General features: G+C 38.9%; 3 protein-coding genes and 1 pseudogene across 7 annotated transcripts in view; 2 read left to right on the top strand and 2 right to left on the bottom strand.

Annotated features, from left to right (window-relative positions):
- LOC135231246 (endogenous retrovirus group K member 19 Env polyprotein-like) overlaps positions 1–3,446 on the top strand; it is a 5,413-nt gene extending 1,967 nt beyond the window's left edge. Inside the window, exons 2-3 of one of the 2 annotated variants that reach the window (XM_064284666.1) lie at positions 284–2,063; positions 2,368–3,446. In XM_064284666.1, coding sequence (XP_064140736.1) covers positions 327–2,063; positions 2,368–2,385 — 1,755 coding nt within the window. In that variant the 5' untranslated portion in view covers positions 284–326 and the 3' untranslated portion in view covers positions 2,386–3,446. Of the gene's footprint in view, positions 2,064–2,367 lie in introns of both variants that reach the window. The other variant, XM_064284665.1, reaches the window with a different exon arrangement.
- Positions 3,447–41,532: 38,086 nt separating this feature from the next.
- On the top strand, positions 41,533–50,002 carry CLEC4E (C-type lectin domain family 4 member E). 4 transcript variants are annotated; one of them, XM_023549070.2, is made up of 7 exons: positions 41,533–41,658; positions 41,752–41,856; positions 42,806–42,934; positions 43,773–43,862; positions 45,137–45,285; positions 46,280–46,395; positions 47,636–50,002. In XM_023549070.2, exons 2-7 carry the CDS (start codon positions 41,820–41,822, stop codon positions 47,796–47,798), a joined length of 684 nt encoding a protein of 227 aa, XP_023404838.1. In that variant the 5' UTR covers positions 41,533–41,658; positions 41,752–41,819; the 3' UTR covers positions 47,799–50,002. The 4 variants fall into 4 exon arrangements, with proteins under 4 accessions (XP_023404838.1, XP_064140733.1, XP_023404839.1 ...); XM_064284663.1 differs by having other exon boundaries at positions 41,590–41,856; XM_010590915.3 differs by having other exon boundaries at positions 41,592–41,856; positions 42,842–42,934.
- Positions 50,003–52,048: 2,046 nt separating this feature from the next.
- LOC100677555 (torsin-1A-like) lies at positions 52,049–74,554 on the bottom strand (annotated as a pseudogene).
- Positions 74,555–82,200: 7,646 nt separating this feature from the next.
- On the bottom strand, positions 82,201–90,816 carry CLEC4D (C-type lectin domain family 4 member D). The gene is made up of 6 exons (XM_023549072.2): positions 90,615–90,816; positions 89,043–89,129; positions 85,386–85,481; positions 84,534–84,685; positions 83,337–83,452; positions 82,201–82,471 (listed from the first exon to the last, which is right to left on the bottom strand). Exons 1-6 carry the CDS (start codon positions 90,640–90,642, stop codon positions 82,324–82,326), a joined length of 627 nt encoding a protein of 208 aa, XP_023404840.1. The 5' UTR covers positions 90,643–90,816; the 3' UTR covers positions 82,201–82,323.
- Between the last annotated feature and the right edge of the window lie 53,363 nt (positions 90,817–144,179).

Genomic DNA, 144,179 nt, shown 5'->3' with positions numbered 1-144,179 from the left:
TTTCCAGTACATTATAGCGGGGAATTTGATGAGGATGCAGAATGGACTCCTCTTTCTTATAAATTCCTCAAGGAGGTTAAAAATGCCTGCAAAGAATATGGACCCCTGTCTCCATATACATTGTCGTTAATAGATATTCTGTCAACCAGCTGGATGACTCCTTATGATTGGTATCAGCTGGCAAAAACCTGCTTACCAGGGGGTAGTTTCTTGTTATGGAAAATGGAAAAGACCTGACCCATTAATCTCTTGTGGAAGAGGCTATGCTTGTGTTTTCCCACAGGACGAAACTTCCCCTTTGTGGATACCCGACAGACTCATCAGACATGCAAGACCCAAAAACCACCAAAATTCCTCCAACACTTCCCCCCTCACTGCTCACAAACCTAACACCTCCCACGACTCTTCTGAGAAATCTGTCTCTTGAAAATGCTCCATCTACACCCCCACCTTCGCCTGTCTCTAGTTCTCCCTCCTCTTCATCTTCTACTCCACCCCCTCTCACTGACTTTATACAACCCTCTACAAACCTCAACAACTCTTCATCTCGAGACAAAGTGCGGTGGAGAAGCCGGAGATATATTCCTTATTCAAGAACCCATCGAACCATTGCGGCTGAGCCCCCAACTTGGGGCCAACTCAAAAAACTTACTCATCTGGCTCACACCTTAACCGTGGATCAACATATTCCCATAAATGCGGGTACTCTTTTTGTGGCTATGCTCGCTATCATTTCCTGCCAGGTATGTGTTGTTACGGCTGATATACATTGGGCTTATGTCCCAAAACCTCCTATATTTCACCCCGTCACCTGGGAAGATCCTTCCCCCTCTGTATTTACTAATAATTCTGCATTACTGGGGGGCGAAACCATATTTTGGAACCCTCAAGGCTTTAATTCTAATTATTCCTATTCTGGTATATCAGATAATCCTCCTATTTGTATTCAATTAAGAAATTTGCAAAAAACTATCCCTGGCTGTATTCCTTTTGGCTTCAAATCAATGATTACTGATTCACCTAATGGAAATCAAAACCAACAGCCTTACAGATTATTATGGGCTCTACGCCTCATCCTTCCAGAAAAAACTGACTTTCTTAAAGGTATCCCAAAAGTACACACTCCTCTTTTTCCTACCTGTGATAAGTCGCCTCCTGAGGATTCTAAGAGCAATCAAGATTGGGCTATGATTGACCCTTCAAAAGGATTTCCTATTTGGAGAAATTGTATGTATAATTCACAAGTTGTATATGCTTTGCCTGAAATGTCTGCACGTCTTATTGATTGTAGTATTTTAAATCCTGAAGATGATTATCGTCTATTTTTACAATCAGCTCGATATCGTTTTAATTGGCAAGATACCTTAGTCCCTCTCTCACAAAAAGTTAATCGTTGGCATATAAATGGATGGGTTCCCCCTATTCTTTCTACCTTCACGGGTAACATACATCCATCTTTGTGGAGACTGGCAACTGCTGCCGGCAATGTCACTTTGTCCCGTCCTTTTAATAATGACAGTTTTGATATTCAAGCTTGTGTACCTGCTCCATATGTGTTATTAATTAGCCGCAACAATCACTCTAGTATTGTTATAGAAAACAAGAAAACACATTATGTTAGTTCTTGTGAAAATTGTATACTGACCAGTTGTATAAATCCTGCAATTCCTGTCGAAAGTATGATGATTTTACAACAGCCAAAATATATTATGATTCCTGTACATTTACAAGAAGATTGGTATGATGATTCAGGCCTAGAAGCCTTAAAACAAGCTTCTGCTATTTTATCTCGAGCCAAACGGTTTGTAGCAGCTTTAATACTGGGGATTTCCGCTCTCATAGCTTTAGCAACTTCTCTTTCACTTTCTGCTATGGCGTTAACACAACAGATTCATACGGCAAACTATGTAGATAATTTAAGTAAAAATATTACTTTAGCCTTAGCCACACAAGAAGCCATTGATAGAAAATTACAACAAGAAATTAATGCCCTTGAAGAAGCAATTCTATATATAGGACAAGAAATCACTAATCTCAAAGTGCGACTTACTTTGAGATGCCATGTAAGTTTCAGATGGATTTGTGTTACTCCACTGCCTGTAAATACTACCATACATAATTGGGAAAAAATCAAAAATCATATCCAGGGCATATGGAATCATTCCGATTTGAGTTTTAATATTGACAAATTACATATGGAAATACAAGATATTACAAAAGCAGAAAAAGATTTTTCCTCTTCTCAAATAGCCAAACAATTTATTGATTCCTTAAATTCCTTTATTCAAAAGCATAGTCTTAAAAACATTCTGTTAAACACGGGTATTTCTTTATGTTTATTCTTGATTTTGTTGTTCTTTCTTCCAGTCATCTTCCGAATCTTAAATCAAGCTATCCAAAAGGTGGCTTCAGATCTTCATCTAGCGAAATTAAAAAATAAAAAAGGGGGAGATGCTGGGAGCCAGGCTGCAAGGGCGGCCCCTCTGCACCCACTGCCCCCAGCATAAACATCAAAGAATCCCTGAAAAGTCAGGAGGAGCCAGGCTGCAAGGGCGGCCCCTCTGCACCCACTGCCCCCAGCATAAACATCGAAGAATTCCTGAAAAGTCAGGAATATCTCTGTCATCTGTGTTCTGTTTCTGTTTCATTTTCAGCCTGTGTATAGCAGAATGTATAAGCATAAAATTCCATTATAGATTTAGGGACCTTTGGAGGGGGGCGTCCTACTCATAATCCCCTGGTAAAATCCCGGGCAGGGACAGCCCGTGTATTACCTGGGGATCAACATGAAGTTGTCTTAGGGGAAAAACAAATAGCTCGACTATGGAAAACAAGAATAGGATGGTGAAATCCTGGTATTTACCGAGGCCCTTTTGTGATTAAACCACCACCCACACATGATCCCATAAAAGTGGAAAAACAAAAGGCAGTGAGTTCTCTCAGCCAATTTCTCAGCCAATTACAGGTCAACCTTCTCGTCTACCCCGCTCACTGCTGTGCTTGACTGGTCTTTGGGTATAGAGATTGGGCTAATTGTCCTTGGCATAATCGTGGACAATATGACGTAACCCAAAGTGGCTGGACTTCAAGAACTTGACCACCCTGGACAAGATGGACAAAGCCTATGTGGCAATGGTTTTGCAAAAAGATTAATTGTTAAAAAAACTGTGGAAGGTATTGCAAGATTAAGCATAAGTGTAAAGCAGTGTGAAGTCAATTGTTACTTTAAATCAACTAAACAAAAACTCATTGTATTTGTGTGCGCACGCAGAACTGTACTATGTGTCACTTGGAAAATTATGTCTCTGGGAAATGATGTTTATGATTATATCTTGTACTGCCCCTTTATTGATCATGCGATGTTATGCTTTTGTAAGCTTATGATATAAAAGACCATGTAAAAAATAAAGAGCAGAGCCTTCTTCTTCTGCAGAATGAAAATATAAGACACTCTACCGCTCATTCTTTTTTCGCCGAACTCTACCCCTCCTCTGGTAACCCTGTTCATTGCTGAGGCTGGCCCCCGGCATTATATCATTTTGTGTTTGTGAGTAGCTTAATGTGGGCAAGTCAGATGTCACTAGCTTTCTACCACCAGAAGCTATCATTACTTAAAAATCAATTTTTATTTAAATAAGAAGCAAATGACAACTAGAGTAAGGGTAACAGAAAGGAAATATATTTTTGAGTACCCATTATGTTTTCACATAACTCATTTCATTTGATCCTTACTCTAACCCTTTGTGACTTGTTGCTAACCTATTACTTGTTTTTAGAAATGAGAAATGTGACTCAAAGAAATGTTAAGTGGGCACATTGAAAGTTGGAGTCAGCCAGGAGGGCTGCTAAATGTGAACATTTGTCTATCTGACCGCAGAGTTTTTCCACCATGACATGATGCCTCTAACAATGATGATGCCACCGTTAAAGAGCACTTGTCATTGTTTTAATGAAATGCATAAATATATATTTTTTAATCTATTTTATGCTGCACTTTGGAAGCTTTATCTCCACGTTATTGTTTCATATCAGTGATGAAGCTTAAACACTAATTTCTTTGCTTTTTGGAATGAATTTATTCAAGTACTTTTTTCCTTTAATTCCTATCTCATCATTGCAGGATCACATAGCACTTGAAAAGAAATACAGAGCTCAATAAGCCAGCACTGGAAGTCAAGATTGAAAAGATTTCTGAAGCCACCATGGCTTTGCTTTGCCTTTGGTGCTCAGGTAGGTAGGTATGAAAGAAATGGACAAACTGCAAAAAACCAGCATGCTGAATGTGATCATTTTTGCCTCAGTGAGACTGTCTGGCAGCCTCCTGGTCAGAAAAGCAATCACCAAGCTCAGTAGTGCCGGAAAGCCCAAGTAACCCAGTACACAGTAAAAGGCTGTGGTGGATACCTCTTTATATTGAAGGATGATTTGGCCAAGCTCAGGCTATGAGTCTACGTCAGGGAAAGGGGGAGAGATTCCCAGCTGGATTGTGCAGATACATACTTGAATAAGGGAGCCACTATAAACTACAGCATTTGAGAACTGGCCACCATCCACATTTGTAGGGTGCTTCCTGGTTTGATGGCTTTGAAGGCCATAATCACAATGAAGGTCTTTGCTAAAATGGCAGAAACGGCCACAGAAAATATAACTCCAAAGAACGTTTGTCTCAAGATGCAGGTGACTGGTCTAGGTTGACTAAAAAAAGTCAAGGTGGAGAGGAAGCAGGGTATTAAGGAAACAAGGAGAATACAATTGGTATTTTGATTATTTGCTCTGAAAATGAGTGTGTCTTTGTACCAAATAAGTAGTCCAAAATCAGAGCAGTGAGGACAGAGAAACTAATGGCTATAGAAACCAGAACAGGTCCTGTAGGATCTTCATGGAAAAAAAAAGTCATAATTTTGGGGAGGCAGCGATTTCTCTGCTTATTCGAGTGTAAGTCTTCAGGACACTTGATACATTGATCCATATCAGAAAAGGACAAAGCTGGATTTATTATATTCTATCAGTCATTCTCCACATATATATAAAACAAATATATCTTGAACAGAACCATATTTAAATTCTGAAGGAAATGTATCCAATTACATTCACTGGACCATAACACTGAAAAAAAAAGAAAGACCTTCCTTCATAGGGGAGAAGTCATCTATTATAAGTTTGAATCCATTAAAAAGTACAGAAAAGAGGAGTTAAATTGAACAATTAAAGAGCCAAGAGTTTAGAAAATGATTTTGAGGGAAAAAACAGAGATGTTAGCAAAAAGGTATTTGATAAAGTATGAAAGGGAGATTGAACACATTCTGAGGGTTCTGTCTTTTAATTATGGAAAGCCTAAGAGATAAATGGTCCTAATATTTATTGAGTATCTATGTTTCAGTATTTATGTATGGAGTATCTACGCTTGAGTATCTGTGTATCGCATTGGGCAAATCTGCTGCAAAAGACCTCTTTAAAGTATTAAAAAGCAAAGATGTCAATTTAAGAACTAAGGTGTGCCTGACCCAAGCCTTGCCATGTTCAATTACCTCATATGCATATGAAAGCTGGATAATTACTGAGGAAGACCAAAGAAGAATTGATGCCTTTGAATTATGGTGTTGGTGAAGAATATTGAATATACTATGGACTGCCAGAAGAAAAAACAAATCTGTTTTGGAAGAAGTACAGCCAGAACGCTTATTAGAAGCAAGGATAGCAAGACTATGTCTCACACACTTTGAACATGTTATCAGGAGGGACCAGTCCCTGGAGAAGGACTTCATGGTTGGTAAAGCAGAGGTTCAGTGAAAAAAGAGGAAGATCCTTAAGGAGATGGATTGACACAGTGGCTGCAACAATGAGCTCAAGCCTAACAATGATTGTGAAGATGGCGCAGGACAGGGTGTTTCGTTCTGTTGTATATGGGGTCGCTATGAGTCAGAACCAACTTGACGGCACCTAACAACAGTGTTTCAGTAACTATAGTAGGTAATTTCTTTTAAATTATAATTTGATTTTGGTAACAATTATCATCCTTTTAGTGTTTATATTGTTGTTGTCAGGTGCATGTCAAGTCGCTCCATCTTCAGCCCTCCTTGTTCATTGTTCAGCTTTCACATGCATATGAGGTGATTGAAAACATCAGGGCTTGGGTTTGGCTCAGCTTAGTCCTTAAAGTTACATCTTTGCTTTTTTAAATACTTTGTGATCCTTAAGGTTGTGTGTTTACTTGGCTGGGCTATGATTCTCAGTGGTTTGGCAGTTATGATGTTTGGCTCTTTCATTGTTCAATTTAACTACCCTTTTCTGTATGGGGAAGAGATATACGGATAGACCTCTCCAAATGGGCCAGAGATGTGAAGATATTTGTGTACCATGTGAATGATCACTGAAGGGTGACCTCAGCAGAGGAGGATTTTAATAATTAAGTGGAAAGAATGACACGGTTCTGTGGAAACCAGTCATCCTCTTTCCCCAGCCACTCCCATCATTGGTCAATGGGCTCGTGAATGAAGAGGCTATGGTGGCAGGGATGGAGGTTATGCCTGGGCACAGCAACATGAACTTCCACTCACCAAGGCCAGCTTGGCTACAGCCACTGCTGAGTGCCCAATCTGCCAGCAGCAGAGACCAACACTGAGTCCCTGATAAGGCACCTTCCCTCAAAGTGATCAGCCAGCAACCTGGCGGCAAGTTGATTACGTTGGACCACTTCCATCATAGAAAGGGCATTGGTTTATTCTTACTGGAATAGACACTCTGGATATGGATTTTCTTTCCCTGCATGCAATGCTTCTGCCAAAACTACCATTCATGGACTTACAGAACACCTTATCAACGGTCATGGTATCCTATATAGCCTTGTTTCTGATCAAGGGACTCACTTCACAGCAAATGAAGTGTGGCAGTGAGCCCATGCTCATGGAATTCACTGGTCTTACCATGTTCCTCATCATCCTGAAGAAGCTAGCTTGATAGAATGATGGAATGGCCTCCTAAAGACATGACGTATTCCCTTAGCATGAGAATCTGGACACTGGGGCTTCCAACAAAAAGAACACAGGAAATCTAACTTCATAGTAGGGGAAAAGAGGAGCAGGATCATTTAACAGGCTATTACAAAAGCATAATGCTTCATTTTATTCCAACATAATGTTTTTGATATTTGTTGTATCATCCAGACTGAGATGTTTATAGTTAGTTGGAAGTAAATCACCAGGACTTTCTTCCTGGTCTGTCTTAACCTGGAAGTTCTCCTAAAACCTATCTACCATGGGTGACCCTGCTGCTTTTGAAATACTGGTGGCATAGCTTCTAGGATCATAGCAACACATGTGCCACCACGGTGTGATTATCTGACAGATGAGTAGTGATATGTATATATACATATATATATACACACACATACATATATATGTATATGTGCATACATATGTACAAATATATACATATACACATATATTTTATCACTTCATTAAAAATATTGTTATCCCTTCAAATATCCTCTGTATTCCAGCCTCAGGAATTCTAGATCTTTTTATCTTATTTGGCTAATCTATTAGCCTATGTTCAACTCCTTGCTTTGGCTGCATTTTGGGGAATTTTTTCAGATTTATATTCCGTGAACTAAATCTCATTTAAGTTCTGTTCAATATGCTACTAGCTCATCCACTGACGTTTTAATCTAAAAACTTCTGTTTTTCATTTCTAAAAAAGCTTTTTAAAAAATCTTTTTCAAATCTACTTGGTCTTTTTTGGCAATCTCTCAATGCTTGGTCATTTAGCATTTTTTTACATAGTTATTTTATATCTGATTATTTCATGATAATTTTTGAGAATTAATCCTAAGGGCTTATTTGAGACTACTTTCTTCCAGAAAGAACTGGCATTTGTTTCTGCAGGTGGGCATGGGGTGCTGCCAATCTGGCCCAATTTAGTTACATACCAAGTCCCTCTGCTTCCTGCAGTGGTAGAAGGGTAAGATCTTTCCCCTTGCATGGGATTCAAGAACCATTCCTTTAACAGTCTTATTAACTTTCAAGGTAACTCCACTTCAGATGTTTCCTTACCACTCAGGTCCAGCTTGAGCTTGCTGGTTTTAATTTGTTTTGTTGTGAGGCTCCTGAGGAGTTTCCTTATTTCCTTCAAGTACAACAATTTATTTAAAAGTAAGTTTTATGCAGAATCTAAGATGATGTTAGAGGAATAGTCCTATTACAGTAACTAGACTATCATTCTGCCAAAAACAGAAGTTATTATGTGTTATTCTTATCTATTAATGGATAATTGAGAACTACCACACAGTCATTCCTTTACAGGCCCTACCTTATACATGTGCTTATGCCTGTACTTTATTCTAACACACGTGTTCTGCCGCACAATGGCCCCTTTATATATATATATATGTGTGTGTGTGTGCGTGTTTTGAAAGAGTTGAATCCTAAAATTGATCGTCAGCTAAATTGTTGATTAAGGGAGACTGTAAAATTAAGACATTTCTGGTCATAACATTCAAAAAGCTTGCTCAAGCAAAACTTAAAAGAAATCTAAGACATGAGAATCCAAAAAAAAAAAAAAGAATTAACTAAGAACACAACGGAGTCCCTGGGTCGCCAGGGCATTTAATATACTCAGCTGCCAACTGAAAGAAGGGTCTGGCAATTTGCTTCTCAAAAATCAACCACTGAAAACTTTATGAAGCATAGTTTCACTCTTACATACACAGGGTTGCCATGAGTCAGAGTCAGCTCAAAGGCAACTAACTGGTGGTGGTGCTGGTAAAGGCCACAATAAAAAGAAAACCTAAACTGTCAAACTGTGCAAAAGACCCAGAAAAAAAAAAATGATCCAAGTTAGAACATGAAGTTGGAGAACTTGAAGCAAAAAATTTCAAGAAAGCAGATTTTATGCAACCAACTAGGTAGTTAGTGGAATATAAAAAATTCATATTTATCTTTTCAACATCAAAAAGAAAAGGAAACAGATTCAAAACTCTGTGGGAAAAAATCTGTATAAGAAAGTTATAATCCAAGTAAGGAAAAGAAAACACTTCTGATCTTGACAATTGGAATGTTTTTCTAAAAAATATTGTTTCATAACACAAAATTATATTACTTAATTATGTTTCTTGATTTATAGCATATAATATTAACATATTTGTAATCCACTGTTATAGGAGCCCTGCAAACCCTAGTGGCGTAGTGGTTAAGAGTTTGGCTGCTAACCAAAAAGTTGGCAGTTCAAATCTACCAAGTGCACCTTGGAAACTCTATGAGGCAGTTCAACTCTGTCCTATAGGCTTGCTATGAGTCAGAATCCACTCAATGGCAGTGGGGTTTTTGTTTGTTTGTTTATTACAGCAGTCCTGGTGGCAGAAGAGGTTTGCTATCGGCTGCTAACCTAGAGGTTGACTGTTGGAACCCACCCAGCAGCTCTGTGGAAGAAAGGCCTAGTGAATTGCTTCCATAAAAATTACAGCCAAAAAAAGCCCTATGGAACAGTTATACTCGGTAACACATGAGATCGCCACGAGTCGGGGGCCTATTCAACAACAGCTAACAGCAGCAAACCACTATTTAATGATTTTTAAAATTAACCTTTTAAAGCATATCATGATATCTAATATAGAACAGATGGTAAAAAATATTAAATATTAAAGAACAAACATAATGTTATACTTTACATGGGTTGGACTATACAACCAACCAACCAACCCAATGCTGTCAAGTTGATTCCGACTCATAGCGACGCTATAGGACAGAGTAGAACCGCCCCATAGAGTTTCCAAGGAGCGCCTGGTGATTCAAACTGCCGAAACTTTGGTTAGCAGCTATATCACTTAACTACTACGCCACCAGGATTTCCCATTGGACTATAGAGGGTAGAAAAAGATCAGTAATATCCTCTTGTAGATATAAACTCCATAACTGGTGGCTAAAAAAATACTGCCATAAGCATATGAGGTAGATATGAAGCAAAAACAAGTATCTCCGGAGAGTGTAAATGCAGGTAAAAGGTTGAGTGACTACATCTACCTGCCATTTTATTTTATTGGAGTATTTCCATTTTCTATTATTAATTGAATGTTTTATTTTTGTAACAAAATGGTCATATCTGGTGTTGGCAGGAACAGAGAGGAACAGGCACTTTCACATGTATCTTGTCCTTTTGATATCATGTTGGCATGTTTCTGTACCCAATAATGCAACCATTTCTCCTTTCTCTGCCATCCACTTAAGTAATCTCATCCAGTCTCTTGACTTTAAATACCACCTTCATATATGCAATCCCTGAATTTTATCTCCAGCTCTGCCCTCTCCCATGGGATCTAGATATACAACAACCTCCTTCACACCTCCGTTCCTTGCCTATTAAGCACCTAAAACTGAATGTGCCCCCAATGGCACTTCTTATTTCTTCCAAAGTCTCCCCATTCCCATCTTTCCCATCTCAGTAAATTGTACCATCACTTATGTAATTGCTCAGATTAACATTTTAGGCACTATTGTTGAGTTTGTAATTTCTTCCACACCCCACTATAGCCAACCAACAAATCCTTTTCTTGTTATTTCAAAATACACCCTTTATTTTATAGTTTAGCCATAACACTATTTTCTAAAGATTTCTTCTTTAGGCAAGTTATATTACTCATCAATTTCATTTTAGGGTAGTAAAACAGACATTACAAATGTCTGTTTTTAAATGCAGGCACTGAGTGTGAACTTATAAGAGAAAAGCACGATGTAAATTAAGCAAGTTGGGGGACAGTTGCTGTAGAGTGGATTCAATCTTCAGATAAATGTTTGGAATTCTTGACTGGCTCTAGAGATAACTATGACATTCTAATGTGCTCTGGTGACACTTTGTGATTAATGAGATTCATTTTTATTTGAGAAGAGGCAATTAAGTTTAACCATTGTCTATAAAATAAGAACAGAGAGAAAGAAGCTCTTTCACACATAACTCATTCTAAATGTTTGGATATAAAGAGAAAACGTGTTGGCTTATAGCAACAAGGCAAGAAGGGCATATGCTTAAAATAAAAATTGTTCTAAGAATCACAATTTTGCAATGAAAAAATATCATCCAATAAATATTTATTTATTCATTAGACAATTATTTATGAGCCTTCTACTATGAACCGGAAGAACTACCTCAAATCGTAGGATTGTGATGTATCAGAAGACTAGGGATGTATCTGATATCACTGTGACTTTATATGATAATTTTTAACAGGGGCTATGACTTGAGACAGACCTGGATTTCATCTCAGCTCTGTCTGTCCCTTGGTTGCATGACCTCAGCAACTTATACATCTCTCTGAAGTTCAGTTTCCACATCTGCAAAATGTTGATTATTATTCTCTCTCTCACAGGGTTTTGTGAACAATTAAATGAGATAATGCATGGACAGTGCCTGTGTAGTTTTTGCTTCATAGGAAGTTCTCAGTAAATGTTAGTTGTTGTTATACCATAACACAGTAGAGACGTTAGGGAAGAGTAAGGGTGGAAGGGAAAGAAACTGAAATTCAATGCAGATATCCTCAAGAGAGAACTGAAATCAGGAAGTCAAAAAAGGGTATTGGGAGTTAGATATGTAAACATGTCCTTGGGAATTATCAAGCCATTTCTCATTATATACCATTCCCACATTCAGAATAAGTTTTAGAAGTGCCTACCTACTTTATTTGCAATCTTTCCATCTAAGCTGGGAACACAGTCAAAGCAACAAAATGGTTTCCTTTGAGATGTTTCTCTGAATCCCAGTGCTTCAACTGCAAACAGCAGAGGGAGTCTATGTGAGACAGACTGAAAGAGGAAAGCTAGTATGTAAGTAAAATTCAGTTAACAACATATAGGAGTAAGGTATACGTTATACAGGCATGAAAGGAACCCTGGTAGCTTAGTGGTTAAGAGCTGGGCTGCTAACCGAAAGGTTGGCAGTTCTAAACCTCCAGCCGTTCTGCAGAAGGAAGATGTGGCAGTCTACTTTCATGAAGATTACAGCTTTAGAAACCCTGAGGCAGTTCTATGCTGTCCTATAGGGTCGCTATGATTCGGAATCGACTCGACAGCAATAGGCTTGGTTCATTTTTGTCTGCTTGTTTTTATAGGAACGTGATTATTTCAAAGTATTTATGAGTTAGCAGGACATCTGTGCAACATAATAGCTTAACCAAGAACTCTTGATCTTTTGGAAGAGGTTTGTCAGTGTTCTCTCAACGACCATTATGGTCACCTCAACTATGCCACAAAAAAGCCCAATCTTCACATTACAATATCCTCAAAATTTCAAGGAAAACAGAAGTCTTAGCAGGAATTAAAATAAATTTACATGCAACCCAAAAACCAAACCCATTGCCATTGAGTCGATTCTGACTCATACTGACCCTATAGGACAGGTAGAACTGCCCCATAGAGTATCCAAGAAGTACCTGGTGGATTCGAACTGCTGACCTTTTGGTTAGCAGCATAGCACTTAACCTCTATGCCACCAGGATTTCTGTACATGCAACAGGTAACTTTAAATGATAATATAATCAAATTATCATGTCCAACTGCTGAGACAATATTTATTCCAAAACACTCATTTCATTTCTTTCATGTGAGTCAGTCATTTTCATTGCCACCAAAGCCTTGACGTTTGTATCATCTATCTACCACAGGTAATTTCTGAATTTAAGCCTCTTTACTGTGTAAGCAACAGATCTATTTGATCATTGCAAGGGCAGGCAATGTGTTCAATTAATTCAAAATAGATAAATAGTATTCACAGTGATTTTGACTCAGAAAATTTCAATATTTAACATTACAGCAGAGGGGAAATTTAGGTGCATCTTCTTATATTAATGAGCCAAAGATGGCCTCTGTTTATTGGCCCTAACTTGTTTTCTTCTTTCTAGCAAGCTGAAGCCCATTAGTCCGAAGAGCCCATCAGCACCACCTCAAATTTGTACCCATCCAATTGTTTTAAAAAATAGCCCAAATTAGCAGATTTTGTAGCTATTTAGAGCCTGCCTGGAGTCCTTGGGTGGTGTAAATGGTTAAACACTTGGCTACTAACCAAAAGGGTGGCAGTTCAAATCCACCCAGAAGCACCTTGGAAGAAAGCCCTGTTGGCCTACTTCTGAAGGATCACAGCCATTGAAAACCCTGTGGACTGCAGTGCTACTCTGAAACACATAGGGTCTCCATGAGCTGGAATCAACTTGACTCTACAGTAGCTGGTTTTTTAGAGCCTGCCTGCTTTACATTCTTCAGTGAAACTGCACCCAAGTGCTAGCACTAGATAAATAAAACTTTGTACTTATAAGGACCCTAAGGTGCTGCTGCACCTTACTCAAAACCCCGACCGGAGACTCCCACCTTACTGCAGGAGGATGTCACAAAGGCTCACATGAGTCCCCCTGCCCTTCTTTTCCCCAGGTTTTCATGCCCTCTCCCCCTTCTGTGGCTTCCGGTGCTGCTTGCCTCTGGAGATCTCCCGATGTGGGGACCACCCCCTACAGGGGGCTGTCAATGGGTGGACACTGATAAGTAGCTTATTATGCAATACTGCCTTCTCATGGTCATATCTTTTTCTTTGATCAACCCCAAATTCCCCGAACTCACTACAAATCTCCAAGTAATAGAATTCAGACAAATCTTACTCTAAGTCCTACTCACTGCACATACTTCTTTCTAAGGAATATCACTATGGTGCCTGTTCTTGAGAATGCTTACCTTATTGTAGTACCTACCCCACCCTATCTGTTCATCATTTAAGGAAAGGTGTTGAACACTGTGAGATTCAAAGGTAAACTCTCCAACTTGCACCTGAGCTTTAATATCATTCAGAAAGACTGATAGCTAAAGACATCAAGCTTGGTTGTTGAAATTCTCTCATCCACAATTTTTTCCTTATCGACACTTCCTTCAAGTTGGTGTTTTTGCAAGAATGGGTGGAGCTGTAAGTAAAAAATAATTTCTAGAACTTGGAGCTAGCAAGGTATAGGAAAAGGAATGAAACTTATTGCTTTAATTATGCTCTCTCTCTCTCTAAATATACTTTGCAACAGAATTTTTTTATTTGCCGGTCTATCTCTCAAACACTCCTATAGCATATCAATATGTATCAGACACTGTTCACATTCTTTTTGTATATTGACTTAAATAGTTCTCTTAAAAATCTACTAGGTACTAATATAATCCTCATTTTACAGATGAGGAAACTGAATTGCTTAAAGACACACCGTAAGGGATGAAACCTGGACTCTTTGAACACAAAGTGCTAATTCTTTGGGGTTGGGGACTGGAAATATGAGTGAGAATTTTCAACTTTGTCCATAATGGCTCTTTAAGAAAAACAGTTTTATTCTTTCACATAGTTGAAATAAACTATTTAAGAAATAAAGCAATAAGATAAACAATGTCAATAAAAAAAGTAAGATTTGTTGGGGTTTTTTTGTTTTTACTTTTTAATATTAACTACATTCCTTGGAATTTATATTCATTTTCATTAATTTTAGGTAATTAATTGATAACAAATGTCTTACATATTTCCATAGAAAATTCTTATTTTGGTTTTCAAATTTTCTAAGCGTTGAGAGGAAAACAAGAGACTATTCCCATTACATTTAAGACCAATAAGCTTTTCCATAACAAGTTTAAAATTTTCAAGAAAATTCAACTAGAAAGGAGATTTGCAGGGGTGCCTGAGAAATACACTTTGACTAGTTACTGGTTTACTAATTGATTTATTGTTTCATTTCTATTGTATATCTTACCTCATTCCATGGAAGACTTATAGGTAAAACATATGAATCCAAATTCCACCAGAAAAACTCTAAAATTAATATCTAGAAAATGTCCATTGACGTTAAAGGTTAATATTTGTGCAAAATACACATTGTAAACTTATAATCAAATATATAAATGAGCAGATAGATAAACATGGTTAAGGATCATTTGAGGGGAAAAATAACTTCTGCATAAAGCATACATTTAAAAATAAACACTAGCTTTTGTGTCTAAGTGTCAGGGGAAAAGATTTGTTCAGGTTTCTGTTGTGCTAAAACAAAACAGGGTTTCCAAGGAGTGGCTGGTGGATTCGATCTCTTAACCACTATGTGACCAAGGCTCCTATTTGTACATAATATTACCCATACCTATAAAACCTAAAATAACCAACTAAATATTAAAAAGCAAATGACCACAAAACTAGAATATTAAAATTTATTGCCTTGACTTCCACTTCCAGGCAACAGAACATGATTTTCAGACCCCTTCTCATCCTGTTACATTCTGTTGAAATTATACTCATTCTTAATCTTTCAGTGTAATGCTCTAGTTATCTAGTGCTGCTATAACAGAAATACCGCAGGTGGATGGATTTTTGTTGTTGTCGTTAGGTGCCGTGGAGTCGGTTCCAACTCATAGTGACCCTATGCACAACAGAACGAAACACCGCCCTGTGCTGAGCCATCCTTACAATCATCGTTATGCTTGAGCTCCTCTTTTCCACTGGTCCTGAACTCTGCCAAGCATGATGTCCTTCTCCAGGGACTGATCCCTCCTGATGACATGTCCAAAGTATGTAAGACGCAGTCTCGCCATCCTTGCCTTTAAGAAGCATTCTGGTTGTACTTCTTCTAAGACAGATTTGTTCATTCTTTTGGCAGTCCATGGTATATTCAATATTCTTCACCAACACCACAATTCAAAGGTGTCAATTCTTCTTTGGTCTTCCTTGTTCATCGTCCATCTTTCACATGCATATGATGCGATTGAAAATATCATGGCTTGGGTCAGGCGCACCTTAGTCTCCAGGGTGACATCTTTGCTCTTCAACACTTTAAAGAGGTCCTTTGCAGCAGATTTACCCAAAGCAATGCATCTTTTGATTTCTTGGCTGCTGCTTCCATGGGTGTTGATTGTGGATCCAAGTAAAATGAAATCCTTGACAACTTCAATCTTTTCTCCGTTTATCATGATGTTGCTCATTGGTCCACTTGTGAGGATTTTTGTTTTCTTTATGTTGAGGTGCAATCCATAGTGAAGGCTGTGGTCTTTGATCTTCATTAGTAAGTGCTTCAAGTCCTCTACACTTTCAGCAAGCAAGGTTGTGTAATCTGCATAACAGGTTGTTAATGAGTCTTCCTCCAATCCTGATGCCCTGTTCTTCTTCATATAGTCCAGCTTCTCATATTATATGTTCAGCATACAGATTAAATAGGTATGGTGAAAGAATACAACCCTAACGCACACCTTTCCTGACTTTAAACCAATCAGTATCCCCTTGTTTAGCAAGCAGGAATTTATTTTCTCACTGTCTAGGAGGCTAGAAGTCCAAACTCAGGGTGCCAGCTCCAAGGGAAGGCTGTCTCTCTGCTCTGGGAGAAGGCCCTCATCATCAATCTTCCCCTGGTGTTGGAGTCTCTCAGCCCAGGGATCCTGGTCCAAAGGTTGCCCTCCACTCCAGGTGCTTCTGAAAGGGGCAATGTGGGAAAGATGGTGTGTAGAGTGTATAGGCTTAACATCCTGGGCATTATGGTATTGTTTTTACCTAGCTTGCGTAGTTAACTTTTGCATACCCCAGAGATTTTGCAGTTTTATAGTTTCCTTCTCCCCCCACCTTGTGTTTTCCATGATCCTATAAAGTTTGAAATTAACCTATGTTTCTGTCCTCTAGGGTCGCTATGAGTTGGAATCAACTCAACGGCACTGGTTTTTTTGGGGAGTTCTCTTTCAGAAGTAGAACAACAAGAGATAAATTTGGAAGAGAGAGAGACTAAACAAATGACCAATCTGGTGACTAAAACTAGGATGGCCTCAGAGGATCTTTGAGAATACCTGAAGAAGGTCAGCATGTCTGGAACGTGGTCATTGTGCCCACCTCAGGGGGTAACTAACGAAATTCTTGAGCTCTTCAGACCCAAAACCTTTCCCTATAAACCCCTCCGGTAGGCCCCCAGGAGACAGACAGATTTTGGAGAAGCCCATTCCCCTCTGTCTCTTGTATACCAGTATGTAATAAAGACCCTCTTGATGCTCATCTCACCGGTTTCAGTATTGGCTTCTGCAGCAGGCGGCTCGAATCTCTGCTTTGCGGTAACACTTCTTGCTGGGTGGTAGGAGGTCCCACTCCTTTCTCCTTGCTTCTCTTTTTTATATCTCAAAACAGATTAACTTAAGATACAATCAAATCCTGTAGATTGAGTCTTGCCTCATTAACATCATATACATTAGGATTTACAACACAAAGGATAATCACATCAGATCACGAAATGGTGGACAACCACACAATACTGGGAATCGTGGTCTAGCCATGTTAACCTACATTTTGGAGGGACACAATTCAATCTATAACATTCCACCTTTTGGCCCCCCAAATTCATGCCCTTCCACATGTAAAACATTTTCACCCCATCATTACCACCACCATATCATCTCAAAAGCCTTAAAACAACTTCAAGTCCAAATTCCATCCTGGGGCAAAGTTCCTCTTTATCTGTGAAATCTAGAATCAAGTCATCTGCTTCCAAAGTACAATGACACAACAGGCACAAGGCAGGCATTTCCATTACAAAAGGGAGAAATTGGAGGGAAAAAAGGGATAACAGGCACCAAGCAAGTCAACAGAACACATTTCATTAGCTCTCAAGTCTTGAAAACAATCCTCTTTTCTCTGAGACCATTTAGGCAATGACCCTGCCATCCAGACTATGGGTGTTGGCCACACTCTGTGGATTCTGGGTGGGAAGCCTCTTGACTCTGGGCTTCAGCTTCACCTTCCAGGTCCACTGGTACAGCAACTCTGCTCCCTCGGCTTTGGCAGCCCCATTCTCCCAGTCCAACTGAGTGGCAACCTCACCCCCTCAGTCCCAGCAGGTCCTGTTCTTCTGCCGCTTGGGCATGGCAGCCCTGCCTCCTTAGCTTTGGACAGTGGATCTGGCTCAATTGCTCTGGTACTCATAAACAGCAGCCCCAAACTCCAGAACTGAGTTGGTGAAGATCTGACTCTTTGAAACCCAGGAGGCCATAGCCCCAGCCTTTGAGACTCAGCAGGACATGATGGTTCCACCCTTTGAGACCCCAGAGGTCTCAAAGATTTGAAACCCCAAAGGCCCTGACCTTTGAAACCAACGCTTCTCTGCTTCCTGTGTTCCTTGTCTCCTCAGCTCCTGTCTCCTGATTCCTTGGCCTCTCATTCCCACGGCCCCTCAGGCCCCCAGGCCTCTTGGGCCAGACTGGTATCTTCCCTGTTTGGGCATGTATTTCAAAGCTCTTTAGCAATACTGATAAGAACCTGCAGGTACCCCCCTGTGCCAGTAAACCTCTGCTGGAAAGCACTCAGCTCTCTTGCTCCGTGGATCAGCAATCCTAGCTCCATTGCTAAGTGCTCAGAGGCACCCTACTCTGCCAGGGAGCCTCTTGCCTGAAGGCACTAAGCTCTCTTGCTCTATGGGTCAGCTCTCTTGCCTTTGCCCATAAGTATCCTAGTTTTGCTGCTGTCATTTCTCTGTCACTGCTTCTTATTGTCTGTACTGTCTTTATTGTTACAGCTCTCCTCACTTCCTTCTGAGTCCTCACCAGAATCGTCTTTAATGTTTATAATTTCACCAACAGTCTCTTCAAAGTGATCTAGGCTTTTACTATTAGGCACTTTAAAACTCTTCTAGCTTCTACCCATTACTCAATTCCAAAACCACTTCTACATTGTAGGTATCTGTTAGAGCAGTACCTCACTCTTGGTACCAAATTCTGTCTTAGTTATCTAGTGCTGCTATAACAGAAACACCACAAGTGGATGGCTTAACAAACAGAAATTTATTCTCTCACAGTTTGTGAGGCTAGGAGTCTGAATTCAGGATACCAGCTCCAGGGGAAGGCTTTCTGTCTCTGTTGGTTCTGAAGGAAGGTCCTTGTTGTCAATCTTCCCCTGGTCTAGGAGCTTCTCAGCACAGGCACCCTGGGTCCAAAATAAATATTTCACTCTGAGACCTTCTTTCTTGGTGGTATGAGGTCCCACTCCTCTCTGCATGCTTCTCTCTTTTATATCTCAAAAGAGATTGACTCAAGATACAACCTAAACCTATACAGTCCTGCCTCATTAACATAACTGCCTCTAATTCTGCCTCATTAATATCATAGACGTTAGGATTTACAGCACATAGGATAATCACATCAGATCACAAATTGATGAACAACCACACATACTGGGAATCATGGCTTAGCCAAGATGACACACATTTTGGGGGGACACAATTCAATCCATAACAACATTTAACCCAGAAATGTTACTTCTAGAAAAAAATCTAAAGGAAATTATCATGGGCAGGTACAGATGTATTTTTTAACAAGGACATAAACTGAAACACTTTTTTTAATAGTGGAAAATTGAAAATAACCTAAATGTCCAGCAGAAGAAATTGGTTAATTACTTTTTAGAAAAGAACATTATGTTGCCATTCGAAATGATATTAAAAGAGAATAATTGATCATAAGTGAAAAATATTCATAATATTTCATGCAGTGAAAAAAGAGTTCAAAACAATGTATACATTAAGAAAAGTTATAATCAAGTTGAGATCGTAAGTCATCATTACTAGTATCTGTGATGGTTAAGGTTGTGTGTCAGCTTGGCTGGGCCGTGATTCTCTGTGGTTTCGCAGTTATGATATAGTGTGGCAATCATATGATGGTGTGATCACTTCCATGATGAAATCTGATGTAATGTGATCACCTCAATGACAATATCTGCTGTGATTAGCCAATCAGTTGAAAGGGAGTTTCTTGGGGTTGGGGCTGTATTAAGTATAAGTGAACTTTCTGGCAAGGCTCACAGGCTTTTGCTTGCACTGGATCCCGCAGCTGGCTCCTGTTTGTCTGACCTCTGGTTCTTGGGACTTGAGCTAATAGCTTACCTGCCGTCTAGCCTGCCAATTTTGGGATTTGTTGGTCTTCACAGCCTGTGAGCCAGGGCCCGTCTGATTTGCCAATCTTGGGCTTACTAACTCCTGATGCTATGTCAATCAGGAGAAGGCTCCAGCCCTATCCGCACTCCAACCTCTACAACTGCATGAGCCATTTCGTTAATATAAATCTCTCTCTATATATATATTTGGAAACCCTGGTGGTGTAGTGATTAAGCGGTATGGCTGCTAACCAAAAGGTTGGCAGTTTGAATCTACCAGGTGCTCCTTGGAAACTCTATGGGGCAGTTCTACTCTGTCCTATAGGGTTGCTATGAGTCAGAATCAACTTGATGGCGATGGGTTTGGTTTGATTTATACATATATATATATATATACACATATATTTATGAGGTTTACTGGTTTTGCTTCTCTATAGAACCCAGCCTAAGACAGTATCCACGTGTTTTCTCCATTTCGAAAGTTTTCAAAAAGGAAATTTTACTATAAAAAGTCAATCTGCATTGTGAATAAATTGTATTTTAGAGGAAAAAGAATAATTAAACAAACAAAAAAAATTGTTTAAAAAAGTCCCATACCTTTTCAATAAACATAAATTGAACTTTTTTTTTTTTGCCACTCATCACTACATTAATGTGTTTAACCTCAGGAGCCAGAATGCTCTATTTACCTGAGGGACCTTGTAGAGACCTAATACTCAAGAACTCTGGGTCATTATTCCTGTTGAAACTCCTCCTGTCACAGCTACTAGTTTGTCTCCCTTCTCAGCCTTACAGTTATAATCAGAGCCTGGAAGACTCTCTCCTGAAAACAAAGGTATAGAACTCTCTATGGCTTTCATCTCAGTAAAGCCAACATTGAAGAGATACAAAACCAGAGATGTATTGAATAATATATTGGGGTTCTTGTTGATTTTTTCTACATCAAAAACCATGGCCTACAAGTGGTGGTAATGCTTAGTAAGTTCCCTAGAATGCAAAGGAGAAAAGACAGATTTCTGGATTTTGATTTCTAAAAAGGATAAGTTTCATGCAAGAAAAACACATGATCATTAAAAAGAAATTAAGAAGCTATCCTATGTTGAACAATGTTGAGAAATTTGGTGCCTAAAATTTTAGATTTTGCAAAATTTGGCTTGTCAATGTGCAGTTTTAGAAAGTAAGATGAAGGAATGAAGAAAATGGAAAAAGGCAGGCCTTAAACTTCAAAGTATAAAGTATTCCTGCCTTAGACCACAAGATACAATTCAGGAAAAAAAGATTTTGCAGATTATTCATGGCCACACCCAAAAGTTGTGCCAAACAAACCAATTAAACATGATGTAAATACTAAAGCTCTCAACACAAGGTCCTACACATTTATACAAAGAAAAATAATCCTCAATTGTGGGTGTCTTTTAGCTTTCCTTTTATGCTTGAAAATGCTTTGGGTGAAGTCACACACTTACAAATGAACATAATTCAGCATATAGAATGAATTTTGAAAGCCAAATCTGTTTCTGGTATCATCAACAGTCACTCTTAGGGAAAAAAGTACACCAATAATGAAGCCCCCATCTCGATAGTATCTGTCTTGATTATTTAGTGCTGCTATAACAAAAATACCACAAGTGGATGGCTTTAACAAAGAGAAATTTACTTTCTCACAGTAAAGTAGGCTAAAAGTCCAAATTCAGGGTATTAGCTCCAGGGGAAGGCTTTCTCTCCCTATCAGCCTTCTCATCAATCTTCTCCCAGACTAGAGCTTCTCTGTGCAGGGGTCCCAGGTCCAAAAGACACGCTCTGCTCCTGTCATTGCTTTCTTGATTGTCTGAGGTCCCCCCTCTCTGCCAGCTTCTATTTCCTTTTTCCTCTTGAGAGATAGAAGGTGGTGTGGGCCACACCCCAAGGAAGGGCTCTTTACACTGAATCAGGGCTGTGATCTGGTAAGGGTATTACAATCTGATCCTAATTTTCTTAACGTAAAATTACAATCACAAAATCGAGGACAACCACAGTTGTGGGAATCGTGGCCTAACCAAGTTGATACACACATTTTCAAGGGGATGTAATTCAATCCATGACAGTAGCCAAGAGAAGCATGTGTGTTTAACGAATGAATGGAATTGTATTTCTGGGATACAGAGAAGAGAACAAACAGCAGAGGGAAAACAATAAATAATTCCATATTAACATTTATAAATATTAAGTTAATTGATAAATTTTAGAAATAACCCTATCAAAAATTCTTATGATAAACTAGTGAATCCTAAGAGTCCTTGTGCACACTGGGTTCTGAACAAGTGCCTCTCCAATCAAAGTGCAGCAAGTTTATAAAGCACTTCCCTAAACTCGATGCAAAAGCACTAATGTGTAAACGTTTCTTTGTTTACTGTCACGATTGCTTTGCACATGCTCAGTCTTCAGATAATGGCCCTTTTCATAAGAGTCAGTATGGGCTGCCAAGGGGTCAGTAGTCTCCAACTCTATACTTGGTATCCCAATTGTAACAAGAAAAACATTTAATTAAAAACAAAGTTTGAATCTCATAAAAACTCCTAGGGATTTTGTCTCCTCAGTGGGTTCAGGATTATTAGAGATCCCTAAGAGATGTTTTTATTTAAAATTCCATAGACTACTGTACTGGAATTGTGTTTCGATGTATGAGGAAGTCCCATCTGAACAGTGTCTTCATTATTACCAAATGTCTAATGAAGTAGGAAGTCCCAGAGATCAGGAAGAGGGTAGCAAAGTATACAGTCGAGTAAAGATGTTGTATTTGACCTTTAATCATTTAACGTTTACATAATTTCAGAGAAAAGAGGAAATATTCAGTGTGCATCGCTGCAAAAATGAGGCCAAAGCATTTTCATTAGGCAAAATCTTTCTGATGGTTTCACAAAGCCCCTTATTTAAGATAGGGATTTCTAATTTTTCAATTCCTGTCTGGTTTTTCCTTAAGTGGTGGAGTTATTTCAAATTGATTTACTCTGTGGAGAAAGAATAAAGGGAATGTTGATAGTCAACAAGCATCTATTTGTTATAGTTGGCATTAGCAGCTATTCATTTAACAAGCATGAACTTGCAACCACAAATTCAAACATACAGGAGATGTTACATTAATGTTTTTTTTAAATCAAATTAAATCCAATCCCAAAACTCTATGCAACTGTTGGGCCAGGAAATTCCATCTAATCCATTACTAAGAAGAGGATAATGACCTCTCTAGGATTATTCACGTATTTTGCTGCTTAGGAAATGGAGAAAAATCTACCTTGCCCTCAGTCTCTCTTGACTTCTGTTGATTACCAACTAATCCACTCAGCCCTTCAGCAAGAAAGCTGTGGCTTTATCTATCCCACCCTGCCATGTAGGACTCCACGGCAACAGGTTTTTGATGGGCCATATACAAAAGCCCTCAGCTCTAATCAAAACGTTGGCAGTTCAAACCCACCAGCCCCTTCACAGGAGAAAGAGGTGGCAGTCTGCATCTGTAAAGATTTACAGTCTTGGAAACCTTATGGAGCAGTTCTACTCTGTCATGTAGGGTTGCTGTGAGTTGGAATTGACTCACTGGCAACAGGTTTCATCTGGTTGCCATGTACTTCCTGGTACTTTGCCTGCATCCAGGTTCAAGCAGCAGGATGACAAAAGGTGGAGAGCGGGGGGGAAAAGCAATGAGGGTGTCTTAGTCATCTAGTGCTGCTATAACAGAAATACCAGAAGTCGATGGCTTTAACAAAGAGAAATTTATTTGCTCACAGTCTAGAAGGCTACAAGTCAAAATTCAGGGTGTCAGCTCCAGGGGAAGGCTTTCTTTCCCTGTTGACTCCAGAAGAAGGTGTTTTCCGTCAATTTTCCCTGGACTAGAGAGCTTCTCTGCTCAGCAACCCCGGATCCAAAGGACACGCTCTGCTCCCAGTGCCTCTTTCTTGGTGGTATGATGTCCCCAACTCTCTGCTTGCTTCCCTTTCCTTTTATCTCTTGTAAGATAAAATGTGGTGCAGGACACATCCCACAGAAATTCCCTTTACATTGGATGAGGGCTGTGACCTTAGTAAGGGTGTTACAGTCCCTCCCTAATGCTCTTTAACATAAAATTGCAATCACAAAATAGAGGGCAACCACAGAATACTGGGAATCATGGCCTAACCAAGTTGATATACACATTTTTTGGTGGACATAATTCAATCCATGAAATTCCACCCTTCCCCCCCCAAAATTACATCCTTGCAACATGCAAAACTTATTCATCCCATCACATCATAGCAAAAGTCTTAATTCCAAGTCCAAAATCCAAAAATTCCTCTTCATCTGTGAAATCTAGGATACAACCTATTTACTTCCAGAAGTACAATGGCAGAACAGGCACAAGCTAGGCGTTTCCATTACAAATGGGAGAAACTGGAGGAAAAGAAGGGATAACAGGCACCAAGCAAGTCAGTAGAACACATTACATTAGCCCCCAAGGCTTTGAAAATAATCCTCTGTTCTCTGTGACAATTTATACAATGGCCTTACCTTCCAGACTGTAGGTATTGGCTACACTCTCCAGATTCTGAGTGGAGGCCCCTCAGCCCCGGGCTTCAGCTCTGCCTTCCAGTCCAACTGGGACAGCAGCTCTGCTCCCTCGGCTTTAAGCGCACCATTCTCCTCATCTGTCTGAGGGGCCACTCCACCCTTAGAAACACCAGAGGCCATGGCTCCACCCTTTGAAGTCCCTGAGGTCATGGCCATGCCTTTTGAGACAGAGGCAACTGAGCTTCTTGTGTTCTTTGTCTCTTTAGCTTCTGCTCCCTGGTTTATTGGCCTCTCAGCTCTTAGGCCTCATGCCTGCATCTGCCCTGCTGGGGCAAGTGTCCCAAAGCTCTGTAGCTCCACTGATAAGTACCTGGAGGCACCCCACTCTGCCAGGAAGTTTTCTGTGCACAGGCACTCAGCTCTCTTGCTCTGTGGGTTGGCTCCAGCACTATATGGTGCTGGTCTCCTGGTTCTGTAGCTGCAGTTCTCTGCTGCTGCCAGTCCTCTATCCATTCACACTTTCAAAACTGCTTCCACATTTTAGGTATCCATTAGAACAGCACCCCACTCCTAGTACCAAATTCTGGCTTAGTTATCTAGTGCTGCTATAACAGAAATACCAAAAGTGGATGGCTTTAACAAAGAGAAATTTATTTTCTCATAGTAAGCTAGAAGTCCAAATTCAGGACGTCAGCTTCAGGGGAAGGCTTTCTCTCTCTGTCGGCTCTGGAGGGAGGTGCTTTTCATCAATCTTCCCTGGACTAGGAGCTTCTCTGGGCAGGAACCCTGGGTCCAAAGGATGTACTCTGCTCCCCATGCTTCTTTCTTGGTGGTATGTGGTCCCCAACTCTCTGTTTGCTTCACTTTCCTTTTATCTCTTGTAAGATAAAAGGTGGTGCAGGCCACACCTTAGGGAAACTCCCTATACATTGGATGAGTGCCATGACCTTAGTAAGTGTGTTACAATTCCACTCTAATCCTTTTTAACATAAAATTACAATCACAAAATCGAGGACAGCCACAGAATACCGGGAATCATGGCCTAACCAAGTTGATACACACATTTATGGGGGGACATAATTCAAACCATGACAAACAGCAGGTCTGGTACTTCAACTTGATTTAGTGTGGGTCACCATGTAATCCATGCTTCAGTGACCCAAACAAATAGACTATTAGATCCTTTTCTAACTTCTTAAGCTGAAACATTGAATGAAGAATCCGTGCTTAGTGGGCTCATATTGATAAACTCAGGGTGATTCATCTTTATGTTCCTTGTGCCATAATCCCACACCATTAAAAACCATTCCCACACATATTCTCCAGGTTTCTGTCTGTACATATTAGAAAAGTCAAGCAGTTCTTTTAGCGTGTAGTGTACCTCTTCCTGAGTCACACTTCGTACTTTACCTTTTGGGGCTTGCTGGGACTTAAGCCTAGTTATAGGTCTAGAAGCCAAAATGAGTGGTGAGAAAGTGTTTTGAGAGCATTCAGCATTGTCTTGTAAGACGTTTGCCTCAGGTGATGCCCCAGGCAATGATGCAGACAAAGGCTCTTCAGACACAGCTGGGTTAATCTCCTCATATGAGGATGGAGAGGTTAATGGTTTTAGTGGAGAAGATGGCTTAGCAGACAAAGATGGAGTAATCTCTTCAGATGGGAATGAGGGGGCTGGTTTTGTTGGCAGAAGAGATTCAACAAAATTTAGGGGCTCATTGTCCCCAGCTTCCTGATTATCTTTCCATATGTCCCCATCCAAGTTTCAGGATTCCATTTATTCTCAATCAGTGCCTCACTTTAACCTGAGACACCACCTGAGGTTGAGATTCAGTTGGCTTTGTATTTCAACCACTCTTATGATAAGATTCTGGGTTTGGTATTTGGCAATATCAGCTCTGCTGCAACCAGAACTAAGGCTTTCTTTCAAGGCACAAGTGGAAATTTTGAGATTGTTTATGTGTTGCTTGAGCTTTGACTCTGAAGCCCTGAGCTCATCTCTTTCTCTCACCAGTTAGTCTAGCAAAGGCAGGACCAACCAACCAGCTTCCTAATACTTCTCATTATGACAAAGTTTTAGAAAGGTATCAAACACGTGGCCGCCCAGAGCCTTAGCCTCAGCCTGATCTATAGGTCATGATGTTTTGCATATTTCTATTTCCACTGGGTGGGTGTGATTTCCACCTTATGCCATGGATTAGCAGTGCCCTTTTTACTACTAGAAGCAGAGTCATTAACCTCTTTAAGACTAAGCAGACCTGAGAACCAATTTAGAAAACTCATCCTTACAATTTTGTTTCTCTAGAACCACTCTTAGGCTGGGTTCTCTAGAGAAGCAAAATCAGTGCGGTGTATAAATACATATAGACAGAAATTTATATAAAGGAAATGGCTCATGTTGTTTGCAGAGGCTGGAAAGTCCCGAGTCCATGGGTCAGGGCATAGACTTCTCCTGACTCACGTAGCTGCAGGTGCTGGTAAATCCAAGATTGGAATGTCAGATGGCAGGCCTCTGGCTCAAAGGCTGTGGAGGTTGATGAATCCCAAGACAGGCAGGTTAGATGGCAGGTAAGCTGCTACTTCAAGTCCCAAGAACTGGAAGTCACATGAACAGGAGCCAGCTGCAAGATTCAGAGGGAGCAAAAGCCACTGAGCCTTGCCAGAAAGTCTACCTATATTGGATGCAGACTGCACTCCTAAGTAAACCTCCTTTAAGCTGATTGGCTGCTCACTACAGACCTCATCATGGGGTTGAACACATTATATCAAATCTAAATCTCATTATAGAGGTGATTACATCATTAAAAAGCCAAACTACATCATACCTGCCAAACCACTGAGGATTACGGCCCAGCTAAGAGAACATACAACCTTAACCATCACACTGGGAAAGATGGAGGGTATGCTTACTCAGTCTTACCTGGAACTGGAACTTTTTATCTAGACTATGTGTTATTAATTTTTTAAAATACATCTTATCCAGCATTTCTATGTATAGAGCAGAAGAGGAAAGATTCTGGATGTAATCAATATTTGACATTTTAATCAGAATCCTATTTGTTTACTTTTTTACTGTCTGCCATCTGTCGGACCCCAATACAAGCACCAACAAGATAGGGAATGATCACCGTTTACCTCAGCACCTACCTCAGAACATAAAAAAAAAAAAAACATAGCACATGGTCAATACTCAATGAAAAGGAAGAATACAACGTCTCCACCGCTAAATATATCTTGTGCCTACTGAAAATTATGTTAGTTACTTGGAATAATAACATACTATAGCTGTTGTAAAAGAAAAAAAGATGGAAGAGCAGTTATCTTGCTGTCTCAAAATAAAGCAAAGAAATTGCACTTTAAGTCTATAGTTGGTAAAGAAACCATGTTGCCTTTCCTGCAACAGAGCAAGGACAGGTGGTTTTCCAATGTTCTGTTATACAAAGTTTTTATTTTCCTGTTTTATGTACAGATTAGAATTCAGAATTCAACTCTTGGTTAACAGATTCTGTATTTTATGTTCTGACGATACGTTGCGGTAAGGCTTAGTTTTACCTTAATATTGTTATGAATTTTCTGCGTGTTTTTTTTTTAAATAAATCATATTTTAGCTGAAAAAAATTTCAAAAAGAAATACCTCTCTTTAAGTAATAAAGAATAATCCTGCCACCAGAAAAAGTAGATTTGAGAATGCCATATAATGATAAAACTGCTCCAACATATGTTTCTGCAGTAATAAATCTGACACACAGATGGCGCAATTTATTATCAGAGGGAAGGGTTAGACATGTCTACCGAGATTCCTTAGAACAGAGAGAAGGGTTAAACATTTCTACTGACATTCCTTAATTTCTAAGAAAAGGAAATTAATCTTTGCATGCCATAGATGAGGTTTTAGCATTCTTTTTTCCTCATTAATGAAAGATCATTTTTGAAGTGTATGAACAAGAGTATAGTCAGCATCAGAATATAGCAATAGTCAAGTCTGTTGAGTCAAGTCTTACCCCAGTGATCTAGGAACTGACCTTCTATAACCTTCTATAATATAATTTTGCCTACATTGACAGTCCTCCACCTCCAACCCAAATAATAAATGCCCATTTCAAATGATAGAATTGGCGATCAAACACTAATGACCATATTGTCTGTAGAAAAATGTCCTGGGGAAAACTAGGCAATTTGAGAATTGAGAACAGTCTTTAAAAACAGGTATTTGCCTAAGTAACTGAAAATGTCAATGCACTTTGGAAATACTACACAGTTTAGTTAGTTGAATAATTTGTATTTTTTTAATTGAGTAAGACATTAATGGATGACTACATGACTTCTGAACCCTGGCACTACTGACACGTTGAACTAGGTAATGCTTTGATTTGGGGAGCTGTCTTGTGAATCACAGGATGTTTATTAGCATCTCTTGTCTCTACACAATAGATACCAGCAGCAGCTCCCCTCTCCCCAACTTGTAATAATCAAAACTGCCTCCAGACATTGTCAAATATCTTCAGAGGGAGGGTGGCCAAATCAATCCCAACTGAAAACTGCTGGACGAATATAAGTATAAAAAAAAAGTATAGGCTAATCTAAACCTGATGTCATCTTAACTGTAGTGAAGATAAAAAGCAAGTAAATTCTTGATACAGTTTCATTTATTCATTCTTTCAACAAAAAATTCTTGAATGCTTATGAGTCCTACCTATTCTTTTCTCTAGGAACAGGGGTGAATAAAGCAGCTGAGCCTTTCCCATTGAAGAGCTTATATTCTAGTGGAGTGTGGTGAGGTTGTTCTTGGGAAAACTTGACATACATGCCCTAGAATTTGGGAATGAACTCATGAGTTAAACTGGTACCTGTTTCACACCTTGTGAAGGCAAGAGGCTGCTGGAGCAGCCTATACCAGTAAGGGCAGGAGGTTCATGATGTAGTGTGCCTGGAGAAAGAAGGGGAGGAAAACTCCTGGTTTCCTTGCATCCATTTGAAGAAATTCAGAGGGTAAGCAGGGAGAAAAGAACCACAGAGCTGCCCAGAGAGCTCCAAAGCAAGGAAATATCTTACCTTGAGGGAGTATTAAAACCCATTGCAGTTGAGTCAAGTCCCACTCATAGCGACCCTATAGGACAGAGTAAAACTGCTGGAGAGGGTTTCCAGGGAGTGGCTGGTGGATGCCAACTGCAGACTTTTTGGTCAGCAGCCATAGCTCTTGACCCCTGTGCCACGAGGGATCTGAGGGAGTATTAGGGATGTAAACTTCTGACGGGGTAATCCCCCTCTCTGAGGTAGTGCTCAGTGACAGAGATAAAACTGAACTCTGCTCCGAGAAAATTATGTGCCACAACTACATGGTATACCATTAGCATATAGTAGAATCAGACGAATATTGAGAAATTGCCTCCTTATCAGCAATAGGTAGCCAAGTGCATAAAATGATCATTCTCATCTTTCTGTTTTTCCTCACTGAACCCCAAAACAGAGGGGTTAAACTCAGAAGAGGGAGGGGAGGAGATACCCCAAAGAGTGAGAGTATTCAAAGAACATAAAGTATTCCCCATTCACTGTGAATTCCTGGGGCCATAGACCAGGCCTGTGGTGCAGGGTGTTGGAAGGGCCATTAGAGAAGGGGATAAGATATAAATAAGAAATAGAGCCAGAGTTTTAAGATGGATTAGGCTAGAGTGGACATTTAATAAGCAAAAATGACCTGAAAGGTATAGAATCTGCCAAATTATTATTAAGAAACTTGCTACCTAGGAGAGAAGGATATTAAACACAGCAAAAGAGAGGACACTGTTTGGAAAAGAACAGTTACTTCATGTATGCACCGTTCCTGAGTGGAGACTGTTCAATCAACTGGTTGACAAGTTGGTAGTTACCTACACCTCTCTCCTCGTCCCTTCTCCAGAGGCCTGTGTTTCTGAGAATGGTACATTGCTCCATTTACAAAAAGATAGTCTTAATGGGCCATTAGCAAACGCTTCACAATTATTGTGGGTTAGGTAAGTTCTTGTGTTGATTTGAGAATCTATTTATTACTATAATAAAATATGTTACAAATTGTAAATAACTGAAAGTTAGATAACTTATTTAAAATTCTAAATACTTTTGGAGCACACAGAGTTGTAAATTAACAACCCCTTGTATCTATCCTATCTTAACCAAAGATGTCCATTTCTACTGTCCTTGAAATCTAAACTCTTTTTATTTCTCTGAAATATTCTATCTTTCCAGTCAACAGTTAACCTCAGAAATTTCCAAATGTTTGAGTTGTTCACTGGCAGTTGAACAACAGGTCTGGGGACATCAGAACTCCTCAAAAGTACGGAACACTCTACTTCTTTTAATTTACATATCAGCTTATCTTTCTATAAGTTGAGCTTTTATCTTCTTGGAATGATAAAACCAAAGTGTGAGGGCAGGACTTCAATGACTGGTTAAAACAATGTTTTGCCTTAAGAAATAACTGAATCAGACTGTTAAGAGGCATTGCTTAAATATTACTGCGAAAGGGCATTTTACCATCTAGGAATCTACTCCAGAGTTTCAAAAACAATTATACTAAGTTCTGCACACTTAATTAATTGCAAAAAAAAAAAAAAAAAAAAAGTCTTTTACTGCAGCTTTCTGTTAATTTTGACTCTAATGCTTAATCGGAAAAGACCCCAAGTCATCAAGTCATAAAGACCCCGTGCTCCAAAATTAACCTAAAGAGGGGTAGCTATTTAAGAGGTTGATATGTTCAATGATAAAGTCAAATCTCAAAATTTTCTTATCTCAGAATCCTAAATAATGAACAATTTGGTGATTTAAAAGCAATGAAAAACAATTCAAAAAACAAATATCAATTAACAACAAAAACAAAAAAATTGTCTCCACAAAGAGTAAAGCGCACTCCTAAATTTTGAAAAATGTCCTGTTGGCCAGAGACAGGGAGAGAGTATATTCAAGAAAGCAATATTCCAATCTCATCCTCTGCATTATCTCCTCTCCAAAGCTACCACCCTCAATGCCTGGAACAAGATAAGTAAGCAAAATTTAAAATAATATCACTGATGCCACTGAGTGTAGAGGGAAGCAAGAAAGTATTAAGTAGGAAAGCAAGAAGAAAAAAAAATTGTAAATGACTCTTCCCTTCTCCTTAGCTTAGCGATTCCAACATCAGGGGTAAAATTTATCAGAATATGACATGCTGTCACCCCGACTGGGTGAAAGACTAGAGAAGTAAATTAGATTTGTCATGATTTCCCAGAGCTATTTACATCCAGGAGTGGAAAAAAAAGATTTATCACAGATAGTACAAAGGAAAACAGGAATAAGACAAAAATCATGCAATTCACTTTGAAAGCAAACAGGAAGATAATTTAAATCTCTTTCCCCACTGTTGACCAAACTCTGAAGTATCGTCTCTCTCTCTTCTCTTTTTCTGGGAGGGGAGTGGAAAGGATACTCAGGAGAAATAGGTAAACTGAGGCATTTCAGTTTAGCCTATTGTTAGTTATCTATTGCTGCTATAATAGAAATACCACAAGTGGATGGTTTTAACAAACGGAAATTTATTCTCTCAGTCTAGTAGGCTAGAAGTCCGAATTCAGGGCGCCAGTTCCAGCAGAAGGCTTTCTCTCTATGTTCACTTTGGAGGAAGGTACTTGTCATCAATCTTCCCCTGGTCTAGGAGCTTCTCAGCTCAGGGATTCCAGGTCTAAAGGATGCACTCTGCTCCTGGCACTACTTTCTTAGTGGTATGAGATTCCTCCCGTCTCCCTTTAATATCTCAAAAGAGATTGATTTAAGACACACTCTAATCTTATAGATTTAGTTCTGCTTCTTTAATGTAACTGCCTCTAATCCTGCCTTACTAACATACCAAAAAACCAACCCCATTGTCATTGAGTGGATTCCAATTCATAGAGATTAACATCATAGAGGTAGGATTTACAACATACAGGAAAACCACATCAGATGACAAAATGGTGGACAATCACACAATACTGGGAATCATGGCCTAGCCAAGTTGACATGCATTTTTGGGGGACACAATTCAATCCATGACACCTATACTGGGAAAAAATTCAAGGCCTGAAAATTTGCTCTCTCTCTGTCTCTCTCTCTCTCTCTCTCACACACACACACACACACAGCTACTTCCTGGTGAGGTGAAATGAAAGCAGGTACAGGAATTGTAATAAATTACAGAAAGTGAGTAGGGAGAAAGTACACCAATCACAAATGCCCATGGCCCCAGCTTTCTTGTCCCTCAACCACTGCAAGAAACAGAAAAGCACATACATCACAAGTCAGAAATAGTCATACCTTTGATTAAAGCTCTGAGATGAAAATGAATAGGTCTTACAATAGATTCATAGATAGTCAAGGAGCAATTACCTACAGTATAAAAAAAAAGGTTCAGGTACAGCACAACACATTAAATATAAGTAAAATGAAAAATAAAATACTAACAAAACAACCTGTACAAATATTATAAGAGAAAAAGGAAGAAAGAGAGAGGGAGGTTGCAAAAGAACATTCTGAGAGAAAACTACAAATCTTAGCTGTTTTCATTTTACATTTGTAACCTCAGATTGGCATTCAATACCGCCTGGTAATTCCACTAAATTTTTTTGATAGGTTCTTTTCCTTATTTTGGAAATTACTATGTCAAATCCTTTCCTCTACCTTCACTTTCTGATGATGACCTTGCCTTATAATTCACTCACCAAAATAGAAGCCACCTTGGAAAAAGTTTGTCATCTTGCCACAAGCTAATTTACTAACCTGTGCCTCTATGTATAATCTTCTTTCTCTTCTGCCTAGTTACGGAGTCCAATCCCTCTATTTGTGTTTTTCCATTCTCTCTCTTTTCTGAGACTTCAAGCTATCAGTTTCACCTCCGTTTCCGCACCATCGATCTTTCAATCCCTACTAGATCTTTCCCATAAGCATTTAAAAAAAAAAAAAAAAATTGCTCTAGTATCTACCATCCATAAAAACTCTCCCTTCAATCTACACATACGTATACCAAAAAAACCCAAATCTGTTCCTGTTGAGTCGATTCTGACTCATAGTGACCCTAGAGGACAGAGTAGAGCTGCCCCACAGAGTTTCCAAGGAGTGCCTGGTGGATTCAAACTGCTAACCTTTTCGTTAGCAACAATAGCTCTTAACCACTATGCCACCAGTGTTTCCCATAGGACAGAGTAGACACTGTCAATTTCTCTGATTCTCCTTTCTCTTCAAAATTCTCCACAGGACTATTTCCATTTGCTATGTTCATGTCTTAATTTCCTGTTCCATCTCGAATCACTTTCAGAAAAAATTTTACATCCCGTTTTTCATGAAAGGAGCCCTGGCGGTGCAATGGTTCAGAGCTCAGCTGCTAACCAAAAAGTTGGCAGTTTCGATCCACTAGCCGCTCCTTGGAAACCCTATGGGGTAGTTCTGCTCTGTCCTATAGTGTTGCTATGAGACAGAATCAACTTGATGGCAAAGAGTTTTTTCCATGAAAACTGTTTCTTTTCAAGGGCACCAATGACTGTCATTTTATCAAATCCAATGGAAACATCTATGTCCGCATATTATTTCTCAGTAGATTGACATAACCGATTTCTCTCTTGTTCTTGGAACATATCCCTCTTTTGGTTTCCATATCAATGATCTCTACTACTTTTTTCCCTATCTTACAGGCCACGGCCTTTGCTGGCTGCTCTTCTTTAAACCAAATTTAAAATTTTAGGGTTCCTCAGAACTTGCTGACATTATTATCTTCTCATATCACTTTCCACTCATTGTCTGGTTACCTCATCTATTTCCATGTACATAAATACCATCTTAATTTTGATAACCCCCAAACTTATATTTCCAATGAAAAACTCCAAATTCCAACACCCAGTTGTTTACAGGACAATTCAATTTTCACAACTCACACACATTCCAAATTTATAAAATTCTAAAATGAACTCTGAATTTCTTCTTTACAAGTCCGATGTCTTCCTCTCTTATACTTATCAGTATATTGCATAATCTTCCTTGTACCCAGACAAGCCAGAAACCTAGGAGTCATTCTTAACTCCCCCTTACCTCCACCATGCAAATCATCAGGTGTTCTCCTAGGACTCAGCATTTTAACCTCATTGGCAAAACCTAGCAAGTCTGTATTTACCCTGTTTAAATTTTCCCACTAAATTTAAAGTATTTTGTGATTCTATTTTCAAACTCATTTCATCGTAGCCCAGCAGTGATCTCTGAAACTTCACTTTATCCTTGTACACTAACTCTTCTGTAAATTCCTGGCTATTGTCTTTACAACTACTTGTCTCCAATTCTCACCTAGGTTTTATGATCAGTCTGTGATAAAGAATGAACTATATTAAGAATCCTTGAAATCCCAAATGCACCTGTGTTGGTCAGAATCCCTGCAGAGATGTGGCATATTCAAAGGGGGTGATTGAGGAGGAGACTTTAATAAGAGGACTATTTACAAATGGGTAGGCAGGGCTAAGGAAAACAAAAAAGAATGATGAAGTATCCTGGGGCTAGCAACAGTTAAAGAGGCATTACCCCTACACCTCAAGCTTGAAGGGAAAGGACGGCAATCATTAGTAAATCTGGAGAGCGGAATTTGTAGCCTTAGACAAAGGGCTTGGACAGAATATATACCCTTTAGTGGAAGAATACAGCCACTGCCAACCTGTGTGACCCACAAAGAGAAAGCCTGGGAAACAATCCCTCTCCCATCTCCTGAAGGTGCTTCCCAGGTTCAATCCTAGCCAAGAAGTCAAAGAGCAAGTAAACCCACTGATGCTTTCCATAAAGGTCAGCCTCTCAGGGCACAGAACAAGGTAGAGAGAGGGTGAAGGCTGGACTTGGAAATGCAATTGGGTAATATACACCACAGCTGGAACTGCATATTGCAAAGGTGTCACTTCTCCCTAAATTAATATATATTCAATGAATTTCTATTTTAAAATATTAAGATTTTTAGAAATGTCATAATGGCATTAAATTTTTCTGTGATAACAGAACAAAAATGTAGAAGATAAAAACAATGAATGAGTACATAGCCTACAAAATATTTAAATATGTTAAAACCCAGCAGTAAATAACATAAATTTTTAATCTGGTGAAAGAATAGAGTCCAGTACTAATCTAAGAATAGAAATGGGAATTTGATGTATAAACTGGTGTATATTTCAATTATATGTGGAGAAATAAATGAATAACTACTTGAAAAACAATAAAACTAAATTACTCTGTCACCTCTTACATGAAAATAAATTCCAGCGTCATTTTATAATACTGATACGTAAGTAATCATCTTGAAGTGTGAAATCCCTTCCAAGCACAGCACAACATAGAGCAGTAATAAAGGACTTAGTAATAAATTTTACTATTTGAAAATTTAAGTTTCTATACCACCATGAAAGGAATAAAGAAAAGAAAAAAACTGAAACTCAACAAACTGGAAAAAATATTTGCTGCTTATATAAATAATGTGTAGATAGTTCCTAAATATGCAAAGTACTTGTACAAATTGATAAGAAACTGTTAAAGCTCCCCTCCAACGCGATGTAAGTGTATGAACAATTTCTAAGAAAATAAAGACAAATTAAACTTGAAAAATCATTAACTTCCTTCATAATTAATGAAACGTAAAAAAAATTGAGGTATCATTTTTTGCCTCTCAGATTGGATATTTTAAAGTTTGATAATATCCAGTGTTGGCAAACATTTAAGGAAACTGGCATGCTTTCACACCACACTATTGGTTTGAAAGTAATTTGGTACAAAACTCTTAGGTGGCAATGTATTATTATGTAATACAATTTTTAAACCTACATACCTTTGAATTCAGCAATTTCACTATTAGCAATTTACCTTATGAGTGTAATCACACAGGTGTGCAGAGGTAGGAATGTGTCTGTACCTACAGTGTAGCTAATCAGCTGGAATCTGTTTGGGCCTCTAGCTTTGGAAGGCCGAAGAGCTGAATGTCTACTTGTAGATCAGTTCATTGATCATTTGGTCAAATAGGTGATCATCTTATTTAATTAGTGTCAATAATGCAATCTGTGCTAGCAAATCTCTAAAACTGAGGCACTTGGCATAATAAAATGGCTGACATGAGGTCCAAATTAAAACTCCATTTCATTACAGGCTCCTGCTTCTGCATTTCTGAGAATGTAACCTTGAATTTTTCGATTCATATGCATATGGACTTGGGCCTCTGGCTGAATAGGATCAATAGGCCCTGGCCCCCTATCAATCATCTTGTTTAACTGGCCTGGCTCTAGTCCCAAGCCATTCTTGCAAATAAGGGTAAGGGTCAGGAATGTGGTTTCAGCCACTCTTAGTAAACAAGGGTTGGTGTCAGGAATGTGATTGTAGGAGGACAAGTTTACTCAAGATGTTCCAGGAAGAAGGTAGTTGAACTGATGACATACTCACATTGTGACCATGCAACCATCGCATACTCCCCTTCCCCATCTTTACTATAAAAGCACACCTCTCCCTCCATGCTTCAGAGCACTTGGAGGATCCTTCTCTGCCCTGTGTTTTCCCAACTCTAGAATTGTATTACCCTTAATAAATCTCTTCGCTTTTACTTTTGTTACCAAAGTGGTTCTTACCAGTCAATCAAAGCACACCGAAGTGAGGAGAGAGGAAGAGTGTTTATTGCAAGTATAAGAGCAAGGAGGAGAGAGAACGTTTCTGAAATCCCACTCTGTGATTGCTGGAAGCTGTTTTTATACAGTTTCAAACAAGGAAGTTCATGTAAATATTGGGGATTACATAGGCTGTCATGACATGCAGGCACGGTGGAGTTGTTACACAATGTTTTCTTAGCATGTAGAGAAAATGGTGTCTAACTCCAAAGTAACTTTACTGTGCTAAATAAGACCTTCGGGCTGCTTTTAAGTTTTAGCAGGCTCCAGATGATTTAGAAGCAGGAGCGCATCTTAGTTTCAAAAAACTGTCTGAAAGTTCAGAGTGTTAGAGTGTTCTTTTGTGGTTCTAATCAGGACAGAACAGAAACTATGATAAGTTTCAGGAAGAGAATATACTTTTGCGGGTCAGCTGAGAGGCTAAAATTCCTCAGCTGGGCCTCAGTGTCACTTTAATGAGCATTCTTACTCTTTGACAAATCATAGCATTCATTTAGATTTCATGTTGACATCTGTACACTTATTTAAATATAACAAGGCATTCAGCATATAACTTGAATAAAGAATTCCCTTTAAATGATTTATATATGGAAATCCTACCAAAGTGAGATGACGTATAAGCTATATGTATTATTAAGAGGATAAAATGCTACAATGATGCTGTGTCTGGAAGCTGTTAATTTTATGTATAAAAACAATGACTAAAAATGATATTTAAATATTATTAAAAAAATTTTTTTTTTATTAACTACTATGAAATAGTTAATAAAAAGTCCTTTATTTTAAAGTTACAAAGCAAGTAGGGAAAGAGAATGAGAGTAAGTACAAACATTAAAAGTTAGTGCAAGGTCTGGACAATTTTAATAAATTTATTTACAAAAGTTTAAATACTATGTTTAAAAACAAAGATTTATGAAAATTTAAATAAAGAATACAAATATAATAGAAATAAATTATAATCCTAATCTGCATAAAATAACTGTATTAAAGATACAATTATATTTAAGAATGAAAGAAATTATTTATTTCGTTATTTAGTCTCCCTTTAGGTTTTACATCTTCCAAGACAAATCCTACTTAAGACACTTCACACCTTATGGGGAATAAATAATAGCAGAATATAAATTTTACTACCTCTAAATTTCATGAGGGAGAAAAATCAGAAAACACTGATTCAACAATATTCATGATAAATCATCTTTGATACAAGGAGAATTTCTTTAATGAAAATCTATGAATAAGAAAGGGTTTAAAAAATAAAACAAAGTATCCAAAATATCCTGCTCCTCTATTCCCCCTCAGTTAAAAGCAAGCGTATATTTTGTATGAAAAGATTGCAGCGTTGTGATCACATAGGCACAATTTATCAGCTGCACTGCTGAGCAATTATTTTTTCCGTACTAAAACGTCATTGTTTTACATTTACCTCCTGTCTTAGTCATCTAGTGCTGCCATAACAGAAATACCACAAGTGGATGGCTTTAACAAAGAGAAATATATTTTCTCACAGTCTAGTAGGTTACAAGTCCAAATTCAGGGTGTCGGCTCCAGGGGAAGGCTTTCTCTCTCTGTCTGCTCTGGAGCAAGATTCCTTGTCCTCAAACTTCCCCTGGTCGAGGAGCTTCTCAGGCGCAGACACCCCGTGTCTAAAGGACACCCTCTGCTCCTGGTGCTGCTTTCTTGGTGGTATGATGTCCCCAACTCTCTGATTGCTTCCCTTTCCTTTTATCACTTGAGAGATAAAAGGTGGTACAGGCCACATCCCAGGGAAAGTCCCTTTATCTTGGCTCAAGGAGGCAACCTGAGTAAAGGTGGTGTTATAATCCCACCCTAATCCTCTCAACATAAAATTACAATCACAGAATGGAGGGCAACCACACGTAACCTAACCAAGTTGATATACACATTTTTGGGGGACACAGTTAAATCCATGATACTTCCTAAGATTTTTAATATTAAATTCAATAAAACTTAACTTTCAGACAAAATTTCCAATATATTTTTTGTACCTTTGATGATGGCTCGAGCCAAATACACACCTGGCCCTATGTCATAGAGCCAAAAAGTGTGCATCTGTAAATATGTATAAAGACAGTTATATTGCCTCATTTGAAAGAACTAGAACTGACTTAAATGTCATTTGGAGTAACCTAGTTTATAAATTCTAGAAATATCTAAATAATAAAATTAAGCAGATAGAAGCCCAGATATATTTCAAAACAAATGTATGCAGAGTATGATCTTATTTGTATAAAAATAAATTATGCATACTGCATTTATATAGGCTTAGAAAAAATAATATTAGAAAATGTTTCAAATATGTATGAGAAATCATTTAGTGTGGTCGACTTTAGAAGAGTGCTTTGGGAATAGGTAGGAAGATTTTTACTTGTCACACTCTTGTATCCTTAACCATAAAAATATTGTTTTTGTAATTTGGAGGGAAAGCAGTAAAACATAGGACATAAACAGACATTGAGACAGAAACACGTTATCAATTTATCATTAATTAATATCTAGTTAACCATGTTAATAAATAAAATTAATATTGATTTTTATAATTGGTCATAATTAACTATATCAATTGTAATTCATCATTTAATAATTCACCTAACTAACCCATTAGATAATTTCTCTCTTTTTACTTACTGGCCAAAAACCATTTGCTGATAATACACATATTAAATACGTGTGTGTTTAATAATATATACGTATATAATTTTGAAACATTGTTTAATAAATCTATACAAGTGTAAAATGGTGAATATAGAGGAAATTGACCAATACACTGAAATAACAAAAAGTCTCTTTGAGAACAAGGATATCTTCTGATACGTGGAAGGTCTGTGAGTCATGGGGTGTGGAGATTACCAGGTCATGTGTATCCTATTTTATGCCTCCTGACACCGGTGAACTTAGATCAGCTGAGACCAATTTGATCTTATTTTTAAGTATCTTTAAAGAAGGCAATGGCACACTGCCAGTTTGTCTAACTAACCCTTCACAGAATCTTTGCATTCTAATGTCTAATTGAAATTGCTTCTTCTCACCTTCAAATCAGTGTCTCCTAACGTAGGTGGGGCCCACAATCTGTGTTTTAACAAGCCCTCCAAGTGACTGTGATGCACACTGAAGTTTGAGAATTACTCCATATTGATAATGTGAGTGGAAGGACATAAATAAGGATGAATAAGAATCTCTTTATCTCTTTTTTAAGGAGACTTGGTGGTCCAGTGGCTAAGAACTCAGCTGCTAGCAGACCTACCCACAGTGCCTCCACAGGAGAAAGATGTGGCAGTCTGCTTCCATAAAGATTACAGCCTTGGAAGCCCTAGGGGGTGATTCTACTCTGTCCTGTAGGGTCCCCTACGGGGCAGTTCTACTCTGTCCTATAGAGTCGCTATGAGCTGGAATCAACTCCATGCCAACAGTTATCTCTTTTGTGCCTTGCTTAGAAAGATTGGAAGATTGTCCAGCCTACAATAAACTAAAACCACACCCATTGCCTTCAAGTTGACTCTGACATAAAGTGACCCTATAGGACAGAGAAGAACTGCCGCCTAGGATTTCCAAGGCTGTAAATCTTTATGGAAGCAGATTGCCACATCTTTCTTCCATGGAGCAGCTATTGGATTCAAACCACTGACCTTTCAGTTAGTAGCTGAATGCTTAACCACTTCGCCCCTAGAGCTCCTTCCAATCTGCAATATAGAACTAAAAGCCCCCAAGTAGTTCAGAACAAAAGAATTAAACTACCTACAGAGTGTCTGAGGCCTCAGAAGCTGCGTTATGATGTAAGAAACTGAGCTGAGTTCTACAGTAAACTCATCTCATGAGACTACCCAGCAGACAGCATCTGAGAAATCACCTAGTGGTAAGCACTTTGATAAACCCATTCCCATTTAGTTAATTCTGACTCATGGCGACCCCATGTATTATAGAATAGAACTGCTCCACAGGGTTTTCTTGGCTCTTAATGAAAGCAGATCACCAGGGCTTTCTTCTGTGGAGCCACTGAATGGGTTTTGTACCACCAACCTTGAAGTTAGTAGTCAAGCGCAAGCCATTTGCATCAACCAAGGACTTAGCACTTTGTTAAGAAGGCTCTAGATCTGCAGTACTAGAATGTTCATCAAAAGCTTCAAATGAAGAAGGAAGAAAAAGCATAAAATATAAAAAGAAATTTGCATTGCTAAGTCATAAAGACTTACAGTATGTGCCCAGTTCTCTGCTAGGTGTTGTGAGAATTTGGAGTCTAAATCTCCTTTTCAGTTAACCAACGTGTGGGTAACACAACCTGAAAGTGAAATGGGAGAGCAGAGAATGAATAGAGATGGGCTCCACAGTATCAAGGAAAAACTGGGGAATGGGTTAGGCCTGAAAGAAAGCAGAGAAACTTCATCAACCCAAATAAAACAATATTTTTTAAAGCCTTTCTCGCATAGTGCCCACGGACAGCCTGCTTCTGGGGATGCTGACCATTATTACATCACTTCCCCATTTTGTTTCTTATAGTAAGGGGAACTAACCTACCCTTGCCTGATACAATCCCGTGTCCTCCTTATGTAAGAAAGGAAACCCTGACTTAACACACAACTAGAAAAATTTTATTTTTAGAGTAAGTTAATATTTCTATGTCTTAGAGCTGAACTTCCTAAAGGGCAGACAAAGTATTCACCCTTCAAGATTTATTTTTCTTGAATATTTCCAGCAAAACACAACTGGACTGAGAAATTGAAGTGAGAGAGAGGATCAGTGGGTGAGAAAGAAAAAGGAAGAATGAGTTCCTCCAAATCATCTGCATCACCACACACAGGTAAAATTTGCAACTTTCCCTTCTCCTCCATAGATCCAACTTCTGAACGAAGTGATAAAGAGAACAGTAGACACGAGTATGTAGAAAAGTGAGAAAAGAAAGAGAGAGAGAGAGAGGAAGGAAAGAGGGCAGAAAGGTTAGGAGATTTTATGTTATACTAGAAAGCTGCCTGGACTCGAGATCAGGATGAGCTAAGTACCAGGCTGCTATCACTACTCTTTCTATAAGTTCTTGTGTCACCTTGGGCAAGTCGCTTTACTTTCTTTATTTGTAGAATGCTTGTTGGCAGCAGGAGAGCAACTACTAGATGACTGTCGATGTTTTAACTGGCTCATTTACAAAGAAATGAGAAAATGAAACACTGTAGAGAGGGGAGCAGAAGAAAGACAAGAAAAACAGAGAGGTGGACAGAGAAAGATAGGGAAAGAAAAAAAATTTTTTTTTTTTTGGAAAGAAGAGGGGAAAAAACTTAGAAAAGATAAAAGTACTTTTTAACTGGGGGACTTGGGAAGGAAAAATTGCAGATTGCTCTGAGTTCATGACTCAGAGTCTTAAAATTGCTAATGAATCACTCCAGAAAGAAGAGGGGGAAAAACTTAGAAAAGATAAAAGTACTTTTTCACTGGGGGACTTGGGAAGGAAAAATTGCAGATTGCTCTGAGTTCATGACTCAGAGTCTTAAAATTGCTAATGAATCACTCCATCAGTTCCAAAAGTATGGTCCCCACACCAGCAGCATCAGCTTTCCCTGGGAAAATGTTGGTTCCACCCCAGCTGTACTGAATTGTTAGCTCTGAGGATGGAGCTCAGCAATCTGTGCTTTGACAAGCCCTCTGGGCAATTCTGATGGACACTGAAGCTAGAGAATTATCTGATACAGACAATGTGAACAGAGGGAAACAAGTAAGGATGAGTAAGAATCTCTTCATCTCTTTTGTGTCTTGTTTAGGGAAGATTGCCCACATTTGTGTCTTTCTTTCTGCAGAGGAAGGATTCTTCTCTTCCCAAGGGTTTGTATGGACTGCTGCTGGGGTCTCCATCCTACTTCTCAGTGCCTGTTTTGTCACCAGATGTGTTGGTAGGTTCTGAAGGTCAAATTCAATCTAATTCTCCCCTGTGAATATTGGGAGTAAACACTTTCTTGCTACCTGTAGGCTTTCTTCTCCCACAAAGGGTTTCTTTCCTGTAGATTTCCACGCCACTCCTCAGGTTAGAGGCCCCAACTAGTGCAGAACTGTTACCAAATTTTGGTGACCCCAGAACATTTTTCATAAAAGATACTTTTCATCTCTTAGGCTGCCTTGGGTCCTCCCTTTGTACCTTTGCACTATCATTAGCGTGACCTTCCCTAAGAAATCCTAGCTTGAAGCTCTGGACTCCAAGGTCAGGACCAGAGACATGATAATTTTTTATTTTTATTTTTTAGCTTGGGAAGGTAGAGAAGGTTAGCCTTGACATTAGTGGGAGTACAAACACATTTGTTTTGCTCTAGGTCTTTTGGTCTGAAATAAAACCTATTTGTCTTCACAAATGAGGAAAACCATGAAATGTGAATTCCCTCTTCCTTCTTGAGCAAGTGAATCCCAGTGCCTCTCCATGTAAAAGGAAAACTGGATAGTGACAAAACATGATAATTATTGGAACTTTCGTGATGAATGGGAAGCCTGGTGGTGTAGTGGTTAAGAGCTATGGCTGCTAACCAAAAGGTCAGCAGTTCGAATCCACCAGAGGCTCCTTGGAAACCCTCCGGGGCAGTCCTACTCTGTCCTATGGGGTCACTATGAGTTGGAATCGACTCTATGGCAACAGGTTTGGGTTATTTTGTTTTTGTTTTTGTTATGAATATTAAAATAAGAAAATTCATTTATTTATTATTAAAAAATTAATGAGCATTAACTGTGCCCCTTTCCTTACAGTAACGTATCGCTTCTTTCTACTCTGTGATGAGGAAAATTTCCAACCACATGAGAATATCACAGAACTCTACGACTACAATGATGGCTCAGGTATAATAACCCTCAAATTCAAAATTTACATATCAACATTTTCTGGGCTTCTAGATGGCTTTTGAGATAAGTAAACTATAGGTGGTCCTGCTTTTCAAAAACAAAATTTAAAAGCTTGCCTGTGCTATGAGAGAACGATGAGGAGTCGGTGAGAGTGCAGGATTAGAACTTTGGAAATACAAGAAGTCCTGGAGAGATATAGTGAACTTTTGGAATAAAATTGAGATATATGTATGAACAGTAAATCTGTAAGTGGAAGGAGTTGTCCCCAGAAATGGCTTTTTTTGTTCTTGTTGTTGTTGATCATCCATTTCCAAAAGGAGGTGAAGGAGAAAAATACAGAGACAGTAGAAAATGTGTAAATGCCTCAGAAATACACACCCCATGCTCTATGATATAATTCTGTTCCAAGTCTTGTCGTGTTCCAAAATGCCACATGGCACTCAGAAAATGGCTTCCTTCTCTGGGCTATAACTCTCTCACTTTTAAATTGAGAGAGATTGAGATAGTTATTTTTAATAAGCCTTCAAAGGGAGATATTTTGTAATTCTGTAAAATTAGTTCATTTGTGCACCCACAGTTTAGAGATTTGGCTGAGGGTATGTGTTGGGGCAACAAAAGAGATCATTAGATAAAGTGTATAACTTTCTCTGCTTTTGACAGTTAAGAACAGGTAATAGAGTTCTACCTGAAGAACATAGATGGGACAGATTGAATACAAGTAGTTCCCAACTTATGATGGGTTTCCGTTCCAACAACCCTGTCATAAATATGTTCTGACCAAAGTCAAATACCTCATTTTTTTTTTTAGCTTTCATTATTATTGCCTTTTATTATCAGTGTCTTTATAAATCCAGTCTCTATTTGTCTTTGGGGGCTGGCGTTAGAATGATAACATCAGCATATTACATGCTGCAACATTGTATGTAATACATATTACTAATGCTAAGATGTAGGAAGAAAAAAAAAACAGATGTAGTAAGTGTGGTTCAGCATAACCCAAATACATTGTGAGTCAGGGACTACCTGCGTATGGTTGCGTTTACTGGCACTGACATCTATAAAATAATGATTATGGGATTACTGCAAAAGACAAGAAAATTGCTGTTTATGTTTATCGACACTGGAATTATCTCAAGTCTTAGATAGTGGGGCGTGAACAAGGGGTTTCAGGGTTTCGGACTGTAAGCTATGTGCTCTATGGGCCCAGAGGGAACTTTCTGTTTTCTTACTCGGTTTATCTGGGACGTTCACCGAAACTTCTCTCCTTCTAGGTTCCGTCAAGAACTGTCCATTGAATTGGAAACATTTTCAATCTAGCTGCTACTTCTTTTCTACTAACGCCATGACCTGGACATCAAGTTCAAAAAACTGCTCAGCCATGGGGGCTCATCTGGTGGTTATCAACACAGAGGAGGAGCAGGTAGTTGGGGTACAACCTCCTCCAGTGTCAATTTAGCATTCTTCACAGGGTCCGTCCCTTTTCACATACCTGTGCACAGTGCCCGGCTCTCAATCACTATTTGTTACATGAATGTATTGAAATATCTGTAAGTATATATATTAAGATATCCCTATCTAGTTTATTTTCATTATTACAAGAACTTAAGAAAAGAGAATTTCAATGATTTCTTTTATTATGTAGACAGGAAAAAAAGAGGGTTGGCAGTTAATTTTAGAAAGACCATTATGTTTATGGACTTTGCTGTTGTTAGTTGCCATCAAGCTGGCCCTATGTACAACAGACTGAAACATTGCCAGTCCTGCGCCATCTTCATAATCATTGCTATCCTCAAGTCTATTGTGACCACTGTGTATTTTGAGTGCAAAAAAAAAAAAAAAATTTTTTTTTTCCAACATAGGGGACTCATTTTCCATCATTATATTAGAAAATATTCTGTGTAATCTATGGAGTCTTTCATTTGCTAATTTTCAGAAGTAGATTGCCAGGCCTTTCTTCTTAGTCTATCTTTGGAAGTACCACTGAAACCTGTCCACCATGGGTGGCCCTGCTGTATTTGAAATACTAGTGGCATAGCATCTAGCATCATAGCAATACACATATCATACAACATGTGGTTATGAACATATCGTATGAAAAAGGGCAAGCAAATATTACCAATTTTCTTCATGGTGTGATTGATAAAGTTTTATGCTAGACATATGCAATACCCAAACCCAAAATAGCAGCTAATAAACTTTCAATGAGTTATTGAGAATCACCTTCTCTGTTGAAGGATCTTTTTTGTCAACTTAAAGCCAGGAAATGATCCTCTGTGACCATATAATTTCAGGTCCATTTATCTATCATCTCTAGCACAGGTCTTACCTTGCCTCTTTTAGTAACAATTACCCTCAATATTTGTTCAGAACTGAAACAATTGATCTCCCATTTGTTGATTGTGTATCTTCCATAGGAATTTCTTTTCCATACAAAACCTAGAAGGAGAGAGTTCTACATTGGACTGACAGACCAGGTGGCTGAAGGCCAGTGGCAATGGGTGGATGGCACACCTTTCAAAGAGTCTCTGAGGTAATCTTCTTGCAGGAGAATTGCAACACTAACCCAAATCCTAAAGTTAGACTAATTTTGTTGAGGTGAGTTTCTGAGAACCTCTTTCTGTTCCATGGGATAATTTGAGGTTCATCCTCAGTGGTATTAGATGCAGGAAGGGGAAAAGCTGGTATAAAAGAAAGAAAAGGGAAGCGCAAGGCCCCTCCTCTCCCATTTTCTGGTACTATCTCAAGAATGGAAACTCTGGTGGCATAGTGGTTAAGTGCTATGGCTGCTAACCAAGAGGTCAGCAGTTCAAATCCGCCAGGCACTCCTTGGAAACTCTATGGGGCAGTTCTACTCTATTCTATGGGGTCACTATGAGTCGGAATCAACTCGACGGCAGTGGTATCTCAAGAATAAAGGATAAAAAATAGATGAGAATGAGAAGGGGATTAGAATTGAAGAATAAGTCATTGGAGATGCAGGAGAGACAGAGTGAAATTCAGAGTCTCATGCCCCAGAACTGTAGTGAATGAGACAAAAATAGTGATTTGTGGAAGAACAGATTCTTATGGTATAAATGTGGGAATCCCTTGATATGGTCACTTTTCTCCTAATAACAGTCTTACATCTTTAGAGCACAGTATTTTGGAGTTTTCAATATATTTTCTCATTCATTATCTCATTTTATCTAAATTACATTTCTCTGAGATACATCAATATTATTAATCTTCATTCAACATTTGGGAAAGCTGAAGGCCATGGGGGTTAAGTGCCTTTCCCAAGATTACATAGCTAGTAAGCAAAAGTTCTAAGACTATAGTTCAGATGCTCTGATACTTTAGAAGAGTTACTTTACTCAAGCACTGTAACACCACTGACGGGTGCACCTAAATTAATGTGTGCTATTATGTGTAGAATACAGGAAATCAAGCATGATGGTAAGTAACATAGAAGTGTGAGGGAAACAAACCCATCAGGGCATCAGTCCTTCCCATAACTTCTCATTCTGAGTCTAAAGCTGTAAGTGTGCATGACAAAATAAAGTCAGAAAGATTCAGTTCAGCTTCACTACTCAAAAGCTCTGTGACTTAGACAAACGGGTTAGCATTGCTGAGATTCCATTTCTTCATCAATAAAATGGTGTTTTTTTATACCTACCTCACAAAATTATTGTAGACTTAGATAACACAAATGTGATTTGCCTGGTATATGTATTAGGACCGTTTACCTCTTTCTGCTGGGCTCTAAAATATTCTGTGGCACTCTTTTTCAGCTTCTGGGATACAGGTGAGCCCAACAACTTAGCTACGGTAGAAGACTGTGCTACCATTAGAGACTCTTCAAATCCAAGGAAAAATTGGAATGATGTACCCTGTTTCTTTAGCCTGTTTCGGGTTTGTGAAATGCCAGAAAGAAATATTTCAAAAAATCTCTAAGAAGAGAAAGCACAACTTGAATGTGTAAAGGAAGAGAACAAGAGCAAGAACACAGCTATAACCCCAACGTAAGGAGCGTACACTGCACTTCATAAGGACTTAATGTTTGTTGCTTTGATATAAATAAAAATAGGTACTTTTTAATGTTATAAATCATGATACCAACTGAAGTACTTTTTTTTTCTATACTGCTCTCACACTCTTCTCAGAATTTACAAAGCAATTTACAAGCAAATGCTGTGAGAGGAGAGGAATGGTTTTTTTTGTTTGTTTTTTGGTACATTTGCTTCAATTGTACATGTTTACATTGAAAATACAGGGACATAGAGCAAGTACGGGAGTCCCTTGGTGGTGCAAAAGGTTAATTTACTTGGCTGCTACCCAAAAGATGGGAGGTTTAAGTCCACCCAGAGGCACCTCGAAAGAAAGGCAAGGTGATCTACTTCTGAAAATCAGCAGCCATTGAAAAACCTACAGGGCACAGTTCTACTCTGACACACACAGGGTCACTATGAGTTGAGGATGACTTGATGATAACTGGGGATGGTGTGGTAAAGCAAGTACAAAGTCTGGGAGAGAAGGCATTTTGCAATGTGCCTTTGAGCAATCGTCTAAATTCAAGCCCTGTGTCAAGTCCTCTCCTTTCTAGTTCCTGAGAAATCTGTTTTCTATTGCTGATCTCATATTGTTTTTCTTCTGCACCCAAGCATGTCTTCTCTATGTTCTCCTGTACAATAAACAAAAACTTCTCTCTGCTATGAAGCTTATTTCTGCACCAAATACTGGCACGTCTGGCCAAAGGCCTTTACCACGGCTCCTTAGGGAAAGGCCAGGCTAACCTTCAGCTCTACAACAGACACCCATAGTCCATCATCCCAGAATCCCTTACCTCTCTATGCTTTTCCATTGACTAACTGAATCTCATCTGAATATGTGTCTATTGCTCAGATGGGGCCTGAATCCAATAGGCAAATTATTCTAAGAGAACATTCAGCTTGACACATTTTCCTGTCTCCGATTTATCCATCTATTGCATGATATCCTATCAATAATGATAATGTTATTAAAAAATACGTGAATAATGAGTCAGCTTTTATAACCATCTTTATCACACACAGTGTTGTAGAGACCCTCAAATTTAACAGATGGGAATTAATGTATAGTAACTGAATGGATAAATTGAACTGAACTTATTAGCTTTCTTTACAAATGTTCATTTTTCTTATGCATTTTGACAATCGGTGGTTTTGAAATCAAGACGCATTTAAAACCAAAAGCCATTGAATCTAAAAGTAACCCGATGAATATACTTTCAACTTTCTATTCCCCTTTATTTCAATTAAAAACAGCAATGAGAAAACATTGAAAGGCATGGAGATTTTCTTTTTCATCACTTTTTTTCCCTGCACCAAAAAACCCAGACCCATTGCTGTCAAGTTGATGCCCACTTTTCACACAGCCCTATAGACACAGTAGAACCGCCCAATAGGGTTTCCAGTAAATCTTTACAGAAGCAGATTGCCACATCATTCTCCCACAGAGCAGCTGGTGGTTTCCAACTGCCAGCCTCTTGGGTAGCAGCCAAATGTTTTAACCACTGCACCACCAGGGCTCCTCCTTTCTTCCTGCAGGTGGCTATAATTTTTTAGTTTTTTCTCTATTTAAAAACACGCAGAAATGTTATTCTTTATTGTTTCCCCAAAGACACTTGTAATTTAATTTATAAAATTAATCATTGTTTTCAAAGCCTGGCAAGAAACAATTGTGAATGATTTTGTGGTTAAAGATCATTGAAATCTAACTTACATATTTGGAAGGTTCTTGTGAGAAAAGTAGATCAACCAGCTGAAACCATCTTAAGACAATATTTTATAATTGGTGCTATGTAAATACTATGTCACTTTAGGCAGCAGAAAACCCAGAAAGTTACAAAACATAAAAGAATAATTGAACACCCATATTCCCAAGACTCAAAATAAGCCACTGTTAAGATTAAAACATTGCCATATTGACCCCTAATATTTTAAGAGAAAAATTACTCTCCCACTTTTTATAAAGGTGATAAAAAAAAAAAAAACCCACTGCTGTCAAGTCAATTCTGACTCATAGCGACCCTATAGGACAGAGTATTCATTATTAAAAATTTGTACAGAGCACAACTGATAAAGATGAAGGTAAAAAAAAAAAAAAAATCCAAATCCAAAGATGCAGAAATAATCACCATTAACCTTAGATGACCATTGTTGTTGTTAGGTTCCGTCGAGTTGTTTCTGACATAGCAATCCTATGTACAACAGAAGGAAACACTGCCTTGTCCTGTGCCATCCTCACAATTGTTGCTGTTTGTGCCCTTTGTTGCAGCCACTGTGTCAATCTGTCTCATTGATGGCCTTCCTTTTTTTTCTTGACCCTCTACCAAGCATGATGTCCTTCTCCAGGAACTGGTCCCTCCTGATAACATGTCCAAAGTACGTGAAACAAAGTCTCACCATCCTTGCTAATGGATAATATAATTTATAATGGATAATGCTAATTCACAGGGGAAAGGTGTATAACAATGGCATAGAGGTGGCCTCTGACCCCCTCTAACTTCAGGATGGGGGAAGGAGAATTAAGATCAACAGTCTAAGACTGATTCCTATGAGGCAGAGGTCAGACATGCCTTCTCTCTCCAACATCTTTACCAATTCTGACACCAACCGTCCCTTCCACGACACTCTCTACTTCTCTGCTGTGCTCAATAATTCATTGCAATGGCCGCACAGAACTCACAGACAATACTTATGATCATGGATTTATTAGGGAAGTAACAGGTTACAATTCAGGTTCAAGAACACTCAGGATATAGTTCTATCAGGACAGCCTCTTCCCAGCTGTTCTGCAGGCATACCTCTCTCTGGCCCCTTGGCCTCTGCCCTGCTCAGGGGCAAGTGTTACAAAGCTCTTTTAACTCTGCCGATAAATGCCCAGAGGTACTCCACTCAACAAGTAAGCCTCAGCCCAGTTCTAGTCAGTCGGCAAACTTAGCTCCACCAAGTTCCGGAAGTACCCTACACCTTCAGCAAGGCTTCTGCCTAAAGGCACTCAGCTTTCTCCCTCTATGGATTGAGAAGCCCCTTGTGCTGTCTCCTACCAGTCTCTTCTGCCGCAGTTTCTCTGCCACCACCTCACTGTCTTCAGTGTTACAGCTCTCTTTCTATCTCCAGGGTCCAGGAGCTTTTCAGTGCAGGGATTCTGAGTCCAAAAAATGCTTTCTTCACCTGGGTGTTTTTCCTTGGTGGTGGTGGGATCCCATCTGTAATAGATTGAATCATGTCCCCCCAAAAATCTGTGTATCGACTTGGTTAGGCCATGATTCCCAGTATTCTGTGGTTGTCCTCCATTTTGTGATTGTAATTTTATGTTAAAGAGGATTAGTGTGGGGAATTGTAACACCTTACCAGGTCACATACCTGATCCAATGTAAAGGGAGTTTCCCTGCAGTGTGGCCTGCACCACCTTTTATCTCTCAAGAGATAAAAGGAAAAGGAATCTAGCAGAGGGAGGACCTTGTACCACTGAGAAAGGAGCACAGGAGGTAAAGCATCCTTTGGACCCAGGGTTCCTGCCAAGAGAAGCTCCTGGTCCAAGGGCATATTGATGAAAAGGACCTTCCTCCAGGGCCCACAGAGACAGAATCCTTCCCATGGAGCTGATGCCCTGAATTTGGACTTCTAGCCTACTAGACTGTGAGAAAATAAATTTCTCTTTGTTAAAGCCATCCATTTGTGGTATTTCTGTCATAGCAGCACTAGATGACTAAGACATTCTCCTTCCCACATCCAGAATGGCAATTTCAAGCCGAGTGGGGTGATAAAACTGATCAATCCCCTTGGTGGGTCACAATTACCCTATTTGCATAGTCCCATTCAAATAGATGGAAACCCTTGTGGTGTAGTAGTTAAGCACTAGGGCTACTGACTCAAGGCTGGCAGTTCAAATCCACCAGACTCTCCTTGGAAGTGCTATGGGGCCATTCTATTCTATCATATAGGGATGCTATTTTTTATGAGTCAGAATTGACTCCACAGCAATGGGTTTGGTTTTCTCACACAATCACTTGGGTGGGAGTTCTAAGATCATGCCAAGAAAGGTCACACAAAAGTAATGCATTGCACTGCAAGGTGGCAGTTCCTGCCTGTCTTGTACTTTGGTCCTATAACATGGCATTACCTGATTAGGGACAATTGAGGTTGGAGACCACTTTGATACTCTTGTTTTCTCTCTTTTTTTTTTCCCCACTCACAAGTGCAAGTTAATGGTTCTTTCAAGTATGCCTATTTTGACTAGTATGTTTCTCTATAAGCAATCTAAAGTTGCTTAAAGTCCTTGTTGAAGCTTGGACTCCCTTATTTATACCAGTTAGTCTATATAGTAATCCCGCAAATGTATTCTAATTTAAAAATGAAAGATCTGATTACAGCCATAAAGGAACAAGAAATGAAAGGTTCATGAGAATGGGAAAATTACAGCTTTCTAAGTTCCCAACACTAAAAATACCCAGTGCAAAACAAGAAAGCAAGCAAAGAAGAAGAAAAAAAAGTAAAAAGCCCTTCCATAAAGCTTAAGTTAAAGTAACTTTAAAGAGACCTTAAGAGGTCCACTCTGGAATTCATTAACTGCCCTTGCAGAGACAATAATAAGGGAAAAAAAAAGAAAGAAACAGGGGAGGGGATACCTCTGTATTACCAAGGAACTGGGCTGACCATGCTGTCTGTGTTTGAAATGGTAGAGGCATGGCTTCATAAATAACTAAGAAATCTGCCAACTTTATCTAAAGCTTATAACCTCCTAAGTTAGTTTAGTAGAATAAGCTGTTTCTGCCAAATTAGTTTATTGATCACTCTAATTTTTGCGAATTAGTTAAAAAAAAAAAGACATTTAAAACATCCTTGAATAAATAAGCCTGGTTTTCCCCTCTACCGGAATGCTGATTTAAAGTTCATGTTTAAAAACAACTATAGAGGCAGGGCCAAGATGGCGGAATAGCCAGAAGCTTCCTGTGAACCCTCTAACAACAAATGCCCCCCCCAAAAGTGAAATGATTACATTTATGACAACCTAGGAGCCCTGAACATCAAAGGCAAAGTTAGAAAACAGACTGAGAAGCAGAGGGAGAGATGGTTCAGAAGTGGAGGGGAGTTGCTGGACCTGAATCACTGGGATCCCTCAGGCACCAATCCGGGGAGTGGCTGCAGCGGGCAGGTGGTAGTGTTTGGCCGCAGTTTCCTCAGGGAGAAGCAGCCAGGTGCACAGCCTACACATACCTCCGGAACCAGAGAAGAATGGCTCTCTCAGCAAAAGCTAAGTACTTGCATATGTTTTACCACGCCCCTCATCCCCAAGCCGGCTTCAGTGGCTGTTCATTTGCCTGGGCCTGAGATAGGCCCTGTTGAGCACCTGAAGCCACTCTCCCAGCCTTGGAGAAGGAATAAATTTGCAACTGGGGGAAAAGATAATTTGCCAGCTCCACTAACCTGGGGAGCTCAGGACAGAAGCGGCTCCTGTTAAGGCATAAATGGTCTGTGGACTATGAATCCCTTGCCCCACTGCATGGACCTGAGTGGGTCTATTTCAGAAGAATGGGCCCTTATTGGCAGACTACAACTGTTTTAGCTGTGAGGTGGAGAGGTGGGTGTTTGATGTTTGACATCGCCTTGCCTATTAAACAGGGTCCTCACCTACCCACAAAAGGGGCCCAAGTATTGGTGGCTCCACTCAGGGCACGAAACCACCCGCAACAGGGTCCAAGGATAATTGGTACCTACCAGTCCGTACAGGCAAAAACATCAGGTACCCATGGTCTGTCTACAGAACCCACTCACCTGTACGCTCTAGGGAAGAGGGATGCACTTTTCTCAGAGACACTTGGGGGACAATCCTCAGCCCCCTGCCTTGCTCGGAGTGTGACACCCTCCTGCAACCAGACACCAGTACCTACACCAATCACCCTGCCCCTCTAAGACTGTAGGACAGAGCCTGTACCACACACTTGATGATCAGCTACCTGGACACCTAAGCTGAATTCATACAAGAAAAGTGAATGGACTCCTAGACTGATATACCTGATAACAGTTTGAGCCATCTGGAGACAAGACGTCAGGGCTCCAAAAGGGAAAAAAAAATCAAGCTAGCTCGCTCAAGCAACCCATTTGGGCATATCAAGACAAAACAAAGCAAGAACCTAGGATACAGTAAGCAAACATAAAATAAACTAATACAATAACTTATAGGTGGTTTGGAGACACCAGTCAATATCAAGTCACATGAAGAAACAGACCATGATTACCTCAACAACCTCTTGAAACAAAGAATCAATGAATCCTCTAGATTAAGGTGCCTTCTGGAATTACCGGATGCAGAATATGAAAGATTAATATACAGAGCTCTTCAAGACATCAGGAATGAAATTAGAAAGGAGATCAGCCAATATGCAGAACAAACCAAGGAACCCACAGATAAAGTAGTTGAAGAAATTAAAAAAGGTTATTCAAGAACATAATGAAAAATTTAATAAGCTGAAAGAATCCATAGAGTCAGCAATCAGAAATTGAGAAGATTAACAATAAAATTACAGAATTAGACAACTCAAGAGAAAGTCAGAAGAGCAGAATTGAGCAACTGGAAGGCAGAATTAGTGAACTTGAAGATAAAGCACTTGGCACCAATATATTTGAAGAAAAATCAGATAAAAGAATTTTAAAAAATGAACAAACCATAAGAATCATGTGGGACTCTATGAAGAGAAATAACCTACAAGTGATTGGAGTACCTGAACAGGGAGGGATAACAGAAAATACACAGAGACTTGTTTAAGATTTGTTGGCAGAAAACTTCACTGGTATCTTGAAAGATGAGATGATATCTATCCAAGACGCTCATTGAACACCCGTACAATAGATTTTAGAAGAAAGTCACCAAGACATATTGTAATCAAACTTGCCAAAACCAAAGATAAAGAGAGAATTTTAAGAGCAGCTACAGATAAACAAAAAGTCACCTACAAAGGAGAGTCAATAAGAATAAGTTCTGACTACTAGGCAGAAACCATGCAGACAAGAAGGCAATGGGATGACTTATATAAAGTATTGAAGGAAAAAAGTTGCCAGCCGAGAATCATATATCCAACAAAACTGTCTCTCAAATATGAAGGTGAAATTAGGACATTTCCAGATAAACAGAAGTTTAGGGAATTTGTAAAAAAAAAAAACCAAAACTACAAGAAATACTAAAGGGAGTTCTTTGGTTAGAAAATCAAAATATCAGGTATCAACCCAAGACTAGAACACTGCACAGAGCAATAAGATGTCAACCCAGACTGGGAAATCGCAAAAATAAATCGAGATTAAAAAAATGCTCAATAGGGAAACAGTGATGTTATTATGTAAAAGAAAACAACATTAAAACAATAAAGAGGGACTTAAGAAATTTAGTCATAGAAATTTCACATGGAGAGGAAGACAAGGTGATACAAGAAATAAAACTTAAGTTTAAATTTAGAGAATAAGGGGTAAATATTAAGGTAACCACAAGAGGAGGAAAACTATCCTACACATCAAAATAAAATACTAGAAAAAAATAGAGACTCAGCAGAAACAAAGTCAACAACAATGACTATGAGGAAAAGACAATATATAAAGATAAACTACTCAGCACAAAAAATTAAGTTGGAAAAAGAAACTGTCAACAACACACGAAAAAAAGACATCAAAATGATAGTACTAAATTCATACCTATCCATAATTATGCTGAATGTAAATGGACTAAGTGCACCAATAAAGAGACAGAGAGTGGCAGAATGGACTAAAAAACACGACCTGTCTATCTGCTGCCTACAAGAGACACACTTTAGACTTAGAGACACAAACAAACTAAAACTCGATGGATGGAAAAAAATATATCAAGCTAACAACAATCAAAAAAGAGCAGGAGTAGCAATATTAATTTCTGACAAAATAGTCTTTAAAGTTAAATCCACCACAAAGGATAAGGAAGAGCATTATATAATGATTAAAGGGACAATGTACCAGGAGGATATAACCATATTAAATATTTATACACCCAATGACAGGACTGCAAGATACATAAAACAAACTCTAACAGCATTGAAAAGTGAGATAGACAGCTCCACAATAATACTAGGAGACTTCAACATACCACTTTCAGTGAAGGACAGGACATCCAGAAAGAAGATCAATAAAAACACGGAAGATCTAAAAGCCACAATCAACCAACTTGACCTTATAGACAGACATATACAGATCACTCCACCCAAAAGCAGTCAAGTATATTTTCTTTTCTAATGCAAATGGAACATTCTCTAGAATAGACCACATATTAGGCCATGAAGCAAGCCTTAGCAGAATGCAAAACATTGAAATATTACAAAGCACCTTTTCTGAACTTAAGGTCATAAAAGTGGAAATCAATAACAGAAAAAGCAGGGAAAAGAAATCAAACACTTGGAAACTGAACAACACCCAGCTTAAAAAAAAAGAAAAAACAAACTGGGTTATAGAAGACATTAAGGATGGAGTAAAGAAATTCACAGAATCCAATAAGAATGAAAACACCTCCTATCAGAACCTTTGGGACACAGCAAAAACAGTGCTCAGAGGGCAATTTATATCAATGAATGCGCACATACAAAAAGAAGAAAGAGCCAAAATCAAAGAATTATCCCCACCTCTTGAACAAAAGAAATCCTCAGGCACCAGAAGAAAGCAAATAATAAAAATTATAGCACAATTAAATGAAATAGAAAAGAGAAAAACAATTGAAAGAATTAACAAGACCAAAAGCTGATTCTTTGAAAAAATTAACAAAATTGATAAACCGTTGGCCAAACTGACAAAAGGAAAACAGGAGAGGAAGCAAATAACCCAAATAAGAAATGAGGTGGGCAATATTACAAGACCCAACTGAAATTAAAAGAATCGTATCAGATTACTATGAAAAATTGCACTCTAACAAATTTGAAAACCGAGAAGAAATGGATGATTTCCTAGAAGCACACTACCTACCTAAGCTAACACAAATAGAGATAGAACAACTAAATAAACACAAAACAAAAGAAGAGATTGAAAAAGGTAAGTAAAAAACTCCTAACAACAACAAAAAAAGGCAAGACCTTGATGGCTTCACTGGAGAATTCTACCAAACTTTCAGAGAAGAGTTAACACCACTACTACTAAAGGTATTTCAGAGCACAGAAGAAGATGGGATGCTCCCAAACTCATTCTATGAAGGCAGTATTTCCCTGATACCAAAAGCAGGTAAAGATACCCCCAAAAAAGAAAATTAGAAATCTATATCCCTCATGAACTTAGATGCAAAAATCCTCAACAAAATTCTAGCCAATAGAATTCAACAACATATAAAAAAAAAATTCACCATGACCAAGTGGGATTCGTACCAGCTATGCAGGGATGGTTCAACATTAGAAAAACAATTAATGTAATCCATCACATAAATAAAACAAAAACAAGAATCACATCATTTTATCAATTGATGCAGAAAAGGCATTTGACAAAGTTCAACACTCATTCATGGTAAAAACTCTCAGCAAAATAGGAATAGAAGGAAAATTCCTCAACATAATAAAGGGCATTTATACAAAGCCAACAGCCAACATCATCCTAAATGGAGAGAGTCTGAAAGCTTTCCCCCTGAGATCAGGAACCAGACAATGATGTCCTTTATCACCACTTTTATTCAACATTGTGCTGGAGGTCCTAGCCAGAGCAATTAGGCTAAATAAAGAAATAAAGCACATCCAGCTGGGCAAGGAAGAAGTAAAAGTATCTCTATGTGCAGATGACATGATCTTATACACAGAAAACCCTAAGGAATCCTCAAGAAAACTACTGAAACTAACAGAAGAGTTCAGCAGATTATCAGGATACAATAAAAACATACAAAAATCAGTTCGATTCCTCTACACTGGCAAAAAGAACATCAAAGAGGAAATCACCAAATCAGTACCATTTACAGTAGTCCCCAAGAAGATAAAATACTTAGGAATAAATCTTACCAGAGAAGTAAAAGACTTATACAAAGAAAACTACAAAACATTTCTGTAAGAAAACAAAAGAGACCTAAATAAGTGGAAAAACATATCTTGCTCATGGATAGGAAGACTTAACATTGTAAAAATGTGTATTCTACTGAAAACAATCTATAGATTTAATGCAATTCTGATCCAAATTTCAAGGACATTCTTTAATGAGATGTAGAAACAAATTGCCAAATTCATATGGAAGGGAAAGAGGCCCCAGATAAGTAAAGCATTACTGACAAAGAAGAACAAAGTGGGAGGCCTCATTCTACGTGATTTTAGAGCCTATTATACTGCCACAGTAGTCAAAACAGCCTGGTACTGGTACAAAAGCAGATACACAGACCAATGGAACAGAATTGAGAATCCAGACATAAGTCCATCCACATATGAGCAGCTGATATTTGACAAAGGCCCCAAAACAGTTAAATGGGGGAAAATACAGTGTTTTTAACAAATGGTGCTGGCATAATTGGGTATCTACTTGCAAAAAAATGAAACAAGACCCATACGTCACACCATGTACAAAAACTAACTCAAAATTGATCAAAGACCTAAATATAAAATCTAAAACGATAAAGATCATGGAAGAAAAAATAGGGACAACGTTAGGAGCCCTAATACATGGCATAAACAGCATTCAAAACATTACTAACAATGCAGAAGAGAAACTAGATAACTGGGAGTTCCTAAAAATCAAACACCTATGCTCATCCAAGGATTTCACCAAAAGAGTTAAAAGGTTACCTATAGACTGGGAAAAATTTTTTAGCTATGACATTTCTGATCAGCACCCTATCTCTAAAACCTACATGATACCACAAAAACTCAACTACAAAAAGACAACCCAATTAAAAAATGGGCAAAAGGTATGAACAGGCATTTCACTAAAGAAGACATTTAGGAAGCTAAGAGATACATGAGGAAATGCTCACGATCATTAGCCATTAGAGAAATGCAAATCAAAACTACAATGAGATTCCATCTCACTCCAACAAGGCTGGCACTAATCTAAAAAACACAAAATAATAAATGTTGGAGAGGTTGTGGAGAGACTGGAACACTTATACACTGCTGATGGGAATGTAAAATGGTACAACCACTTTGGAAATTGATTTGGCGCTTCCTTAAAAAGCTATCCCATCCTTGGAGTATATCCTAGAGAAATAAGAGCCTTACATGAACAGATATATGCACACCCATGTTCATTGCAGCACTGTTTACAATAGCAAAAAGATGGAAGCAACCAAGTGCCCATCAATGGATGAATGGATAAATGAATGATGGTATATCACACAATGGAAAACTATACATCAATAAAGAACAGTGATAAATCTGTGAAACATTTCATAACATGGAGGAATCTTGAAGGCATTATGCTGAGTGAAATTAGTCAGTTGCAAAAGGACAAATATTGTTTAAGACCACTATTATAAGAACTTGAGAAATAGTTTAAACAGAGAAGAATATATTCTTTGATGGTTACGGGCGGGGGAGGAGGGAGAGCGGGAGAGGGGTATTAGATAGTAGGTAAGAACTATTTTAGGTGAACGGAAAGACAATACACAATACAGGAGAGGTGAGCACAACTGGACTAAACCAAAAAAAAGAAGTTTCCTGAATAAACTGAATGCTTTGAGGGCCAGCTTAGCAGGGGCAGTTGTTTTGGGACCATGGTTTCAGGGGACATCTAAGTCAATTGGCATAATAAAATTTCTTAAGAAAACACTCTGCATTCCACTTTGTAGAGTGGCATCTGGGGTCTTAAACGCCAGCAAGTGGCCATGTAAGATGCATCAATTGGTCTCAACCTACCTGGAGCAAAGGAGAATGAAGAACACCAAAAATACAAGGTAATTATGAGCCCAAGAGACAGAAATGTCCACATAAACCAGAGACTACATCTTCCTGAGACCAGAAGAACTAGATGGTGCCTGGCTACAACCGATGACTGCCCTGACAGAGAAAACAAGACAGAACCCCTGAGGGAACAAAAGAGCAGTGGGTTGCAGAGCCCAAATTCTCATAAAAAGAGCAGACTTAATGGTCTGGTTGAGACGAGAAGCACCCCAGTGGTCATGGTCCCCAGACCTTCTGTTAGTCCAAGACAGGAACCAGTCCCAAAGAAAACTCTTCAGGCAGAGATTTGACTGGACAACAGGATAGAAAATGATGCTGGTGAAGAATTAGCTTCTTGGATCAAGCAGACACATGAGGCTATGTTGGCATCTCCTATTTGGGGAGGAGATGAGAGGGCAGAAGGGGTCAGACGCTGGCGGAAGGGACATGAAAAGAGAGTGGATGGAAGGAGTGTGCTGTCTCATTAGGGGGAAAGCAATTAGGAGTATATAGTAAGGTGTATATAAACTTTTGTATAAAAGACGGACTTGATTTGTAAACTTTCACTTAAAGCCGAACAAAATTAAAAAAAAAAAAAAAGAGCTATAAGCTGAATATACTGAGAAGTAATTTAGAATCTCAGTGATTACTTTAAGAAAATGATTTCCCATTTTGTGTTGTCTTCTCTTTCCTCTGAAGGACTTGTGTTTGATGTTAAGAAACTAAATCACTTATGTTGTATAGTACTATATAAACCCGAGTCTGGAGCTGCCCTCATAGACAGTAGATTTGTGTAGTTTTCCTGTTTCACTTTGTGTTGAGAGCTTACCTCTAACATTATGTTTAACTTTCTATATTTCATCATTCAGTGTTGAAGGCCATGGCTGATAGTTACCATTTTTCATGAGGCTATCTTTTCTTTTCCAAGAAAAACTATTTTTTATGCCTATGCTTTTGGTAATTACTCTGAAAATTTTTCATATTAATTAATCGATATCAAAAATTGCACTAAAAATAGATGAATTTTTTATTTTGATATAACAAGACCTTAAAAAAGAGACAAAATATTCCAAATTGCTTTTTTAAGGATTCTCTTACAAAATAAACAGAAAATAAGGCCATAGAAAAATGATAATTTCTTACCCCTGAATGGTATTATTGAATTAGATTACAATATTTCTTCGAAAAACTTACATTGATTGGCTTAATGATAAATAAACACTTATATAAATTAAATAGTCCTATTAATCTCATGAATTGATAAAAGTAAATTTGTTCTAGTAAGCTGTCTTAGGCTGGGTTCTCTAGAGAAGCAGAACCAGTAAAGCATATAAATAAATATAGAGAGAGATTTACATCAAGGAAACAGCTCATGCAGTTGAAGAGGCAGGAAATTCCCAGGTCCGTGGATCAGGATAGAGGTTTCTCCTGATTCATGCAGCTGCAGGGGCCAGTGAGCCCAAGATTGGCAAGCTGGAGAGCAGGGCTCTTGCTCTCACAGGCTGTGAAGGTTGATGAATCCCAAAATCAGCAGGCAAGACTTCAAGGCTTCTCCTAATTCACAGAGCTGCAGGGACTGTTGAACCCAAGAGCAAGACTCTTGTTCACAAGCTGTGAAGATCCATGAATTCCAAGATCATCAGGTAAGTTGCTAGCTCAAGTCCCAAGAATCGGAGGTCAGACCAATAAGAGGCAGCTTCAGGATCAAGAACAAGCCAAAAGCCTTGGCAAAGTGAGCAGGAAGGAAGTAGGTGGCAAAGGGCAAAGAGATGAAGGCTAAGGGGGCGGTGAGCCACCATAGGCCCCACCTCCACTGGTACCACTCAGCACATTCCATCATGGGGGTGATCACGTATCAAATTTCAACAGAGAAATGATCACATTATACAAATGCCAAAACTGAGAATCATGGCCCAACCAAATTGGCACAATCTAAACCATCACAGTCCACCCCTTTTCAACTTGGCACCTGTACACATCTCCCCAAACTATGCATAATTTCTGAATAAAGACAATTACAAAGTTATATTTACATATAACATGATACAACTAACACAGGTACAACCAAAAATGCACTAGCCCTGTTTACATCTTATATTTTAAAAGTGAAGAAAACAAAAATATTTGATGCATTCATACAAAGCAGAAATACTCATAACAATTACAGCCCTCATTTCTGCAACTGGTCACGTGGCTACAACTGGTATTTAGAACTACCTTCTTCCACCACCCATTCCGTACTCCCTTTCCCCTCAAAAAGCACCTCAGCTGGCTGTAGTTCTTTGCCTGGAGGGTCTGGGTCATTCATAGTCATGTCAGAATTGGGTTGCTGTAGTTTTCCTTTGACTTTAATCACAGGGCATGGTAGTACTAAGAAGCGCTAAGCGATCTCTTGCATTCCAGACATACTCTTCTTTACCTCCGTTATGTAATATCAACCAGATTTCCTCTTGGTAATCAGGACCAATTACACAAGCCAGGACGGTAACTCCCTTTCTTGCCTGTTGATCCAGACGCATAAGGAGCCCAAAGTGGTCAGGTGGCATTCTTAGCTTCCAGTTCAATGGAATTAGTGATGTGTCTACAGGTGGGAGCATTCCTCCCTTTGGAACTAAGACCTCTAGACCTGCAGAGCATAATGTTGTGGGGACAGAAAGTAAAAATCTTGCCAGTGGGTCACTAGGGGTAATAGTGAGTGGCCCCCCTCCCATTTCCACCCCTTGATTCCTGGACCCATGAATCCTGGCTATGGGAGAAACAGCACCATATATTGGACGTTGGTTTAGAGCATAGACAGCCTCCTTGAGAACATTGCCCCAGCCCTGCAAGGTATTGTCATCTAGCTGGTGCAGTAATTGTGTCTTTAGGGGGCCATTCCACCATTTTATCAAGCCATCTTCTTCAGGATGATGAGGAACACGGTAAGACCAGTGAACTCCACGAGCATGGGTCCACTGCCACACTTCATTTGCTGTGAAGTGAGTCCCTTGATCAGAAGCAATGCTGTGTCAGATACCATGACAGTGGATAAGACATTCTGTAAGTCCAGGGATGGTAGTTTTTGCAGAAGCATTGCATGCAGGGAAGGAAAATCCATATCCAGAGTGTCTATTCCAATAAGGACAAAGTACTGCCATTTCCATGACGGAAGTTGTCCAATGTAATCAAGTTGCCACAAAGTTGCTGGCTGATCACCTCAAGGGATGGTGCCATATCAAGGACTTGGTGTTGGTCTCTGCTGCTGGCAGATTGGGAAGTCAGCAGTGGCTATAACCAAGACAGCCTTGGTGAGTGCAAGTCCATGTTGCTGAGTCCATGCATAACCTCCATCTCTGCCACCACGGCCACTTAGTTCATGAGCCCATTGAATAATGATGGGAGTAGCTGGGGAAAAAGGATGGGATGACTGGTTTCCACAGAATGTGTCATTCTATCCACTTGATTGTTAAAATCGTCCTCTGCTGAGGTCATCCTTTGCATTCACAGGAGACTCAAATATCTTCACTTTTTGACCCATTCAGAGAGGTCTATCTACATACCTCTTCACCATAAATCCTTGTCTCCAATTTTCCAATCATGTTCCTTCCGAGTCTCTGACCACCCAGCCAAACCATTAGCCACAGCCCATAAGTTAGTACTCAATCGCACATTTGGCCATTTCTCCTTTCAAGCAAAGTGAACAACCAGGTGCACTGCTCAAAGCACAGTTGCGAGTCTTTAAACTTGCTCAAGGGACCCTGGCTCTCTATTCTGGCAATTCTAGTTAGACTGCTGCTCACCTGACCTAGAATTTATCCATTTGTACAAATCAAGTAAATATTTAGTAGATTTACCACCTATTTCACTCTTAAGGACACCATGACTAAATAGCCAATGCCATAAGTCCCTATGAGTCAGACTATTTTGATTACTGCTTTGACTCTGCTGTTCATTACTGTAACCACACCCACCTTGTCTTTGTCGATTGGGTGCAGCCACTTGGCCCCTACCACCACGGGGTCCAACCCGTTCCATTGTACTTAGGTATCTTAAATTCAGTTAGGGCAGTTCGCACTGTCAAATCTCATTTACATAAAATAGCAATCATGGCAGTCTTCAAGGATGCTGGAACTCCCTTCACAAATTTGTTCCTCACAGTTGTATTAAAAGGTGTGTCCTCTGGGCAACCCATATTTGTGTGGGTCTGTGGGTCAAACCTGATAATTCCACTCTAGCATGCCAATTTCCTTAAGCCTTTGGATACCTTCTACAATACACCAAGGCAGGTCTGGTACTTCATCTTGACTTAGTGTAGGCCACCACGTAATCCATGCTTCAGCAATCCAACCAAATAAACTATCAGGTCCTTTCCTAACTTCTCAAGCTGAAACACTGAATGAAGAATCTATGCTTAATGGACCCATATCAATAAACTCAGACTGATCCATCTTTATGTTCCTTGCACCATTATCCCACGTCCTTAATAGTCATTCCCACACATATTCCCCAGGTTTCTGCTTGTGCTTTTTAGAAAAGTCAAGCAGTTGTTTTGGAATTTAGCTTACCTACTCCTGGGTCACACTTTGTACTTCATCTCTTGGGGCTTGCTGGGACTTAACTCTAGTTATAGGTCTAGAAGCCAGAGTTGGTAGAGTGGAATTGTTCTGAGAACATTCAGCATTGTCTTATAAAGCATCTACCTCAGGTGATGCCCCAGGCAATGATTTAGGCAAGGGCTCTTTAGAGGCAGCTGGGCCAGGGCTAAACTCATTAGAATGAAGTGAAGAGGCTAATGGTTTTTCTGGGCAGGGCAGTATAGCAGACAAATGTGAAGTAATCTCTTCAGATGGAAGTGGTTTTGCTGGCAGGAGTGATTCAATGGAATTCAGGGGTGGAGTGTCTCCAGCTTTATGATTATCTGCCCATATGTCCCCATTCCAAGTTTCAGGATCCCATTTTTTTCCAATCAATGCCCTCAATTTAACTTCAGACATCTCTTGAGGTTGGCAACGGAGCTGGTGTTGTAATTCAGCCACTCTTACAATAAAAGTCTGGGTTTGGTTTTTGGCAATATCAGCTCTGTTACTGCAAGAAATCAGGCTTTCTTTCAAAGCACAAGTGGAAGCTCTTAGGTGGTTAATGCAGCACTTGAGCTTTAACTCTGAAGCCCTGAGTGCATCTCTTTCTTTCACCAGTCTGTCTAGTGAAAGTAGGACCAACAAACAAGCTTATATTTCTCATCATGACAAAATTGTAGAAAGGTATCATATGCAATCAACCAGAGCCTCACCTTTCACCAATACCTGATTTATTGGTGGTGTTATTTTGCATATTTGAATTGCCACCTCATGCCATGGATTAGCAGTGCCCTCTTTACTACAGGAAGCAGAGTCATCAACATCTTTAAGACTAACCAGACTTAAGAACCAATTTAGAAAACTCATCCTTACCATTTTGTTTTTCTAGAACCACTCTTGGCACCAAATGTCTTAGCCTGGGTTCTCTAGAGAAGCAAAACCAGTAATGTGTGTAAATAAATATATATATATACATACATATATACACAGAGAGATTTCTATCAAGGAAACAGCCCATGCAATTGTAGAGGCTGGAATATCCCAAGTCTGTGGATCAGGGTAGAGGTTTCTCCTGATTCACATAGCCTCAGGGGCTGGTGAAACCAAGACTGGCAGGTTGGGGAGCCAGGCTCTTGCTCACAGGCTGTGAAGGTTGATGAATCCCATGATTGGCAGGTAAACTGCTAGCTCAAGTCCCAAGAACCGGAGGTCAGACAAACAAGAGGCAGCTGCAGGATCCAGAACCAGCCAAAAGCCTTGGCAAGATGAGCAGGAAGGAAGTAAGCAGCAGAGGGCAGAGAGATGAAGGTTGAGGGGGCGGTGAGCCACCACAGGCCCCACCCCTGTCAATACCACTCAGCAGATTCCATCATGGGGCGATCACATAGCAAATTGCAACAGGGAAGTAATCACAACATTATACAACTGGCAAAACAGTAAGAATCACGGCACAGCCAAGCTGACACACAGTCTTAATCATCACATGAAGCTTTTATGTTTTAAAATATGTCAACTTAAAGCCCTTTCCAAGATCTTTTTAAGTAAAAAAAAAAAAACTAAATTAAATATATGGAATATTTTTTATTAAAAGAAAAAAATAGTAATTTTGTCCTAAATGAAAAAGACTGGTTGTTCCAAGATGAAAAAGAGAAAAGAATTCAGATGGATATCTAGTAAATGGGAAAAGGTCAGAGGAAAGTTAAATACAAAGTTTGTTACAGATTTTTTGTTTGATATAATCAAGGTTCTTGTTTATTGTAACTGAAATTTAATAGATTAATTCAAGAGAATTTTTAAAGTTTTATGTCAAATAGCATATAAAGCAAAGAATCGGGTTAACTAAATTTTCCTTGATTACTAGATTTATGATTAAGTATATTCAGAATGTTTTAAATAATTCCACCTGTGGACTCCAAGAAATGAATGTTGAGATAAATATAATGAGAAAAGTAGTTCTTCAAAACCAAATGGCCTTGGCTTATGTTACTTATACCAGCTCTAATATTGGTAAGGAGTCCTGGTGGCACAGTGGTTAAGAGCTCGGATGATAACCAAAACGTCTGCAGCTCAAATTCACCAGTCACTCCTTGGAAACCCTATGAGGCAGTCTACTCTGTCCTATAGAGCTGCTACGAGTTGGTATTGACTCAACCACAATGGGTTTGGGCTTTTTGGTTTAATATTAGCAAACACTGTCAATCTTTAATCGAATAAGAAATGTTTTCACAGGTTAAAGGAGCTTTTGATGACTGAAAACCAAAATCCCAAAATCTGCCTGATGTTATTCCAAGGAACCATGTACAATAAAAAACACATCAGCTAAAATATTCCTTGGAGTCTCATTGAAAAGGACCATATGTAGTTCTCCTTACTAATGCTTATACTACTAAATTACAGGGAGTTAAGACTTAAATGCACCTGTCCCGGTTAAAGAAAACTGCAGCTCCTGTTTGGACTGTGTAGCCCACCAAAGGACTTAAAGTGAAATTCAAACATTACAAGGGCCAGAAGCAGATGACATCTGGTATAGACTACTCTCCCCAAGGCTCTGGACCAGGCCTGTATCAATCAACACCTAACACTAATTTTTTAAATTATTGGACTTTGCTTAATACTCATTGCTTTTTCAGGTCTTCTATTGATGTTTTTGCTATTATTTTCTCTCTTGCACTTACCTTATATGTTACCACTCTACTGCTCAAATATTGGTGGAATTATTCTCTATTAGTCATTCTTATTTGATGAGCTGCTTAGAATTAGAATCATTGCTATAGTCCTATGATAGTAACTAAAGGGGTTTATTTTGTAACAGCCATCATTTGCTTACTTTTGATTGGTCGGTATGGGTCAATTAAGCTGTCTTGCCAGAAGCCACTGTTCATGTCATTGAAGACCAACACAGACAAGGCATGCTCCATGTCTTTGAGCTTGATTTCTTCTCTCTGCTTTCCACTTCTCCAGAAATCTGATTCTTTCTGCTCTGGCATTGCTGAGAAATGTGAAGACGGCTTTCCGATAAGAGACTCCATCCACCAGGTAGTAATAGTGTAGGAAAGGTTGATGGCATCTATGAAGCCACAAACATTTTATCCATTTCATCAAATACAAAGATGGAGCATGCACAGGCACTCAAAATGCCTTGAATCCATAGCTGTAACTGATCCTTACACAGGGTAACGTTCGAGGTGTGTGAAAAGTGCAATGTGGCCACAAACAGGTGGACACAGTCACTGTTCAAACCATCCTTGTACATATTCTCCGTGGTGATTTTGCTGACAAAATTTTTGCCAGTGCCAGTCCATCCATGTAGAGAGAGGTTTCTTGGGTTTTGGATTGCTAATGCAGCCAAACACAGCATTTAAGATGGCTTTCTTTACAAGATGTTATCCAAAGAGGGTAGCTATTGGCTTGATGGCAATATATATATATTTTTAATGCTCCAGATAACTGACAAGCTTGCTATTAGCATAGAAGCCCAACAGAAATCCCTACGTTCTTCAGTTACAGTTGCATCTCGCTGCATATACCTGAACAAGTTAATCTTGACTTTCCCTTTCTGGCACCTTTATGTGGTTACTGAAAGGAATAGGAGCTAAGGTTATATCTATCTTGTTTACTGAAATGATTATCCTCACATCTGTCATTTTTATCATTGAAAAAATCAAATATTGTATTAACATTAAAAAAAATCCATTGCCGTCAAGTTGATTCTGACCCATAGTGACCTTATAGGACAGAGAAGAACTGCCCCATAGGGTTTCCAAGAAGCAGCTGGTGGAATCCAACTACCAACCTTTTGGTTAATAGCCAAGCTCTTACCCACTGCACCACAATGGCTTCTATAATATGGTTACCCAAAACACCAGAAATGATGTAGTTCTTGTCAGGCACTGTGGAGTCAGTTCCAAGTCATAGCAACCCTATGTGCAACAGAATGAAACACTGCCCAGTATTGTGCCGTGCTCACAATCTTTGCTATGTTTGAGCCCGCTGTTGCAGCTACTGTGTCAATATGTCTCTTTGAGGGTCTTCCTCTTTTTTGTGGACCGTCTGCTCTACCAAGCATGATGTCCTTCTCCAGAAATTGGTCCCTCCTGATAACATGACCCAAGTACATGAGATGAAGTCTCATCACCCTCGCTTCTAAGGAGCATTCTGCCTGTACTTCTTCCAAGGAAGATTTGTTCATTCTTCTGGTAGTCCATGGTATATTCAGCCTTCTTCACCAACAACCTAATTCGAATGCATCAATTCTTCTTCAGTCTTTGCTCAGCTTTCACATGCATGTGAGGTGATTGAAAACACCATGGCTTGGGTCAGGCACACCTCAGTACTCAAAGTGACATCTTTGCCTTTGAACACTAAAGAGGTCTTTTGCAGCAGATTTGCCCAATGCAATACGTAGCTTGATTTCTTGGCTGCTGCTTCCATGGGCGTTGACTGTGGATCCAAGTAAAATGAAATTCTTGACCACTTCAATCTTTTCTCTGTTTATCCAGTTGTGAGGATTTTTGTTGTCTTTAAGTTGAACTGTAATCCATACTGAAGGCTGTAATCTTTGATCTTCATCAGTAAGTGCTTCAAGCCCTCTTTGCTTCCAGCAATCAAGGTTGCATCATCTGCATATTGCAGGATGTTAATGCGTCTTCCTCCAAACCTGACGCTGTGTTCTTTTTCAACTAGTCTACCTTCTTGATTTATTTGTTCAACATATAGATCGAATAAGTATGGTGAAAGGATACAACTGTGATGCATACCCTTCCTGACTTTAGACTACACAGTATCCCCTTGTTCTGTTCTAACAATTGCCTCTTGGTCTATGTACAGTTTCCTCATGAGCACAATTAAGTGTTCTGGAATTCCCATTCTTCACAAGGTTATCCATAATTTGTTATGATCCACACAGTCGAATGCCTTTGCATAGTCAATAAAACACAGGTAAACATCTTTCTGGTATTCTCTACTTTCAGCTGAGATCCATCTGACATCAGCAACGATCTCCCTTGTTTCATGTCCTCTTCTGAATTTTGCTTGATTTTCTAGCAGTTCCTTGTCAATGTACTGCTGCAACTGCTTTTGAATGATCTTCAGCAAAATTTTACCTGTGGGTGATATTGATATTTTTTGATAATTTCCACATTCTGTTGAATCACCTTTCTTTGGAATGGGCACAAATATGGATCTCTTCCAGTCAGTTGGCCAGGTAGCTGTCTTCCAAATTTCTTGGTGTAGATGAATGAGTGCGTCCAGAATTTCATCTATTTGTGGAAATACCTCAATTGGTTTTCCATGAATTACTGGGGCCTTGTTTTTCACTGGAGTCCTGGTGTCACAATAGTTAAGAGCTCCGCTGCTAACCAAAATGTCAACAGTTCGAATCCACCTTGGAAGCCCTATGGAGCAGTTCTACTCTGTCCTATAGGCTTGCTATGAGTTGGAATTGACTCAATGGCAGTGGGTTTATTTTTTGTGGTTGTTGTTTAGTTTTGTTTTTGCCAATGCCTTCAGTGAGGGTTGGACTTCTTCCTTTAGTACCATTGGTTCTTGATCATATGTTACCTTCTGAAAATGGTTGAATGCTGGTGATAGCCATGAAAATAATAATAATAATGTACATAGATTCTGCTCATTTATGTAACAAGATGGAAGTATCTCATACCCTGGATTAGGTCTTTGAAAAGGTCAAGTTTTTTCCTCAATGTGGCCCTGCTCCACTAGTTTCCCCGAGATCACTGAAGCAGAATGTTAGAGTTATGGCATGGAGAAGAAGACTGGTGGTGCCCAACTGCAAGTCTGGAAGCCTTAAAATACTAATACTCATGGGACTAAATTCCTAAAGAGAGTCCATGCAGAAGGAAGCATGCCTTTAAGTTTGATCAAAGGATGTCTTTGTAATCACTGATCAAAAGGAAGGAATGCTGTGGAGCCCCCCAAAATTGTAGGACACCTGACCAAAATAAAATGGCTGATCCAGAGTCTCGTCTCATACGCCATCCTAATTTCTGCTTCAGGCCAAGACTGTTAATCTTTTATACAGATTTAACCCAATCACTTAGGAATTTTTTTTTTTCTGTAACTAAGTCAAAAAGAATATCAGCAAAATGCTCCCTAAGTGTCATTGCTGAAAAGGTTGCCAAAATCCTTTTTGCTCAAGAAATAATTTTGCTTTAAGCCAGTTATTTTAATAATCTTCTCTCAGAAAATCTATTCTGTAATTACCTAAGCTTTAACTTACTGCCCCCTAACCAGATAGCTGACCTTTACATTTCAAAGGACTCCAAGATGAAACAGATCCTGTCTACAATCATTAACTGCCCCCATCAGCCCATTTCTGTGCTATTACACACTGTAACCAATCCCTTTTGTAATGTCCAATAAAAATGCTGCATCTTAAGTTCACCCTTCAAAAAATCTTTGCAGGTTCACAATTTTGGAAGTTTCTGTTTCACTCGGTAAGATTAGACCTTTTCCCCAGGCCAGACTGTTTTCAAACTTGCAATAAATCTCCTTGCTTTTATTATGACAAAGTATAAGTTATTGCTCTTGGACAAGCACCATAGGTCCTTGATCATATGCTACCTTCTGAGATGGTTGACCATTTACCAAGTCTTTTTGTACATTGACTTCCATCTTCTTTTGATGCCTCCTGCATTGTTCAATTTTTTGCCCATAGAATTCTTCAACATTGCGACTCTAGGCTTGCATTGTTTCTTCAGTTCTTTCAGCTTGAGAAATGCTGAGCATGTTCTTCCTTTTTGGTTTTCTAACTCCAGGTCTTTGCACATTTCATTATAATACTTTACTTTGTCATCTCAAGCTACCCTTTGAAATCTTCTGTTTAGCTCTCTTACTTCGTTTCTTCCTTTCACTTTACCTACTCTAGGTTCAAGAGCAAATTTCAGAGTTTCTTCTGACATCCTTTTTGGTCTTTTTTCTTTCTTTTTAATGACCTTTTGCTTTCTTCATGTATGACGCCTTTGATGTCATTCCACAACTTGTCTAGTCTTTGGTCATTAGTGTTCAGTGCATCAAATCTATTATTGAGGTGGTCTCTGAATTCAGATGGCTTATACTCAAGGCCATACTTTGGCTCTCGTGGACTTGTTTTAATTTTCTTCAGCTTCAGTTTGAACTTACATGTGAGCAACTGATGGTCTCGTCCACAGTCAGCCCCTGGCGTTGTTCTGACTGATGATATTGAGCTTCTCCATTGTCTTTGTCCACAGATGTAGTCGATTTGATTTCTTGTATTCCATCTGGCAAGTTCCATGTGTATAGTTGCCATTTATGTTGTTGAAAAAAGGTATTTCCAATGAATAAGTTATTGGTCTTACAAAATCCTATCATGAGCTCTCCCACTTCGTTTCTATCACCAAGGCCATATTTTCCAACTAGCGATTTTTTTTTTTTGTTTTCGACTTTCTTATTCCAATCACCTGTAATTATCAGTGCATCTTGATTGAATGTTTGATCAATTTCAGACTGCAGAAGTTGGTTAAAATCTTCAATTTTTTCATTGGTTGGTGTGTAAATTTGAATAGGAGTTGACCATTACTTGAATTTAACAAGTGAAAAAAATTAAATGAAATCAGAAAATGTTTTAACTTTAGACTTATATGTTACCACAAAAAATGTTTCCTAAAAAATCTTATTAAAGAAAAATTATGATCACACCAAATGCTCTTCTCACGCTTTCATTTCCTCCTCTTTCTAATTATTTTTCTTAGTGATGCAGTTCTAAAGCCTTTCGTTATGTGGGGCAGAGCAGAACAAGGCAGTTTGTGTGTGTGTGTGTGTGTGTGAGTTTATGAAGTGGGGAAACATTGTTACTCATCAGTGTGTTAGATCCTAAGCACAGTGAGAAGGGGGTCTGTGTGAAGGGTAGAGGAGAGGATGTCAGAGCTCCAGTGGAGTGAGGAGGTTGTCCTGGTAGAAGGGATGACGGTCCTGTGGTGTCAAAGCCTAAGTGGATTGAGATAGGCATCCACATATGGGGTAACCCAATGTGAGGTGTTGAGCCTGTTATGGGTTGAGTCATGTACCCTAAAAAAATATATTGAAGTCCTAATTCCTTATATCTGTGAGTAGACCTTATTTAGAACTAAGGATTAATTTGTAAATATAGGGTCTTTGAAGAAGTAATTACTTAAGTTAACTTGAGGTCATGCTGGAATAGGGTGGACCCTAATCCAATATGACTGGTGTCCTTACAGGAAGAGGAGAAGTGACAGAGACCCAAACACATACAGAGGGAAAATGGCCATGTGACAACAGAGGTGAAGTTTGAGGTTATGCTGCCACAAACCAAGAAACACCTGAAACTAAGAGAAGCTGGGAGAGACAAGGAAGGATCTTCCCCTGGAACCTTCAAGTGAGAACATGGCCCTGCCAACACCCTGAATCAGGACTTCCAGTCTCCAGGACTGTGAGACAATAAATTTGTCATTTTAAGCCACCCTGTTTTTGGTACTTTTTTATGGCAGCCCTAGGAAAGTAATATAGAGCCCAAGCAGGAGGGCCTCAGAAGAGGGAAGCCTGGCTCAGGGCATCCAAGCAGGGTGAGGAGAGGGTCTGTACAACTCATACAGCACAGCTGGGGAGGCAGAGCCCAGGAAGGCCTGCTTACAGGTCTTTTCAAGAAAATTTTATTTTCTCCAGAAAAATCTTACACATTTGGTCAAATTTATTTTTGGTCATCTTATATCCTTATTGATATTTAAAGTATAATATTTTATTTTAAAATTACATTTTTATATTTTGTGGGTATTACGTAATATCATCGATCCTTTTTATATTGATAATTTATCCAGAAACATTGCTGAACTCTATTATTTTCTTGACTTTTCTGTAGATTCCTTTGCATTTTCTATGAAGATAATTATGTCGTCTATATACTGTGCTCTCCAGTACAGTAGCTACAAGCCGCACATAGCTATTGAGCCCTAGTCCCAATTGAGGTATGCTATAAATGTAAGGAGCCCTGGTGGCACAGTGGTTAAGTGCTTGGCTGCTAACCAAAAGGTTGGCAGTTTGAATTCACCAGTCACTCCTTGAAAACTCTATGGGGCAGGTCTACTCTGTTCTTTAGGGTTGCTAAGAGTCTGAATTGACTCCATGGCAATTTTTTTTTTTTCCAATAAAGTGTAAAATACACACCAGAATTCTGAGGACTTAGTGTGAAAAAAAGAATGTAAAATATCTCATTAATAGTTTTATATTGATTACATGTTAAAATGATAATATTCTGACTATATTGATTTAAATAAAATATATTATTAGAATTAATTTCACCTGTTCCTTTTTATTTTTTTAGATGTATTTACTAGAAAATTTAAAATAACACGTGTGGCTAACATTAGTGGCTCACATTATATTTCCACTGGACAATACTGATCTAGAAATAATGATAGTCTTGTTTTTTATTTTCCAATCCTTTTTTGTCATATTGAGCTAGTTAGGGCCACCAATATGTTTTTGCATAGAAGTTGCTATAGTGAGCATCCTTGTCTTGTTCTTTTAAGCATTTAAAGAAAATGCTTCTAATGTTTTGCTTTTAAGTGTAATGGTTGCTATAGGTTTGGAGTAAACACCCTGTAGAAAATTCTTTTTATCCTTATTTGTTGAAGGTTTTACACTAAATGGGTTTGATTTTATTAGCTGATGCTTTAATATCTCTTTTAAAATGCTAATATGATGAATTACTTTAATAGATTTACATACTATGGACATACATTGCATAGTTTAAAAAAAAATCTATTCTACAAGGGTTATAATTAAAGATAGCTATTTTCTGTCCCATTTCTGATTCCCGTTTTCCCAGAGGCAACCATATTCGACTCTTTAGATATTTATTCTTTTTATTTCCATGTTTCTAAATAGTATGTTAGTACCCTAATTCCTTGATTTTTTTCAATTTTAGATCATTTTTATTAACGCTATACACCTACTCCTCACTTCTCAGCATAGTTAGGTACCAAAGCCCAGATCTTTATGTGAAAATTGGCATTATACAAAACTTCAGTGACCAAGTGCTCCTCAGACTCCAGGAGTCATTGCAGTCACAGAGTAAGTCGGTTTGTGCTATTTGAAACTGCAGGCAAAGCTGAGTGGATCAGGATTAGCTGCCAGGAGGGGACCCGTCCTACCTCGACCCATGCGGAGTTCTTGCTCTCCCCAAAACTCCAGTCCACCCGGGCCCCAGCACCCCCAAACGTGCAAATGGAGGTTCTCAGGGTCTGTGGTGAGGTGACTGCCAAGTACCGCATGCGTGTCTCTGCCACCTTCTCACAGACTTATAGTTCTAATCTGCAGCTTCACCGCCAGTCTGTAGTCCACAGAGCAAGCAGGCTAATGGCCTGAGGCTCCAGCTTTCTACCTTTTTTGTATTTCCTCTTTTAACTTTATTCGCATCCAAAACTGGGCAGAGGGGTGGGAGGAGAAGGATCAAAGACTTGGGGATCAGGAGGGAGGCACTCTCTCACTCAGAACACATGGGTCCTTACCTGGCTCTAAGGTGATTTAAACAGATTTTTTACTATCGTTGTAAATGGGTGTCATAGGTTGAATTGTGTCCTCCCAAAAAATATGTGTCAATTTGCTTAGGCCATGATTCCCAGTATTGTGTGGTTGTCTTCCATTTTGTGATTGTAATTTTATGTTGAGAGGATTAGGGTGGGATTGTAACACCACCGTTACTCAGGTCACCTCCCTGATCCAAGGTGAAGGGAGTTTCACTGGAGTATGACCTGAACCACCTTTTATCTCTCAAGAGATAATAGGAAAGGGAAGCAAGCAGAGAGTTGGGGACATCATACCCCCAAGAAAGCAGCACCAGGAGCAGAGCACATCCTTTGGACACAGGGCCCCTGTGCCTGAGAAGCTCCTCGACCAGGGGAAGCCTTCCTTCAGAGCTGACAGAGACAGAAAGCCTTCCCCTGGAGTCAACACTCTGAATTTGGACTTGTAACCTACTAGATTGTGAGGAAATAAATTTCTCTTTGTTAAAGCTATCCACTTATGGTATTTCTGATATGGCAGCACTAGATGACTAAGACAATGGGAAATACTGGATAATGACACAGTTGATAAGTGAGGAGTAGGTGTACTAAGGAAATTTCTTTCTCTCTCTGTAGTGATTACACACACAATAGTGTCTTAGTTATCTAGTGCTGCTATAACAGAAATGCCACAGGTGGATGGCTTTAACAAAGAGAAATTTATTTTCTCACAGTCTAGAAGGCTAGAAGTCCAAATTCAGGACACTGACTCCAGGGGAAGGCTTTCTCTCTGTTGGCTCTGGAGGGATGTCCGTGCATTTCAGTGCAGGAACTTCAGGTTGAAAGGATGAGTTCTGCTCCTGGCACTGCTTTTTTTGGTGTTATGAGGCCCCCAACTCTCTGCTTGCTTCCCTTTCCTTTAATCTCTTGTAAGATAAAAGGTGGTGCAAGCCACACCCCAGGGAAACTTCTTTTACACTGGATCAGTAATGTGACCTTAGTAAAGGTGTTACAATCCCACCCCAAGCCTCTTTAACATAAAATTACAATCATAAAATAGAGGACAACCACACAACACTGGGAATCATGGCCCAGCTAAACTGATACACACATTTTGGGGGGGACATAATTCAGTCCATGACAATAGTCATCCCTCTGATATTACTGTGTCATAATTTATTGTTAAATCAATATTCAACATTTACCTTATTATGAATGTATATTATTCACAGCTCATCATGTACTGTATTATGATTACATTTTGCTTTTCCTGTACTTAATAATGGAATCATTTTCCATATTTATCCAGTTTTCCTTGTACTGATCAAAATAATTCTTCCCCTAACTCTCTTTTAAAATTGTACATATCCTCTCAATACATTCAAATGTATTCTATCAGCCTCATTTTTTTTTTTTTTTTATGGGGAGAGGGGGTTATTCTTAGGACTCTCTCTCCTTCTTTTCCAATTTGAATTAAAATTGTTGCCCGATTAGGGTCCCTGCCCTAGAGCAGTCAAGCCAATGAACCATACTCCAAATCAGAAAAAGTGAGAAAGTTTATTTAGGAGGTGTCCACCAATGGAGATCCGACAGCAAGGCAGGCTGTCTCTATCGTGTCCCAAAAACGCAATTTTACACCAGAGCTTATATATGATTTTTACAAGGGTTAGAAGTGTCTTTGTAGCCTGTAGAGGGCATGGCCAGAGGAGTTATTTATTATAAGCTAATGACAAGAGACTATTAGACTAAACAGATACATGCTGGACTTCTCCTTATCAGGCTAAAGATATTCATGTCAGACATCTGGGCTCTAATTTCCCTGTGGGGGATCAGAAGTCACAGGTGGTCAGACAGAACAAAACAAAGTTATTAGCATCAGATCAAAACAAAGAACAAACTTATTTGCGTCAGATCAAAACAAAGTCATTAGTAAAGTTATGTGGAAAGGAAAAGGCAGGCAGGGGAGGGAGAAAAACTTAGAGGTTATGTTCTTAGTTATGTCAAGCTCTCAGTCGCCCAATTTAAAAAGGAGAAAACATGCTGGGCAGTATTAGGGTCACAGAATTACCCTTATGGTTTGCTTCACAGCCATTATTTTGTCAATTTTTATTACATAAAGAAAATATTTTGTTATTTTAAGATAATTTTGAATTGTGTTATACCAATATAATGAAAATCATTCTCTTATAAGCAATGAGGTTTAAAATAATTTTCAAACTAGATTAAATAAAAAAAGCAAGATGTTTAAGAATATGTAGATAATGTATCCATTAGTATAAAAATTGTTATTTATGTATCCTTATATGTTTAACTGGAAAAAGAAGAGCACATTAAACCTAAAGCAGAAGGAAGGCAATAATAGAGGTTAGAACGGAAATTAATGAGATAGAGAATAGAAAAACAATACAGAGAATCAATGAAACCAAAGGCTGTTTTTTTAAAAACAGATTAACAAAACTTTGGCTAGATTGACCAAGATTAAAAAAGAGAGAAGGCTGAAATTACTGGAATCAGAGATAAAACAGCAGGCAATACTAGTGACCTTACACAAATAAAAAGGATTATAATGGCATACCATGAAGAACTGTATGCCAACAAATTAGATAACTTAGATGAAATGGACAAATGGTTAGAAAAACACACACTACTGAAATTGTCCCAAGAAATAGCCTATTTGAATAAACCTATAAAAAGTAAAGAGATTGAATCAGTAATAATAATAATTAAAAAAAACCCACCCAGACATTCAAAGAAGGATTAATACCAATTCTTCACAAACTCTTCCAAAAAATAGAAGAGGAAAGTACACTTCCAAACTTATTCTCCAAGGCCAGTATTACCCTGACACCAAAAACCAGACAAAGACATCACAAGAAAAGATAACTATAGACCAATAGCTCTTACGAATCTGGGTGTAAAGATTCTCAACAAAATATTATTAAACCAAATTCAGCAGCATGTAAGAAGAATTACACACTATGACCAAATGGGGTTTATCCCAGGGTTGAAAATTAAGTTTAAAATACAAATATCAATTAGAGTAATACATTAAAAAAAAAATCACATGATCATCTCAGTAGACACAGAAAAAGCATTTGACAAATCCAACACCCTCTCATACAAAAAAAAAAAAAAACACTCAACAAGCTAGGAGTAGAATGAAACTTCCTCAACCTGATAAATGGCAACCATAAAAAATCCACAGCTAATTTAATGGTGAGACTGGATATTTTCCCCCCAAAGATCAGGAGCAAGACAAAGATGTCCACTCTTACCACTCCTATTCAACATTGTACTAGAGGTTCTAATCAGGCCAGTTAGGCAAGAAAAAGAAATATAGGTATCTAGATTGGGAAGAAAGAAGTAAATCTGTCTGTATTCACAGATGACATGATGTTGTATATAGAAAATGCTAATTAATCAACTAAAAAACTATTAGAACTAATAAATGAATTCAGCAAAGTCACAGGATACATTATCAATATACAAAAATCAATTGTACTTCTATACACTTGCAATAAACAATCCGAAAAGGAAATTAAGAAAACAATTCCATTCACAGTAGCATAAAAACAATAAAATATTTAGGAATCAATTTAACAAAACAAGTGCAAGACTTATACTTTAAAAACTACAAAGAATTGTTGAAAAAATTAAAGATCTAAATAAATGGAAAAGCATCTGTGTTCATGGACTGGAAGACTTAACATTGCTAAGATGACAACACTCAAAAAAACTGATCTACAGATTCAACACAGTCCCTGTCAGAATCCCAACTGATTTCTCTGTACAAATTAACAAACTAATTCTAAAATTCGTATGAAGTTTCATGGAACTCAGAATAGTCAAAACAATCTTGAAAATGAAGAAAAGTAAGAGGGCTCAATACTTCTCAATTTCAAAACTTACTACAAAGCAACAATAGTCAAGACAGCATGGTACTGGCATAAAAATAGACAGAGATCAGACTGATTTTTAACAAGGATGTCAAAATCGTTCAACGGGGAAAAATAGTTTCTTCAACAAATGCTTCTGGGACAACTGAATACGTGCAAAAATGAAGCTGGATCCTTACCTTATATGGTATAAAAAATTAACTCAAAATGGAGACCTAAATGCAAAAACAAAAGGTATAATACCCTTAGAAGAAAACATAGAAGTAAATCTTCATAATCTTTGACTTGGCAAAGGATTTGTAGATAGTACACCAAAAGCACAAGCAAGAAAAGAAAAAAATATTTTTAAAATTCTAAAAATAAAAAAAAATTAAATACTTTTGTGCTTCAAAAGACATCATCAAGAACGTGAAAAGACAATCCACAGAATGGGAGAAAATATTTACAAATGACATATTTGATAAGGAATTTGTACATAGAATATAAAAAGAACTCTTAGAACTAAATGATAAAAAACAAATAACTCAATTAAAAATCAACAAAGGATCTAAACTGACTTTTCTCTAAAGAAGATATACAAATGGCCAATAATCATGTGAATAGATTCTCAACATCATTAGTCAGCAGGGAAATGCAAATCAAAACCATAATGAGGTACCACTTCACACCGTTAGGATAGTTAGAATGAAAAAGTCAGATATCAACAAATGTTGGCAAGCATGTGGAGAAACTAGAATCCCAATGCACTGCTGGAATGAATAGAAAAAGCTTCAGCCACCTTTGAAAAACAGTCTGGTGGTTTCTTGAATAATTAAACATAGAGTTACTATGTCATTGTTGTATGCTGTTGAGTCCATTGTGACTCACAGCAACCCTATGACCCAGCAATTACTCTTCTAAGTATATATACCCGAGAGAAACGAAAACATTTGTGTACACAAAAACATGCACGTGCATTACTCAAAAGGTAGAAACAGCATTACTCAAAAGGCGGAAACAACTCAAATGTCCATCAAGGGACAAATGGATAGAGAAAATGTGGTATATCCATACGATGGAATGTTATTAGTATGAAGTACTGATACAGGCTACAATGAATGAACCTCGAAAACAGTATGCTAAGTGAAAGAAGCCAGTCACAGGAGACTACATACTATACGATGCCATTCATATGGAAGTCCAAAATAGGGAAATCTAGAGACAGAAAATAGATTAGTGGTTGCTTTGGGCTGGGATGAGGTATGGGGGATGATAACAAAAGAATGTAGTTTCTTCCTGAGGTGACAAAAAAGTTCTAAAATTTTGGTTATTGGTTTCGCATATCTGTGAACATAATAAAAATCATTGAATTGTACGCTTTAAATAGGTGAATTGTATGATGTGCGAATTCTATCTCAATAAAGCTGCTTTCAAAAAAGGAATATTAACCCTATGATTATTAGTAATAATAAAATTTTAGGAAAGATGTTGATTTTGGGCTTAGAATCTTGAAACTAAATTTTAATAAAACAAATTTACTTAAAAAATAAAAGAAACTTTGAAGACTAGAGAATATGTCAGAGTTGAGAATAAACTGGAAAGGAACAAGGGGGACCAATCAGTCCAGGAGAGAGGGAAAGTAATTGGGACTGTGCTGGTAGCCATGGAGGTAATGAAAATGATCAGCATTGGGAGAAAGGGAATATAGATATAGACGTATAAAAAAAGAGTCAAAGTTTATTGACAACTGAATCTCTACCTACATGCATTTATCCAAATTATAAATGAATAATATTAAATATGCAAAACCCGCTAGCGTTAACATTTAAGTTACATCAACAGGTTTTACACATTTTGTGCTAGGTAGTTTAGTGAATATGGCAAATGAAATTTAAAGTCACTTAAAACTACTTCAAAGTATCAGCTTTAAGGACACACTCACACTTAATATTCTTAAGACCTCTTTAAAATGTTAAAAAGCAAAGATGTCACTTTAAGGACTAGGGTGCGCCTGACCCAAAACATGGTGTTTTCAATTGCCTCATATGCGTATGAAAGCTGGACAATGAACGAATAAGGAAGACCAAAGAAGAACAGATGCCTTTGAACTAAGGTTTTGGTGAAGAATAGTGAATATACCATGGGCTGTCAGAAGAATCAACAAATCTGTCTTGGGAAAAGTACAGCCAGAATGCTCCTTAGAAGCAAGGGTGGCGAGACTTTGCTTTACATACTTTGGATATGTCATCAGGAGGAACCAGTCCCTGAAAAGAGACATCATGCTTGGTAAAGTAGAGGGTCATCAAAAAATAGGAAGACCCTCAAGGAGATGGATTGACAGAGTGGCTGAAACAACGGGTTCAAGCATAACGATTGTTAGGATGGCGCAGGACCCGGCAGTGTTTCGTTCCGTTGTATGGAGGGTCGCTATGAGTTGGAACTGACTCAACGACACCTAACAACAACAATATTCTAAACTCAGATAATCAATAAGTAATTTACAAAATAAATATTTTTAAATGGTATCAAGAAGGTTAGGTTAAAAGACTTAATATTTTTCAACTTAGATCAGGAGACATAAGCAAATTGAGACATTTAAGAAAAACAACAATATTCTGTTGAAATTGGATAAAACTGCTGCAAAATAAATATCACAGATATCGCAAAAGCATAATTTCAAGTTCTTAAAACAATGCCTTCCTTGCTAATTTGAGCAACAAATTCATAACTCTAAAAAAAATGGTAATTTACATAAATGGCTTTAAATATGATTCAAATTAAAACACTAATATGATGCTACTTCAAATTTTTAAGAAATTTTACCTGTTAGCCAGGTAAAGAGAGCTGTCACCCCAGTTATTTCGTGTAATAAATACCAAAGGGAATGCATTTCACCTTGACGGCAGGGTAGATCTGGGTCATAGTCCTTCCTAGTTCTGTCACGAACTAGCAATGTGAAGTTGAACCCTTGGCTTCTCTAGGATTTTGTTCCCTCAGCGATAGAACTGAAGAAGTTTGGTTAAGGTAGCCTGTGTGGCTTTGAGAAGACATTTAGGGTAAAAAAGTAAACTTTTATAACGTACATGGACTTTTCTTTTTCTACCTGTGCAACACCATAATTCAGAAGTAGTCTACACTATTGTTCTGGAAGAAATTTTCCCATGGAATGTCAATAGTACTAATGGCTGATATTATTTAAAAGTCAGAAATCAAAGCATCAAGCGATAACAATTTTTCTTGAAAATAACCTTAAAGGGCTTGTGATATTTGGGTTAAAAATGGTGTTGGAATAGCTTGCCTTTGAATTTTAAAGGGCTAAAAATCCGAGCAGGGGAGAAATGACAAAGAAATTGTATTATTTAAGTCATTATCTTAAATATGTAATCAAGGCATACCAACTGAGAAGGAAATACCTTGAAATTCTATCAAGAAAGTAAAGATAATAAAAACTGGTTTCCACAGAAAAGAAGACTTCTTCCACTGAAACACCACACAAAACCACAGTGTTTTGAGTGAATTGAGCAAAGACAAATAAGGCCATCATGACCAAAAATGCTTTATGACCCAGCATGTGTTTTCTATTCCAGTGGCGGATGCGCATCCTGCCCTAGTCTAATGGGTTCCTCTTTTCTGGCCCCATCACATGGGCCAGTTCAGAGGTTTCTACTTGAATACTCTTCCAGGTTTCTTACAAATCCTACTTGTCTGAAACTGACAAGGAAAACCATTCCAGCCCCATTTATCTTTCTCCTGAACAATGACAACACAGTGTTCTTCCTGATGGTTGCGGGGTTCACCTTTATGCCAGAATCTAAAAGGAAAGAGAAGAAAAAGTAAAATGATACGTGAGTGACAATGCAGAGAAAATCCCCCTGGTGAACAATTGAGAGTTGCACTGCTCAATACAATAGTCACTAGTCACATGTGGCTATTAATCACTTGAAATGTGACTTCTCTGTATTGAGATGCTTTAATTGTGAAGTGTACATTGTATTACTGATACAAAAGACAGTACAAAAAAGAATGTAAAATATTAGTAATAATTTTTATATTGATAACATGTTAACAATATTTAGATATAGTGGGTTAAATAAAATATATTATTAAAATAAATTTCACCTATTTCTTTCTACTTTTTTAACCGTTGCTGTCAAGTTGATTCCGACTCGTAGTGACCCTAAAGGACAGAGTAGAACTGCCCCATAGGGTTTCTAAGGAGTGTCTGGTGGATTTGAACTGCTGACAGTTTGGTTAGCAGCTATAGCTCTTAAGGACTACACCACCAGGGTTGTATGGCTTGCAGTTTTACAAAATTTATTTTAGATAGAGTTGGTCTAGAGGAAGAATATCACCAGATTATAACTGTTTCAAAAACAATTTTTATTTCTTTTTGTTTTCCACAAATGTAAAGCCTAAGATAATTTTTTTTTTCACACAACTCGCATGGTATCAATTCTTTCATTGGCATTGGACAAATAAGAATACTGAGGGAAAGTTCACTGAAGCCACAGGTTTATTCTGTTAACTGGGGAATAGCATATAAAGGTTATTTGACATATATTGCCGTACTCTGAGTAAGCATACTCACCTTATACTCCTCCCTGTAATAAATTCTGCTTGCTACCTTCATCTCACCTTTGCCTATAAAGCCCTCTAGGCCCAGTCAATATACTTACACCAAGTGTGGGTTAAATGGCGTCCTGTCCACCCACTGCCACTGGCCTTCTGTGTTCTGATTTGTAAGTCCCAGGAAATAGGAAAACTGTGTATCCAAAGACTGAATAATAAAGTTCTGCATAAAAAAGATAAAATTTTATAACTATATTTTCGCTTATGCAGTGATGGCTGTTACATTGGAGAAAGAGGAAAAAGGTCAAATAGATTACTGATTATGAACAAAAGCTGTGGCACCAGACAGATGTGTTTCCAAATCCTGCCTCTGCCATTTGTTAAGTAATGTTAGTAGGTGCTTTAATCACCAAACCCAGTTTTCTCATCTCCAAAAAGGCCAACTCCACTGTTTTGTAGAGTTACTGTGAGGATTAATGGAGATCATACTTGTAAATCTCTTAACCCAATGCTTATTAGGATTGGAATTTTAGGAACTTTTGTTTTTTAAATTGCTTTATTTTCTTGTATATTTTGTTAAATTCCATTTTATTCAACGAGTCAATGAACCTGTAGGCTGAAAAACTGTGGAGACAGAATTCTCCAGAAAACCCTGCTACCAAGAATAGAGTAGAATCTGAGTAATACTACATATATGAAAATAAATTGCATGAAGTAATAAATTTTAGATTTTTTAAATGAATTTACCTTAGAGAGTTCCTTATTTAGAATTATAACCATACATCTGAGTTATTTTCCTATGCGTCATCCTGAGATGCTATTTCAGTCCTAATTAATCATTTGTTTATTCACTTACTCACCAAATATTTATCAAAACTTATCTATCCGTTGTGCCTGGCACGGCACAGAACACTGGAAATACAAAGATGAGTGAGCATGGCCCCAGCCCTTCTCAGCATAAAAACCAATGGAAGAGATGAATGAGTAGGGAACAGACAATTACAGTCCACTCTAGCAAGTGCCATGAAGCACCAAAGAAGTAACTCTAACTTAGAATAGGGAGGGTGGAGTAGAGATGCTGGCACTGTGGTAGAGAAGTTTTCCTGAAGAAGAAACTCCGGAATCAAATTTTGAAAGTCCAGGAAACATTGGCCATGCTAAAAAAAAAGAGAGAGGAAGAAAAGGCTTTCCAGACAAATGGAATAGATTAAGCAAAGGCACAGAGGCATAACAAAGCAGAGAGAATCCTTCTCTAAAAGAGATTCATGCCAGCAGAGAGATGCTGATGTGAATCCCCTATGTACCTGCTCAGCCTCTGTGCTGATGGTCACCAGGTTGGCCCCCATCCCTGTACAGTTCTTCACACTCTCATCCCAGGTCTTTTTGTCGTTAAGAATAATATAGCAGTTGGACTGGAAGGCTCTCCAATCAACAGGACAGCAATTCCAGGTGCTCCCTCAGGTGAAAATTGAAATGGAAAATAGTTACAAGAGTTTTTATTATCCAATATCTAATTTACCACTTGTGGGAATAAGACCAGGATTACCAGAAGCATTTTGTTCTCTCACAAATCCTGAAAATTAAAATTCTGAATATCTCCTAAGCAGGAGCATCCGGATCACAGGATGGCTATAAGAAAATTACAAAGTATTCTCTAAGAAGATATGATCATTACTCAACACCCCTACATCTATTTAGATTCATATTTTAAGTGTTTTCATAACCAAGCCTTTTACAAGGCATTTTATCTGAAGGGAGCAAAGAACCTACCAAAACTCTCAAGCATTTCTCCCTTCTCTCAAATACGACTTTACAAATGCCAGAATATTAAAAGAGATAAAGACACTTCAGCAAAGCTACATATTCTAGGAGAAAACTGTCATTATGATATGTCTAAATCAAGGGAAAATGGAATTAAATTAGTATATATTTTCGATACAAAAAATGTGTTAAAATATACTCTAGAGTTAATCAACTGATTACCGTCACAGGAAATAATTCTATCTCAATTTATTAATGTTCACCTTTGTGTGAGATCCTCATTTTATGATATTTCAATCTGTCCTAGTTTACTACAGATGTTCTTTAAATGAGATTATGAATTTGAATGGAAATAAAAATAAGAAAAATTCTCATATGTTCTCTTCTATCTATACCTTTCAGTTTTGAATTTTCTTTGTTGCAAGTCAGCTTGCTATGGTACTTGAGTCCTCTGGTGCCTCTTTCACAGCGTAGAAAGTTGCGATGAGTCACTGACAAGAAAGAAAACAAGTCAGTTTCCTTTCCAGACACAGCGACTTAATTAAGGAAATGGGAGCTAACCCCTCCAAGCCTTCTCTTACCGCAAGAGTTACCACTACTACTTGTCATTGAGTTGACTCTGACTCGTGGCCACCCCATGGAGTCAGAGTAGAATTGTGCTGATTTTTCAACGCTGATAGGGTTTTTCAATGCTGATGTTTTGGAAGTAAATCTCCAGGCATTTGCTCTGAGGTACCTCTGGATGGACTTGAAGCACCAAACTTTCAGTTAGTAGCTGAGCACCATAACCATTTGTACCACTGGGGACTCTACCGTAATAGTTAAGACCCTCACATTTTCTTTTCTTCCCATCCAGTTTCTTTGTTCCAGCTCTTGGTGAATTGATTGAAAGCAACTGTTGGAAAATTAATATTTTTCTTCCCATATATCCCATTTTGTGCTTCTTGACGGTAGTTGTTTAAATCCTTATGTCCATGTGCTTTTTTTTATTGTGCTTTACGTGAAGGTTTACAGCCCAAATTAGTTTCTCATTAGACAATTAATACACATATCATTTTGTGGCATTGTTTACTGACCCTGTGATGTGTTAACACTCTCCCCTTCTCGACCTTGGGTTTCCCATTTCCATTTGTTCAGCTTCCCTGTCCCCGTCTGCCTTCTTGTTCTTGCCCCTGGGCTGGTGTGCCCATTGAGTCTTGCATACATGGTTGAGCTACGTGTGTTACTCTTTGTTTTATGGGCCTGTCTAATCCTTGGCTGAAGCATGAACTTTAAAAGTGGCCTCAGTACTTAGTTAAAAGGGTGTCTGTGGGCCATACTTTTGGGATTTTTCCAGTTTCTGTGAGACCATAAGTCTGTTCTTTTTGTGGGTTAGAATTTTGTTCTACATTTTTCTCCAGTTCTTTCCAGGACCCTCTAGTGTGATCCCTGTCAGAGCAGTTGGTGGTGGTAGCCGGGCACCATCTAGTTGTGCTGGACTCAGTCTAGTGGAGGCTGTGGTAGTTGTGGCCCATTAGACTTTTGGGCTAATCTTTCCCTGGTGTCTTTGGTTTTCTTCATTCTCCCTTGCTCCAAATGGGGTGAGACCACTGGAGTGGGCATGTGCTTTTAAGCATATTTTTATGACAGAATTTGTGTTAGAGTGGATATTTTTGGTGAACACTGGAATAGTTCTCCAAAGTTTTATAAGCCTTTTGCATTTATTTATTTTTTTAAAAGCTTTTCAGTGAAATATAACTAAACATAGAAAAGCGCAAAAAACATAAACGTATAGTTTACAAATTATTGTAAAGGAACGTTCATATAACAAGTACCCAGGTGGAGAAATAGAACATTGCCAATACCCTAGGTGGCCTCCACATCCGAAACACAACCCAGTCTCTCCCCCTTGAAGGTAACCACCTCAGGGCTTTTAAAATAATCACTTCTGTACTTGGTTTCACAATTTCACCACTTAACAACATGTCCCTAAACCATATAGCTCAGATTTACTTGCTTTTGAACTTTATATAAATGGAATGATACAGTGTATATTCTTTTGGGTCTGACTTCTGCTCTGCATCTTGTTTCTAAAGTGTACCTATGTTGTATACAGCTATTATTTGTCCTTTGTTATTGTCATAAAGTGATCTATTGTCTTAACACAGTAAAATATATTTGTCTATTCTACTTCCCATAGATATTTCCATTGTTTCTAGTGTCTAGCTATTGTGAACTATGCTGCTTTGAGCATTTTTTAATATGCATTCTAGAGCACATAAGCATGCTTTTTTCTGCAGATGATACTCCTAAAAGTGGAACTGATGACAATAGGGTGTACATACCATCAACTATGATAGTGGCAAACTTTTCCAAAGTGGTCGTACCACTCTACACTCCCATGAGCAGCAATGCACAAGAGGTCTCGTAACTTCAAGGCATGGTCGATATTTAGTAGTGTCAGGTTTTTTCATTGTTGCCATCCTGGTATGTTTAGGATTGTATCTCATCCTGGTTGAATTTGTATTTCTCTGATAACTAATATGGTTCAGGATTTTTTATGTTTATTATTTTAATTTTCTCTTTTGAAATAGACCCCATTCAAGACTTTGCCTATTTTTCCATTGTGTTATCTGTATTTTTCCTATTGATTGGAAAGGACTTTTATATGTTCTATGCACTAATTCTTTATTAAGGAGCCTTAGTGGCACAAAGGTTAGTTACTTCGCTTCTAATGGAAAGGTTGGTGTTTTGAACCCATGCAGCAACTCAACAGGAGAAAGATCTGGTAATCTGCTTTTGTAAAGATAACAGCCAAGAATACCCTATGGGGCAGTTCTACTCTATCACATGTTGTTGCTATAAGTCAAAATCCACTCAATAGCACTCAACAGCAACAATCATTTAATATGTTTTTGTTGTTGTTAGGTGCCATCAAGTTGGTTCCGACTCATAGCGACCCTGCGTACAACAGAACAAAACACTGCCCAGTCTTGTGCCATCCTCACAATTGTTATGCTTGAGCCCATTGTTGCAGCCACTGTGCCAGTCCATCTCATCGAGGGTCTTCCTCCTTTCCATTGACCCTCTACCCAGCATGATGTCCTTCTCCAGGGACTGATCCCTCCTGATAACTTGTCCAGAGTATGTGAGATGTGGTCTCTCCATCCTTGCTTCTAATTATACGTATTACAAATAACTTTTCCTACAGCATTCTGTTTTCACTCTCTTAGTGGTATCTTTTACTGTACAGTAATTCTTATTTTAATGTAGTATATTTTATTTTTTTTTCTTATTGACTACTGCGTCTTGTGACTTGTTTAAGAAAATTTGTCCTGTCTCTAGGTCATGAAGCAATTACCCATTTATCTTCTGAAAAGCGTTATTGATTTATTTTTCACTTTTTGGACAATGATTCACCTGGAATTGTTTTTTATAGATGGTATGAGACAAGAGATCAATTTTATCTTTTTTAATATGAATAGTCAATTGTGTCTGCAACATGAATTGAACAAAACTGTCATTTTCCCCTAGATCTGCAATACCTACTTCTGTTTTATATAAAGAGTTGATATATGCAGAATCTGTAACTAAGCTCTCTATTCTTTTCCTCTGGTTTATTTGTCTATACTTGCACATTTACTATCTTATTTTAATTACAATAAATTTATATTAGGTCTTGATATCAGGAAGAACCACTCTTCCCACCTCGTTCTTTTCAAAGCTAAACTGAAGTCCATCTGAAAGTTGTTTTTTTGCTAATTAGTTGTTACTCATAAGATGCAGTCCTTTGTAGTCCCAGTTCAAAATGGAGAGTGGTTTACTACAGCAGTCTCTATCGGTTTGACAGCGATGGTTTTTTTTGGTAACCTTTACGTGTACAGAAAATGGTCTGAATTTCGTCTTTCACTCCCTGAGACAAGGTAGGACCATCAAAGAATAGAAAGTCAAGTATATAGCTCTGAATTTTAAATCCAAGATCCTGAAGGCATTGAAGTGATATGTTGGGGAAATCACAATGATAAAAGGCTTAAAATAACTTTAGAAGAGCTTCACTTTTGCGAATATCTTACCCAAACAACTTGTGATAAAACAAGCGCTGAGAAGTGAGATGAAAACAACAGCAATGGTCCAAGGAATTAGCTTGGGATGTCGGTCTCCTTCCATAGAGTAGAAAGAAAAATAAAAACGTTATTCTGTCAGCCACATGAGCTATGGAAACCATTTCTAAGGAGCAAGCTAAATATGAAAGCATCTAAAATATTTAAGACCTAGAGAAAATTTTAGAGATTTCCTCTGAACAAATCAGTTTTAGCACTTATTGGTAAGCAAATAAATAAGGAAAATTGAAAACAATTTTTTTTTTAAATTTTGGAGTAGAAAAGGCTTTTATAAGCAAGATCAAAGATATAAAAATGGATCAGTAGGCTACATAAAAATGAAAACTTAGTTAAAAACCAAAACAAGGTTTAACGACAAATAACCCAAGGAAAAAAAAATTGCTGCAATGTTACTATCCAGAATGTATAAAGAACTCTAAAAATCAATTGGAAAATTGAACAAATCTTTGAACAAGAAATTCACTGAAAAAAATGTGAATGACCATTAAACAAATAAAAGCATGCTCCTCAGTCAGGGAAACGTAAACTAAAATATTGTGGTATGATTTTTCACGTATCAGTTTTTTTCCTGTACATTGAAAGAACACAGTGTTGGCAAGACTGAGGGAAAATAAGTATTGTTGGTAAGGAAGTACATGCCACTTCTGAGGCTATAAATAGAACAGCTTTTTAGGAGAATAAATTTAGCAGCATTTATCAATTTTTAAATGCATTACATTTGCCATGACAATTTCAAATCTAGAGATCAGCCCAATAGAAATAAATGAACTTATCTATGTAAAAGGATATTCGTTGCAGTGCCTGTGGAAATCCCTAAAGCAAACAAACACTGGAATCTGAAACTTACATGTGTCTTACCAATGGTAGGAAGTTTAAATTATGTAAATTCATACAATGAAATTCTATATAGCAATGAAAATAATCATGTATATCATATGTACTGACATAAAAAAATTCTTTAAGACATATTGTTACATAAAAAGGTATTTTTCAGAACCATTGTAGGGTGTCCCATTGAAGTTTGCCCTGAGGAAGTAGTGAGAAGAAGAGAATCTTTTTTGATTTTAAATGTATTTCTACATCAATTCTACATATTTCTCAAAAGTTTTTTTCCAAGTTCTCTCAGTATAAATCCTTTTGGATCACTTAAGAAATGCATGAAATGAAACGAAGTCAGAGCTGTGGATATACCATGAGTCTGAGTGTGTTTTCTATACCTTTCTTCTTTCTCTTCCCTTCGAAAGAATCTTCCCAAACTATTCTCTTTTTCCAGATTATTTCTCTTTTATATATTTCATCTCCTCTTCTGGTTCAATCTATGTTTTGTAAAGAAGTTTCTGTTACTTATCTTATTTGAGTCTATCTGTTGCCTTCCTCCTCACTGAAGTTGCCCTCATTTCCTTCCGTCACCTCCTCCTCCCCATCATCGTCTTCAATCTTTACAACTACCATGAGTTCATATTTTTAAATCTTGGTCATAACTCCATCAGCTTTTTTGAAAATGAAAAGAAAGAACATACTCACGTCTACTTTGAGGTTCTTCTACCATCATTGTGTATTAATATCCTTGCTGTCTAGTGGTTGAGAGAACTATGAGGATTTTATATTTTTCCCCAAAATATACTTCCTGTATCCTATGGATGCAGAGAATATACTCAGAAAAACTTAGTGGGTTTAGAAAGTGGCCAGTACAAAATAGTTAACTCAAAAGAAGAAGTCCGTCCAAAGACTGGGGTTTTCTTTGATTCATTCTGAGAGATGGGGCAAAAACTAAAGGAAATTGAGAAAGCGACACCCAAAAAACAGTTAGCAGTGACTTCCATAAGTTTGTTGAGATCACTTGATAAGTAAGCTGTATGGAATTTCTCACTATATTTTTATTTATTCAAATAAAAAATTTAGCAACTTACTGCGTGCCCTAAAAGAAATAAATATTATGCCTAATAGAAAGTTAATAAACATATTCTCATCTTTGTCTTCCGTGATATTAGATTTTCAAAGGCAGTTATATGCTTGAGATAAACTCTGCCCTAGAAACTCCTCTGACCTGAATGAGAAGTTGTGCCCAAGCTGTAATTAAGATTGCAAAAGACAACATAAACAACGAGCAAAAGCTGTGTTAAATGTTATTTTGGAGTTGAGGAAGAGGTGATGCAGCTGTTGATTAAACTGCGAGGTCTCCCTAGATGAGACAGGTTTGTTAAGGAAAAAAAAAAAGCCAAAGTGACAATTTGTGATACAGATATAATCTTTATCACAGGTGAAATGTACTTAAGGGAAAGTGATCAACTTGAAATGGTTCCAAGGCCAACTTTAAGCAATTTGACTATCAAAAATAATTTATCATTATTTTTATTATTATGGTTAAGTAGAACTGCTTGAATCTGTAGAAATCCATGAATTCACGAAGATCCTCAAAAAGTAAACATATTTGTAATATAACATATAGATAAATGTTATAGGCCTTGTTTACTTTAATTGGTTTTAGTAAACAAAGGAATTGGTACAATATGTATGTCAATATATGTGTTTTGTTTCTTCTATTAAGAGTATTTCATAATGAGAATATTCACATTTTGTGAAGAATGTAACTAATGCCACTGAAAAATTTGTACAGAAATTGTTGAATGGTAACCTAAACTGCGGTGTAAACCTTCACTGAAAACACGATGAAATATGTATATATTTTAAAGGGTGTATCTATTTCCAAACATAGGTATTTACTTGTTTCCTTTCTGCACTTAAATAACCACACCTGAAATGATAAGGCAAGCAATTCTGAGAGGAAAATAAACTCTGTACCAACAGTAGAAAGAACTAATAAACATTGGTGATTACACTCAGTAACCAGGTAATTAGAATCTAATGGTTCACAAGCAGTAAGTGAGTAGAAAAACAGTTAAATAATATGCAGCTAAAGGATGAACTAGTCATATATATTAAGAATGAGATTTAGAAACATAGACTCACTTCTATTCTAGAAGACAAAACTCCAACACAGTCTTATAGATTATGAGAAAATAAGAAACACATGGTTCTGTAATAAGGATAACAAATGAAGTCAATGAGTTATGTAACACTACCCAAGAAAGATGTTAGAAGTATAATATTCCTGGAAGGAATATCTGGTTGCAAAAAAATTAAACCCTACATGAAAAGTACAGACTGAAAGAAACTGATGTTCCAAATTTAAAAATGAAAATATCAGACTAATCTCATCTCCAAAAATCAGTTGGTTGACAGACAGGTATTTTAACCTTGACTAGGTGTAATAAAATGATTGCAATTTTGAGAAGGAGTCAAAACAACGTAACTGAAATGTAGAAAGATACCAAAATATGCATTGCAATACCCACTATGAAAGCACTGAAGTTCTGCTTCAGCTTAGCTATGCAGCCAAGATCTACTACTTGGCTTTAGCCTATGGAATATCAAATAGCTGAATATTGACTTAAACATCTTTCTAACAGCACCGAACTTGTAAGATCACTAATCATGTGACCACATAAGTGTAACAGCATTAGTAATATAAGTACAACATATGCAAATTTATTTTCATACATGAATATTCAATTTCAAAAATGCATAAATATTTTAAATGTCATTTTTGGTGAAAATCACTTTGTGTGTTTATGTGTTGAAATTCCATCAGTCAGTTAGGGTAAAGGTGCATATTAACATTTTCCAGAATAAATTGCATTTATAAATAACAATGATTGTAAGAACTGTTAATTTCGTATTAAAAATTATTAAGACTTTCAAATATGTAAATAAGGAAATGGAATAACAGTGAATATAAATATTAAGAGAGACTGTAGTAACCAAATAAAGCATGATCTCCTTTTCGCAGGTGTTTTTAAATTTTAAATAATACAAGGTAGAAAGGTAGATATTAGATTACATCATGTCCCTATTATTATCTGTTGAATTATTTGTTAGACTAAAAAACTAATAAATTTCACTTACGATAGGTTTCTTTAAAAAAAAAAAAATCTCATTCTGAAAATTTTTCATATCTTTATAAAGAAGAAATCTCTAGGCTCTGTAGGAGAAAGACCTGGCAATCTGCTTCTGTAAAGAATACAGCCTAGCCTGGGGTCTTAAACGCTAACAAGAGGCCATCTAAGATGCATCAATTGGTTTCAACCTACCTGGAGCAAAGGAGAGTGAAGAACACCAAGGACACAAGGTAATTATGAGCCCAAGAGACAGAAGGGTTCACATAAACCAGTCTGAGACCAGAAGAACTAGATGGTGTCTGGCTACAACCAATGACTGCCCTGACAGGAAACACAACAGAGAACACCTGAGGGAGCAGGAGAGCAGTGGATGCAGACCCCAAATTTTTGTAAAAAGTCCAGACTTAACGGTCTGACTGAGAGTAGAAGGACCCCAGTGGTCATGGTCCTCAGACCTTCTGTTAGCCCAAGACAGGAACCATTCCCAAAGCCAACTCTTCAGACAGGGATTGGACTGGACAATGGGATAGAAAAAGATGGCGGTGAAGGATAAGCTTCTTGGATCAAGCAGACACTTGAGACTATGTTGGCATCTCCTATCTGGAGGGGAGATGAAAGGGCAGAGAGGGTCAGAAGCTGGTGGAATGGACATGAAAAAAGAGAGTTGAGGGAAGGAGCTGACTGTTTCATTAGGGGGAGAGCAATTCGGAGTATTAGTAAGGTGGGGTATATAAATTTTTATATGAGAAATTGACTTGATTTTTAAACTTTCACTTAAAGCAAAGTAAAAATTAAAAAAAAAAAGAATACAGCCTAGAAAATTGTGTGGGGCAGTTCTGCTCTGTCACAGGGGATCGCTATAAGCCAAAATAGACCCGAAGGCACCTAACAACATACAATAAGAATCATTATAAATCATCAAGTCCAGAAATAATCAAGGGTCAATAGAATTATTTTAAATAAAGAAAAATGAGGTATCCAATAGATATGTTTCTTCTCCATAAACTTATTTGAAAGTATTTCTTGCAGTCCAGAAGTTGATTGTTACAGAATTATTCCTGTAGTGTATGGTTAAACTCTTCTCATTTAACTATTAAAAAATCTGTAACTAATAAAATTGTTACAATATACAATTGGTCTGTATTCACCTGGAGCAACACAGGGAGAAGAAGAGTTGGGAATAGGTGGAAGAAATGGAACATATGGCTAATTACCTTCATGAACAACTGTCCCTTTGCCGTGAGACCAGAATTGGATGGTGCCTGGCTACCACTGCTGAACATTTTAGTCAAAGAGTCTATAGATGAATCCTGATAAAAAGGGGAAGAATGCAGAACAGAATTTCAAATTCTCATAGAATCCAGATTTTCTGGAACCATGGAGGCTAGATGAACCTCGGAAACTACTGCCCTGAGATAATCTTTAAACTTTAAACCAAAAATATCCCCTGAAGTCTTCTAAAAACCAAACAGAAGTTTCACATAACTAGTAAAGAATGTCTGTCTGAACACTGTGCTCTCTTAAGATCTATCTATATGAGATCAAATGGACAGCAGCAACTTGAAAGATTTGATAGGAAGTTAAGGGGGCAGTGTGTTTATGCTACTGGGGGAGGAACAGCTGGAAAAAGAGGGTGAGAATGGTTGCACAACTTGAAGAATGTAATCAATGTCACTGAATTACGCAGGTAGAAATTGTTGAATTGGTGTATGTTCTACTGTGTGTGTTGTCAACAACAATAAAAATAAAATAATTTATTAAAAAAGTTTATTTATTCTTGTATACCAAATACTCATTCTATGAGATGATATTTTACTTTGGCCTCAGCTCTGTCAAATGCTGACTTTTACATTTAGCCATTCAGCATTCTTTTATTGAACAAATATTTATTGATCTCCTACAGTCAATACTTAGGCCAGCACTATCCATTAGGACTTTTCATGATAATAGACCAATACAGTAACCACCAGGCACATGTGACTATTGAGCACTCGAAATATGGTTAGTGGAGACTAAGAAAATGAAAATGAATTTTTCCAATTTTGTTTAATTTTAGTTAATTTAAATAGTCACAAGTGACTAGTGGTTACACTATTGAGTAGCACAGCTCTAGACCCTTGTGAGGAGCCCTGGTGGTACAGTGGTTAAGAGTTCGTCTGCTATTCAAAAGATCGACTGTTCAAATCCACCAGCCGCTCCTTGGAAACCCAATGGGATAGTTCTACTTTGTCACATAGGGTCGCTATTGATGGCAAGGGAATTGGTTTGGGTCTAGGCTCTTGTGTGACATAGTGCTACATCCAAAAACCAAACCAAACCCATTGCCGTCGAGTTGATTCTGACTCATAGCGACTCTTCAGAACAGAGTAGAACTGCCCCTACATGGTTTCCAAGGAGCGGCTGGTATATTTGAACAGCCAACCTTTTGGTTAGCAGCTGAACTCTTTAATCACAGTGCCATCAGGTCTCCTCCATATGGGACGACATAGGCAAAAATCACTGCCCTTGTAGAACTTAAATTCTAGAAGGATGGGACAAAGCAATTTGTAGCAAATGGCATAGTATTTTAAAAAGTGGTGAGTGCAATGGAAAAAAAATTACAGCAGGGCAAATGGGATTGGGCGTACTGGGTGTGGGACAGATACAATTATAGACAGATGAGTCTGGGTAAGCCTCACTGAGAAGCTGACATTCAAGCAGGCACTTAAAGAGGGTGAGAGCCATGTGGATTTCAGAGAGGAGAGCATTCTAGGTATGGAGAACAGCCCAGTGCAAAACCCCTAAGGCAGAAGCTTGTCTGGAATTTTCAGGAACAGCAAGCAGGCCAATATGGTTACCTAAATATATATTGGAAACCCTGGTGGTACAGTGGTCAAGTGCTACAGCTGCTAACCAAAAGGTTAGCCGTTCAAATCCACTGGGCGCTCCTTGCGAACTCTATGGGGCAGTTCTACTCTGTCCTATAGGGTCGCTATGAGTTGGAATCGACTCAATGATTTGGTGCATATTCATTAGAAAGGTAGGAAAACAAGTACATATGTTTTGAAAAAATTAATTAAGCTTATGGCATTGATACTTAGAATACCTTTAAATGTAGCATCAATTTTTGTAATCGTTGTATTTGTGTCTGCTGCTGAAAGTTTGTGAAATCTTCAAAATCGCTCGTAATTTGTAATTGCTGTTCAAAGTTTTAAAGATAAATTAATTTTTAAATGTGTAGCCAACGTACCTTATGTTTATGCAAAAAAACTCACGCCTTCTGTATTCGTTTGCCAGCTACTCCACTCCCTCCCCCTACGAGGTATTTTCAGAAGCACTACTCTGCCAATCATTTTTTACTTGTTGCTGTAAAAAAAAAAATTAGCGGTGGGAGCGGAGCCAAGATGGCGGACTAGGCAGACGCTACCTCGGATCCCTCTTACAACAAAGACACAGAAAAACAAGTGAATCGATCACATACATAACAATCTACAAACCCTGAACAACAAACACAGATTTAGAGACGGACAACGAACTAATACGGGGAAGCAGCAATTGTTTTCAGAGCCTGGAGCCAGTGCACCAGTCAGGTACGGCACAAGCACAGAGACCTGCTCCACCCCCCTGAACTAACCCCGGGAGGGGGACCAGCCGGTTCCACGGGCGGCGTGGGACGCAGCCGGTAGGAGAAGTCCCCGGGAGGCAGTGACTGGTCTTGGAGCAGAAAGAGCAGCATCCGAGCCAGGGAACCGTCCCGCAGGGATTCGGACTGGACGCAGGTACACCATAAACACGGAGAGTTGCTCCACCCCCCTGAACTAACCCCGGGAAGGGGACCAGCCGGGTCGCGTGGGCGGCGTGGGAAGCAGCCGGTAGGAGAAGTCCCCGGGAGGCAGCAACTGGTATTGGAGCGGGGAGAACAGCGTCCCAGCCGGGACACTCGGTCACGGCACAAGCACGGGGAGCTGCTCCACCCATCTGAACTAACCCCGGGAGGAGGTCCAACTGGTTCTCGGGGGCGGCACGGCCACGTGGCTGGAGGGACGAGAAGTCCCCGGGAGGCAGCGACTGATTTTGGAGTCAAGAGTGCACCGTCCCAGTAGGGGAGCCTTGACGCTGGGCATGGGGCTGGAAGCGGAGGATCTGACCGTGACTCCAGCGGGCCAGACCCCTTGGGGGCAATCTCCACACAGCCAGCACACATAGGCGGTGTGCCCACGGGAATCTCAGATATAATAGTCATTCCAAGCAAGACAAGCAACTCTGGCTATATTCTGAGGTGCTACTCTCCTATCTCTCTGTTCCCTCCCCCACCCTCCCCAGGCGGCTTCATTAACATCTGAATAGCCTGAGCCAGAGGGAGAACTCTGATAGGGATCTGACTGCATTTTTTTTTTAAGCGGATTTTCTGGAAAAACTAGTTTCCCAGTGATGGCTCGGAGACAACAATCCATATCAAACCACTTAAAGAAGCAGACTGGGACAGCTTCTCCAACCCCCCAAACAAAAGAATCAAAACCTTTCCCAAATGAAGATACAATCTTGGAATTATCAGATACAGAATATAAAAAACTAATTTACAGAATGCTTAATGATATCACAAATGAAATTAGGATAACTGCAGAAAAAGCCAAGGAACACACTAATAAAACTGTTGAAGAACTCAAAAAGATTATTCAAGAACATACTGGAAAAATTAATAAGTTGCAAGAATCCATAGAGAGACAACATGTAGAAATCCAAAAGATTAACAATAAAATAACAGAATTAGACAACGCACTAGGAAGTCAGAGGAGCAGACTCGAGCAATTAGAATGCAGACTGGCATCTGGAGGACCAGGGAATCAACACCAACATAGCTGAAAAAAAATCAGATAAAAGAATTAAAAAAAATGAAGAAACCCTAAGAATTATGTGGGACTCTATCAAGAAGGATAACCTGCGGGTGATTGGAGTCCCAGAACAGGGAGGGGAGACAGAAAACACAGAGAAAATAGTTGAAGAACTCCTGACAGAAAACTTCCCTGACATCATGAAAGACGAAAGGATATCTATCCAAGATGCTCATCGAACCCCATTTAAGATTGATCCAAAAAGGAAAACACCAAGACATATTATCATCAAACTCACCAAAACCAAAGATAAACAGAAAATTTTAAAAGCAGCCAGGGAGAAAAGAAAGGTTTCCTTCAAGGGAGAATCAATAAGAATATGTTCTGACTACTCAGCAGAAACCATGCAGGCAAGAAGGGAATGGGACGACATATACAGAACACTGAAGGAGAAAAACTGCCAGCCAAGGATCATATATCCAGCAAAACTCTCTCTCAAATATGAAGGCGAAATTAAGATATTTACAGACAAACACAAGTTTAGAGAATTTGCAAAAACCAAACCAAAGCTACAAGAAATACTAAAGGATATTGTTTGGTCAGAGAACCAATAATATCAGATATCAGCACAACACAAGGTCACAAAACAGAACGTCCTGATATCAACTGAAATAGGGAAATCACAAAAACAAACAAATTAAGATTAATTAAAAAAAAAATACACATAACAGGGAATCATGGAAGTCAATAGGTAAAAGATCACAATAATCAAAAAGAGGGACTAAATACAGGAGGCATTGAACTGCCATATGGAGAGTGATACAAGGCGATATAGAACAATACAAGTTAGGTTTTTAATTAGAAAACTAGGGGTAAATAATAAGGTAACCACAAAAAGGTATAACAACTCTATAACTCAAGATAAAAACCAAGAAAAACGTAACGACTCAACTAACATAAAGTCAAGCACTATGAAAATGAGGATCTCACAATTTACTAAGAAAAACGCCTCAGCACAAAAAAGTATGTGGAAAAATGAAATTGTCAACAACACACATAAAAAGGCATCAAAATGACAGCACTAAAAACTTATTTATCTATAATTACGCTGAATGTAAATGGACTAAATGCACCAATAAAGAGACAGAGAGTCACAGACTGGATAAAGAAACACGATCCATCTATATGCTGCCTACAAGAGACACACCTTAGACTTAGAGACACAAACAAACTAAAACTCAGAGGATGGAAAAAAGTATATCAAGCAAACAATAAGCAAAAAAGAAGAGGAGTAGCAATATTAATTTCTGACAAAATAGACTTTAGACTTAAATCCACCACAAAGGATAAAGAAGGACACTATATAACGATAAAAGGGACAATTGATCAGAAAGACATAACCATATTAAATATTTACGCACCCAATGACAGGGCTGCAAGATACATAAATCAAATTTTAACAGAATTGGAAAGTGAGATAGATACCTCCACAATTATAGTAGGAGACTTCAATACACCACTTTCAGAGAAGGACAGGACATCCAGTAAAAAGCTCAACAGAGACACGGAAGATCTAATTACAACAATCAACCAACTTGACCTCATTGACTTATACAGAACTCTCCACCCAACTGCTGCAAAATATACTTCTTTTTCTAGCGCACATGGAACATTCTCTAGAATAGACCACATATTAGGTCATAAAACAAACCTTTGCAGAATCCAAAACATCGAAATATTACAAAGCATCTTCTCAGACCACAAGGCAATAAAACTAGAGATCAATAACAGAAAAACTAGGGAAAAGAAATCAAATACTTGGAAAATGAACAATACCCTCCTGAAGAAAGACTGGGTTATAGAAGACATCAAGGAGGGAATAAGGAAATTCATAGAAAGCAATGAGAATGAAAATACTTCCTATCAAAACCTCTGGGACACAGCAAAAGCAGTGCTCAGAGGCCAATTTATATCAATAAATGCACACATACAAAAAGAAGAAAGAGCCAAAATCAGAGAACTGTCCCGACAACTTGAACAAATAGAAACTGAGCAACAAAAGAATCCATCAGGCACCAGAAGAAAACAAATAATAAAAATTAGAGCGGAACTAAATGAATTAGAGAACAGAAAAACAATCGAAAGAATTAACAAAGCCAAAAGCTGGTTCTTTGAAAAAATTAACAAAATTGATAAACCATTGGCTAGACTGACTAAAGAAATACAGGAAAGGAAACAAATACCCCGAATAAGAAATGAGAAGGACCACATCACAACAGAACCAAATGAAATTAAAAGAATCATTTCAGATTATTATGAAAAATTGTACTCTAACAAATTTGAAAACCTAGAAGAAATGGATGAATTCCTGGAAAAACACTACCTACCTAAACTAACACATTCAGAAGTAGAACAACTAAATAGACCCAGAACAAAAAAAGAGATTGAAACGGTAATCAAAAAACTCCCAACAAAAAAAAGCCCTGGCCCGGACGGCTTCACTGCAGAGTTCTACCAAACTTTCAGAGAAGAGTTAACACCGCTACTACTAAAGGTATTCCAAAGCATAGAAAATGAAGGAATACTACCCAACTCATTCTATGAAGCCACCATCTCCCTGATACCAAAACCAGGTAAAGACATTACAAAAAAAGAAAATTATAGACCTATATCCCTCATGAACATAGATGCAAAAATCCTCAACAAAATTCTAGCCAATAGAATCCAACAACACATCAAAAAAATAATTCACCCTGATCAAGTGGGATTTATACCAGGTATGCAAGGCTGGTTTAATATCAGAAAAACCATTAATGTAATCCATCACATAAATAAAACAAAAGACAAAAACCACATGATCTTATCAATTGATGCAGAAAAGGCATTTGACAAAGTCCAACACCCATTCATGATAAAAACTCTTACCAAAATAGGAATTGAAAGAAAATTCCTCAACATAATAAAAGGCATCTATGCAAAGCCAACAGCCAATATCACTCTAAATGGAGAGAACCTGAAAGCATTTCCCTTGAGAACGGGAACCAGACAAGGATGCCCTTTATCACCGCTCTTATTCAACATCGTGTTGGAAGTCTTAGCCAGGGCAATTAGGCTAGACAAAGAAATAAAAGGTATCCGGATTGGCAAGGAAGAAGTAAAGTTATCACTATTTGCAGATGACATGATTATATACACAGAAAACCCTAAGGAATCCTCCAGAAAACTACTGAAACTAATAGAAGAGTTTGGCAGAGTCTCAGGTTATAAAATAAACATACAAAAATCACTTGGATTCCTCTACATCAACAAAAAGAACACCGAAGAGGAAATAACCAAATCAATACCATTCACAGTAGCCCCCAAGAAGATAAGATACTTAGGAATAAATCTTACCAAGGATGTAAAAGACCTATACAAAGAAAACTACAAAGCTCTACTACAAGAAATTCAAAAGGACATACTTAAGTGGAAAAACATACCTTGCTCATGGATAGGAAGACTTAACATAGTAAAAATGTCTATTCTACCAAAAGCCATCTATACATTTAACGCACTTCCGATCCAAATTCCAATGTCATATTTTAAGGGGATAGAGAAACAAATCACCAATTTCATATGGAAGGGAAAGAAGCCCCGGATAAGCAAAGCACTACTGAAAAAGAAGAAGAAAGTGGGAGGCCTCACCTTACCTGACTTCAGAACCTATTATACAGCCACAGTAGTCAAAACAGCCTGGTATTGGTACAACAACAGACACATAGACCAATGGAACAGAATTGAGAACCCAGACATAGATCCATCCACGTATGAGCAGCTGATATTTGACAAAGGACCAGTGTCAATTTACTGGGGAAAAGATAGCCTTTTTAACAAATGGTGCTGGCATAACTGGATATCCATTTGCAAAAAAATGAAACAGGACCCATACCTCACACCATGCAGAAAAACTAACTCCAAGTGGATCAAAGACCTAAACATAAACTAAAACGATAAAGATCATGGAAGAAAAAATTGGGAGAACCCTAGGAGCCCTAATACAAGGTATAAACAGAATACAAAACATTACCAAAAATGATGAAGAGAAACCTGATAACTGGGAGCTCCTAAAAATCAAACACCTATGCTCATCTAAAGACTTCACCAAAAGAGTAAAAAGACCACCTACAGATTGGGAAAGAATTTTCAGCTATGACATCTCCGACCAGCGCCTGATCTCTAAAATCTACATGATTCTGTCAAAACTCAACCACAAAAAGACAAACAACCCAGTCAAGAAGTGGGCAAAGGATATGAACACACATTTCACTAAAGAAGATATTCAGGCAGCCAACAGATACATGAGAAAATGCTCTCGATCATTAGCCATTAGAGAAATGCAAATTAAAACTACGATGAGATTCCATCTCACACCAGCAAGGCTGGCATTAATCCAAAAAACACAAAATAATAAATGTTGGAGAGGCTGCGGAGAGATTGGAACTCTCATACACTGCTGGTGGGAATGTAAAATGGTACAACCACTTTGGAAATCTATCTGGCGTTATCTTAAACAGTTAGAAATAGAACTACCATACAACCCAGAAATCCCACTCCTAGGAATATACCCTAGAGATACAAGAGCCTTCACACAAACAGATATATGCACACCCATGTTTATTGCAGCTCTGTTTACAATAGCAAAAAGTTGGAAGCAACCAAGGTGTCCATCAACGGATGAATGGGTAAATAAATTGTGGTATATTCACACAATGGAATACTACTCATCGATAAAGAACAGTGACGAATCTCTGAAACATTTCATAACATGGAGGAAACTGGAAGGCATTATGCTGAGCGAAATTAGTCAGAGGCAAAAGGACAAATATTGTATAAGACCACTATTATAAGATCTTGAGAAATAGTAAACCTGAGAAGAACACATACTTTTGTGGTTACGAGGGGGGGAGGGAGGGAGGGTGGGAGAGGGTTTTTTATTGATTAATCAGTAGATAAGAACTGCTTTAGGTGAAGGGAAACACAACACTCAATACATGGAAGGTCAGCTCAGTTGGACTGGACCAAAAGCAAAGAAGTTTCCGGGATAAAATGAATGCTTCAAAGGTCAGCGGAGCAAGCGCGGGGGTCTGGGGAACATGGTTTGCGGGGACTTCTAAGTCAATTGGCAAAATAATTCTATTATGAAATCATTCTGCATCCCACTTTGAAATGTGGCGTCTGGGGTCTTAAATGCTAACCAGCGGCATCAATTGGTCTCAACCCACCTGGAGCAAAAGAAAATGAAGAACACCAAGGCCACACGACAACTAAGAACCCAAGAGACAGAAAGGGCCACACGAACCAGAGACCTACATCATCCTGAGACCAGAAGAACTAGTTGGTGCCCGGCCACAATCGATGACTGCCCTGACAGGGAGCACAGCAGAGGACCCCTGAGGGAGCAGGAGATCAGTGGGATGCAGACCCCAAATTCTCATAAAAAGACCAAACTTAATGGTCTGACTGAGACTGGAGGAATCCCGGCGGCCATGCTCCCCAGACCTTCTGTTGACACAGGACAGGAACCATCCCCGAAGACAACTCATCAAAAATGAAAGGGACTGGTCAGCGGGTGGGAGAGAGACGCTGATGAAGAGTGAGCTAATTATATCAGTTGGACACTTGAGATTGTGTTGGCAACTCTTGTCTGGAGCGGGGATGGGAGAATAGAGAGAGAGGGAAGCAGGCAAAATTGTCAAGAAAGGAGAGACTGAAAGGGCTGACTCAAGACGGGGAGAGTAAGTGGGAGTAGGGAGTGAGATGTATGTAAACTTATATGTGACAGACTGATTGGATTTGTAAACGTTCACTTGAAGCTTAATAAAAGTTATTAAAAAAAAATTAGCATAGCGCATTTGCGGAAATACTTCATGGGAGGTAGTTGGCGAACAAACGTAGAAGGCGTACATTATTTGTGTGAATATATGGTAATTTTTAAATGTGCAGTCAAGAAGCATTGCATCGTAAGACTTTGTTTATTAGCTGAGCACAAAGTTGTGCCAAAAGTCTCACAGGCATTAAAAATTCTCTCAATAATATCGATCTCACAGTATTATTTTATTAGCAGTTGCTCAAAAACGTGTTAAATCCTTCTTCTCACTCTTCAAAAACCAAATGACTTTAATCTTTCTCTTTTTGTATGTCTCCTAAGGCACTTGCTATTCAATGACTTCTCTTCATATCAGTGTATTTTCAAACCTCATAGGTTCTAAATCTCTGGCATGTGGCTATAGTGCTTTATTCATAACTGTTTATTCCTTGTGTTGCCTACCACGTGTAGTAGGCACGTATATGAAAACATTCGATGTGCTTATTGGATTTTGTGTACTAGTCATACCCTGCCTCACACCTGAACACCTGAGTTTTAGCTTAAGCTATTTTCTCTGTCTCTTTTTTTTTTTTAATTTTGTTGTGATTTAGGTGAAAGTTCTTCACCAATACCATAATTCAAAGGCATCAATTCTTCTTCAGTCTTCCTTATTCATTGGCCAGCTTTCCCATGCATGTGAGGTGATTGAAAACACCATGACTTGGGTCAGGTGCACCTTAGTCCTTAAAGTGAAATCTGTGCTTTCCAGCACTTTAAAGAGGTCTTTTGCAGTAGATTTGCCCACTCTAATGTGTCACTTGATTTCTTGACTGCTGTTTCCATGGGTATTGCTTGTGGATCCAGGTAAAATGAAGTCCTTGACAACTTGAATCTTTTCTCCATTTATCATGATTCTGCTTATTGGTTCAGTTGTGAGGATTTTTGTTTTCTTTATGTTGAGGCGTAATCCATACTGAAGGCTGTGGTCTTTGATCTTCATCAGTAAGTGCTTCAAGTCCTCTTTACTTTTAGCAAGTAAGGTTGTGTCATCTGCGTAATGCGGGTTGTTAATGATTCTTCCTCCAATCCTGACGTCCTCTTCTTTTTCATACAGTCCAGCTTCTCAGATTACCGTAGACTGCCAGAAGAATGAACAAATCTATCTTAGAAGTACAGCCATCAGTCTGTTTTTCATGTCCCTTCCTGCCTTCTTGCTTTTGCTTTTTTCAGGTGTTGCCCATTTGGGCTCACATACTTGATGGAACTAAGAAGCACATTCTTCATGTGTGTTATTGTTTTATTGGTCTGTCTAATTTTGGGCTGAAAGGTGGACGTCAGGGGTGGCTTCAGTTCTGAGTTAGCAGGGTGTCCAGGAGCTATTATCTCCGGGGTTCTTCCAGTCTCTGTCAGGCCAATAAGTCTGGTCTTTTTTTTGTGAGTTTGAATTTTGTTCTGCATTTTTCTCCTGCTCTGTCTGGAACCCTCTATTGTGATCCCTGTCAGAGTGGTCAAAGGTGGTAGCCAGACACTGTCTAGCTCTGGGCTCAGAAGGCTGTGGTTCATGTAGTCCATTAGTCCTTTGGACTAATATTTTCCTCGTGTCTTTGGTTTTCTCATTTTCCTTTGCTCTGAATGCGATGGCACCAATAGATGTACTGTAGATGATCATCCACAAGCTTTTAAAACCCTAAACATTACTCACCAAAATAGTATGTAGAACATTTTCTTTATGAACTACATTATGCCAACTCTCATAGATGTCCATCGAGACCTGCTTTTCTCTTTTTGTCACCTGGAAACTACTCCAGCTTATCCAACAGCAGTGAACTCCTAGTAGCTACTTATGAAAAAGCCCTGGTGGTGCAATGGTTAAGTGCTCAGCTGCTAACCAAAAGGTCAGTGTTTGAAGTCACCAAGTGCTCCTCGGAAGAAAAGACCTGAAAATATGCTCCCCAAAGATTATAGCCTAGGAAACCCTGCAGGGCAGTTCTACCCTGTCGTGTAGAATTGCCATGAGCCAGAATTGACTGGACAGCACACAACAACCATAGCTATCTACAAGGAATTCCTGGGTGCGGACAGTTAACATTCTTAGCTACTAACCAAAAGATTGTAAGACCTCAGAAGAAAGTGCCTGGCAATCTACTCCCAAAAAATCAGCCATTGAAAACCCTATGGAACACAGTTCTACTCTGATATACATAGGGTCATCATAAATCGGAGTCAACTTGACAGCAGCTGGAAGCTACCTATAAACTTTGCATGTGTACACAGTCATTTAGTAGAGATACAAGCAGGAGAAGGTTAAATTTCATATCAGCCAAAAAACATTCAAGCACAGCCACTATTAGGATAACAATCTCAGGTAAGGTAATAGCCCATCTATTCAAACCAGTCAGGGAGTCCAGTGTTAAATTTAAGTATTTTTGTGGAAACTAAAGCCCATTTTGAGGACTAAGGTGTGCCTGACCCAAGCCATGGTATTTTCAATTGCCTCATATGCATGTGAAAGCTGGACAATGAATAAAGAAGACCGAAGAATTGATGCCTTTGAATTATGGTATTAGCGAAGAATATGGAATATACCATGACTTCCAGAAGAACAAACAAATTTGTCTTCGAAGAAGTACAAACAGAATGCTCCTTAGAAGCAAGGATGGCAAGATTTCATCTCATGTACTTCGGATATGTTATCAGGAGGGATCAGTCTCTGGAGAAAGACTTCATGCTTGGTAAAGTAGAAGGTCAGCATAAAAGAGGAAGACCCTCAACGTGGTGGACTGACACAGTGCAGGAGCAATGGGCTCAAGCATAACAACGATTGTGAAGATGGCTCAGGACCAGATGGTGTTTCATTCTGTTGTACATAGGATTGATATGCATTGGAGCCCACTTGACAGCACCTAATAGCAACAACAACAACAAAAGCCCAACGGTTTGCAGGAACTGAAGCAGGAATCCTCCTAATGTTATCCATTTTTTATAAAAAGTTTCCTTAAATGTACCAAACATAGTCCCCATAATGATAAACAGACAGCTGGGGTAAATAAATCCCTTAACTTCTCTGAAACAAAATTTCCTCATCTGTAAAATGTTGCCTGTTCCAGTCTCACTAAGTTGCTGTGAAAAAGCATTTGTAAACAGTTTTTAAACTGTAAAGAACAGAACAAGTAAGCCCTCTTTATTGATGAACATACTTTACTCTTCAGCATTTTCATTTTGAACATCAGTAATTATACTGTACACATATGCTTTTGACCAATTCCTGCCAAATAAATACACCTACTCCTCGCTTATCGACTACCTTGTTATCCAACATTTCTCATTTATGACAATAGTAAAAAAATCTACTGGCCAACTATTTTGTACATTAACAGTGTTTGCCTGGCAGTTGAATAACAAGGTGTGAAGTGACAGTATTGGCTGTGATAGCTAAGATTTTGCAACCAACTTGGCTAAGCCATGATTCTCGGTGGTTTAGCAGTTATGTAATGATGTAATTTGACAGTTAGGTAATGATGTAATTTTGCAGTTAAGTAATGATGTAATTTGGCAGTTATGTAATGATGTAATCATCCTCCATTTTGTGACGTAATGTAGTCCTCCTTCATTTTGCATTAATGCTGATTTTCACATAATGACCTGGTCTTTGGAACCTAGCATGTTGATAAGTTGGGAGTGGGTGAAACCTCACCGTACTATGCTTTTAACTCATTTGTTTAGTTTCCTTCTCTCCTCCTTCACTGTCAGGCCATTTGTGTGACTTATTGTCATTCTCAAAAAGAATCTGCATCTCTGACTTTGGCATTCAGCAGTTGACAGCTCCTAATGCAGTGGTTCCTAACATTTTGAGACAATAGCTGTTTATGAATATCATCAAAATTACTGCTTTTATCATTATTCTTCAAAAAAAACCCGTATGTACATATCAATGATGCATAACAAACCAAAAAACCAAACCCAGTGCCGTCGAGTCGATTCTGACTCAAAGCGACCCTATAGGACAGAGTAGAACTGCCCCATAGAGTTTCCTTGACCCGTATGTACATGAATATCAATGATGCATAACAAACCAAAAAACCAAACCCAGTGCCGTCGAGTCGATTCTGACTCAAAGCGACCCTATAGGACAGAGTAGAACTGCCCCATAGAGTTTCCAAGGAGCACCTGGCGGATTTAAACTGCCAACCTTTGGTTAGCAGCCATAGCACTTATCCACTAGCCACCAGGGTTTCCATCAATGATGCATTAAAAAAAAAAAATGCTACATGGCCCTTGTCAGAGTTTTTTTAATTTAGAAAAATGACCCATTTTTTTTAAAAGAGTGACTCAAAAGTAGGAAATTAATAAAGTGTGAAAGAAAAGACATAATTTACAGAAAAAAAGTCAAACATGACTGTGCTGAATAAGAAGGAAGAAGTCGCCCTCTTGTGGAAGCCACGCGCAAAACCCTACCTTAAAGCCTTCCTTCCTCTGCACTGCCGGTTCTGTTATTTGAACCTGAGGCCTTAGTCACAGTTGTGGTTGGGTGAAAATTCATCCCTGGGTCTCAAAAATGAAATCTCACTCTCCACAAATAATTTTTAAAAATTACCAGTTTCTAAAGAACTTATTCATTTTGCTTCACCCAGAATTTTTGAAAAAGGGCCACTTTCTGAGGATGTTGTTTCATAAGAAATTTGAGGGAAAAGTCAACCTAAAATGAAGCAGTGATTTCAGAAGATCATGTCTCCAATGAAGAAAATATCAGCATACCTTCCCTTGTCTCTGGTAACTATGAAGCGAGCCAGAGTGTTGTCACTGGATAAACAAGGCAACTGACAACCTATCAGTTACCATCGAGTCTTCTGAGACTCTGGTGACCCCACGTGTGTCAGAGTAGAACTATGCTCTGTAGGGTTTTCAGTGGGTGATTTTTCAGAAGGAGATCACCAGGTCTTTCTTCTGTGGTGCTTCTGGGCCTTTTGGTCAGCAGCTGAGCATGTTAACCATTTGCATCACCCAGCAAACAGATAAAGGAACCACTAGATGCTAAACCCCTATGTGTCTGTCAGTTTGTCATATTGTGGGAGCTTGTGTGTTTCTGCCAATGATGGAAGTTATGCCACCAACATTCAAATGCCAGCAGGGTCACCCATGGCCGACAGGTTTTAGCTGAGTTTCCAGACTAAGATAGACTAGGAAGAGGACCCGGTGGTCTATTTCTGAAAAGAATTAGCAAGTGAAAACCATATGAATAACAGCAGAACATTGTCTGATATAGTGCTGGAAGATGAGACCCCCCAGGTTGGAAGGCACTCTAAAGATGACTAGGGAAGAACTGCTTCCTCAAAGTAGAGTCGACCTTAATGACGTGGATGGAGTCAAGCTTTCAGGACCTACATTTGCTGATATGGCATGACTCAAAATGAGACGAAACAGCTGCATATATCTGTTAATAATCGAAATGTGGAACGTACTAAGTATGAATCTAGGAAGATTGAAAATTGTCAAAAATGAAACGGAACAAATAAAGATCAATATCCTGGGCATTAGTGAGCTGAAATGGACTGGCATTGGCCATTTTGAATTGGACAATCATATTATCTACTATGCCTGGAATGACAAATTGAAAAGGAATGACATTGCATTCATCTTCAAAAAGAACATTTCAAGACCTATCCTGAAGTACAATGCTATCAGTGATAGGAAAATATCCGCACACCTACAAGGAAGACCAGTTAATATGACTATTATTCAAATTTCCAAACCAACCACTAAGGTCAAAGATGAAGAAACGGAAGATTTTTATCAACTTCTGCAGTCTAAAATTGATAGAAATGCAATCAGGATGCATTGATAATTACTGGTGATTAGAATGCAAAAGTTGGAAAGAAAGAAGTGTTGGTAGTTGGAAAATACGGCCTCGGTGATAGAAATGATGCCAGAGATCTCATGATAGAATTTTGCAAGACCAACAACTTCTTCATTGCAAATACCTTTTTTCACCAACATAAACAGTGACCGTACACGTAGACCTCGCCAGATGGAATACACAGGAATCAAATCGACTAATCCGTGGAAAATGACAATGGAAAAGCTCCACATCATCAGTCAGAACAAGGCCAGGGGCCGACTGCAGAATAGATCATCAATTGCTTATATACAAGTTCAAGTCGAAACTGAAGAAAATTTGAACAAGTCCATGAAAGCCAAAGTATGACCTTGAGTATATACCACCTGAATTTAGAGACCATCTCAAAAACAGATTTGATGTGTTGAACAGTAATGATACCGAAGACCAGATGAGTTGTGGGATGACACCAAGGACATCTTAAATGAAGAAAGCAAGAAGTCATTAAAAAGACAGGAAAGAAAAAAAAAAAGAAAGACCAAAATGGATGTAAGAAGAGACTCTGAAACTTGCTCTTGAACATCCAGTAGCTGAAGCCAAAGGGAGAAAAGATGAAGTAAAAAAGCTGAACAGAAAATTTCAAAGGGTGGCTCCAGAAGACAAAGTGAAATATTATAAGGACACGTGAAAAAACCTGGAGATAGAAAACCAAAAGGGAAGGACATGCTCCACATGTCTCAAGCTGAAAGAACTAAACAAAAATTCAAGCCTTGAGATACAATGCTGAAGGATTCTACAGGGAAAATATTAAATGAAGCAGGAAGCATCAAAAGAAGATGGAAGGAATACATAGAGTCACTATACCGAAAAGAATTGGTCAACATTCAACCATTTCTGGAGGTAGCATATGATCAGGAACGTATGGTACTGAAAGAAGAAGTCCAAGCTGTACTGAAAGCATTGGTGAAAAACAAGGCTGCAGGAATTGACAGGACACCAACTGAGATATATCAACAAACAGATGCAGCACTGGAAGTGCTCACTCGTCTATGCCAAGAAATTTAGAAGACAGTTACTTGGCCAAATGACTGGAAGAGATCAGTATTTTTGCCTATTCCTGAGAAAGGTGATCCAACTGAATGTGGAAATTATTGAATAATATCATTAATATCACACCCAAGTAAGATTTAGCTGAAGATCATTCAAAAACAGCTGCAGCAGTATATTGACAGGGAACTGCCAGAAATTCAGACTGGATTCAGAAGGGGATGTGAAACCAAGGATAGCATTGCTGATGTCAGATGGATCCTGGCTGAAAGAACAGAATACCAGAAAGATGTTTACCCGTGTTTTGGTGACTATACAAAGGCTTTCAACTGTGTGGATCATAACAAATTATGGATAACATTTTAAAGAATGGAAATTCCAGAACACTTAATTGTGCTTATGAGGAACTTGTACATAGACCAAGAGGCAGTCATTCAAACAGAACAAGGGGATACTGTGTGGTTTAAAGTCATGAAAGGTGTGTGTCAGGGTTGTATCCTTTCACCATACCTGTATGCTGAGCGAATAATCTGAGGAGCTGGACTGTATGAAGAAGAACGGGGCATCAGGATTGGAGAAAGTCTCATTAACAATCTGCGTTATGGAGACAACACAACCTTGGCTTGCTGAAAGTGAAGAGGACTTGAAGCACTTACTGATGAAGATCAAAGACCACAGCCTCCAGTATGGATTACACCTCAACATAAAGAAAACAAAAATCATCACAACTGGACCAAAAAGCAATATCATGATAAATGGGGAAAAGAGTGAAGCTGTCAAGGATTTCATTTTACTTGGACCCACAATCAACAGCCATGGAAGCGGCAGTCAAGAAATCAAAAGACGCATTTCACTGGGCAAATTGGCTGCAAAAGACCTCTTTAAAGTGTTGAAAAGCAAAGATGTCACCTTGAAGACTAAGGTACACCTCATTCAAGCCATGATGTTTTCAGTCACCTCATATGTATGCAAAATCTGGATGATGAATAAGGAAGACTGAAGAAGAATTGACGCCTTTGAATTATGGTGTTGGCGAAGAATATTGAATATACCATGGACTACCAGAAGAACAAACAAATCTGTCTTGGATGAAGTAAAACCAGAATGCTCCTTAGAAGCAAGGATGATGACACTATGTCTCACATACTTTGGACATGTTATCAGGAGGGGCTAGTCCCTGGAGAAGGACATTATGCTTGGTAAAGTAGAGCGTCAGCAAAAAAAAGGAAGACCCTCAATGAGGTGGAGTGACACAGTGGCTGCCACAATGGGCTCAAGCATAAAGATTGTGAGGATGGCGCAAGACTGGGCAGTATTTTGTTCTTTTATACATAGTGTCACTGTGAGTTAGAATTGACTTGATGGCGCCTAACAACAACAGCAGGTGCTAAAGTGGAGAAAACGTGATTTGAGGGCCAGGATGTAGACTCCAGCCTCCCACACACTCAGGCTCTGCATGATGCTGACTCCTGTTGTTACCAGCGGGAAACCCCAGTTGTTACTAGGCTTTACTCATATTGGCCAATAAATGAGAGACTGAGGTAGGAGAACAAAAGAGGCATCTTAATTTCGTTGTACAATGAAATGGAGTCAGTTGGTGCTTACTACTGCCAAGACTGCTCACCAAGTGTGGGCAGACAGGTTACTTTAAAGGGGTTTACAGGTAGAGACTTCATACAAGCTACGCCAGCAACATTCTTAACCATACTCTGCAGTCACAATGAGGTTTACCTATAACCTCCAAGCAAAGCCAGAATTCAAACGAAAAGCTGAGGATGGGGAGCCCAGCAAAGGTCACAACTTTGCAAAAAAACACTGTAGGGGAGGAAGCCAGGTAAAAAATACAGCACTTTGGGGGTTCTGTCTCACTGTCATCGCACAATAAAAAAAGTGTTTTTTTGAAGTTTAAAAAAAAAAGGGCAGATAACCTTTTTAAAAATGATATATAAGTCAAATTGGGTTACTAAATTCATTAAGATGTTCATCAGACAACTTTCAAATGTACAAACTTACAAAGAATGAGGTGAAGCAAACTCAAGCCCAGAATTAGAGATAAGCCTATGGAATGCGAGCCTGAGGGGTCTGCTAGAGCAAGGGACCCAGGACAGCCTGCTTTTCAAAATTTCACAATACATTGCAAAGTCTATTGGTTGAGAAAATTCCAAACTGCCCAATCTAATGGGTTGTACATTCTCCTCCAAACCAGTCTTACATTTTCTGCCATCTTCATTTTAATGGCCTCTGAGATAGACTGTGCCTCAGCGCCTCACAGATGAATTGTTGCTCTGAGATGCAGGAAACATTTCAGTCCCCAATCTTGTGGCAAAATTCAGCAAAGAACACTTATTTTGCTTTAGAGTTGTTAGGCTCATCCCCAACACACAACCTGAAAAAGTTCTATAGGAAATAAACTTAACAAGGAAATTCTTGATGAAGAAACCAGAGTCAGAAAAGAGGTAGGAATGAAAACTAATCATTCAAGAAATAGTGAGGAAAAAAAGTGTTATATGATATTACCTTCCAGCAACAACAACCTGTTGCTGTCAGTTCCGACTCATAGTGACCCTATAGGATAGGGTAGAACTGCCCATAGGATTTCCAAGGAGTGTCTGGTGGATTTGAACTGCCAACCTTTTGGTTAGCAGCCATAGCTCTCAACCACTACGCCACCAGGGCTTCAATAACCTTCCAGGAAACCTAAATATAGACACAGCTAAGTGCCTTTGGGAGGTAGAGCAAGAGACTTCTGTTTTCATTTTAAAATCTTCATTATTTGATTTTTAAGCTATGTGCATGTATTAACTATAGGTCCCTAGGTGGTGTGAACATTTTGTGCTCTGATGCTAACTTAAAGGTTGGCAGTTCAAACCCACCCAGTGGTACCAGGAAAGAAAAGGCTTGGAGATCTGCTTCTGCTAAGGTTACAGCCAAGAAAACCCTATATTGCAGTTCTACTTTGGAATACATGGGGTCTCCATGAGTTGTGATTGATTCGATGGCAACTACCAGCAACACGTGTTAACTGGATAATAAAAATTAAAGAAAAAACTAATTATTTAGTTGGTTACAAGCATTTAGTGAGCATCTACTATGTGCCAAGCACTTTGTAGATTCTGGGAATAAAGAAGGGAAAGTGGTCTTTTACTAGTTTCACAATATACCAATTATGGTGTATAAGTAAAAATTATCTATACTCCTGGTGCTTACATTGTACTAGGAAAAATATAGATTTTCAATAAATAATTATTTATCTGATGAGGATTGTCCAGAAAGAATTATTGGGTAATAATGAAGAAAAGTGGGAAGGCATAATTCAGTCTGGGCCGGGGCGGAGAGAGGAAGAAGGTCTCCCTGAAGAATGGGTGACCTGGAAAGATGACCAAGTTCCCACCATGTGTGTCTGAGACTTAGAGAGAGGCAGTACAATGCTTAACATCATGTAGCTAGTAAATGACTCACTATTTAGTTGAAATAAGGGTCTATTTCCAATGTGATAGAGACATATTTCACAACATATTTGCCTACTTCTTTGTTCTAAATGACCTCGTTAAACGCTAAGACATAGCCCACAGACATCCTCCTAACTCAGAACTGAAACCACTCCCAAAGTCAACCTTTCAATCAAAGATTGTTGTTGTTGTTAGGTTCTGTCAAGTTGGTTCTGTCTCAGCCATCCTATGTACTACAGAAGGAAACACTGTCCGACTCTGTGCCATCCTCACAGTCACCTCATGCTTGAGCCCATTGTTGCAGACACTGTGTCAATACGTCTCATTGAGAGTCTCCCTCTTTTACGCTGATTTTCTACTTTACCAAGCATGATGTCCTTCTCTAGGGACTGATCCTTTCTGATACTACGTTCAACGTATATAAGATGTAGTCTCGCCATCCTTGCTTCTAAGGAGACAGAGAAAAGATTAGATAGGCCTATGACACACAAAAATAACACATGTGAGGGACATGCTTTTTAGTTCAATCAAGTATAAGAGACCAAATGGGCAACATCTGCCCAAAAGCAAAGAGGAAAAGGCAGGAAAGGACAGGAAAACTGGACGAATGGACACAGGAACCTGGGGTGGAAAGGGGAAGGGGGAGAGTGCTGGCACGTTTCAGGAATTGCAACCAATGTCACAAAACAATTTGTATATAAACTTTTGAATGAGAAACTAATTTGCACTATAAGCTTTCACCTAAAGCACAATAAAATATTTTAAATTAAAAATAAAGTACGTTAATTAAAAAACAAAAGATAATACATAAAAATGACAAACCAGTGTCACAGACTCCAAGTATCTTAAAATGCCAAGTATCAAGAAATGACCCTAAGCTCATCCACAGAGGGAAAAGGCAACAGCAACAACAACAAAAACACATCTCATCGAAGAAAAGTAAATAACCTTTGACTTCTTACCGACATTAACGGGTACTGGACTTAAATGAGAGACCTGGTGGTGAAGTGGTTAAGAGTTTGGCTGATAACCAACAGGTCAGTACTTTGAATCCACCAGCTGCTCCTTAGAAGCCCTATGGGGCAGTCCTACTCTGTCCTATGGGGTCACTCTGAGTTGGAACCAACTTGACGGCAATGGGTTTGGTTTTCTTGGACGTTGTCTTAGTCATCTAGTGCTGCTCTAACAGAAATACCACAAATGGATGGCTTTAACAGAGAGTTTATTTTCTCATGGTAAAGTAGGCTAAAAGTCCAAATTCAGGGTGTCAGCTCCAGTGGAAGGCTTTTTCTCTCTGTCAGCCTTCTCATCAATCTTCCCCCAGACTAGGAGCTTCAGTGCACAGGAATCCCTGGGTCCAGAGGATGCGTTTTGCTCCTTGTACTGTGTTCTTGATGGTATGAGGTCCTCCTGTCTCTGCTCACTTCTCTCTTTTATATTTCAAGAGATTGCCTCAAGACACAGTCCAGTCTTACAGATTGAGTCCTGCTTCACTAACAAAATATCATTAATATCATAGAGGGAGGATTTACAACACACAGGAAAATCACAGAATACTGGGAACCATGGCCCAGCTAAATTGATACACACATATTTGGGGGGACATAATTGAATCCATGACAGATGTAAATGAACTTAAACCTTCACAGGTCAGCAGGCCTTGTGTTTCCTCACCTCAGGGAGGTTTGTGGTACAAGGCTGGTATAAGGCTGTGTTTCAGCTTGGCTGGGCCGTAATTCTCAGTGGTTTGGCAGTTATGTAATGATGTAGTTTGACAGTTATGTAATGATGTAGTTATCTTCCATGATGCAATCTGATGTGATCAGCCAATAAGTTGCAACGGGATTTTCCTTGGAGGTGTGGCCCATATCCAACATATATATGGATGTTCTGGCAAAGCTTGCTCATTTGCTCTAGAAACTACATTTGGCTTGTCATCATCTGACCTCAGTTCTTGGGACTTGAGCCAGCAGCCTACCACATTGCCTGCTGATCTGGCGTTTAGCAGCCTCTGCAGTCCATGAGCCAGTGGCCTGCTGTCTGCCCTGCCGATCTTGAGTCCCTCAGCCCCTGCAGCTACGTGAGTCAGGAGAAGCCTCCACTCTGATGCCTGACCCACAGACCTGGGACTTGCCAGCCTGGTTTTGCCTCTCTAGAGAACCCAGCCTTAGACATTTGGTGCTAAGGATGGTTCTAGAGAAACAAAATCTTAAAGATGAGTTTTCTAAATTTGTCCTCAAGGCTGACTTATCTTAAAGGCACTGATGACTCTGCCTCCAGTAGAAAAGAGGGCACAGCTATTCCATGGTATGAAGTGAGAATATTAATGCCCAAAATATCACCACCAATAGATCAAGTGTTGGTGAGAAGGGAAGCTCTAGGTGATCATATGTTTGATACTTTTTTACAATTTTGTCAAAATGAGAAGTATATGAAGTTGTTTGGCTAGCCCAACTTTCACTACACAAAGTGGTGACACAAAGAGTTGAGCTCAGGGCTTCAGAGTCACAGCTCAAGCACTACCTAAAAGACCTCAAAGTTGCCACTTGTGCCCTGAAAGCCTTATTTCTTGTAGTAACAGAGCCGATATTGCTAAAAACCAAACCCAGAGTCTTATTGTAGCAGTGGCTGAATTACAGTGCCAACTCAATTCCCAACTTCGAATAGTGTCTAAAATTAAAGTGAGGGCATTGGTTGGGAAGAAATGAGACCCTGAAACTTGAGACAGGGACATTTGGGCAGATAATCAGGAAGCTGGGGACACAGCTCCTAAATTCTGTTAAATCACTTCTACTAACAGAAGCAGCCCCCTTACTCCCATCTGAAGAGATTATCTTTGTCCGTTAGGCCACCCTCCCCAGTAAAACTATTATCCTTTCCACTCCCATCTGATGGGATTAACCCAGCTGTGTCTGAAGACTCTTTGTCTGAGATATCACCTGGGGCCCCTTCTAAGTCATTGCCTCAGGGCATTCCCTGGGGTAGATGCCTTACAAGGTATTGCTGAATTTTCCTGGGACACACCTCCACCAACCATTTTTCTTCTAGATCTTTAACTAGACTTAAGTTCCAGTGAGTTCCAAAAGGTGAAAATGTGGCTCAGGAGGAGGAATGCTACACTCCAAAAAACTGCTTGACTTTTCTAATATGTACAAACAGGAACCTGGGGAATATTGTGGGAATGGCTTTTAAGTGGTACAAGGAACATAAAGATGGATCAGTCTGAGTTTATTGATAAGGGCCCACTAGGCACAGATTCTTCATTCAGTTTTTCAGCTTGAGAGGTTCAGAAATTATCTAATATTTTGTTCGGTTGGTTTGCTAAAGCATGGATTACGTGGTGGCCTACACTAAATCAAGTTGAAGCACTGTTACCAATTGCCAATCTGACACAAAGGGTCCTTGTCTTTTCCCGAGTAAGAATACACACGAAAGACAAACTTTATTTTCAGCAAGCTTTATTTTGCTTGAGTCAAGCAAAAGGAGTCAGGGAGGATCTAAACCTCTCCAAAAGACTGACTCAAAAAGGGAAGCAAGGCTAGGGCTTATATGGGTATGGTGGAGACAATAGAGTAATGAATATTTAGTGGGCTTCTTTCAAGGGGTGGGTACTTCTCAGGATGGCTATGCATGTTAATTAGGGTGCACACGCATCTGGAATCCAAGATGGAACCACTGATATTCAAGATAGGCTCCTCTCAGCACCCCTTGGCATCACTTATTATGGGATATAGAGCAAGCGTGCTGATCTTTGGCACTACTCACCATCTTCAGAGGGCTAAGGAAAGTTAAACAGCGGTCACAGCTTGTTCTTCCGCACATGCAGGAGCCTGTAAAGGGGGAAGGGACTAGAATAAACGCTAAGAAAAAAAAAGAATAAACGCTAAGAAGGAGATAGTAATTCATGGGTTGTTTCAGCCTTATCTCATGTTGACAGGGAGTGGTTCTTGTTTACCCAACTTCTAGATGGTAATCTTTTAATAGCTCTTTTGCTCAGCAGCACAGTTAACCCTATCTGTCTCAGTACCATACCTGCCTTAGTATACTCTAGAAGAAGGTATTCAAAAGAAGGTATTCAAAAGCTTAGGAAAATTGGCGTGTTAAAGTGGATTTATCAGGTTAGACCCACAGACCCACACATGGAGAGCCCAGAGGACACACATTTTACCACAATGGTAAGGAACAAATTTGTGAAAGGAGCCCAAGCATCCTTGAAGACTGCTGTGATTGCCATTTTATGTACAACAGATTTGACAGTGGGAGATGCCCTAACTCGATTAAGACACCTACCTATAATGGAGCCCTGGTAGTGTAGTGGTTAAGAGTTCAGCTGCTAACCAAAGAGTCGGCAGTTCGAATCCACCACCCTCTCCTTGGAAACCCTATGGGGCAGTTCTACTCTGTCCTACTGGGTGGCTGTGAGTCAGAATCGACTGGATGGCAAGGGTAGTTTTGTTTTGTTTTTTTACTACAACATGGCTGATTGGACCCTGTGGTGGTAGAGGTCAAGTGGTGGCACTTAATCAAAAGACAAGGTGGGTGTGGTTTCTGTTATAGACAGAGGAGTCAAAGCAGTAATCAGAACAGTCTGACTCGCATGGATTTATGGCGTGGCCTAAATCCCTAGGAGTGAAGTAGATAGGAAATCTACTAAATATTTACTTGATCTGTACAAGCAGAAGAATAGATCAAGCGAATAGCAGTCTAACTCAAATCACCAAAATAGAGTCAGAGCCCTTAAATCAATTCCCAGACTTGAGCAAGTTTACAGACCCACAATTCCTTGAATGAAGGGGAGGCCATGTCCCCTTGAGGAAGGACCTCACTACAAAAATTTATACTATTAATCTTCCTCCCAGCCTTCCTCAGAGTGATCTATGTTTTTTTACAAGAGTGACAGTTCATTGGGGAAAAGGAAGTAATCAGACTTTTCAGGGATTACTGGACACTGGCTCTGAACTGACACTAATTCCAGGAGACCTAAAATGTCACTGTGGCCCATCGGTGAGAGTAGGGGCATATCAGATTATTAATGGAGTTTAGCTCAAATATGGCTCATATTGGGCCCAGTGGATCTGCAAACCTATCCTGTAGTGATTTCCTCAGTTCCAGAATGCATAATTGGAATAGATATACTCAGCAACTGGCAGAACCCCTACATTGGATCCCTGACAAATGGAGTAAGGGCTGTTATGGTAGCAGAAGCCAAGTGGAAGTCATTAGAACTTCCCATACCTAGGAAAATAGTAAACCAAAAGCAATACCACATTCCTGGAGGGATTGCAGAGATTATTGCCACCAGCAAGAACTTGAAGGATGCAGGGATGGTGATTCCCATCACATTCCCATTCAACTAGACTATTTCACCTGTACGAAAAACAGATGGATCTTGGAGAATGACAGTGGATTATCGAAAACTTAACCAGGTGGTAACTTCAATTGCAGCTGCAGTTTCAGATGTATTTTCATTGCTTGAGCAAATTAATATTTCTCCTGGTACCTGGTATGCAGCTATTGATCTTGCCAAGGCCTTTTTCACAATTCTGATTTCAAAGGAACAGCAGAAGCAGTTTGCCTTCAGCTGGCAAGGCTAGCAATACACATTCAGCGTCCTTTGTTAGGGGTATATCAATTCTTCAGCCCTATGTCATAATTCAGTCGTCAGGGACCTTGATTGCCTTTGCCTTCCACAAGATGTCACACTGGTCCACTACATTGGTGACATTGTGATGACTGGACCTAATAAGGAAGAAGTGTCAATGAGTTTGCACTAATTGGTAAAACATTTGCATGCTAGAGGCTGGGAAATTAATCTGACAAAAAGTCAGGTACCTTCTATCTCAGTGAAATTTCTAGGAGTCCAGTGGAGTGGAGCATGTGGCGATATACCCACTAAAGTGAAGGATAAGTTGTTACATCTGGCCCCTCCTCCAACTAAAAAGGAGGCACAATGCCTAGTGGGCCTCATTAGATTTTGGAGGCAATATATCCCTCATATGAGTGTCCTACTCCAGCCTATTTATCAAGTGACTCAAAAAGATCACAGCTTTGAGTGGAGCCCGGAACAAGAGAAAACTCTTCAACAGGTTCAGGCTGCTGCTCAAGCAGCTCTGCCACTTGGGCCATACGATCCATCTGATCCAATGGTACTCGAAGTATCAGTGGCAGATAGAGATGCTGGTTGGAGTCTTTGGCAATCCCCTGCTGATGAATCACAGCACAGGCCCTTAGGATCTTGGGACAAAGCTCTGCTGTCCTCTGCAGATAACTACTCTCCTTTTGAGGAACAGCTTTTGGCTTATTACTGGGCCTCAGTAGAGATGAATGCTTAAACATGGAACACCAAGTCACTATGTGGCTTGAGCTACCCTTGAACTGGGTTTTCTGATCACAGAGTCATAAAGTCAAACATCCACAGCATCACTCCACTATTAAATATAAGTGGTATATATGAGATTGGGCCCAAGCAGGACCTGAAAGAACAGGTAAGTTGATGAGGAAGTGGCCCAAATGCCCATGGTCTCTACACATGTCATATTACCTTCCATCTCCTAGACTTCACTTATGGCTTCATGGGATGTTCCTTATGTTCAGTTGACTGAGGAAGAAAAAACTTGTTCTTGGTTTACAGGTAGTTCTGCATGGTATATAAGCACCACTCGAAAGTGGACAATGGCAGCAGTATAGGCGCTTTCTGGGACCTCATTGAAGGACAGTGGTGAAGCAAAACCCTCCCAATGGGCAGAACTTCTAGCAGTGCACCAGGTTTTTGCTGTGCTTGAAGGAGAAATGTACAGATATAAGATTGTATACAGATTCATGGGCTATAGCCAAAAGTTTGGCTGGTTAGACAGGGACTTGGAGGGAATATGATTGGAAAACTGGTGACAAGGAAGTATGGGGAAGAAGTATGTCAATAGACCTCTTTCAATGGGCCAAAGAAGTGAATATATTTACGTCTCATGTTGTTTTAGGCTGAGTTCCCTAGAGACCCAAAATCAATGAAGCATGTAAATATATATAAAGAGAGATTTGTATGAAGGAAATTGTTCACAATGCTGTAGAAAAAGTCCCAAGTCCATGGGTCGGGCTGGAGGGGTTTCCTGACTCACATAGGAGATCAGAGATCAGGCCTCTGACTCACAGGCTGTGGAGGCTGACGAATTCCAATATCAGCAGGAAAGCTATTAGCTCAAGTCCCAAGAACTAGAGGGCAGATGAACAGTAGCCAGTTTCAAGGATCCAGAGTGAGCAAAAGCCAGTGAGCTTTGCCATAAAGTCCACCTATGTTGGGTGCAGGCCATACCCTAAGGAAATTTCCTTTCAACTGATTGTCTACTCATAAGTGATCTCAGCACGGAAGTGATTACATTACATCAGATCTCATTATAGGAGATGATTACATCATTACAAAGCTGCCAAACTGCATCATAACTGCCAAGCCACTGAGAATTCTGGAACAGACAAGCTGACACACAACCTTAGCCAATACACATGTGAATGCTCACCAAAAGGTAACTTCGGCAGAGGAGGATTTTAACAATCAAGTGGATAGGATGACACATTCTGTAGAAACCAGTCATCCTCTTTCCCTGGCCACTGTCATCATTGCCCAAAAAGGTCATGAACAAAATGGTCATGGTGGCAGGGGTGGAGGTTATGCATGGGCTCAGCAAAATGGACTCCAACTCACCAAGGCTGGCTTGGCCACAGCCACTGATGAGTGCCGAATCTGCCAGCAGCAGAGACCAACACTGAATTCCTGATATGGCACTATTCCTCGAAGTGATCAGCCAGCAATCAGTGGCAGGTTGATTACATTGGACCACTTCTGTGATGGTTGAGATTCTGTGTCAACTTGGCTGGGCCATGATTTTTGGTGTTTTGGCAGTTATATAATGTTATGATCACTTCCCTGTTGAAATTTGATATATGATCACCCCCATAAAGGAATCTGCTGAGTGGTACCACTGGGAGTGGGGCCTATGGCAGCTCACCTCCCCCTCAGCCTTCATGTCTCCACCCTCCACCACCTACTTTCTCCCTCTCGCCTTGCCAATGCTTTTGGCTTGTTCTGGATCCTGCAGCTGCCTCTTGTCTGGTTCTTGGGACTTAAGCTAGCAGCTTACCTGCCGATCTTGGTATTCATTGATCTTCACAGCCTGTGAGTGGGATCCCTGCTCTCTGAGCTGCCAATCTTGGGCTTTCCAGCCCCTGTGGCAGTGTGAGTTGGGAGAGGCCTCTATTCTGATCCATGGACTTGGGATGTTCCAGCCTCTACAATAGTGTGAGCTGTTTCCTTGATATAAATTGCTATATATATATATTTATATGCTTTACTGGTTTTGCTTCTCTAGAGAACCTAGCCTAAGACAACTTCCATCACGGAAAGGACGACGTTTCATTCTTACTGGGATAGACATTTACTCTGGATACAAATTTGCCTTCCCTGCATACAATGCTTCTGCCAAAACTACCATCCATGGACTCACAGAATGTCTTATTCACTGCCGTGGTATGCCACACAGCATTGCCTCAGATCGAGGGAGCCACTTCACAGCAAATGAAGAGGAGTGATGTGTCCATGCTCCTGGAATTCACTGGTCTCACCGTGTTCCCCTTTAGGAATGAAAGTTTCAGTCACCCTACCAGGCAAAGAACCACAAATAACTGAGGTGTTTGCTGAGGGTAAAGAGAATATGGAATGGGTGGTAGAAGAAGATAGTTCTAAACAGCACTTACAACCATGTGGCCAGTTGCAGAAACAAGGACTGTAATTGTTATGAGTATTTCTTCCTTGTATGTGTACATCGAAAATTTTTGTGTTCTTCACTTATAAAATATAAGACGTAAATGGGGCTAGTGTGTTTCCAGTTGTATGGGTGTTAGTTGTATCATGTTAGGTGCAAGCATGATTTCATAATTGTCTTTATTTAGAGATCATGTATGGTTTAAGGAATGTGTACAAGTGCCAGATTGATAACGGTTGGACTGTGACAGTTAAGGTTGTGTGTCAACTTGGCTAGGCCATGGTTCTCAGTGGTTTAGCAGTTATGTAATGATGTAGTTTGGCAATTAAGTAATGATGTAGTCATCCTTCATGATGTGATCAGACAATCAGTTGTATGGGGATTTTTCTTGGGGGTGTGGCCTGCATCCAATATGTATATGGACCTTCTGGCAAAGGTCTCTCTCATGATCTGAGTCCTACATCTGGCTTGTCGTCATCTGACCTCGGTTCTTGGGACTTGAGCCAACAGCTTGCTGTACTGCATGCCAATCTTGGAATTCAACATCCTCCACAGCCTGCGAGCAATGGCCTGTTGTCTGACCTGCTGGTCTTTGTTCATCAGTTCCTGCATCTACATGAGTCAGGAGAATCCTCCAGCCTGATGCTTGACCCAAGAACTTGGGACTTTACACCCTCTACAACTGTGTGAACCATTTCCTTTAGCTAAATCTCTCTCTCTCTATATATATGTGTGTATATATATATATACAGACCAAAACCAAAACCAAACCCAGTGCCATCAAGTTGATTCCAACTCATAGCAAACCTATAGGACAGAGTAGAACTGCCCCATAGAGTTTCCAAGGAGTGACTGGTGGATTCAAATGGCTGACCCTTTGGTTAGCAGCCATAGCTCTTAACCACTATGCCACCAAGAAGTATTAATGTGTGTGTGTGTGCTTCATCGATTGTGCTTCTCCAGAGAACCCAGACTAAGACATTCAAGAAGAAAAAATTACTTGTAACAAGCAGTACTCCTTTCTCCCCTATGTTTTCCATATGATGGAGATACCTGAAGTGATTAAGCTAGAAGGCAGATAAAGAGACAGAGGGAAGATTCCCAAACAGGATCTGTGACCAAAAGTAGTCACATTCCAATAGCCCTGAGTACTTGTACCCTGCACTCTCACATGTCCCCAAAGTGAATAAGAATTCAGAGAAGAAAAACTGTTTGATATACCTCGAGGAGCTGGACTATTGTCAAAGAAACTCTTCTGCCATCCACCACCTAGAACCATCCACCACCTTGAACAATGAGACAGTCAGTGGTAACCCTGACAAACTAAATAAAGATCCATCTCCTTCTGCTGGACAATATGTAAGCTTCTTGGATTCTTGTGCAATTGCCGTGAGGAGGAAGGAGTTCCCAAAATGACTGAGACTAAATTTCCTACCAGGCTGGCATAACAGGTTCTTAGAATCATATTCCTTTTTTTTGAAAAAATATGATTTTTTTTCACAACAAAGTTTGTAGACAACAAGTTACATGCAGTACAGTTAAGAGAACTTTTCAGTATACAACAAACAATGGATCCAAGCTAGGATATATGAGAAGGGACATCCTGGGAAGACAACTATAAACTGGGCGTAGAGAGTAATCAGTCCAGTATTGTGATGGTTAATGTTGTGTGTCTACTTGCTGGGCCATGATTCTCAGTGGTTTGGCAGTTATGTAATGATGTAATCATCTCCATGATTAGATCTGATATAATGTAATCACCATCATAATGAGATCTTCTATGAGCAGCCAAACAGTTGAAAGGGAGTTTCCTTACGGGTATTGCCTACAGCCAATATATATGGACTTTCTGGCAAAACTCACTGGGTTTTGCTCTGCTCTGGATCCTACACTCGGCTCGCCATCATCTGAACTCAAATTCTTGGCACTTGAGCCAGCAGCTTGCCATCTTGCCTCCCAATCTAGGATTCATCAGTCTCCACAGCCTGTGAGCCAGCAACCTGCCACCTGAACTGCCAATCTTGAGTTCATCAGCCCTGCAGCTGCATAAATCAGGAGAAGCCTCCAACCTAATGCCCAACCCATGAACTTGGGACTTTCCAGCCTCTACAACCACGTGAGCCATTTCCTTGATATAAATCTCTCTCTCTCTCTCTCTGTATACACACACACATATTTATGCTTCACTGGTTTTGCTTCTCTAGAGAACTCAGCCTAAGACAAGTATGAAGCAGTAGAGGTAGGACTCCTAGTTGGAGATCTACTAGAAATAAAGTGGAATCACTGTAATAGAATAATTAGAAGAATTGAAGAATAAGGACAAATTATAAAAGGAAAGAAGGGGCCCTGGTGGCACAGTGGTGAAGTGCTCAGCTTCTAACTGAAAGGTTAGCAGTTTGAACCCACCCAACAGCTTCATAGGAGAAAGGCCTGGTGATCCACTCCCATAAAGGTTACAGGCAAGACAACCCTACAGCGTAGCTCTCCTCTGTCACGTGAGATCACTAAGTTGGAATCGACTCTATGGCACACAACAAAAATAACATAAAAGGAAGCTTTAAAAAATGCCAGAAAAAAAGCTGTATGAGAAAATCATGGTTCAAATAGGTAGCAAATTAAAATGTAGCCTGAGTTGAAATAATTGATGGAGTAGTGGCACAATGGTTAAGCAGTCAGCTGCTAACTGAAAGTCAGCAGTTCAAATCCACCAGCCACTCTACAGAAGAAAAGACATGCTGACCTGCTCCAGTAAAGATTTCAGCCTAGAAAATCCTATGGGGCAGTGCTACTCTGTGCAATAGGGTTGCTATGAGTTGGAATCAACTTGATGGCACACAACAACAGCAAATAATAATCTATTTGACCTTAGTGATAGGATTAATCTCCTCTGAATGAATCAGAATTGAGATATGAGAGCCATAGAGAAGAAAATATAATCTGAACCCATCTTGTAGCCCAAAAAGAGTCATCATGATCATGGAAAAGTGTATTGACTAGGCTTAGCCTTTGGGCAAAACATGGACACTAGACCATGATTGTAGGAGAGAATAGGTAAATACTAACAACCTTGACAAGGTAAAATTAAAAGTGTCACTGACAAGTGACACTGAAGTAAAAGGGGGAAGAAGGGTGAGAGGGAATATAAGTAAAAGCATTCATATTTTAAATGGATATGTAACAAAAAATAGAAGTCCAAGAATATTATTTAGAATTACAAATATAACCAATAAATTAAAAGTAATAATAATATAATTATTAATGAAAAGGTGAAAATAGAGGAAAGCAAAAAAAAAAAAATAGAAAAGCAGGGAGTATTAGATTGTAATTTTCAGAAATAAAGAGATAAGGGTATTGTTTAGAGTCATGGAAGAAACCTCTGGAAGTTAAAAACAAAAACTAAAAGAACTTGCATCTGCACAATAGATTTAGTGCACAGATGGATGATGTGACTGTTGTTTTCATCATGAACGCTTTTATTTGAATTATTCTCTTTTGCATATTTTTTGTAGATTTAAAGTTTTTTTTTTTTTAATTTTACAATAGATCTGTATGATTTCAGAATTTGCTTTCTTTTTTATTATCCCATACTGTCTAAACTGGCAAGATGAGTATGTAAGTCTGTACAAAGGATTAGAGAATTACAATGGTAGAAACTAACCCCTCTGTATACTTTAAGGTGCAAGAATAGGAATGGGGAATCAATTGTATAATGTCCAAAAAGTATGTCAACTGAGTCATGGTTGAAGATGTCAGTTTCTCAGGAAGTCTAACTCTGGAGACATGACTGAGTTGCTGAGGGATGTTCAAGTCACTCATCACACTTGAAATCAGACAAGTAACAGTACTAAGAAGCTTGGTAATAAATGCTGGACAAGAGGTTTAGAATAAACAGGATTGTGTGTCTATTGAGAAATTTGCAACACAGAATCCAAAACATAAGAGAAACCAGTTATGGACAGAAAATCTAAAGCAGAAGTCCAGTGACATTAAATGGGTCAAAAACTGGGTGTATTTGTGGGTGACATGAGGATGGGGTTAGGAATTTTATGTTTTGTACACAATGCAAGTACCACAAACTCATCACTGTGGATATAAGGTTTATCCACAGCAATATTAAATTCAGTCCTATAAATTAAAGGAATTGACATCCTTTACAACTTCTCAGAGTTCCTTCGTGGCACAAATGGTTAAGCATTCGACTAATAACTGAAAGGTTGGCAGTTCAAACCCATCCAGAGATGCCTCAGAAGACAGGCCTGGTGATCTCCTTTTGAAAGTACACAGCCTTGAAAACCCTATGCTGCAGTTCTACCCTGCATATATGGGGTCGCCATGGGTTGGGATCAACTCGACCACAAAACAACAACAATAGCATGACTTCTCTGGGTAACTCAGAAATTAAGCAACACTAACTTGCAGGTGGATGTCGTTGGTGAAAACAGCTGGAAGAGGCTGGAGTAGGCAGTAGCTAACAAGTATGAATGCTTTGGATACTGATTTCTAACAAGGTGGTCTTACAGGTTGTGTCTTTAATTTATTATCCAGCTCTTTCATTGAACCTCTTTTATGTGTCCCCTTTCTCACATTTCTGACACTGTATGTCACAAGTTGTAACTTATAACCCCTAGGGACACAATTCTAGCCTTTATTTGTCCTGCCTTCAATGAGGGATTATAAACACAAAATTATGCAAATTATTTGGATAAACTTTGTTGTTGTTGTTAGGTGCTGTCGAGTCGATTCTGACTCACAGCAACCCTATGGACAACAGAATGAAACAGTGCCCAGTCCTGCACCATTCTCACAATTGTTGCTGTACTTGTGCCCATTGTTGCAGCCACTGTGTCAATTTATCTCTTTGAGGGTATTCTTTTTTTTCACTGACCTTTTACTTTACCAAGCATAATGTCCTTCTTTAGTGACTGATGACTCCTAATAACATGTCCAAAGTATGTGAGATGTAGTCTCTCCATCATTGCTTCCAAGGAACATTCTCTTTGTACTTCTTCCAAGACAAATTTGTTTGTTATTTGGGCAGACCATGGTATATTTAATATTCTTCACCAATACCATAATTCAAAGGCATCAATTCTTCTTCTGTCTTCCTTATTCGTTGTCCAGGTTTTACATGCATATGAGGAGATTGAAAACACCATGGCCAGGGTCAGGCGCACCTTAGTCCTCAAGGTGACATCTTTGCTTTTCAACACATTAATGAGGTCTTTTGCAGCCGATTTGCCCGATACAATGCTTCCTTTGATTTCTTGACTGCTGCTTCCATGGGTGTTAATTGTGGATCTAGGTAAAATGAAATCCTTGACAACCTCAATCTTTTCTCCATTTATCATGATGTTGCTTATTGGTCCAGTTGTGAGGATTTTTGTTTTCTTTATGTTGAGGTGTAATCCATACTGGAGGCTGTGGTTTTTGATCTTCATCAGAAAGTGCTTCAAGTCCTCTTCACTTTCAGCAAGCGAGCTTGTGTCATCTGCATAATGCAGGTTGTTAATGAGTTTTCCTAAAATCCTGATGCCCCATTCTTCTTAATACAGTCTAGCTCCTCAGATTATTTGCTCAGCATAGGGATTGAATAGATATGGTGAAAGTATACACCCTGACACATACCTTTCCTGACTTTAAAACATGCGGTATCCTCTTGTTCTTTTTGAACCACTGCCTCTTGATCTATGAACACATTCCTTATGAGCACAATTAAGTGTTCTGGAATTCCCATTCTTCGCAGTGTTATCCATAGTTTGTTATGATCCACACAGTCGAATGCCTTAGCATACTCAAGAAAACACAGGTAAACATCTTTCTGATATTCTCTGCTTTCAGACAGGATCCATCTGACATCAGCAATGATATCCCTGGGTCCATGTCCTCTCATAAATCCAGCTTGAATTTCTGGCAGTCCCGTGTCAATATATCACTGCAGCTGCTTTTGAATGACCTTCAGCAAAATTTTGCTTACATGTGATATTAATGATATTGTTCTATGATTTCCACATTCAGTTGGATCACCTTTCTTTGGAATAGGCAAGAATATGGATCTCTTCTAGTCAGTTGGCCAGGTAGCTATCTTCCAAATTTCTTGGCATAGAGGAGTGAGCACTTCCAGGGCTGCATCCAATTGTTGAAACATCTCAATTGCTATTTGTTAATTCCTGGACCTTGTTTTTTGCCAGTGCCTTCAGCACAGATTAGACTTCTTCCTTCATTACCATTGGTTCCTGATCATATGTTACCTCCTGAAAAGGTTGAATATCAACCAGTTCTTTTTGGTATAGGGCTCTGTGTATTCCTTCCATCTTTTTTTGATGTTTCCTGTGTCGTTTAATACTTTCCTCATAGAATCCTTCAGCATTGCAACTCGAGGCTTGAAATTTTTCTTTGCTTCTTTCATCTTGAGAACTGCTGAGCATGTTCTTCCCTTTTGGTTTTCTATCTGCAGGTCTTTGCACATGTCATCGTAATACTTTACTTTGTCTTCTCTAGCCACCCTTTGAAATCTTCTGTTCAACTCTTTTACTTCACCATTTTTTCCTTTTGCTTTAGCTGCTCGACGTTCAAGAGCAAGTTTGAGAGTCTCTTCTGACATAAACATTTAGGTCTTCCCTTTCTCGTCTGTCTTTTGTGTGTGTGTGTGTGTTGTGTTTTTCTGCTTGTTTTTTCTCTTTCTTTTAAATTGTATTTTAGATGAAGGTTACAGAACAAACTACTTTCTCATTAAACAGTTAGTACGCATATTGTTTTATGACGTTGGTTAACAATCCCACGACATGCCTTCGCTCTCCCTTCTCAACCTTGGGTTCTCTATTACCAGCTTTCCTGTTCCCTCCTGCCTTCTAGTCCTTGCCCCTTGGCTGGTGTGCCCCCTCAGTCTTGTTCTGTTCCGTGGGCCTGTCCAATCTTTGGCTGAAGGGTGAACGTCAGGAGTGAAGTCATTACTGAGCTGAAAGGGTGTCCGGGTGCCATACTCTCAGGGTTTCTCCATTCTCTGTCAGGCTAGCAAGCCTGCTCTTTCTTTTCGAGTTAGAATTTTGTTCCACATTTTTCTCCAGCTCTGTCCAGGATCCTCTGTTGTGATCCCTGTCACAGTAGCCAGTGGTGGTAGCCAGGCACCATCTACTTGTACTGCACTCAGTCTGGTGGAGGCTGTGGTAGATGTGGTCCATTAGTCCTTTGGACTAATCTTTCCCTTGTATCCTTAGTTTTCTTCATTCTCCCTTGCTCCCGAAGGGGTGAGACCACTGGAGTATCATAGATAGCCGCTCATAGGCTTTTAAGACCCCAGATGCTACTCACCAAAGTAAAATGGAGAACACATTCTTTATAAAGTATGTTATGCCAGTTGAGCTAGATGTTCCCTGAGATCATGGTCTCCACAGTCCTCAGCCCAGCAATTCGGTCCCTCAGGGAGTTTGGATATGTCTGTGGAGCATCCATGACCTTGCCTTGTACAAGTTAGGCTGGCTTTCCCAGAGTTGTGTACTGTCTTAACCGTTCACCAAAGTTACCGCTTATCTATTGTCTATTTAGTGTTTTCCATCCCCACTCCTCCCCTCCCTTGTAACCATCAAAGATTGTTTCTCTTTGTGTGTAAACCTTTTCATGAGTCTTTACAGGAGTGGCCTCAACAATATTTATCCTTTTGTGATTATTTCATTCAGCATAATGCCCTCCAGATTCATCCATGTTATGATGCCTTCACAGATTCAACATTGTTCTTTATTGTTGAATAATGCTCCATTGATTGTATGTACCACAGTTTGTTTATCCATCCGTTGATGGGCATCTAGGTTGTTTCCATCTTTTTGCTATTGTGAACAATACTGCAATGAATATGGGTGTGCATATGTCTATTCCTGTGACGGCTCTTATTTCTCTAGGATATATTTCTGGGAGTGCAATTGCTGGATCATACGGCATTTCTATTTCTAGCTTTCTAAGGAAGTGCCATATCATTTTCCAAAATGATTGTATTGTTTTGCATTCCCACCAGCAGTGCATAAGAGTTCCGATCTCCCATCAGCCTCTCCAACATTTGTTATTTCCTGTTCTTTTGATTCATGCCAGTAATGCCAGTGTGAGATGGTATCTCATTGTGGTTTTGATTTGTAATTCTCTGATGGCTCGTGATCGTGAGGATTTCCTCATGTGTCTGTTGGCTGCTTGAATGTTTTTCATGAAGCATCTGTTCATTTCCTTTGCCCATTTTTTAATTGGATTATTTGTTGTTTTGTTGTACAGGTGTTGGATTTTCTGGTGGATTTTAGAGATTAGAACTTTGTCTGATTTGTAGTAGCCCAAAAATTTGTCCTAGTCTGTAGCTTCTCTTTTCACTCTTTTGGTGAGGTCTTTTGATGAGCATAAGTATTTATCTAGCTTATCTTCTGGAGTTTGTGTATTGTTGTGTTGTTGGTCGTGGTTTGTATCCTGTTCATGCCATGTATTAGGGCTTCTAGCATTGTTCCTATTTTTTTCTTCTATGAACTTCATAGTTTTTGGCTTTATATTTAGGTTTTTGATCCATTTAAACTAGTTTTTGTATATGGTGTCCTGTTTCATTTTTTTGCAGATGGACATCCCGTTATGTCAGCACCATTTGTTAAAAAGATTGTCTTTTCTCTATTTGATGGATTTTGGGCTCTCGTTGAAGATCAGGTGACCATAGGTGGATGGATTTACTTCTGGGTTCTCAATTCTGTTCCATTAGTCAGTGTATCTCTCATTGTACCATTACCAGCCTGTTTTGACTACTGTAGCTGTATAATAGGTCCTGAGGTCAGGTTGTGTGAGTCCTCCTACTTTATTCTTCTCCAATAGTGCTTTGCTTATCTGGGGGCTTCCTCCTTTTTTCATAGAAAGTTAATGATAAGTTCTTCCATCTCCTTAAAGACTGTTGTTGGTATTTGGATAGGGATTGCTTTGTATTTGTAAATCATTTTGGGTAGAATTGTCATTTTCACAATGTTGAGTCTACGTATCCATGAGCATGGTATGTTTTTCCATTCATCCAGATCTCTTTTGTTTTCTTGCAGTAGTGTTTTGTAATTTTCTTTATATAGGTCCTTTACATCCCTCGTTAGATTTTTTCCTAAGTATTTGACTTTTTTAGGGGATATTATAAATTGTATTATTTTTGTGACTTCATTTTCATCATACTCTTTATTGGTGTGTAGGAATACAACTGATTTTTGTATGTTTGCCTTGTATCCTGCCTTTCTGCTTAACCTTTCTATTAGCTCCAGTAGTTTTCTTGTGGAGTCTTTTGGGTTTCTTTTTATACACAGCATCATAAAAAAAAAAAAAGAAAAACAAACCTGTTGCCGTCGAGTTGATTTCGACTCATAGTGACCCTGTAGGACAAAGTAGAACTGCCCCATAAGGTTTCCAAGGAGAGCCTGGTGGATTTGAACTGCAAACCTTTTGGTTAGCAGCTGTAGCTCTTGACCACTATGCTACCAGGGTTTCCTACAGTATCATATCATCTGCAAATAGGGATCGTTTAACTTCTTCATTACCAGTTTACATGCCTTTGTTTCTTTTTCTTGCCTTATTGCTCAGCTAGAACTTTGAGCACAATGTTAAATAGGAGTGGTTAAATAAGGCATCCTTGTCTTATTCCTGTTCTCAGGGGAATGTTTTCATCCTCTGTCCATTAAGAACAATGCTGGCCATTGGTTTTGCATAGATGCCCTTTATTACGTTGAGAAATTTCCCTTCTATATCTGCCTATTTTACTGAGGGTTTTTATCAGGAATGGGTGTTGGACTTTGTCAAATGCCTTTTCTGTGTTGAGAAGATCATGTGATTCTTTTCATTCCTTTTATTTACATGGTGCATTGCATTGACTGATTTTTTAATGTTGAACCATCCTCGCATAGCTGGTATGAATCCTATGTGGTTGAAGTGTATTAGTTTTTTGACATGATGCTGAATTCCACTGGCTAGAATTTTCCTAAGAATTTTTGCATCTGTATTCATGAGAGATATTGGTCTTTAATTTTCTTTTTTTGTGGTGCCTTTGCCTGGTTTTGGTATCAGGGTTATACAGGCTTCATAGAACGAATTTGGAAGTATTGCTTCCTCTTCTACATTCTGAGATAGTTTGAGTAGTACTGGCGTAAGCTCTTCTCTGAATGTTTGGTAGAATTCTCCTGTGAAGCCATCTGGGCCGGGGTTTTTTGTTGTTGGGAGGTTTTTGTTGTTGTTGTTGTTATGGAAAGGGAAGAGGCCCTGGATAAGGAAAGCATCGTTGAAGAAAAATAAAGTAGGAGGGCTTGCACTACCGGACCTCAGAACCTACTGTCCAGCTATGGTAGTCAAAACATCCTGGTACTGGTACAATGACAGATACATTGACCAACGGAACTGAATTGAGAAGCCAGATGCAAATTCATCCACCTACGGACACCAGGCCTTCGACAAGAGCCCAAAGTCCATCAACTGGGGAAAAGGCAGTCTTTTTAACAAATGGTGCTGGCGTAACGGGATGTCCATCTGCAAAAAATGAAACAGGACCCATACCTCACACCATACACAAAATGGATCAAAGACTAAAAACTATAAAGATCATAGAAGAAAAAATATGATCAGTGCTACAGACCCTAATACACAGCATTAACAGAATACAAACCATAACTAGCAACATACAAACTCCAGAAGATAAGATAAATAACTGGGATCTTCTAAAAATTAAACACTTATGCTCATCAAAAGACTTCACCAAAAGAGTAAAAAGAGAACATACAGACTGGGAAAATTTGTTTGGCTATTACAAATCCAACAAATGTCTAATTTCTAAAATCTACAGGAAAATCCAACACCTCTATGCCAATAAGACAAATAATCCAATTAAAAAATGGGCAAAGGAAATGAACAGACACTTCACCAAAGAAGACATTCAAGTGGCTCACAGACACATGAGGAAATGCAGGGGAACACTAACCATTAGAGAAGTGCAAATCAAAACCACTATGAGATACCAACTCACCCTGGAATTAGTGGCACAAACCAAAAAAATAGAAAATAAAAAATGTTGAAGAGGCTGTGGGGAGATTGGAACCCTTATGCACTGCTGGTGGGAATGCAAAATGATACAATCATTTTGGAAAACGATATGGCACTTCCTTAGAAAGCTAGAAATAGAAATGCCATATGATTCAGCAATTGCACTCCCAGAAATATATCCTAGAGAAATAAGAGTCATCACAGGAATAGACATACACACACCCATATTCATTGCAGTATTGTTCACAATAGCAAAAAGATGAAAACAACGTAGATGCCCATCAACAGATGGGTGGATAAACAAACTACAGTACATACACACAATGGAATACTATATAATGATAAAGAACAATGATGAATCTGTGAAGCACCTCACAACGTGGATGAATCTGGAGGGTATTATGCTGAGTGAAATAAGTCAGTTCACAAAGGGACAAATATTGTATGAGATCACTATTGTAAAACCTCATGAAAAGGTTTACACACAAAAAGTGATAATCTTTGATGGTTACAAAGGAGGAGAGGGGTGGGGATGGAAAAACACTAAATAGACAATAAACAAGTGATAACTTTGGTGACGTGTAAGACCATACACAATATTGGGGAAGACAGCACAACTTGTTCAAGGTAAGGTCATGGAAGCTGCATGGACAAATCCAAACTCCCTTAGGGTCCGAATTGCTGGGCTGAGGGCTGTGGAGACCATGTTCTCAGGGAACATCTAGCTCAAATGACATAACATAGTTTATAAAGAAAATGTTCTACATTCTACTTTGATGAGTAGCATTTGGGGTCTTAAAGGCCTGTGTGTGTCCATCTAAGGTACTCTAGTGGTCTAACCCCTTCCAGGAGGAAGGAAGATTGAAGAAAACTATACATACAAGGGAAAGATTAGTCCAAAGGCTTAAAGAGCCACATCTACCACAGCATCTACAGACTGAGTCTAGTACAACTAGATGGTGCCCGGCTACCACCAATGACTGCTCTGACAGGGATCACAATAGAGGGTCCCAGAGAGAGCTGAAGAAAAATGTAGAATAAAATTCTAACTCAGAAAAAAAACAGACTTACTGGCCTGACAGAGAGTGGAGAAACCCTGAGAGTATGCCCCCGGACACCCTTTTAGCTCAGTAATGACATCACTCTTGAGGTTCACCTTTTACCCAAAGATTAGACAGACCCACAGGACAAAATGAGACTAAAGGGGCACACCAGCCCAGAGGCAAGGACTAGAAGGTAGGAGGGGACAGAAAAGCTGGTAATAGGGAACTCAAGTTCAAAAAGGGAGAAGACTGACATGTCATGGGTTTGTTGACCAGTGTCATAAGACAATACATGTACTGTTTAATGAGAAGCTAGTTTATCCTGTAAACCTTCATCTAAAGTACAATTAAAAATTTTTTTAAAAATTTAGACTTTTTGAAAAAAGCTTTGAATATTTTTCTTAATTACAATATTGTGTCTTTTCACAGGGAATTTACAGAGAAATGGATAAAAATTACCTGGTCAAAAAAAAAAATTTAGTATAGAAAAGTGAACTCACCAAAACGATACGGTAAGAAGCTCCATAGTCCCATTCCCCTATAGAAACATCAAAAAACAAGCAGAAACTGTCAAAACTAATCTTGCCGAACTTGTGAACAGCCAGGAGTCCACAGCAACCAAATAAAAGCTTGTAAAAATGGTAAGATAGTTTTTGGCTGTTTGATTCTGGCTCATGCCCAGCCGTTGCCCCAGCTCAGCAGTCAGCTTGGAGCAGCAGCCCACGTTTCCAGTTTGGGACTCTGGCTCCTGGTTCTGGAGTAAGAAGAGCACACTTTATTCGCAAATCATTGTGTTTGTTGGTTTGAACCTGTCGAATGCCTACCTGAAGAAGTGAAAAAAAGGTGTTTCTCTCTGTTTCATCCGTCTCAGAGGTTGCACAAGAAAAATAGTGACAGGCATAACCCAAGTCACTGTAAGGTGAATCGAGGAGCCTATACCTGCCCAGAGCAAAGAGGGTGCTTGAGTTTTACACTGGAAAACTTAAGGCCAAGGTCAAAAAGGCAGGGAGGGAGTTTCTTTGGGAAATTGGGACATTTGGAGAGATCGACTCATGCCTGGGGCAAGGTGCATATTAAGAAACAAACTTGGGAAAATTCTACACTTTCATTTCAGACTGACTTTTAGGCTTAGTGTAGGCCTGATTAAGTGTTGAAGGAGTGCCCAAGCACAGAGCCAATATTCAAAGACTGCAAGAGGCATTTTGTTTAGTTTATCTTATTGGTTTTTCCTTCATTTGTTTTTCTTTCTTTCTTTCTTTTTTTTTAGTTCTTTTTACTTCACGGCTTTCAAGAAAATCTCTGTCAGAACAGTAGCTGAACACAAGCTAAAAGGACAGACTTAAGAGTACATACAAGTCAAGGAATCTAGTCTTTGCAAAAAGTGACTTTAGAAAAGTCACTAAATCAATGGACTACTACAGCTTTCAACAATAAGAAAGAAAGAATGAAAGAGCAAGGAGCGGGGAGGAAGGAAGGAGGGAGGGAGGGAGAGAAGGAAAGAAAGAAGGATGAAAGGTAGGAAGGAAGAAAAAAAGAAAACTCAACAAGTCCTGAAGGGGGAGAATCTGATTTCCAGAGTTGCCACAATATATATAATTCAAATGTCCCATTTTCAACAACAAAAATCACAAGGTATACAGAGAAATGGGGAAGGATAGCCAATTCAAAGAAAAATAAAATGATAGAATGCAACCATGAAGAAGCCTAGACATTGGACTTAGACTAGATGAAGAATTTAAAATAATTGTCTTAAATATACACACACACACAAAAAAAAAGAATACGGAAAAAGAACTAAAAATTAGTAAACAAAACAATGCATGAACATAATGAGACTATCAACAAGAAACTATAAAGAGAAACCAAACAAAATTTCGGAGTTAAAAAGAACAATCACTGAAATGAGAATTTCACCAGAGTGGTTCAATAGCAGATATGAGCTGACAGAAGAAAAAATCAGTGAATTTAAAGATAGGACAATTAAAATGATCCAGTCTGAGAAACAAAATAAAAAAGAGTTAAGAGAAACAGAGCTGATGTGGAAAACAGTTTGGCAGTTTCTCAAAAAGTTAAATATAGAATTACCATACGACTCAGCAATTCCACTCCTGGACACATGCTCAAAGAACTAGAAAGCAGGGTCTCAAACGTATACTTGCCCACCAATGTCCCTTGCAACATTATTTACAATAGCCAAAAGTTAGAAACAATCTAGTGTCCATTAACAGATTATAAACAAAATATGGTACATACACTGTTGTTGCTGTTGGTTTTAGGTGTCATCAGATCGGTTCTGACTCATAGCAACCGCATGTACAACAGAACAAAACACTGTCTGGTCCTGCACCATCCTCACAATCATTGTTATGCTTGAGCCAACTGTTGCAGCCACCATATGAATCCATCTCATTGGGTGTCTTCCTCTTTGTTCCTTCCTGACCCTCTACTTTATCAAACATTGTGTCCTTCTCCAAGGACTGATCCCTCCTGATAACACGTCCAAAATATGTGAGAAGTAGTCTCACCATCCTTGCTTTTAAGGAGCATTCTGGTTGTATTTCTTCCAAGACAGATTTGTTCATTCTTTTGGCAGTTCACGGTATATTCAATATTCTTTGCCAATACCATAATTTAAAGGCATCAATTCTTCTTTGGTCTTCCTTATTCATTGTCCAGCTTTCACATGCATGTAAAGTGATTAAAAACACCACAGGTTGGGTCAGGCACCCTTAGTCTTAAAGGTGACATCTTTGCTTTTTAACACTTTAAAGCAATCTTTTGCAGCAGATTTGCCCAGTGCAATGCGTCTTTTGATTTCTTGACTGCTGCTTCCGTGGGTGTTGATTTTTGATCCAAGTAAAATGAAGTACTAGACAACTTCAATCTTTTCTCCGTTATCATGATGCTGCTTATTGCTCCAGCTGTGAAGATTTTTTGTTTTCTTTATGTTGAGGTGTAATCCATACTAAAGGATTTGATCTTTATCAGTAAGTGCTTCAAGTCCTCTTCACTTTCAGCAATCAACGTTGTGTCAGCTGTATAATGCAGGTTGTCAATGAGCCTTCCTTCAATCCTGATGCCATGTTATTCTTCATATAGTACAGCTTCTTGGATTATTTCCTCAGCATACAGATTGAATAAGTATGGTGAAACGATACAACCCTGATACACACACTCCCTGACTTTAAACCATGCAGTATTTCCTTGTTCAGTTCAAAGGACTACCTCTTGATCTATGTACAGGTTCCTCATGAGCACAATTAAGTGTTCTGGAACTCCCATTCTTCACAATGTTATCCATAATTTGTTATGATCCACCCAGTCGAATGGCTTTGCATAGTCAATAAAACACATTTAAACATCTTTCTGGTATTCTCTGCTTTGAGCCAGGATCCATCTGACATCAGCAATGATATCTCTCGCTCCACGTCCTCTTCTAAATCCAGCTTGAATTTCTGGCAGTTCCCTGTCAATGTACTGCTGCAACTGTTTTTGAATGGTTTTCAGCAAAATTTTACTTCTTGTGGCATTAATGACATTGTTTGAAAATTTGATACATACATACAAAGGAATACTATTCAGCCATAAAGAGAAATGAAGTTCTGATACATTCTACAATATGGATGAACCTTGAAAGCATTATGCTGAGTGAAATAAGTCAGGCACAAAAGGATAAATATTGTATGATCCCACTTATATGAAATATCTAGAATAGGCAAATTCATGGAGACAAATGTGAATTAGAAGTTACCAGTGACCATAAGTAGAGGGAACTTTTCACTTGAAAAACATAAAGAAGAAGAAATGAAAACAAAATGAGGAAAAAAAAAAGGGCAACTCACTGTGGGAGAAAATACAAGAATAAGTAGGAGTTGCTTAAGAGAAGAGTAGGGAAAGGGTACTTTGAGAAACGGGGGAAAAAGTGAATACAAATAACCCAAGCAATACAGTTGTGAAAGTATGAGTTCCAGCTGACTTGGTACTATCTTGGAGCATTATGAAAAACATGTCTGCAAAGCAATAATAGCTAACATTTGTTGTTATGCAGGCACTGTTCTAAACTCTTCGCAGGTTTTACAAGTACTTAAGCACTTAATAAGTTAACTTGTTCAATCTTCATGAAATGAGGTAAGTACAAATATTACTCTTTATAAATAAGGTAACTAAGGCTCTGAAAAGTTAAAGAACTTGCCTAAGGTCTCACAGCAGCACCAGAATATGCTAGAACTAGAATTTAGATCTAGGTCATCCGGCACTCAAGTCCAAAGTCTTACCAATTAAGTTGTATCTTCTGGGAAAAGAAGTGCATTTTATCAGGTAAATAAACACTAACAGACAAATGAAACATAGGATAGCAGAGAATAAGAAAGTATCTGGTAAATAAGAATCAAATATTGGAAATCATGACTATAAAAGGAGTCTGGGCAAGAAACAAAGAAAGGAACTGCTTAACAGATGTATATTTCTTTTATTTTTTTATTTATTGTGCTTTAAATGAAAGTTTACAAATCAAGTCAGCCTTTCATACAAAAACTTATACACACTTTGCTATGTTCTCCTAGCTGCTCTCCCCCTAGTGAAACAGCATACTCCTCCTCTCCACCCTGCATTCCTTGTGTCCATTCAAGCAGCTTCTGTCCCCGTCTGGTTTTTCATCTCTCCTCCAGACAGGAGCTGCCCACATAGTCTCCTGCGTCTACTTGATCCAAGAAGCTCACTCCTCACCAGTATCATGTTCTGTTTTACGGTCCAGTCCAATCCCTATCTGAAGAGTTGGCTTTGGGAATGGTTCCAGTCTTGGATTAACAGAAGGTCCAGGGACCATGACCTCCGTGGTCCCATGAGTCTCGGTCAGACCATTAAGTCTTGTCTTTTTAGGAGAACTTGAGGTGTGCATCTCACAGATGTATATTTCAATGGTGAAGAAACCAGCATAGGCAAACAGGATGGAGACAACAGAAATAGCCCAATGACTCAATGAGAACTCACAGCTTCCTCTTTGGTGGAGCAAGTAAAGAACACTGATCTGGAACAACATGCTTCTCAGAGATCAGAAGAATAACTCAGAAACATTTACAAGTGACTGTGTCCAGGCTAACAGTGAAAGATCTGCTTTTCCTCCTAGAAGTGCTGCTAACACACCGTAGAAGCCAGAATCTAGTCAAGGACATTAATCAAAAAACTTTTAAGTAGTGTAGACAGCATCCATACTTTCAGGTTACTGACCGGGTTTATATCTAGGAGACAAAATTTTTAGGAAGTAGAGATTAGACACATCTATCTTTTCTTATAGTCAAAGGCATACTTAACTTTCCTTTTAAGGCCATAGCTGTCTCCCCAAAACACTACATTGTTAGATTCCATTCTAATCCTTCTCAGGTTATCTTTTTCCTACTTATTGTTGTCTAAGTATCCTGTACATTATATTGTCTTTTTTATTTGCAAATAATGGAAATAAACTTGCTAAAAACTGTGCATTTCACAGAATCCAAGAAAAATCTAAACAACTAGACCCCACAAGTGTTATTGTGTGCTGTCAAGTTGATCCCAACTCATTGCTACCTTATAGGACAGAGTAGAGCTGCCCCACAGGGTTTTATAGGCTGTTGTCTTTACAGGTACACATTGCCAGGTAGGTTCAAACCGCTGACCTTTTGCTTAGCAGCTGAGCACTTTAACCATTGTGTCACCAGGGCTCCTTTCCCACAAGGGCAGATCCTCCTAACCCTTGGACAACATTAATGTGCTACAGATGGATTTCAGAGTTGCCAAAATTTTATCCCCTCAGGCTTCAGGGCAACCTGAAGTAGCTAGAGCCTGGTGATCTACTGCTTCTGATCTCAAAGCTCTCAATAATACATTTATCCCAGTTATGTTCATTGTAGGCTATTTTCTGATGCAGTTTAGGAAACAATCCCTTAGAGGCATAAATATGTACTCATGGTGGTAGATATGTTTTCAAACTACACTAATGTTCCTCTACATTATCCACTATTTGGAGTATGATATCCAATCCATTTTGATATCCATTATACAATTCAGAACTGATTGATAAAATAAGGCATAAACTTTCCATTTGCCTACAATTTATTGGCAAAAAATGTAGCAGAAGCATAGAATGACATGTTTAAAGACATGGACAATAACCAAGAACTAGCAAAGGTTAGGATAAGATTTACCTCAGTCAACACGTCTCTTTAATTACAAATCGCTTAATAAATCTCTCCATCACTCATCTTTCCTTGGTAAATATAATCAAGCCAATGCCCCCAACCTCTCAGTTATTGCAACATCTTTAAAATCCACATAATCCTACCCACCATAGGTAGCCCATAAGATTGAAATTGGGTTTTCCTAAAGTGTCCCTCTCCCACAAGGGAAGAAATACCTGTGCTAATACTCTACCTTCTAGTTTTGTGTGAAAGTTAGAATGTTGGAATGAGGCGATTAAAAACACCATGGCTTGGGTCAGGCGCACCTTAGCCTTCAAGGTGACATCTTCGCTTTTCCACACTTTAAAGAGGTCTTTTGCAGCTGATTTGCCCAACGCAATGTGTCTTTTGATTTCTTGACTGCTGATTCCATGGGTGTTCATTGTGGAACCAAGTAAAATGAAATCCTTGATAACTTCAATCTTTTTCCATTTATCATGATGTGGCTTATTGGTCCAGTTGTGAGGATTTGTATTTTCTTTATGTTGAGGTGCAATCCATACTGAGGGCTGTGGCCTTTGATCTTCTTCAGTAAGTGCTTCAAGTTCTCTTCACTTCCAGTAAGCAAGTTGTTTCACCTGCTTAATACAGGTTGTTAATGAGTTTTCCTCCAATCCTGATGCTGGTTCTTTGTATCGTGTAGATTCTTGGATCATTTGTTCAGCATACAGATTGAATAAGTACAGTGAAACTACACGACTCTGATGCACACCTTTCCTGACTTTAACCCATGGAATATCCCTTTGTTCTGTTCAAATGACTGTCTCTTGACTTATGTACAGGTTCCTCAGAAGCACAATTAATTCCTAGGCATTCGTTAGCTGAAATGGACTGGTAGTGCCATTTTGAACTGGACATTCATATGGCCTACTATGCTTGGAATGACAAATTGAAGAGGAATAGCATTGCATTCATCATCAAAAAGATAGTTCCAAGATCAATCCTGAAGTACAATGCTGTCAGCAATGGGATAATATCTATACGGCTATAAGGACAAGCAGCTGGTACGGCTATTATTCAAAATCATGCACCAACTGCTGAGACCAAAAATGAGGAAATTGAAGATTTTTACCAACTTCTGCAGTCTGAAATTGATTACACATGCAATCAAGATGCATTGATAATTACTGATGATTGAAATGCGAAAGTTGGAAACAAAGAAGAAAGACCAGTAGTTGGAAAATAAGGCCTTGGTGATACAAATGATGCTGGAGATCGCACGATAGAATTTTGCAAGACCAATGACTTCTTCATTGCAAATACCTTTTTTCAACAGCATAAACAGTGACTATACATATGGACCACACTAGATGGAATACATAGCAATCGAATTACTACATCTGTGGAAAGAGGCAAGGAAAAGCTCAATATCTTCAGACTGACTGCAGAACAGGCCATCAGTTACACATATGCAAGCTAAAGTTGAAGCTGAGGAAAATTAGAACAAGTCCTCGAGAGCCAAAGTATGACCTTGAGTATATCCCACCTGAATTTAAAGACCATTTCAAGAATAGATTCGACACATTGAACACTAATGACTGAAAACCAGATGAATTGTGGAATAACATCAAAGACATCATACATAAAGAAAGCAAGAGTTCATTAAAATGACAAGAAAGAAAGCAAAGACCAAGATGGATGGGAGAAGACTCTCTGAAACTTGCTCTTGAACATTGAGTAGTTAAAGCAAAAGGAAAAAATGTTGAAGTAATAGAGATGAACAAATTTCAAAGTGCCACTCAAGAAGACAAAGTATTATAATGAAATGTGCAAAGACCTGGAGTTAGAAAACCAAAAAGGAAGAATGTCATCAGCATTTCTCAAGCTGAAAGAACTGAAGAAAAAATTCAAGCCTTGAGTTGCAATTTTGAAGGATCCTAGGGGCAAAGTTGATGCCTTTGAATTAGGGTGTTGGTGAAGAATATTGAATGTACCATGGACTGCCAGGAGAATGAATGAGTCTGTCTTGAAAGAAGTACAGCCAGGATGGCAAGACTTCGTCTCATGTACTTTGACATGTTATCAGGAGGGACCAGTCCCTGGAGAATGACATCATCTTGGTAAGGTAGAGGGTCAGAGAAAAAGAGAAAGACCCTCAAAAAGTTTCATTGACACAGTGGCTGCAACAATGGACATTATCTTAGTTATCTAGTGCTGCTATAACAGAAATACCACAAGTGGATGCTTTTAACAAAGAGAAATTTATTTTCTCACAGGCTAGTAGAAGTCCAAATTCAGGGTGCCCGCGCCAGGGGAAGGCTTTCTCTCTCTTTTGGCTCTGGAGGAAGGTCTTTCTTGTCAATTTTCCCCTGGACTTGGAGCTTCTCTGCTTAGGAAACCCAGTCTAAAGGACATGCTCAGCTCCCAGTGCTTCTTTCTGTTGGTATGACGTCCCCAACTTTCTGCTCACTTCCCTTTCCTTTTTATCTCTTTAGAGAGAATAGGTGGTGCAGGCCACACCCCAGGGAAACTCCCTGTACATTGGATCAGGAATGTGAACTGAGTAAGGGTGTTACAACCCTACCCTAATCCTCTTTAACATAAAATTACAATCACAAAACAGCAGACAACCACACAATACTGGAAATCATGGCCCAGCCAAATTGATACACGCATTTTTGGGGGGACATAACTCAATCCATGATAGCCAGGATAATTAAACCGCTTAGATACTTAAAGCTACCTTAACCAAGTTATGCCTTTCTCCTTATTAAACCTTGTTTTATAATTGATAGCAAAGAACAAAATTACCTCTTTGCAGCCTAAATATTTCCCCTTTTAAGTCCCCCACGGTTCTGGATTGAATCCTGCCCCCTGAAAAACTGTGTTGTAAATCTTAACCTCTATGCCCCTGGTTATAATTCCATTTGGGAATGGATTGTCTTTGTTCTGTTAATGAGGCAGGATCAGTGTTGGGTATGTTTTGAGTCAATCTCTTACAAAATATAAAAAGAGCAAATTAGGACAAGTACCTAAGCAAAGATGAAGGAAGAGAGATGCCACGCCACATGAAGATGGCTCAGAAGCAGAAGGTCAGAAGAGACAAGGACCTTCTTCCAGAGCTGACAGAGAAAGAACGGCTTCCCCTAGAGCTGGTGCTCTGAATTTGGATTTCTAGTTTTTT

The sequence above is a fragment of the Loxodonta africana genome, chromosome 4 (genome assembly GCF_030014295.1).
Source record: "Loxodonta africana isolate mLoxAfr1 chromosome 4, mLoxAfr1.hap2, whole genome shotgun sequence".
Taxonomy (NCBI): domain Eukaryota; kingdom Metazoa; phylum Chordata; class Mammalia; order Proboscidea; family Elephantidae; genus Loxodonta; species Loxodonta africana.
This window is presented reverse-complemented; position numbering and strand designations above follow the sequence as displayed.

Coding starts and splice junctions, on each gene's coding strand:
- CLEC4E (XM_023549070.2), top strand. CDS start 41,820: ATGAGTTCCTCCAAATCATCTGCATCACCACACACAG. Junction 41,857..42,805: donor ATCTGCATCACCACACACAG/GTAAAATTTGCA, acceptor TGTCTTGTTTAG/GGAAGATTGCCCACATTTGT. Junction 43,863..45,136: donor CGACTACAATGATGGCTCAG/GTATAATAACCC, acceptor CTCTCCTTCTAG/GTTCCGTCAAGAACTGTCCA.
- CLEC4D (XM_023549072.2), bottom strand. CDS start 90,642: ATGATGGTAGAAGAACCTCAAAGTAGAC. Junction 85,482..89,042: donor TTTTATCACAAGTTGTTTGG/GTAAGATATTCG, acceptor CTTTCTTGTCAG/TGACTCATCGCAACTTTCTA. Junction 84,686..85,385: donor AGAAAATTCAAAACTGAAAG/GTATAGATAGAA, acceptor TTTTCACCTGAG/GGAGCACCTGGAATTGCTGT.